Genomic DNA, 138,014 nt, shown 5'->3' with positions numbered 1-138,014 from the left:
AGGCCTTATTTCCAAAGTCCTAGGGTGTGAGGAAAACTCCAAGGTCAAGACCTTGGCCCCAAGTCCTTCCCAGATGGTATTTCTGGAACTGGCCCTTCTTGCACCTGCAGCATCCTCGGGGCAGCCTGTCCAAATGGGCCCCCAGGGCCAGTGGCCTTGCCCTCGGAAAGCCCTGCCCATCCTCTGACCCCAGAGCCCTTCAGAGCCACCTGCTCCCAAGCTTTGGGAAAGGGATTGGGGCAAAGTTGTGGGACCCCTCAGGGCCTCACCCAGCCGACCCAACCAGCTCAGACTTGGGCCCTGGCTTCTTTTTTATTAAGGCATAATTCACATTCTAATATGCACCCTTTCAAAGTGCTCACATCAGGGGTTTTTAGTGTACGTGTGTGCGACCATCACTTCTGTCCCAGAGCATTTTCAGCCTCCTGCAAAGAAACCCTGCACCCACATCCAGGCACTCCCCATTCTCCCCAATCCTCCCAGCCCCAACAACCATCCATGTACTTCTGTCCCCATGGGTTGCCGTCTCTGGACATTTCCTATAAATGGAATCATGCAGCACCTGGCCTTCGGTGTCTGCCAGAGGTTGTCAAGGTTCATCCACGCTGTAGCGTGTGTCAGTCTTTCCTTTTTAGGACTGAATAATACTCTGTCGTGTGGATAGAGCACATTTTGGTTATTCATTCATCAGCTGATGGGCATTTATGTTGATTCGTTTCTGGCTACTGTCAATAATGCAGCTGTGGACATTCATGGACAAGTGTTCGGGTAGATGGACATTTTCAGTTCCTCCTGGTCTATACCCAAATGTAGAATTGCTGGGTCATATACCAAATGTGTGTTTAATTTCAAAAAATATATTTTTTTAAGATTTAGTTATTTGGGGGGGCGGGCAGAGGGAGAGGGAGAGAGAGTCATAAGCAGACTCCGTGCTGAGATCATGACCTGAGCTGAAACCAAGAGTCAGGCACGTAACCGACTGTGCCACCCACATGCCCCACGTGTGGTCAATTCTTTTTTTTTTTTAATTTTATTTATTTATTTGACAGAGAAAGAGACAGCCAGTGAGAGAGGGAATACAAGCAGGGGGAGTGGGAGAGGAAGAAGCAGGCTCCCAGCAGAGGAGCCTGATGTGGGGCTTGATCCCAGAACGCCGGGATCATGCCCTGAGCCGAAGGCAGATGCTTAATGACTGCGCCACCCAGGCACCCCACGTGTGTCCAATTCTTGAGGAACCACCAGCCTGTTTTCTGCAGCAGCTGCACCATTTATGTCCCCACCCGAATGCTGGTGGTTCTAACTTCTCCACAGGCTCGCCCACACTTAGGACCTTCTGTCTTTGTACTCCCGGCCTTCCTAGTGAGTGCGGATGGCATTTGATTGTGGTTTTGATTTCCGACCCTGATTTGTTTTTGAACTTTTCATGGTAGAAAATGCCAGGCGTTTACAAAGTAAATGGAATAGCGTTGAACTGCCGAGGACCCATGACTCAGTTTCCACAATGAATGACCCTTGTTCTTTCTCGTTCCCCTCCCTCCCCACCCTGATCGCTTATTATTACTGTCTTCATTTCAGTTTTGGTTTACAGTTTTTTAGGGAAAATGTACGTACACTGAAATGCACAAATCTTAGCTGGACGACTGAACAACGTCGGACACCTGGGTCACCCACACTTCAGTTCAGTGTAGGGAATTCCCATTTCCCCCGGGAAGCTCTCTCATGTTCCTTCACAGCCAATCCCTACCCACCCAGAGGTGACTGCTATTCAGTGATTTTGTCCACCATCGTGAGTGTCACGTCGATGGAAACACAGTGTGCATCTCCTTCTGCGTCAGGCTGTCGTGGTCCCACATGCTGTGTGCGCCCCCCACAGTGGGCCGTTGCTCACCCCCTGGTCTTCACAGGTCTGACTTGCGTCCTTCCCTGCGTGACGGAGTCAGAGCAGACTCTTCCCGACGGGGACAAGTCCCACCAGGAGGGTGATACCCGTCCCGGTTTGCACAGGACCAAGGGGCACTGGCGACCTGGGACTTTCTGTCCTCAAAGCAGGAAAGTTGTGGGCAAACCAGAACTAGTTGTTCACCCTACCGACAAAATACCACCAGAAGCTTCCTCAGAGAGAGAAAAAGTAAGTTTTTAAAGTCCCTCCTATTTTTCTTCAACCGTGGCTGGCCTGGGAATTCTTTCCTCAGCTCAGGCCCCATCAATCCCCGCTGTGAACCCGGCGTTTCTCAGAGGACCAGAGCTGGGCGGGTGGTTGCAGGGCTTGAGCAGAGGAGCGGTGCAGGGCGGTGATGCGGCAGAGGGCTTGCTACAAGGCAGGGAGGTGGCCAGCAAGCCAGGCCGGAGGGAGGTGCGTGCCTCGAATAGCCAAACGCCTGCACCAGAGGCAGAGGGAGGACGCGCAGAGCCTGCCGGACGTCTCAGGAGTCACTTTCTTGAGCTATTGGGTCACTGGTCTGGGAAGGTTATTCCCAGGCTCCCAGAAGTCCTGAAGCCAAGGGCAAAACTCCCAGAATGTCAGTGATAAGAGTGGCCTTGTAGAGACAATCTGGCCCAGAGTCTGAAAAACTTCCAGGTGCCTCTGAGTCAACTGGAGGGCTTGCCAACATGCAGATTCCTGGGCCTCGCCCATTCTGTGATGAGAGCCCAAGAATCCACATTTGTAACAAGCACTCCGGGGGATCCTGATGCAGGGTGTGCTGAATCAGCTTTGAGAAATACTGCTTCTGTTCCCACCTCTTCACTGGAAACTGAAGCACAGAGAGGAGCAGTGACTACTGCAAGGTCACACAGCAAGTCTACAGCAGGACTGGGGAATCAGGGTCCAAAACTCCTGAGCTCTCCAGGATTCTGAAGCAAACCCCAGGTGGTCGTGGCAAAGACCTCTCATGTGTTGAAGATGTTCCTCCCCTTCCTGTACAACCCAGCAAGAGGAGAAGGGTATTGTCCTTACACTGACCGGGCAGGCCGTGCCTGTAACCAGAGAATCATCTCACACAGAGAGCTACAGTGTATTGTGCACCTGTAAGCAGCTGTCTGCTTACTTCTATATGCCTCGTTTCCATTCACCACCCCTCTCCCAGGGTAGAGAACCACAGATCCGGGGGTACGATCCTAGGGTTAGTCTTCAGAGTAAGTGGAAGTGTGGGATTTGAACCCAAGTCTCAGACATAGACAGGCACATTGAGATGGGAACAGAACACCTGTTTCTCTTCTTCCGGCAGCCAGATAGAAAGAGCATTTCATTTCAATTCAGTATTCCTCTGAGCCCAAGCACTGGAAATAATTTCTTTTTCCACTTCAGAGGTTTTTAATCCAAAGAAAACTGCAGTTGTCAACATCTTGTTTTTCACTCAGGCAACTGGCTTTGGTCATTCCTTCACTCATCCATTATATATATATATATATACATATATATATATATACATATATATATATATATATATATGTAACATTTGGAGTCAGGTTCTCAACCCTGGCTTTGCATTAGAATCATCTATGGGACTTCTGGAAAATTCTACCGCTCAGATCAACCTCAATCAACTACATTAGAATCTGAGGTCCTGGCCCAGGCATCAGGGGTTTTTCAAAGCCCCCATGTGATTCTAAAGTGCAGGCAAAGCTGAGACCCACTGCACTAGACCAGAGCTTCTCGAACTTTGAAGTGCACACGAATCACTAGGGGGTCTTTTTAAGAAGCAAATTCTGATTCCTCAGGGATGTGGCGGGGCCCAAGATTCTGCGTTTCTTGAAAGTTCTCAGGGGAGGCTGACGCTTTTGGTTCAAGGACCATACCTGGAGCAGCACGGTGGCTAGTGGAATTTGCTCTTAGGAGCCAGGCAGGGGGCATGAACCATGCCAACAGCAAATCCGCAGCAGCCCCCACGTAGCTGCAATCTCTGGAGGGAAACAGAGCCTGCATGAAAAATTGCAGTCACGTATCACAGGGCTGCACCAGGGACACGGGAGCCGTCTCTGCCGCACGAGCCAAGCTCCCAGAAATGACACTTGCTTCTCTATGACTTTACCCCCAAAGCCTGGGAGCCTGGCACGGGTGAGCCCTCCGTGCATTTTTGTTGGACGAATGAATGAGGGATGGCAGGCAAGGAAGTTACAAAATAGCATACAGTGGTAAGAGAACACCTGTGCTGCATGTGAGCTCGGGCAAAGTCATCTCACTGCTCGGAACCATGTCCTGGACACAAAATGGGGTCACACTGCCTGCTCACAACACCAGTGTGTGGCGTAAGCGACAGCACTAGAACAGGGCACGGTACACAAAAGGGGCTGATATCAGTGAAGGTGAAGTTTGGCTGCTGTAACAAAAAGGCCCCAAGAGAGAATGGCTTTCAACAAAATAGACGTTGGGGCTCCTGGGTGGCTCAGCCAGTCAAGCACCCACTCTCGACTTCAGCTCAGGTCAGGACCTCAGGGCTGTGAGTTGGAGCCCTGGCTCTGTGCGGGACGTGGAGTCTGCTTGAGATTCTCTCTCCTTCTCCCTCTTCCCCCCCCAAAACAAACAAACAAAAAAAGAAAACAAAATAGATGTTGAATTCTCTTGCAAAGAGGGATCAAAGTGAGTGAGCAGCTCACTGAGACCCAGGATTGTTTCCGCCTTCCCGCTCCATCCTCCCCTGGGGCGCTGATCCAATCTGTAGGTTCTAAGCTGGGTTGCAGGGCCATGTGTGCTGTCCCAGCTGACAGTTGAGGAAGAGTGTGTAGGAAGTCATGCCAACATCCTAAGTCCTGGAACAGGAGATAGCACGCCGTTTCTGTTCACGTTTTGTGGGTACGTTCTTAGTTTTTTGGCCACACCTCGCTGCCAGGGAGGCCGTAAGGGTGGTCCCTGATCTAACTGGTGGGCAGTGTGCCCAGCCACAAATTGAGAACTATCTAAAAAGGGGATCTGGGTGGACAAATGAGGGTCTAAAGCGCACGGAACTCAATCGTGACAGAGTATAGATAATACACAAATACAGAGAACAGCGATAGCATATACAGAATGTGTACAGAATATACATTGATACATATGGGTATTGACATTGATGTCAAGAGCACTGCGGATCCATGGAGTCGCTTCTCGGCATGGCTACTCCCCCTTACCCGGCGCGGCTGCCCACCACCCTCATTCTGCATTTTGTCACCTCCCCAGGGTGAGTGCTCTCAGAAGTGCTACTACATTTTCCTCGTGGAGACCGTCTGCGTGGCCTGGTTTTCCCTGGAGTTCTGTCTGCGGTTTGTCCAGGCCCAGGACAAGTGCCAGTTCTTCCAAGGGCCCCTGAACATCATCGACATCCTGGCCATCTCCCCGTACTACGTGTCGCTGGCGGTGTCGGGTGAGCCCCGGGAGGACGGCGAGAGGCCCGCAGGCAGCTCGTACCTGGAGAAGGTGGGGCTGGCGCTGCGCGTGCTGCGGGCGCTGCGGATTCTCTATGTGATGCGCCTGGCCCGCCACTCGCTGGGGCTGCAGACCCTGGGCCTCACCGTGCGCCGCTGCACGCGCGAGTTCGGCCTGCTCCTCCTCTTCCTCTGCGTGGCCGTCACCCTCTTCTCCCCTCTGGTCTACGTGGCGGAGAACGAGTCGGGCCGCGTCCTGGAGTTCACCAGCATCCCGGCCTCCTATTGGTGGGCCGTCATCTCCATGACGACGGTGGGCTACGGAGACATGGTCCCGCGCAGCGTGCCGGGCCAGATGGTGGCCCTGAGCAGCATCCTGAGTGGGATCCTCATCATGGCTTTCCCAGCTACGTCCATCTTCCACACCTTCTCGCACTCCTACCTGGAGCTCAAGAAGGCGCAGGAGCAGCTCCAGGCACGCCTCCGCCACCTGCAAACGGCCGCCTCGACCAGTGAACACGAACTTCTGAGTGACGTGGACGACCTGATCCCAGAAGGACCCGCCCTGCCCACTAAATACATTTAACTCAAAACCCTTCATGAAAAGGGCTGGACTGCAACCCATCATCCTCGGCTGACCCGGCTGGAGAACACCAGGGTGTAGACCATCTGGTGGGATGTTTTTGGAGCCCCAGGAGCACTCCCAAACCTAGGTGGGCTCAAGGCCACTGGTGTTTGCTTGTTGTGATTCCTGACCCCACCGGCCACCACGATTCCGGCTGACCTTATCGATGCTCCTTGCCGTTTCCTCTCTCTGTGCCTATCACCGAGCACATCCCCTCTTTCTGTTAGATCAGCCATCCTCCACTCTTCTTCCTCCCCTGTGGTCTTCCACACCCCAGGCTGGGTTCCAGATGCCCACAGAACCGAGCCTAGAGAACTCTATTCCTCCCTAGAGACTCTCTTTCCAGGGCCACCTTACCACCAGGAACTGGAGGGGCCAGTCACTGCAAACCCTTCTGATCAGATCTCCCCATCCAGCCCTATGTCATGGGCTCCCACAGAGATCAATATGTCCTCTTTCCACTCTCCACTGCCAGTGGCATTTTCCTAATGCCACTGCCTCCTCTCCAGCTCTGGAAGCTCTCAGCCAACTGGGCAGATCTGGCCTCTGTGTTAAACCTCACATTGGGAGCCGGTGGCCTACCATCCCTCCTGCTGTGCCTGGGACCTGGGCGGGAATGCCACTTGTCAGCACAGCAGGCCCTCCTTGGCCAACTGGACTCTTAGTGGGACATTCTCCAATTAGCCAATTCTTAGCCTTGACAGAGGTTAATTCTTGCAGGGCACTGCATCAGCCCTTGAGAGACCCGTTCCTGCAGCTGGATCCTGCAGCCCTGCAGAGACCTTGGCTTTCCGCCCTCAGCTAAGCCACCACGGGTGCAGAATAGCCTCGGTGCAGAAATGTGGGCCGCCCATAGATCTGCCCTTGCTGCCTCTCCAGACCAGGCCCTTGATCCCAGAGGGTCATTCCTCCACTTACATTTAAATATGTTTTTCTAGTATCCATTCATGAACAGAATTAGTCCTTTGCATCCAACAGAAGAAGCAGATGCAGGACCAAGTTGTTCAAGGTACAAGCCATGTGTGCTGAGGCCAGAGCAATGAATCCTGAGCCGGAAACCCGGGAGGGGTTGAATGAGGAGGGATGTTTGGGAGCTGAAGCTGGAAAGGGGTAGGGATGAGAAGGTGGTGGGCTGTGAGGGCTGAGCAGAGGATCTGGGCTTTCTGGTAGATGCTAGAGGACGTAGGAAGCAGTGGCTGGACTGCAGGTGTGGGTGTAGACGGTCAGGCTGCATGCGGGGACACCGGCATGGGACAGAGAACGACCGAGCGGCTGAGACAGGCTATGAGGGCCTCTCGCCTCGTATTATTAGTTGTACAAGGAGTGCCAAGTCCTGGAGTCTCATCTTTGGTTCCCCAGGAGGCCACACCTGGGGGAGGCCTCAATGGCACCTTCCATGAGTGACACAGCCATGCACGTTACTGTTGGCTGGAAATCCACCGCAGAAGGTGCACTGGGACACGGATGGGGCACAGGTGGTGAGGCAGTCAGGGATGGGTGATCTGATGTCATTTATGTGTGAGCACGTCCCCATTTCATCCCTGGGGACAGCTTGCCTGCTCTTCATTCATTCAGCTAGTATTTAGCACAGGCCCACTATGTGCCAGGCTCATGCCTTCCTCTGACTGCCAACACCACGCATCACGCCAGTCTCTGGCCCTGGGGAACAGCGGCACCAGCAGCTGGCTGCAAGCTAGCCTCACCTCATGGGCAGCCCTCATTCCCTTTGACTCTTCCGGGTGCCCTCCTGGCTGACGGGGGTACGTGTCTCCATCCCTCTAGACCCCAAAATCGGCAGGTCAACCCAGTCCTTCCCACACTGACATTTCACCGAGGAAGCTCTTTGCATAGTGGCCTGGCGGTCACACACAAGGGAAGCCCCTACCCCTTATAAAATCCCCACCCCATGCCACCTGCCCCCAGAAGTGAATAGCAGAGTCTCATGAGCTTTGGGTGCTCGTGACCTGGGTGCTCACTTAGGCCCGGATTTTCACTCTCTGTGTGCCCTTGGCTCCCATCCTTCTGTTAAGTGTGGGGCTTTGGTTAGATCTGTGATTTTCTGGCTGGAGCTCCAGCAAGACCCTCGGGGCTGCTCTGTGGGTAGAGAGCTCTGCATCCCAAGATTAAACATTTGCAAGTGATGATTTTGAAAAGAATGTGAGAATTTCTAGACGCCCTCCCACCTCCAGTCAGGGCCCCTTGAGTAGAGGTGGAGAACTCACCCCAGAACCAAGGAACAATCCTCGACAGCCAGTGGACCCACATCAGACCCCACACCTGGCCGCCTCTCTTCTGATTGGAGGCCCCTTTCCTGTGCTGCGTGCCTGGTGCAGTAATTCCTCATTGCAGCTCTGCCCATCCTGTGAAGCCTTCCATGCGGGCATCTGCATTCTCCTCTGGTTCGCATCCCAGCCGTCTGAACCAAAGTGTGCCAGGACTGGAAGAAAGCTAGGTAAGCCCACCGCCAACATTATGAGACTCTACAGTGTCTTAATACATGCCCGCTGGAAATTCTAACAAATTAGAAGCGGAAAATTGGAATTGATTGCTTGCATGTGGGCTTAATTAAACGCTCTATTTTTTTCTTCCCAGTAATAGCCCCAGGGACTGGTCTAAGTAGAATTCGGCTAGCCGGCTTTCCCCTCATGCTGATTGGATGGGATAGGGATGACAAGTGAGTTGCTAGGTGGTCTCTTCATCCCCATTGGCTGAAAGGAGTCTTGCCAGTCCCCATAGGGCCTGTTTTCTCTGAGGTCAATGAGCATGACTGCAAGGAAAGGTTGAAATTTTCTAGCTGAAGGCAAAGAGTAAATGGCCCTTTACTTCAAGCAATTTCATGTCGTATCTTAGATGTGGCTCCCACAGATAACTTTGTTGTTGTTGTTGTTGTTGTTATTTTAATTGAAGTGCAGTTGACACACCATGTTTCATTAGTTTCAGGTGTACAACATACTGATTGAGCAAGTCTATACTTATGCTGTGCTCACCACAAGAGTGGCTAACAACTGGATAACTTTATTTTTTTTTTAAAGATTTTATTTATTTATTCAACAGAGATAGAGACAGCCAGTGAGAGAGGGAACACAAGCAGGGGGAGTGGGAGAGGAAGAAGCAGGCTCATAGTGGAGGAGCCTGATGTGGGGCTCGATCCCATAACACCAGGATCACGCCCTGAGCCGAAGGCAGTCGTGTAACCGCTGTGCCACCCAGGCGCCCCCAACTGGATAACTTTAAAATGTTGGTTCACCATCTCTCCAACCAGAGTTGAGCCCAAGAAGTGACTTGGGAATGGATGGGATAATTCTTCAACGCAGGCAAACACGGGTTCCATGCACTGACTCTATTCTGATGGCCTACAGGACTTGAGAAATCAGTAACTGGACCGCTCATCAGAATACAATCTAAGCAGCGAGTTTCCATGGGAGGGTCCATGAACCTCTGGAGATTATGTGTATCTCAAAGTGCACGGCTGTGAAAAAGGGTACAGCAATTGTTATCAGATCCTCAAAGGAATCCATGGCCCCTATAAAAGGATAAGAATTTATGGAGTAAATCACCTCTCATATTTCAAGATGAGGGGACCAAGACTCAGAGAGGGAAAGCTACCTGCCCAAGGCTACACAGCCAGTTTACTTAGATCCAAGCATCCTGATTTCCAGCAGGATACTCAGCTCTTAGGCTCTTCACAAAACAGTGCCCAAGCCCTCAAAGAAAACATTCGAGACAAGAGTATAACAAAAACATGACTTTGCCACGCTACCCTGAGCAGGGTAAGCAGGGTTGTCTCGGGGTATCTTCCGCGCCAGCTCACCCTCCCTTTGTCATATCACAGTGGACATGGCGACTGATTTCACTGGCCCTTCCTTTTCGCACTGATCCCATGGAGAGGTTGGACCAGGTGGTTATTAAAGTCCCTCCGGGCTTGCCCAGTATGTGGTTCTGGGAAGCCGAGTTCACTGCAACAGTCTATGCCATGGAGGGGCAGGTAAGAAACCAGCAAAGATGTAAAACCATAACAACAACAACATGGTCCCTGACTAGCCACAGAACTGCTCCCTTAGCAAAAATCATCAAGTAGTTCAAGTTTGAACAGAAATTCACCAAGATCTCTGTCCACCAGCTCGCTGCTCCCGTCCTACCCCCCCACCAGGGCTCCTCGCTGCCACCTGGGGCCTGCAGGTGCCTGGCTCAGCGGCTGTGCCCACCCGCGCCAGCGGCCTGCCTCTCACCAGAGGCACTGAACCCCGCCCCGCTCTTCCTCACACTGACATGCTAATAGTGGGCAGCGCTTACCGAACAATTACTAGTCACCAGGCAACTGTTTTTTTAACATTTTGTTTGGGAAACGTCAAACACAAAAAGTTGCAAGAACAAAAACAGTGCACGCGTGCAATTACCTGAACATAACTCGTGGTTTTTTTAACACGTTCCACCCCTTGCTTTGCTTAATCGCTTACTATGTTTTTTAATTATGTATAAATAGTAGATTTTTCTGGACCATTTGAGAGTAAACTGACTACATCACGGTCCTTTTAGAGCTTTGCTTTTAGAACTTTAGAACGTAAGGGTGCCTGGGTGGCTCAGTCAGCTAAGTGTCCTACTCTTGGTTTTGGTTCAGGTCATGATCTTGGAGATGTGATTTCAGGGTCCTGGGGTCATGTTCAGTGGGGAGTCTGCTCCAGGATTCTCTCCCTCTGCCCCTCCCCCTGCTCATGCTCTCTCTTTCTCTCCCTCTCAAATAAATAAATCTAAAAAAACCCCAACAAAACAAAACAACACAACTTTAGAATAGCACTAGAAGTTCTGTCCGAAAACCATCAGTCCAAGAGTTCTTAGCAGCAAGTTCCCACGAGGGCCTGGGAGCGTCTGCAGGTGACAAGTAGCAAAGCATGTATGTATGCGCGTTTCAGGTGTCACATGTCCAGTGATTTCTTTGGATTCTCAAAGGAATCTGTGATTCACCCCCCAAAAAAATAAAAGGAGAGGAAGCTCTAAGGTAAATCCCCTACTTTGTTTTACGATGGAGGGCCAAGGAGACCCCGGAATACTTTGGGGAGGGTTCTCTCTCCTAAGAACAAGGGTACTCTCTTACAAAACCACAGGACAGTTATCAACATCAGCACATTGAACGTCACGCAATATTTTAATCTAACCTACTGTCTGTTCCGATTTTGTCAGTTGACCTAATAACGTCCTTTACAGCTTTTCTTCCCCCAGCGTTGGCTGGAAAAGGCATTTATGCAGCCAATCTCTTTAGCCTCCATAAACTGCACTGTTTCCACAGCCTTCTGTGGAATTTCTGACGCCGAAATCTTGGATGAATATAACACTTCCTTTTTAATAGAACGTGCCTCTTTCTGTATCTGTCCCATATCTCCTCACGTGCAGATGGAGGCTCTGAGTCCCCAGGCAGCCTCGGCGTCCGTGAACTTGCGTTCCTCCCACTGTCACGTCTGGGGGCGCCATGCCCCTTATTGATGATGTGTGTTCCCTTGGTTTGGGAGGTGACCCCAGGAAATACCGGCATGGGAATGGAGAGTGAGAAAAGGAAGGAGAGCCAGCGAGTGCTGCCTGGGCCCAAAGGCATTCAAAGAGAAACAAAATTAACCCTGATCATGCAGGCCAGATAGAATGTGCCAGAAGGCCAGGTGTGCACAGGCCACCTCTGGGAGGAGGAGAGCATGTCCCCCTTGCAGATGAACTAGTCCCTGAGGCTCAGAGCAGGACTTCTCTCTTCACCTGGGACCAGGAAGGGCCCCTCTCGTGACCTTCCCTGACCTTGTCAGCTGGGGAGCAGCCTGGCCCAAGGATTCTTAGAGCCAAAGAACCTGCCCATTTTACAAGTGTGGACGTGAGGGCTCCGGGAGGGGATGTGATGTGGCAAGTCACACGGCCTGAGTCATCAAAGCCAGGACTGCCCGCCCAGTGCCCTTAGCTCCTGCCTCCCAGTCCTCGGCCGGCACCAGCCCTACCCGGCCTTTGACATCTAACCAATGGGGCACCTCCAGGAACAGAGTGTCAGTTAAAAATAAAACAAAGGGCTGTCCTCGAGAGCCCTGTGGCTCCCTGGTCATCTGAGGGGCCCTGGCTGAGGCTGTGCTCACCCAGCCCTGCCTTGGCGGCAGCCTGACAAAAATAAGACGTGACTTTCATAACTGACCTTTGCTCTAAGCGGGACAAAACCAAGGGCAACTGGGAACAGAATGAATCCGGGTGCCCCACGCTAAAATTAGCCAATCTTGCTGTTCCAAAGGCTTCCACTGTACTTGGCCAATGACCAGCTTAAAGTAAGATCCCCTGAGGAGCTCAGCAGTGTCACCTGGAGCCTTCCTAACTAAGCTTCGGGGCTCCCCCGCCCCCTGCAACTCTGAGAGAAACATTAAACAATGTTAAAAAGTGATGTTGTGTCCTCTCTGCTGTATCGGGGTGGGTCTAGTCCCCGGCGGCCGGGTGAGGGGTGGTAGGCGTCAGGGGTCATCCACCCCTGCGCCACGGCCAAGGCCATTCGGAAGATGGGAGGGACAAGAGTTGGGTTCTGGGGCAGTATTTCTTTTTTTTTCTTTCTTTTTTTTTTTTTAAAGATTTTTTATTTATTTATTTGACAGAGATAGAGACAGCCAGCGAGAGAGGGAACACAAGCAGGGTGAGTGGGAAAGGAAGAAGCAGGCTCCCAGTGGAGGAGCCCGATGTGGGGCTCGATCCCAGAACTCCGGGATCACACCCTGAGCCGAAGGCAGACGCTTAACGACTGAGCCACCCAGGCGCCCCTGGGGCAGTATTTCTTACGTGTCTGCCATGTGCCCGATTTTATTCCAGCACAGCGGAGAGGGCGGTTAGCACGACAGACGCTGGTGTGGTTCTGAGTGGAGGGGAGGTGGGGAGGTAGGAAGTCAGGCCACAGAGAAGTCCAGAAGGACATGAACGGGCCAAACATAGCTTGTGGTAAGTCCTGGGAAGGAAGAGGGCAGTGGGATGACACCAGTGACCTGGGGGCCTGTGGGTGCCAAATGTGGACTGGCTTCTGAGGACGTCTGACTGGTTCTTCCAGATCTTTGGGTTCCCCCAGAAGCAAACCCTGATTCAGGGTTTTACGTGCATGTGGTTTATTTGGGACATGATCCTGACAAACACTGGCTGGAGAGAGAGAAGTGAGACAGGGTAGGGAAGGCAGCCCATCCAGAGTGTGGGATTAAGCCCAGGGGAAACTGGAGTTCAACCCCGTACATACTCCAGTTCTCTGGGCGACACTCTACCAGGAAAACACCAAGCATTTATCGTATGAAGGTCAATTTCCCTCTTATCCAGACTCCCGTTCCAGTGTCCTGACAGGCACAGCAGGAACGCTTTCTAGGACACACCCATAAATATCAGTTAGGAGGGGCTCCTCCGTGGCTCAGGCCGTTAAGCATCCAACTCTTTATTTCGGCTCAGGTCATGATCTCGGGGTCGTGAGATGGAGCCCCTTGTTGGTCTTCGTGCTGGGCGTGGAGCCTACTTGGGATTCTTTCTCTCCCTCTGCCCCTCCCCATCCCCGCTCACTCTTGCACTCTCTCACTTGCTCTCTATAACCAAAACGAAAAAAAAAATTAGTTAGGAATGTTTCATTTCCAATTACAGGAAACCCTAGTCAGATTTCATTTAACAAGCAGACAAACAAAAGGACACTTACTGGCTCTGATAACTGAAAATCCAGATGGAGTCAAGTATGGTTTGCTCCAGGTGTTTGACCAATGTCATCAGTATCAAACAAGCTCAGATTCTCTGCACCCTCCCTCTGCCTCCCTGGCTGTGTCAGCTTCACACCCCAGGCTCCCGTCATGGCCACAAGATGGCTGCCCAAGCTCCAAGCCTCACACCCTCACTTCCGCAAGCCCACAGAAGAGAGAAGCCTTTTGCTCCCCAGAATCCCAAGCATGTGCTTTCATTGAGTCTTACTGGCTGAGCCGCTTATGGCCACACCCCGGAAACAACCACTGTGGCTACGTTGATTGGTTAACCTGAGTTGGGGCTCACCCTGGAGCAGCAGATAGGCTCAGTCCCACCCAAACCATGTGGCTGAGAACAGGGAGGGTGATTTCTTTTCCCAGAAGAAAATCAGGCACCCTTTCCAAAGAGCGAGAAGGAGGTGCTGGGGAGCAATGGCATCATTCTGGACAATCACAGCCTCTCAGGGGTGTTGGCCACATGCCACTTTCTGTCCCATCACTTCACACACCCCTGGATGCTCACAGCACCCTCTGAGGAAGGTGCTAATATCCCCATTTTACAGACAAGGTAACCGAGGCACAGGGAATCTAGGTGAATATCCCGTCACCTGGCCATCAGCGAAGGGTTCAGGATTCAAACCCAGCCTGTCTCCAGATTCGATGCTCTTAATCTCTACTTCCTACTACCTTCCTGGAGAATCTATGCACATGCATTCCCAGTGGGCCATCTCTCACTGCAGAAGAGACACTAAGATCTAATCGTCCCTGCAAAATGGTATTCCAGGGCTAGGATATTCTGTTTTTCAAAGAAGCAGGCTTCCCGGTTCAGAGGGAGGGCCTGGAGGACCAGAGCCCTGGGCTCTGCTCTGGGTCTTACACCCTCCTCACCAGCTCAGCTCGTTGGTGGGTTTCAAACCCCTGTTCAAAAGCCCCCAGTCTCCAAGAGGCTCCCCTGTATCAGGCCCTGGGCCAAGACTCTATGCACCATATTTCTTTTTTTTTTTTTTTTAAATATTTTATTTATTTATTTGACAGAGACAGCCAGCGAGAGAGGGAACACAAGCAGGGGGAGTGGGAGAGGAAGAAGCAGGCTCCCAGCGGAGGAGCCTGATGTGGGGCTCGATCCCAGAACACTAGGATCACGCCCTGAGCCGAAGGCAGACGCTTAACGACTGCGCCACCCAGGCGCCCCTCTTTTTTTTTTTTTTAATATTTTATTTATTTATTTGACAGAGAGAGAGAGACAGCCAGCGAGAGAGGGAACACAAGCAGGAGGAGTGGGAGAGGAAGAAGCAGGCTCCCAGCAGAGGACCCTGATGTGGGGCTCGATCCCAGAATGGCGGGATCACACCCTGAGCCAAAGGCAGACGCTTACCTACTGAGCCACCCAGGCGCCCCACTATGCACCATATTTCATCCACAAAGCGACTGTGTGGGGGAGGCCGTGTTTGCCCCCCTCTTACAAATGAGCAAACCGAGACACTAAATGGTCCCACAGACAGTAAGGCCAGAGTTGACATTCAAACTCAGGTCTGCTGGTTTCCGGGGCCTGTCCCGGCGTTACCCACCACACCGACATGCACCTTGAGGCTGTCCTTTCCCTTCCTGGGGCCCTGGGGCAGGGGCTGCCACGGGCTTGCCGACATCTGGTTCTTCTTCCCCGTTTCCAGCTTCCCTGCAGGGAGGGGAGCCAAGGCCAAGGTTCTGGTCAGTGGAATGTGGTGGCAGGGGTGTGTGCTACCTCCCCTCCTGCCCCTCACTCCACAGGCCCTGCAGAATCAGAGGAATCTTCGAAGGCCTAAGGCAGGGGTCAATAACCTCCATCTGCCCTCCCTCTTGTTTCCGTAAATAAAGTTTTATTGAAACGCAGCCTGGCCCCTTCCTTGTCTGCAGTGCTTTGGGGGCTATAACAGCAGAGGCGAGTAGTTGCAACAGAGACTGTATGGCCCACAAGGTGGAAATACTGCCTTTCTGGCTCTCTGGAGAACGGTTGCTGGCTCTGCCCTGAGGGGGGGCCACGAGATGGAAGCAGCGGGTCCTGCATCAGCAGATTGTACCAGCAAGAGAAGAGCGTCTCCAGAGTCAGCCACTGAAACTGCAGGGCTGTTTGTCACAGCATTGGGTCCACCCCGTACCCTGTGTCCTGTAGAAGCTTCTAAAGGCGTCCTCAGGCCAGACGTCCACCCCAACGCCTGGCCGCTGGCCCTGGCGGGGGCAGGGAGCTTGTGTCTCCTGCCATGCGGGCTGGCTCCAGTGATCTGTCACTCTGGGTACAAGTATGTGCACCCGAAGTGCATCAGCAAATCCCGTGGGGGAAAAACCCACGCCGGCTTGGTCTCCCAGAGCGGCGCTGCCATCCACGCACGTTGTCTTCTCAAGCATATCAACGCTGGGCAAGGAAATACTTTCGCTTCTTGATGCCCTCAGAAGAGCTGTTCTTAGAGCCCCCTGCCGCTGCCCCGGCCCATTTCTCCCTTCAGGGACAGCCTGGCACACAGTGGGTGGCAGCAAATGTGGGGGTCCCCACCTTCCCAGAGCCTAGTGCCTTCCCCTCACCTTTCCAAGCGCCCCTCTTTATGCCAGCCTCCATGCCAGCCCCAGGGGCGAGGAGGTGAGCCCCGGGGCACACTCACACTCCCTCCCGATTCCCATGTCCGTCCACCCCTGTGGCGAGGCATGGCGTGTGACTGCGTTTGGATCAGTGGGCACGTGAGCACAAGTGACGTGGGACACCCCAGCTCAGGTCCTACGAGGGGAGGCTGCCTTCTCCTGAGGTCAGGATGGAGGACAGCCATCGGAGGACCTGTCATCTCCTTCTGCTGAAAGCCCAAGTGTGTGGCCCTCTTTGTCACAGCATCTTACGGTGTACGCGGGGTTTTTAACCCACCATCACTCCGCCGAGCTGCGGAGCGCGGTGACTCTCCCTAACCTTTTGCTAGCTCTCATTCACTGCTCTGCAGGGCAGAGGGGAAAGGGCCACAGTAAAATGGAAAATATCAAAATGTCATCTAAAACCGTCTTTGAGAACGGGGTTTCTATTCTCTCCCTGGAGCCAACTCCTATAAAGGGGACATCCTATATAATTCGCTTCCCCGTCAACACTTGTCTGTCAGGCACATTCTATGTGGGAGACACCCCCCCTCCCCCACCAAGGAGATGGGGAGAAACAAACCAGGGGCCACCTCCGGGAGCTGGGAGCCAGACAGGCCTGACAATAGCCACCGCCTGAAGTCTGCCAAGACCCAGGAATGCAGCTTGACCCCCTTCCCCGTCCCGCCACCACCACTCCACAGGCCACACATCTGTGGCTGACTCATTTGCCAGATGGGGACACTGAGGCTTGGGGAGGTGGCGTGGCCCCTTGCCCTCCAGGCCTGCCTTTCTGCTCAGTGGTGGAGACCATACTTGGAGGGACAGCTTGGTGCACGGGGTGCTCAGGAAAGGTCCCCAGAGCTCAGAGCGGCAGGAAGGGAGGAGGGGATGGCCCAGGCTTCCTGGAGGAGGCAGCCCCCTGTGACTTGTGCCCAGCTAGATGATATCACCTCGCAATTTAAGTATGACACTGCTGGCAAAAAAACACACCCACAGGGGATTAGGCCAGGAAGACATCAACAGACTCTCCATTTCAAAAGCAGCCTTCATCATTGTCCTTCAACATAAATAAGCTGAGTCAAGCGGACAACGAGGGAGTCTGTGTAATGAGGACTGTCTTGGGAAGAAAGGATTGGACAGGCAGATTTATGCACGGTGGGGACAAATATTCCTTACTTGGCAGAACACAGCAGAGTTAATGTCACTTTGAATAACTTGTTTACCCAGTGATTATGTGATGAATGAATATCAAAAGGGTCAGTGCACGCAGCCGCAGCGTGGGCCGGCTGTGGCAGTCACCACTGCAGCACGGAAAGGAAATCAATGGAAATTATCTCCCGGGGACAACAACGTGCAATAAATGGGCTAATTAATAGGCTTGGGTGTTTTAAAAATCCTCTCGTCCCTGAAAAAAATCAGCAAGAGAAATAATTACTTCAAAGTTGGCCTGAGAAGTTTCTTTTAGAGAAACAACAGCTAGCGGTAAATAACCTAGCTGTGGACTCAGATAAAACCATCAGCACCTCCCTGGCTTTGGAGACCCTCCCTCCCCCTCNTTTTTTTTTTTTTTTTTTTTTTTTTCCCCCTTCCCTCTTCCCATCCCCCCCTTCCCTCCCTCCCCCTCCTGCCAGCAGCTTTCTCCCTGCCACCCCCCAAGCCCTCCAACCTGAGCACTTTCTCTCAATGGCAAAGACTGCATCCCCATCTCCCGCCTCCCACCGTCCAGTGTCCAGTTCTTATTTTATAAAAGCTGCTGGGAGTTCTGTCCAAGGTCACGGGAGCAAACCCAGCCCCAGCAGCAGCAGTGCCAGGGGTGGAAGGGCTGGGAAGGCAGCTCCATCTGACCACCCACGTGTTCTTCCAGAAGTTACCTACTTCACGTCAGGGGCAACAGCCCCTGTGAAGTGGGGGCCACGCTAGGGCCTATGAAGCGGAGTCAGTGGTGCTAAACAGAGCGATATCCCTGAAGACCCGGGGCACAGGGACCAGCGTAGCCCTCAAACCGCCAGCCTGTCCTCCACCACCACCTCCCTCCCTCACCTTTCCCCTCCTTGGCAGGGGCCTTGGTTGAAGAGGACGGAGCCCGGCCGCGACAAGCAGAGGGAAGGCCCAGGCTGGAAGATGGGCAGGACAGGCTAGCTCTGATGTGGGAAACAAAGACAGAAGAAAGATTACTACATTTCCTTAAGATTCAGAACTACAGACTGCTCCCCTAGGTGGGCCTTGGGAAGCTGGGTTAACGTGCAAGGGCAGGCCACGGCTGATACTGGAATCCTGGGACGGTGCCCCCTCCGTCCAAGCCACCTCTCTGCCCCTGGGTGTGTGTGGCCTTGGCCAGCCACTGAGCTTGGTGCACTTGGGTCGTCAAATCATCTAGAGAAGTAAATCAGAGAGCCTGCCTGGGTGGTCTGTTCTCCCCCAGCTGTTGTAGGAAAGAACATTAGAGTTCGAAGCCCAAAGGCCAAGAAAGGATTCTTGAGACGTCTTTGGAGCAAAAAGGTGGTTTTATTAAAGCATGGGGGCAGGACCCATGGGCAGAAAGAGCTGCACCAGGGTCCTGAGGAGTGGCCCATTCTATACTTTCAAGTTGGGAGGGGGTTAGGGATAGTGTCAGTCCCTAAGGAATTTTGGAAGCAAGGTTTCCAGGACCTTGAGCTGTTGTTGGGAAGAGGTAATTTATTACCGTCTAATAAAACCTGAGTCATGAGACCCTTCAGATGTATCTGGGTGGGCTGTATGCTTGAGGGATGATGGCCAACAGTATCTTGGGGGGTTTAGAGATAAAGGAAGTTTCTGAAGGAATTTTTATATGTTGAAGTAGGCTTACAGGATCCTGGTGGGGGGTCGGGGGGTCAGCTAGGAATGTCTTTTGCCCTCAGCAAAGGGTCAGCATGGGGGGGGGCGCAGTTGAGCCCCTAGAGGAATGTCACTCTGCCTGTTTTAGGGATTTGTCCATGGGCTGGAGGGAGTAAGGAGATGTAATAATTTTTCTTCTGCCTTTGTTTCCCACATCACTGGGAAAGGAATGGATGCAGAAACCCCCATCACACCCAGTAAGAACTGCTCCCATGCTTGCTGCCCCAGCCTGGCCCCAGGACACACAGGGCTTCCCCGGGAGCACACAGGCAGGCTGGTGACACATTAAAGTCATTCTGTGCTTAAAAACAAAACAACCCACAGTCCCCAAATGGTGTCACTTAGACTTAGTTCCCAAACCGGGGTTTAACACATAATCTAATTGCAGTTTCAACCGCCCAAGAAGGTAGTTGTAAGGGGTCCGTCAGGGATTTTTCAGCCCCGCCAATGAGTCTGCCACCTGGGTCCTCCCCACCCCCCAAAGAGGAGTGGATCTGCATGATGACATTTTGCTTTTTCCCCTAGAAAGCTCCGTGCCTAGAACAATTATTTCATTTTATTTTTTTGCCAATAATTTTTGCCCTCAGCCTCCTAGAAAAAGTCGCCATCTTGTTCCACTCCTTGGACCACCTCTCTGCTGGCTAGGCAGAGCTGCCCCACTCATGCGTCCTTCAACAGAAGGGCTGCAGGCTCCCCTCTTCTCCCAAAAGAGCCAACAACACATAGAAGCACGGAAAACTGATCTTTATTCAAGTCTGAATGTGCAGCAGCCCCTCCCCCCCCACCACGTGGGCCCCTCCCCGCAACCCCAACTTTGCCCTGCGCATCTTCCATCCCCCATGCACCTCCCCAGCCCTCCCCAGAAGCGACCCTCTCCAGCAGGATCCAGCTCGCTCAGGAGGTGGGCTTCAGCCTCTGAATTTGCCCACCAGTGGTTTCGAGGGCCAAGCCCCCAGGCCCTGCTGGTCCAGGAGGAGGGACAGCTGTCTGCGAGCATCCTGGTAGGGTCCAGCCTAGGACAGGACAGGAAAGGAGGAGGGTGGAGAGCGCATGCTTGCTGGGGGTGCAGGACAGAGTGGACTGGAGGGGTGGCAAGGCACTGACCTTGGCTGCCTCATAGGTCTTCAAGGTCAGGAGGCGGGACTTCCCGAGAGCTCTGGCAGCCTGGCGGAAGGCCCGGAGAAAGGCTGCCTTGCAGAGGCGGGAGGGGGGCCCAAGGCCAGCACTGGAGATGGAGAGAGAAGGCCTGGAGACTGAGCTAACAGGCTCACACCACGCTGCTCACGCTATCTCCTTTCTCACCACGCGGTCTTGGGGGGTTCATGGGTGTCACAGGGTGGGTGACGGACACGCCAGATACGGTCACAGGTCACAGAGCTAGGATTAGAACCCAAGCTGGGAACTGGATGCACCCTCCTACCCCACGGGCAGGGAGACCTGGACCCCTCACCACCATGCCGCCCACGGGCCTTTCTTACTCGGCCTTCACATGCCCCGTGGCCACATCCACAACCTCGACATCGGTGTCCCCCAGGCTCCAGTTGAGGCTCAGGCCATGGCAGGTGTTGGGGGTAGGATCCAAGGGGGCCACGGGGGGCCCTGCAAACAGGTGCAGCATGGTACGGGCGTAGGGGGGTGGCAGGCACGGCCCCAAGACCCTGTCTAGATTGGGCCGGGTGTGAATGGCCCTGCTCACAGTTGGGGGGTCGTGGCAGGGGTCAGCTATGGGGACAGAGGCACAAGACAAGGTCTGAGTCACCACCACCCTCTCCCACACACCACCCAGATGCCACCTTCAGCCCTCACCCCAGCCTCCCCAGGACCCTCACCCAGGACAAGGCTGGTGGCATAGAGGGGAGGCAGGAAGTGGGCGAGCAGGGCGCCACCCAGCCCCAGCACGGCCCAGCGAGCCAGCTTGTCACTGGTGGAGAGGCAGCCCACATGGGTGTCCCGGAGCGCGGGGGCCACGTAGCACACAGGCTTCAGCTCCCCGCGGACATGGGCCTGCAGGCGGGAGGGCGGGCTCTTCAGGAGGCTGCCCTCAGAGGTTGGTGGGAGACTGCAAAGGAGGGCAGAGGGAACAAAGACGTAGGTCCGAGAGTGAGGGCAGTTCTTCCGGCCTCCCCATGCTGCCCCGCCCAACCCTGCCAAACTGAGGGCCCCCGTCAGGGCCCCCCACGTACTAGATGTCATGAGCAGCTCCCTTGGGGGTGTTGCTGACATAGAGGTGCAGGAAGATCCGGGGCTTGAGGGCAAAGGGGGGCCCAGACCCAGGCTGGGGGGCCAGTACCGACCGTTCCTTGCCCTTGGGGCCACCCTGTGTCACCAACAGGAGCTGGCGGAAAAAGAACCTGGGAGAGACAGGCAGAGGAGCGGGTCAGGCTGCGGGGTCCTGCATGCTGCCCGGGCTGCTGCCAAGTGCCAGCCCGGCCCACCCCTCACCTGAGCAGGGCCCGGCGGGCTACCACCAGCCCGTGGCAGTCGTGCAGCTGCCGTCCGGTGAATTCTAGCCAGCCGGCACAGCTGCTGCTGCCTGTGCCCAGTGCCACCAGCTCATAGATCTCCTTGGCGGTGCCCCTGGCACCTGGGACCTCTGTAAGGCAAGGGGGCAGAGACATGCCAGCAAAGGCAAGGGGATCATGGTGTGTGTATGTGGGGGGGGGGTTCCTGAAGTGGGGGCAGGGCAAGCCCTACCTCTCTCCAAGATGATGGCAGCCACAGTCCCCTTACAGGCCCGGTACGGTGAGGTCTGCTCCACCAGACGGTCAAAGCCAGCACTGACCACGGCCGCACAGCGCTGCTCGTGGGTCAGGATGTTCTCTGCAGGTTGGGGAGAGAGTGGAGGTGGGGATCCCACAGACTCTACCTTTCCCCTCACCACAGGGCTTGGGACAATGGGGGTCCACCTACCTACACTCAGAGGGGCGACTGGAGGCTTGCTGGGGTCCTTTGGGGGCTCTGGAAGAAAGACAGGGGGTGGGTTACTATGGGTACCAGGGCCTGCCCGCCTGTCCTTTATCCTTCTGGAAGCCAAGAAGTTCCATTGGTGGGAATGTGAGGGGAGATCATGTTCCAGCAGCCCTAAATTCCTGGGCAGCCCCTCTAGCAGTCCCTGTACTCCCAGGGTGGGCAGGCTTCAAAGGAATTAGGGCAGCAGTCAGCTCACAGCCCCCCTCCCCAGCTCCCTGCAGGCGAGGTCTTGATGCCCAGATGGTCTCTGCGACAACCCAGCCCTGCAGGCGCACCGTCTTGGGTCACCTGTCCCCCTGACCTGGGCTCCCCAGGTGACTCTGGATGTACCGGAGGGCAGAGAGCGCCGCCTGCTGTCTGGCCTCTGACTTGCTGGTGGCATTGCCCCGCCGGGCAGAGAAGGGAGAGCAGGGGTCTGCGGAAGGAGGGGCCCTGAAGCAGCGCCCCACACTCCACCCCCGTCAGGGGCCCACCTGAGCCACAGCCCCTCTCAGCCTGCTTCGTCCAGACCCCACCCTTACTTCCATGGAGAAACTATTGGCCGTTAGGCAATTTTGCCATAAAAGAAAATCAGGAAAAATAAGAGGGGATTCATGAGAAAGGACGTAAGGACACATGAAATATGAACCACAAAATTAAAATGCACAAAATACAAAATGTTTGACCGCATTCAAAATGTGCACAGAGAACAGGTTTCATTTTGTGGCCTGGACCCGAGGTCTTGTCTTTAAAGCCTCTTGTTCACGTCAGTCTTACATGTTTTTATTTCCTTGTTGATTTGTCTCCTTGCTTGGCAGCGCACTTTAGCTTTTTTCGCTAAAATTTCTTTCTTCATTAAGAGAGGCATCCGTTTCCAAATACGAGACTGCGGATTTGGAACGGAGCTCTGTTTTGTGTTGTGGAAGCATCTACACTGTTGTTTGCTCGGGCATATTGTCCCCCGTGCTGGACAGTCCAGAGTTCTCTGGGACATGGGGCTTCAAACCCTGTACGGACCTCTGTGAGGGCTGACAGTTATAGAATATTAAAATGGGGGTTGTGTGTCAGTGGAGCAATGAAACCAAACTGTCAAACAAAACTGTCCACCAGTTTTTTATCTTTCACAACAAAACTGCCTTATGGTCAATTAGTTACCAGGCGAAAATGCTCTTGGCAAAGATGTCAAGAGCAAAGATGCTTATGGCCGGAGTCCCGAGAACCAACCCCTCCCGGCCGCAGGCAGCAAGGATGAGCAGAGTGACAGGGAGATGGGGCTGCCAACTCTTGCCCGCCCTGGCACAGCCTGCCGGGCTTACTGTCGCCCAGAGAACCCTGACAAGCCCCTCCCCAGTAGGTCCATATGACCCCATGTGACAGAGGACGCACAGCAAGGGCCGTGGCCCGTGGTGCCTACTGCACCCCTGGCCTGCCCCAGACACACCAGTCTGTTTCTTTCCTAGTCTGAAAGGTTCATCCACCAAATGCTATCGTGTCAGGTGTGACAACGACACGAGGCAGAAGAAAACTGGCATCACTTGGTGAAAGGGCGTAAGCCTATTTCAGTTCATGGTTCTCGCTGGTACTCACTGCTAACTTGTTTCCCAAAAGGGCTGCCCTTTGAGAAGGGAGCCTGCATCTCAGCAAGCCTTTGCTAGCACCAAGATCTACTCCCTTTAAAAGGGCATCCAGAATGCCAACTAGCAGACGCAGGAGATCAGAGAAGTCCCTGGTGCCAGATTCACCACAGAGAGGGGAGTGAAGACCCCTGGGGGGTCCCCGCTCACCCGAGTGAGGCCCTCCCAGCTAACACCGGCAGTGGTAGGACAGACAGATCACAGGCCGCCTGGGGGACATGCAGCCAAGGATGCGAGGTTACCGAGTGCACACCCCCCACCCCAATCATAACCTGATTGGGAACCCGAGGAAACAAACCCAAGTGGAGGGATTTTCTACAAAACAACCAGCCCTTACTCTCCAAAAACAAAAGTGTCCTGCACACAAAGGTGGGCTGAGGAACTATGTCATGTGACAGGAGATTAGAGCTGCTCGGAGCTACAGAACAGCTCATGCTGGAGTGGTAGGGAGGGGCAGAGGGAGAGAGAGAAGCAGACTCCCCACTGGGCGGGGAGCCTGATGTGGACCTCAATCCCAGGACCCCGGGATCATGACCCAAGCCGAAGGCAGATGCCCAACTGACTGAGCCCCCCGGGTGCCCCACAAACACACCTTTGACATAGAAAACAACCAATCCAGAGCTCATACCCAGACCATCAACCCTAGACCACCGCGTGGTAGGTAAAGGGCAACTAGGGACATCCTCATAACCCCCAAACTTAGTGCTTTGTCGTACACAATTCTAAGCTTAGCCAGCATACCCACCCTTCCTCAACCATCCCCTTCCGAGAAAACCCCAACAAAGTCTCTGCATTTTTCTCTACCCGCTCTTCTGCCTCCTGCCCAACCCTGGTCCCGTCCCCTGTGACCCAGCACGGCGAGCTGTGCCTTCCTAGGGATCTGTCCTTAATTCTTCCATCATGACAATCATCGTGCATGCTGTCTTACCATCCCTGATTAAAACAAGTTCCAAGTACCTTTTTAATACGGTAGCTTTTTTCGAGCTATTCATTTGGCATTCTCTTAGTCTTACAAATGCTCCCAACAGCTAGACAGATTCTCTTACCATCTCCTTAGAAACTGGGAACGCTCTGCCTTACGGTTGGGAACGTGCATTTAGGACCTGGGGTACTGCTGTCTGTGTCTTGAGTCAGAGGTAGGGGGACACACCGAGGAAGAGGAGAGGACATGCTGACGATCACATCTCCTCGCACTGTTGTCATTATCAAACTGTGCTTGACAACATCTTTCAGTCAGGAGTGGGCCCTCACTTAGGTAGCTCCAATGTTGGCATGGCAACTGTAATTGCATGTAGGTGGCCCTCAAAAACACCCCGGCTGAAAGGCTGGCTAGTTAACCTCTCCAAGCTTCAGATGGGGATAATCCTCCCCCTGCTGTGACTTTGCCAGTTGGCTGTCTGGCGGAGCTGGAGCTCCTGGCACCCTGTGGCTCACAGCAGGTCCACCTAGGTTCCAGGGCCCTCCAGGCTTATGGTCCCTTATACTTCATATGAGGTTAGCCCAGGGAGTGCTGCGGTCCCAGGCCACCGGGCCTCACCTGCTGTCTGGTCCTCTTGGAAGGTCAGTGAGACACCCAGACTGGCTGCATACTGCGCAAGCAAGGCCACGGCCTGGCCCTGTGGCGGGTCCTTGAGCTGCAGGCCCAGCTGCCTGGCTGCCGTTGGGAGGTCCCCGGCAGGCCCTGCGGGAGGAACAGAGACCCTCGGGGACCTCCCCATCTGTCCCCCCAACTCTTCCCGTGCCCAGGCTGCCCCCAGCTCCCCGAATCGGGCCCCCTTCCCGGGCCCACCGTCCCCTGCTGCTGAGGCCTGGGGCTGTCCGCCCCCCTCGTCATTCTCCGCCTTGGGGGTGACCGCGGGCTCCCAGGGATCTTGACCCAGGCTGGCCGTGGGCCGCCAGGGCCTGGGCCTGGGGTTGATTTGCAACGACGCCGCCAAACGGGGCTTCCTGCGGCCACCGTCATCCGCGCCTGAGCCGGTGCCGGCTGCGGAAGCCATGGCCACACACGGGGACCAAAGAGGACAGCGGGACCGATCTCACGCTGCCTGCGCCCTTTTACACGTGCCGGTGCGGCTCCGCGGGAGGAGAACGTGGCTTGGCAGCCAAACCAAGGCAAGCTCCGCCCCTGCCTCATTGCTGGCCAATGAGAGCCTGCAGAGCTATGTGGGACACTGTGCCCAGCCAATTGGAACGCCAGTCTCCCGAGTAGCCGCAGCCAGGATGTGGAGCACGGATTGAGCGGTCTCCTGGACAACATCCCACTTCCGGTGTGGGCTTTCGGGCCAGGGAGTGGGGAGGGGAGGAAGGCGATGCTCCCATGACCCTGTTCTCCAGTTTGGAGTGGTCCTGGAAGTGAAGGCCTGGGAAGGGGTCTAGGGGTGCAGGTCTAGAGCCGCCCCAGGACGCCCCACACTGTAACCATCACAGCAGAGCACCCCAACCGCTAAGCGTGGGCGGGGGGCGGTAAATGTCTTTAGCTGATTAATGCAGGTGTTCTCAATTGAAGCAGCCCCACAGCATTTTAGGATCCACATTGAAAAATGTCCACTGTAGGTCTTCCTGAAGCCTCTAGCCAAAATTAGCCATTTGGCACCCCCCCTCCGTTTTTGTTTTGTTTTGTTTTTTTGTTTCAGAAGGGATTTTAAGTTTCTTATAAAAATACCACAAAACAGCAGTTCTTTAAGATGAGGGACTAGGAATGAAGGATAAATAACAAAGCCAAGATGAAGTTAGGGATGAAGACAATTTACATATGGCCTGCTATGATGCAATACACAACTGTTTTAAGGGGCCGCACCTTTAACTGAGACAGGAGCCAGGGAACAGAAAAATACGACCAGTTACTCTGTTCACAGTCTGTAAGGTTTGTCGCTCTTGCTGCCGCTGCTAGTGATCGCTGCCTTTGGGTCTTGACCATGCTAACCAGGTAGTGTGGATGCTGGGGCCTAAGAGGAGAAGTTGGTGGAACCAGGAATATTTGACTTGGGAAGAGCGGGGCAGGGTAGACTCACCCTCTCACACATTTCAAGGAACCAGCATCAGGAAGAACAATCCTGGTTTTGGTGGGTATAGTTTAGAGAGTGGACGCAGGCGTAAGCAGATAGAAGGGACATCACAGCAGTACACAGAAATGGAATGATGTCTGCACACAACCACAAAAGAGACAGGAATAGTGTTACCAAGCTCAGAAACATCTTCCATGGGAAATTGCATGGACAAATGGGGAAATAGTCATACAATGGACTGTAACCCAACAATAAGAAACTACTGTTACACACACAACATGGGTGAATCTCCTAGGCATGTTGTGTGAAAGGAGCCAGGCTAAAAACATGATTCTAGTGATATAAATTCCTTGAACTGGCAAAATTAATCTGTGGTGATAAAAGTCAGAGTTGTGGTTACTTCTTGAAGGGGATATTGACTGGGAAGCAGCACTGGGGAATTCTCTAGGGTGGCAGAAATGTTATCTGTCTTCATCTGGGTGGTGATTATGGGGGGGATACATGTATGTAAAAACTTGATAAGCTGGACACTTAAGACTTGTGCAGTTTACTGCACTATAAGTGTATGTCGGTAACAATAAAATGTAACAGCTTGTTTAGGGGAAGAGAAGAAGCAAGGAAGAAATGAATTGACCTCGCAGTGCAGATGCTAGATGGGTATCTCCTAAAGATGATATAGAATAGTGGTGTGGTGGGCAAAATAATGGTCCCCCAAAGATGTCCATGTCCTCATTCCCACTGCCTAGGATTATGTTACTTCATATGGCAAGGGGGCATTATGGTTACAGAAGGAACTAAGTTTTTTAATCAGCTGAGTTTAAGATGGTGAGATTGGGGGCACCTGGCTGACTCCGTATGTGCAGCATGCGACTCGTGATCTCAGGGTTGTGAGTTCGAGCCCCATATTGGGGGGAGAGATTACTTAAAAATAAACTCTTTTGTTAAAGGGAGATTGTTTTAGGGTAATCAATCACCAGGGTCCTTAAATAGGGAAGAGGCAGACAGAGGCAGAATCGGAAAGTTGGCATCATGAGAAAGACTCAACTGGCCTTTGCTGCTGTGAAGGTGAAAGGGGGCCATGAGCCAAGGAATGCAACTTTCCTAAGACAGAGAAGGCAAGAACCCAGATTCTCCCCTACAGCCTCTAGAAAGGAACACAGCCCTGCTAAAATCTTGGTTTTAGCTCAGTGAGACTCATTTCAGGCTTCTGACCACTAAACCTGTAAAATATTATGTTGTCTTTTTTAAAAATAAGATTTATTTATTTTAGAGAGAGTGTAGGGAGGTGGGCAGAGGGAGAGGGAGAGAGAGAATCTCAAGCAGACTTCCTGCTGTGTGCTGAGCCTGATATGGGGCTCTATCCCAGAACCCTGAGATCATGACCTGAGCCAAAACCAAGAGTCAGAGGTTCAACTGACTGAGCCACCCAAGCACCTCCCCCCCAGTATTATGTTGTCTGAAGTCACTAAGTTTGTGGCAATCTGTTACAGCAGTAATAAAGTAACTAATATAAATGGTCTTCAAACTTTTTTGCGTATATAACCTTAAAACAATTTTGAAAAATATACATCTCCAATTTTTAGTCGTAAGTTTAAATAGTTACAAAAGCAGCAATTTCTAATTTGTTATATGTTTTAATCATCTTTCCAATATGTTTCCACCAAAACCATGGAGATGCCAGCTTCATTTATTCCATTTATGAAAAACACTCTCCAAATGGCATCATTGGCAAAGCCTACCCTCATAATCAAACCAGTCAGCTAAAACAGAATTACTGCCTATTGTAAATAGTCGGACTTTATTTTTTTCAGTTTAAGTAAAAGTGTTGGCATTCATTTCATCCCCAATTCCAATTATTCAAGTACTTAGCAAGCATCCACTCTCCCAGATGTTTGGGGTGCAGCAGTGACCAGCCAGGAAGAGTTCCTGCCCTCATAGAGTGACTTCTGCGTTCTAAGACAGCTGAGAAGGCACACAGCCTAACCGAGAGGTTGAAGTTTCAATGTGATAGAGCATTGCATTTTCTTTTTTTTTTTTAAAGCTGCCTTCTTGAAATATACCACACGTACAGAAAAGTGTACAGATCATTTGATGAGTTTTCACACCCTGAACCCATTCGTGTAACCAGCACTGAGATGAATGTAGCATTGTCAGCTCCCAAAAGGCCCCCTTCTGCGTCCTTCCATCACTATTTCTTATTGAACCAATTTTTCTCAGTCTAATGGGGACTCTTTCCTGTAGGAATTCTGCTTTTTGGAATTCCCTGCTGGGTCGGCACCCATCTTAGGCAATACTCCACAGTGGGGAAGAAAGTGAATGTGGAAAGGCGAAAGAGTCTGATCTCAAGCACTTCCCAGATAAAAACTATGTAGATGGAAGCTGAGAATTTGGAAATCGATTTTTAAAAAATAATGGTTCTCAGAGTGTGGTGCCTGGACCAGCAGCATCAGTATCACCTGGGAACTCATTAGAAATGCAAATTCTTAAATCACATCCCAGACCTACTGAACTGGAAACTCTGGGAGTGGGGCCCAGCAAACTAGTTTAATAAGCCCTCGAGGGGATTCTGTTGCACGCTCAATTTTGAGATCTACAGGTTTAAGATAATGGTAAGATTTATGATTAAACAGTAGTTCTTAAAGTGTGTCCCCCAGACAAGCACAATCAGCATCACCTGGGAATTTAGGAATGCAAATTATTAGGTCCCACCCCACCCAGAAACTGTTTTACATCCCATCCAGATGATGCGATGAAAGCTAGAATTTGAGAAGCAATGCTTAGAGCTATACTTGCTTGACCACTGGGAGAGCCTCATGCACTCTAGGGGTTCCTGTACCCCTAGTTGTAAAGCCTGCTTCAAAGGTATGAAGACAATTAATTGAATTTCTACTCACTAATCCAGTGCCTGGCTCATACTGGTGCTCAGTGCGTGTTTGCTGAGTGAATTAACTTAATAGTCAACAACAAGCCTGCGAAATAGGAAGTAAAGCAGACAATAAGATTCGAACCCCCGTCGGACTGCCCTACAGTAAGCGAACTCGATTCGACTACACTTCTACTGCCCAAGGCGCCGCCTCCACTCCCATTCCCCCTCCACCCGGGAGGTGGCGCTCTAGGGCGCCTGCGGAGGCCAGGCGAGGAGGCGGGACTTCCTGCCTTCGAGGGAGCACTTCCGGTCCGGCCCGGAAGACCGTTGAGTGTGCTTGTGCTGCCGTTCCATCCCGGGCGCTGGAATCGGGGTGTGGTTGGCCGGCTCCCTCGTGGCTCGTGGGTCTGCCGAGCGTCCCGCGGAGGTCCGAGTCCCTGACGAGCACAGCGGGGCCCGGGCCAGGTAAGCGCGCGCGCCGCCGGGACGGAGGGGTTGGGGGGGGTCCCCGGGCCGGGAGAGGAAGGAGCTCAGGCTTGGCCTATGCTCGGGTCTGCGGGCCCCACGCTGTGTGACTTTGGGACAGGTCGCCCCACAGCTGCACGGTGGGTCGTCAGCTCCTACCTCACGGAGCGGGGAGGACCCCACAAATGCAAAGCGTGGCGGCAGCTGGCCGGCACGCAGCGGTTCTCGGGGGGTCTCTGCGGTGGTCGGAGGTGAGGGCGGGAAATGAGTCTGTTTTGTCCAGGGGCTTTTCCGAGGTCGGGGGCTCCACCAGCGCCCTCTGCCTGCCCGGCTTTATTTGAGGTTCATTCACTTCTGCGTTTGTTCTTTCAATTTATACGTACTGATTGTTGTTGTGGAGCAAATACGGAGGTACTGGGAAGAAAGGAAGTCCCTTTCCCATGCGGACTGTTAGAGCAGTTTGGAATCAGATAGTTTCATCTTTAAATATCTAATCACACATTGCAATGCGTGCTCTGGGGGTAAGGGTGCAGGTGTTGCGGAGAGAACCTGCAGGAGGCTTGCGGTCTGGAAATCTGAAGGATGAGTAGGATTTCGTAGGTGGGTGGAAAGGGTTCTGGCGTTGATTCTAAGCGCAGAGATGGCGTGCAGTGAAAAGTACGGTGAGGAAATGCCGAAGGACGTAGGTGTGATTGGAGCCCAGGCTCGAGAGAGGAGGTAGAGGTGAGTTGGGAGCCGAGTGTTTGGAGACAGGACCTCGCTGGTTTATCAGGCATGCAGCCACCGCTGGGAGGCGCGGGTGCCCCCTGACTGCAATTAGGACCGTGGGTCTTGTGGTAGCCAGTGTTTTGCACAAGGATTCACTGAGCTCTCTGTTGATTTAGGCCACTGCCCTCTCCTGTTATGTTATGGGAAGGAGGGTGAGGGCAGCAGCCCAACTCCAGGAACTCAGGAGTGGATCAGATACTTCCCTGCCCTGGGAGAGCTCCCTTATCTCAGAGATAAGGCTATACATAGAGACCACAATTAGAGTGAGGCTGATGTGCCATGAGATAAACGTGTTCGTTCATATGAGAGGTATTTACTGGCTTTTACTGTGTGATGGGTGTTGTGTGCAATGCTGAGAGTACGTGGATGTGTGGAGGTTACAGAATAAATGGATAAAATGCAGTGGCAGTTCCAAGGGAAAAGATTTTTGTTTACCAAGACTGATGCTAGTGTTTGCTTGTGGATGCCTGGGAGTGGAGTGGTTCAGAACTTGGACGTTGAATTGGCTGCGGGATCAAGCTGTTGGCCTTGGGGGGTTTGCTGTTCCCCGAGCTTCAGTCTCCTGAACTCCAAAATAGGGGCAACAGACGAATAAAAGAGGTAGTCCGTGTCTGGCAGCTGCTGGTGTTCAGTAAGTGAACACTGCTGTTATTTTTGTGGTTAGTAAAAGAAGAGGGATGGTGTGGCTGCTTATTTTTCTAGAGCAGTTTGAATTTGGCAAAACCATTTGACATAAATTGAAATTTTTAAAAATTGTTTTTCCTTTGACATAAATTGGTTGTTATTCAGCGCAGGTCAGGCTTTGGGGAACTTGAGTTGGTCTTGGGAGTGTAGCCTGGGGTGTAGGGTGCGTGGTCTACCAACGAGTGATTGTGATACGGGAGAGCCATGGAAGAAGCTGCCCCCCTCACCACCTGTCTGACTTCACCCCCTCCCATTCTCCTCCTCGTTCATTCTGTGGCCTCACAGTTCTTTCTCACACACTTTCCTGCTCCAGGACTTTTGTACTTGCTTTCATTCTGCCAGGACCCCTCGTCCCGGTTGTCGGCATGGTTCTGCTCCTCGTTAGGTTCAGGCTGTGCCAAATGCCCCCTTCTGAGCGAGGCTTTCCCCGGCTGCCGCTGCCCATCACATTGCCATCCCCTGCCTCATGGTTGGTTGGTTGGTTTTAATATTAGTACTTAGTAATATCTGGCAGTAGGCTGCATATTTCTTTGTTCTTTATTATTTATCTTTTCAAATGAAATATAAAATATAATCCTGTTAGGGCAGTTTTTACTCTCCCAGGAACCCTGGAAGGCATTCTCAGATTCAAGTTTCTGAGAAGGCGTGATGTGTGGTTCTTGTTTTCCAGGATGGACTTCCCCAGCTCCCTCCAACCCACGCTGTTCATGACGGGCCCCCTTGGTCTGAGTAATGTCCCTGACATGTCCTTCATGTGTAGCTGGAGAGACGCCCTGACCCTGCCAGAGTCCCTGCCCAAGAACTCTGAGGTGAGGAGGGCGGGGAGAGCCCTGGCAGTGGCCCCTTCACTGGCACCCTTTGCAGCACTCACACCAGGTGTCAGGGACTCGGGTGGGGTGGCATTGGCACTAATCTGCCAAGACACAGGCTGAGCCAGAATCCCCACTTGGGGTTGCAGGGGACAGCCGCTCTCCACAGAGGGTTTCCCTCCGTCTTCCTTTCCTGCCTTTGCTCAGCAGATGCTCACTGCTGAGCCCCTGCAGTGTGCGGGGTGGGGGGGCCTTGTTAAGCCCTGGCAATCCAGCGTGAATAAATCAGAGACATTCCCTGCCCTGTGGGACTTAGGATTGGGGCCAGCGGGACAAGCGACCAAAGGAGAGCTCTGCCTGAAACCCAAAGGGTGGTCACACAGCACAGTGGGGAGGATGGGGTGGGGGGAAGGGGGAAGGGGGGAGAGGCCTCTGGCGACAAGAAGGACAAGCGGCTTTCCCTGGCAGCCTAAGCCATCTGGCTCCCATTTGGAGACAGGCTGCTTAAGAATAATGCCAGGCAGATTGGTGGGGGGGGGGGCGACAAGGGAGGGCTTCAGGTCCATTCGGTCTCCTATGGGAGCCCAGCTTGCTGGCACTTGTACCCCTGAGTGTTGGAGCTGAATTGTCTCAGGCCAGCCCAGCACTGGGGACTGGAGTGGCCTGTGGGCTCCCCCAGTCAGTAACTGCGAGGTCTCCTGAGTGGAAGTGAGAATCAGGCGGCACTCGGGTCAGCCAGTAATGGCACAGGGCTGGGGAGAGCTGCAGCTCAGAGGCGCGGACTGGCCCCAGGCTCCCAGCCCTTCTCTTAACCAGCTGTTTCCCTGCGAGCCTCCCTGTGCCTCCGTTTCTTCACCAGTAAAGCTGCGATGACTGTCGTACCAATGAGTACATCAAAATAAATAGGCACTTGGCTGGCTAAGTCGGTGGGAAATGCAGCTCTTGATCTCAGAGTCTCAGTGAGTTCAAGCCCCACGTTGGGCCTCACACCTACTTAAAACAAAAATTAAAAGACAAATAAAAATTTTAAAAAAGGTACGTGCCAGTGCTGCACCTGGCCTGGGACCGTGCTCACTGTTTTCCTGTCGGGCTCGTGTTTCCTCAGAATGGGGCGCCACACTTGTCCACAGGCCTGCTCTGGGAGCCAGAGACCCCCGGACCCCTACCTTTGCTGCCTCCTAGTCCTGGTAAGGGTCTTGGTTCCTGGGGCCCCCTTCTAAGCTGTTCCCCATGTCACTTCTGTCCCCCACCTCCCACCCAAAGGCCTTCCCTCTCCCCGCTGGTGGCCTCCAGTCGTCTGGGATACCCGGCCCCATTTCTGGGCCCTCTCCAGTTCCTGAACAAACCCCTTCTCTAGCCTCACTCTTCCTTCAGATCCCTGGGACCCTGGGGTGACTGCCCAGGACCTGCTTTTCCGGGGAGGTTTCACATTCCGAAGGAAGCCGCAGGCCGTGCTGGACGTTACCGAACAGGTAAGTAACCCCACGGTGGGCAGTGCTGTGTGGCAGGGGCTGTGCACAGTGACCCGGCCTCCTTTCCCGCAGCTCAGCCGCTTCCTGTGGGACCATGGGGACATAGCTTTTGCACCCCTGGGGAAGCTGATGCTGGAGAATTTCAAACTGGAGGGAGCACAGGTGAGTAACCCCTGTCTAGCCAGAAGAGGGGGCTCCCCATTTCTTGGGGTAACCTCGTATGTACGAGCTTGACAAGACCTTTCTACACAGAGCCGTTCTAAGAAGAAGACAGTGGTCAGTGTGAAGAGGCTACTCCAGGACCTCGGTGGACACCAGCCCTGGGGGCAAGTGGCTAGTGAGGACGGGCTGGGAAGGCCTAGCTGGGGTGATGTGGGAGCAGCCAGGGCACTGATCCAGGTTCCCTTCACAGTTGCTGCTTCTGTGCCTTGCGTTCAGGGGCCACAGTTTCTCATACCAAACTGCCAACTCTAAGTGGAAGGGGGAGTTAGATTTATGAGCTGCAGGCCTGGCTGCATCCAGGTGTTCAAATAATGTTACTAGGGCTCTATCTCTTTATTTTCTCCTTCACTTGGCTTTACTTGGCTTAATTCCTGGACAAACTTGCTAAGTGGCAGTGAGATGGTTTATGATTTCAAGGAAGAAGCTAGTGTTTTTCCTGAGGCACCAGCAAAAGCCCTGGGAAGGGTGTGGTTGTCATGGCCTGGGTGTCTGGCTCCTCCATGAGCCGCTCACTGTGGCCGGAGGCGACAGAGGACCACCCTTGCAGCAGGGGACTAGGGTGGAATCATTTCCCAAAGGAAGAAATTCTAGGTTGATTAAAAAAAAATGCATCTATTGGCCTGGCCTCTCTTGCGATGGGACCTAGTCCTCCTCTCGGTCACTGTCACCACCTGATCCTACTGCCGTTCCCTCGTCCTCAGCTGCCCCTGGGCTTTCCTCAGCTTCCGACAGCGCCGGTTCTCCATCCTCGGGGGCCCTGTCCTGGGCAAGTCCGTGGCCAACCTCCTGGGGGAGCTGCTGCATGAGGAGCTGGCTATGCGGTGGGAGCAGCTGCTCCTGGATGATGCATTCACCGGGGGCGCTTTGGCCTGGGTGCCCGGGAGGACGGCCCAGGTTGGACAGCTGGTCTACCCTGCGGGAGGTGCTCTAGACAAGCTCCGTATCCTTTCTCAGAGGCAGGAGGGGGCGGAGGAGGCTCCCTTTGGTGGAGGAGGTGCTCTCACGTGGTCCAGGACAATGGCAGGGTGTTGGGGGCCTTGCGGTGACCAGAGCTCATACGCTTATCCTTAGCCAGAGACCCAGGTTTCCAAGAGGTCAGTCTGACCCCAGGCGGTGACCCTCAGGCTCTCGGGGACCCTGGCCACATCCAGCTCCGAGGACCTGTCCGGCAGGTGGTGACCTGCACTGTGCAAGGGGAATGTGAGTCCCTTGGACACCTCCCTCACTCCCACCTCCCTCCCTCCCTGACTGACTGACCTGCTACCTAACTCTGACCCTGTCCATCCCTCAGCTCTGCTGGCTGTCCGCTCTGACTACCACTGTGCCCTGTGGAAGGTCAGTAAGCAGGGGCGACCCACCCCCCTCCAGGTGCTGCAGGTCGGGAAGGGGGCCACAGGGATCAGCCTCAGGTGAGGGGCCCAGTCGGGCTGGTGTGCGTGGAGCTGGGCATGGGAAAAGGGTGGGGGGTCAGCTGACCTTCCTTGTGCCCTGCAGCCCTCACCTGCCTGGGGAGTTGGCTGTCTGCAGCCGTTCCGGAACCGTCTGTCTGTGGACCCCCCAGGATGGGTAATGCCCCTTTCCTGTGAAAATCCTTCACCGCTAGAAACAGCTCCCCCACAGAACCACAGCCCATGCTCCCTGCGCAACGTGTTCTGGGCCCTGGGCACCCCCCAGCCCGTCTCCCCACCCATGCTGGCCTGTCTCCCCAAGGCTGCAGCAAGTCTACAAGGACCCTGAGACCCTTGTGTTCTGCGACCCCTCTTCCTGGCGTTGGGCAGACTTCACCGCTCACCCCCGGGTGCTGACTGTGGGGGACCGCACTGGAGTGAAAATGATTGACGCCCAGGTGAGCGGACAGGACCGGCACAGGCATAGCAGTGGGACAGGGCAGGCACCTGGGGGAGGGCTGGGAATCTTCCCCAGAGGGCATGAAGAGTGGCAGGACTATGAGCCTTGCCTGCCTGGTGGGGGCCTGGCAACCCCCGGCTGTGGGAGGGCTGACCTGGGTTTCTCCCCCAGGGCCCACCTGGCTGTGGTCTGCTGCTTTTTCGTGGGGGCGCAGAAGCTTCATGCCAAAAGGGGGAACGTGTCCTGCTGACCCAGTACCTGGGGGAGTGTGGCCCCAAGTCTCTGCATCCCACACTCCATCTCATCTGTACCCAGGTGAGCAGCACCCTTCCCTCCTCTGCCCTGCGCACTGTGTCAGGTGGGACAACTCAGGCAAAACAGGAATCAAGAGACTGATGAGTCTGTGGTTAGAATGTGCTGACAGACAGGTGGGAAAGGCCTCACGGGGAGGGGCTGCTGAGCGGAGCTCTAAGGAGGCCCCTCGGTGAAGGAGGAAAGACATGAGGTGTCAGGGGAACAGTCTGTGCAATGTGGGACAGTCCCTGTGTGTTGAGGTAAAGGGGAAGCGGTCTGAGGGTCTCCCCCCCCACCTCCAGGACCCTGGGGTGTTAGCAGGTGTGTCTCGAGCACAGGTTCCGGGATTGGATGGGTTTGGGGAAGGCCTGGGGAAGGCCAGGTGGGTTCTGTGTCACACGACTGCTCTGCGTCTCTCCTGAGAGTCACTCCCGTGTGGTATTCCAAGAGATACACCCGGGAAATGCCCCCGTGTGGTGCTACACGGTGGGGACGGGAGGGGTGTCAGGGCGGTCATGGTCCTGGGACAGCTCTGGGGCTTGAACCTTTCTTGAGAGCCACACAGAGCAGCTTGTCCCATCAGACACTTTTCTCATGCCTCAGGCACAGTCCCCTTCTCCTCGGTCTCTCCACACACACACATGCCCGTGCACCCGCCGCCATTGTGGCCTCCCTTGGTTGCTGCCCCCCCTAGGTACTGCCCCCCTCGGTCCCCGTCCCTTTGGTCATAGCCTCCCCCCTACAACCCCCATTCACCCCCATTGTAGTGTTCTTCAGTCTGGCCTTGTCTCCCCACACACATCTCCCCCATCACATCCCTCCCCCTGCCCTGACTCATCCCCCCCAGTCTCAGAGTCTCCCTCAGTCACGGCCGTGTGTCTTCTTGTCGTCTTGTTTCCTTTCGGCCCCCAGTTCTCGCTCTACCTGGTGGATGAGCGCCTCCCCTTGGTGCCCATGCTGAAGTGGAACCACGACCTCCCCTCTGCTCCCCTGTGGGCCCAGCTGCTGCCCCCGCCCCGCCCTGGCTGCCCGCAGCCACTGCTCCTGGGGGGCCAGGGCGGGCACCTGCAGCTGTTGCACCTCGCAGGTAAGACTCCGGGCCAGGGGCAGGAGGAGGACAGGAAGGTGGGCGGGGCCTCAGCTGTCTGTCCTTCCTCCAGGAGAGGGGGCCTCTGCACCCCGGCTGGCAGGGCCTCCCCAGTCTCTCCCATCCAGCAGTGACTCCCTCTCCGCTTTCCCCCTGCTGGAGCCCAAGAGTCAGTGGCGGCTGCAGGAGCGTCTGAAAGCGCCAACCATAGGTGTGCTGGGGCAGGGGAATGAGTCAGGGGGTTGGGGGCTGCACCCTGCTGGGCCTTGGCGTCACTGTCACTCCTTTGTCCAGGTCTGGTTGCCACCATCCCATCCTCAGCTTCCGAGCCAGTCCTGTCGCTCTTCCAGCTCTCCGCGGCTGGGGATGTCTTTCACCAGCGCCTCCGCCTCCAGGCAGGCCCCGGGCCTAACTCCTGTGCCTCCACAGCTTCCTGGACTCCCCAGGCCACTGCCTGCTGCAGCCGGTGGCTGAAGGACCTGCTGAAGGTGCCCCCGGCTCCCCCCGTGTGGGCAGCACCCACCTTTTCCCACCGCCGTCTGCTAGGCCGCATGGAACAGAGGGAGGTGGAGCCAAAAGGGCCGGAGGCTCTCCGAGCAGCCATGGCCGAAGGGCGGCTGCTGCGGCAGAGGGACCTGGGTTCGCTCCCCTCTGCCGAACCGCCCCCCGCCCCCGAGCCAGGCCCTGAGGATGAGCTCAGCACACGTTTGGAGGCAGCCTGGGAAGGCCAGATGGCCGCCTGGTGGGAGAGGCAGCAGGGCAGGAGCTCGGGGCCTGGGAGACAGCCCAAGCGGCGCAAGCGCCGGACTCAGCTGTCCAGCACTTTCTCCTCGCTCAGTGGCCGCCTGGACCTCTCAGACGCCACCAGCCCCCCTCACAGCCCAGATCGGGCGTCCCCTGAGGCCAGGCCTCAACCACCGGTGACCCCGCCCTCCCAGGAGTCAACTCAGGAGCTGTGGGCTCAGGGTGTCCCCTCGGAGCGGCAGCAGACTCTCCGGGACTACATGGCCAGGCTACCGCTCCAAAAGGACACCCCCCGAGGTGTCTCCTTGCCCCTCTCCCAGACCTCCAGCATCCGGGCCACGCCCTCCAGGCCCCAGACCCTCCCAGATGGCACAGCGGAGCTGCCGCCACGAAGGAACACCCTGAGAGGCGCCGCCATGTCCTCCTCCCAGACCTCCAGCATCCGGGCCACCCCCTCCAGGCAGCAGGCACCTGTCCTCTCTGGCTCTCAGCCCCACCGGAAGAAGCCCCGCATGGGCTTCTGAGGGCCCGGGAAGCTCGACCCCACCTCCGGAGAGCCCTTCATCCTGGACCTGCTGTGCCTTCTGTGGTTGGAAGCTGGGAGGTGAAAAGAGAACAGCGTCCAGGGTGCAGGCCTTTCTGCTTCCGGAGCAATGGGACAACAGAAGTTATTTCTCTTTATGCTGTTGCTAGAAGACCATTCCAAAAGGCATGTTGAGAAGGCCCTAGTGGTCCTGTCCTGAAGGTCAGTGTCATTGGGATTCCCTCCAGGAGACGGTGTGTGCTTAAGAGCAGGGGCTCGGGTCAGGCCATGGGTTCCACTGCACGGGAGCCGGGCCTGCCGCGTCCCACACCCCGATGCCGGGGTAAGGTAACGGCGCCAGCTCCTCGCCCGCTCGCTGGGAGTCCGCAGCTGCTGGTGCTGCTTAGTTTGTGTTTGTTAAGCAGTTTCTGCCGTCATCTAATGTTTTGTAGAGGGACACACTTTGGGCCCCGTTTAGGGATTGAATAAACTTGGCAGCTGAACGTGGTTTGGAGTGATGGGGTTTCCCAGGCTGGCAGCGCCCCCTCCTGCAGCTCGTGGTGTGTAATGCCTAAACTCGCCTCTGAAGCGTGTGGCTCTGGAAGATTCTGCTCCCTTGTGGGGAAAAGAGCCCCTTAGAATGTCACGGAACACCAGGATTTGATCTAGATTTCTCATCACACGTGAAAAGTGGTGCCTGGTGAAAGGAATCACACAGGACTCAGCGGATGTGAAATAATCCAATAACACATTGACTCACGTGGATACTGAAACGTCTGTAATGCTCAGTCACACAACCCATGCAGCAGAGGACTGGGGGAGGTCGAGTTCTGCTTTGAGGGCAGGAACACCACTGTTCCTACTTGCAGAGATGCCCGCAGAGGGGGAGCCGAGGCCCGAGCGCTCTCAGGAACTGCGACTGGATGGAAGGGGAGCCCAGCCAAGGGGGTGACCTGCACCCATGGAGGGGGGGAGCCCTAGCTGCCAGCTCACTGTCCCCATTAGCCTAGGGGCAGAAGGGCCACCTTGGGGTTCAGTCCAAGCCAAATTCAATGTCCTCCCGGTCTTCTCCCACCTTGGGCTCGGCGAGTTCCATCTCAGATCGTGCCTCATTCTTGTCAGTGACGTTTCCTAAGGAGTTAGGAGACAAGGTAGCTGTGTTCTCAGGACCTGTGGTCAGCCCCTCTTCTTGTGCGTGCAGGCTTTGAGTAAGGCGTGCAAGCTGGTGTTGAGAAAGAAGCCTGGCTACCGGCTAGTGTCATGTGAGGTCAGGACTTGCCTGGCCTCAGCAGAGGCCCAGGGACTGAACTAAACTAATGATCCCACCCCACCCCGTTTGGCTCGTTACCTATGAACACTACCCCGCTTTCCCCACATGTGCCTCTCCCTGGCGGTGTGCATGGGCCTCCAGCGCCAGGCCAGGCTGACCGGTCAGCTTGTGACTTGCCTCACCCAGCCAGGCGCTCTGGCCACCCCCTGCCCGGTGAGCCTCCCTTCCCCACCAGCACCACCGCCTCAGCATTCACCCCATCCTCTGCCCTCAGGCCAGCAGTCACCCTCATTTTGTCCCACACTCCCTGTCGTGTCAGCAGAGCCTGCCCACCCTCAGAAGCCTGGTTCTGGAGAGGCTGAGGATCAGGCAGTGAGGACGGGGGTGAAAACACAGGTTCACAACCCCCCCAAGACCCACGTGGCCATCAGGAGCTCTGGTGAGGCCAACCCGCCTGACCAGGAGCGGGTCGGCTCTGCGGATTCTCGGCCCAGGCCAGCAAGCAGCTGTAAGGAGGGATGTGATCTACAGCTCCCCATGGCCTCTCCAACCTGTCGGCTGCCCCCCTCGGGGTTAGGTAGCAGCAGTTCCATTCCCCCCATCCAAGCCTGGGCCCCTGTGGTCTTGCAAGTAGGTGGGGTTACCTGGGGGGGAGGCTGGAAGAAGGTCACTGTCCCCGTCCTCACTGGAAGGGGGTGGTGTGGCATCCCGTTGGCAAGTTGGGGGCATCGGTGGCTGGCCTGAAGCCTCCTTGCTGTGGAGCTCCTGGATTAGCGGGCGTGGGGACTTGGTGTCTCTATTTGGTATCTCTGAGTCCCTCTCAGCTGCTGCTTTAAATATGTTGGTGAAAGGTGTGTCAGCCTTCCTCGAGGTGTCTCTGGGGATGGCGAATATGTTTGAAAGGGTGTCTGGGGTGTCTGCCGGTACTGGGAATGAGTAGTAGTCCGGTTCAGGGTCACTGTCATCACTCAAGCTCGAGATGGCTGTAATCTTTGGAAGGCACATCTGTTAAGAGAAAAAAGACGTGTGAACGTTTCTGCTTTCGTGGTCACCGTAAAATGCCCAGTGCTGACGCTGCTTTTTTATTTGATCGTAAAATACTCTTTCGTCAAGTACAAGAAAGACCGAGGGAGCCCCACACTTTCCCCTTGGGAAGTGAGGCCTCAGGACCAATCCCCTTGGCCAGCCATTCCGGATCCCCCGAAGGGGTGGTGAACTCTCCAGCAGGACTCCTGTCCAGCCCTGTGTTGGGGGTTCAGCCACATTCCCCTCGCCCGCTCTGCACCTGCCATTCCAACACCCTCCCGGGGCTCTGAGTTGGCTCCGCTTGGAGCCTCAGCCTCCGGCTGACATATGCTCCATAGAACGTGGCCCCCTTGGAGAGGAGTTCTCCACGGGAACTGTGGGCTCGTGTGTGCTTCCTTCCTTGGCATTGAGCTCCTGCCCAGAGATGGTGTCTTACGGTGTGCTCGCACACAGGCCGCAGCAGTGCTGGTCCATGTGGGAGAAGCCCCCCATTCTGCCTCGGACACTTCCCTTCCCCATCTGTGCATTGCTACAGGACAGGCATTCCGGAAACGAACGTCTGCCACCTCAGGACAGAACATTGTTCCCAGGTAATCCTGTACAATGAGCCGGTATTAAAGATCAGTGCCCGGCGTGTGTTCAGGGAGACCCAAGGGCTTCCTTGTAAGACCTCGCGTGACTGAGCAGCTGCTTTTGCTTTGGAGAGGGGAGACCCAGGGGTGCAGGGGTGTGGGGGTTCCTGACGCGCGTAAAGGATCTGTGCTTTGTGAGTAACAGGACTGGAGTGACAGTGACATTAGGCTGATGTGGGGACACGGGGCTGATGACCTCGTCCTGGCCTTCCAGAGGCTCGCCTGTCTCAGCGTCTTCCAAGTCGGGCAGGTCCTAGAAAAACAAACAAGCCCCTGTCACCAGGCGGCATGCACAGGGTCCCGCAAGTCAGGGTCGTGTGCAAGCAGAGCGTGCAGGAGGAACGAGGAAGGACCCGAAGCCCTCGGGCGAGCCGTGCATGCTCACAGTACACACACAGCGCCACCCCGTGTGTGCAGACCTCAGTGATGAAGGAGGTCGGCAGGAATGCCTCTGTCATCAAAGACCCAGCCAGCGCCTCTGGGGGAAACGATGGGGCCCAAACCAAAGGCACTGCTTAGGACTCTGTGTGGTGTAACATGAGTATGGTTCGGGCCTCCCCACGACCGAGGCTGGAGGTGGGGGGGCTTGTGTCGTGGGTTTGTGGTTGGTTGTCTCTTCCTCCATAGCTAGCAGGCCAGCACGTGGGGCAAGCAGCACAGCAGGCAGTTCGATGGAGGAACTCCGGAGCCGTACTGCCTCGCGTAGTATTCCTGCCCCACCACGGCTTGGCTGTGGAGCCTTGGGCAAGTTGCTTCGCCTCTCTGTTTCTGTCTCCTCGTCTGTGAAACGGGGATGATGATGGTACCTACCGCCTCTTAGAGTTATGGGAAGGTTCAATCAATCCATGATCTGTCTAGAACAGTGCCAGGCAGGATAAGAACCGTACGTTCTATTGGTTGTCCCAGACATAGCTGGTTCTCTCTCCCCAGTGTTGTTTCTTACTATTCATGGGCTCCAAAAACTGGAAGCCCACTCTGAACACTGTGCTCAGTGCGAGTCTACTGAGCCATGTGAAGCTGTGCGGTTTACCAGGGAAGTGGGTAGGGGCAGGCAAAGCTGCCGGCCGTCCTTCCCGGGGCCCCGAGTGAGCCCCAGCTGCCTGCTGGCCGTGAGGCTCAGGGGGTGACAGATGCCTCCCCACTCCTTGTCCCCCCCAGGCACGCTTCCTGGGGGTTTCGAGGAAATGCTTGAACTCCCATGGTAGCCGCTCCTGTGACCGTTCCCCAAATGGGAAGAGCTAGGAGGAAGGGCGTTCTCCAGGCCACACGGGCCCCCCATCAGGAAGCCCGAGTGGCAACAGGCTACACGGCCAGGGAGCGGTGGAGGCCCCACTGATAAATGTCACGTTCTTAACAATTCTGTAGAAGGCTCGCTAGACAGTGTTACTTTGCTGTGTGACTTCGGGCAAAACAAATCAGGTTTCATAGAGGGAGCTGGAGGGGCAACATCTGGGCCAGCACCACTCAGTCTCGAACACACACGTGTATGAACACCGGGGGAGATCGTGTTACAAGGCAGGTCTGGCCCAGTCTGGACTGAATTCCAACCGGCTCGGGGATGTCAAGCCCATTGGCCACGGAGCCCACCTTGGTTAGTGAGGATTTGGAAGGTTTCTATGGGATCTGATACCAGCTGTGGAGCAGACCCTTCTCTCCAGACTATTTACGTACGTCAATGAAGAACTTCTCCTTCACCTCCAGTGTGATGGTTTCTAAATCATCGTCTCCACCCAGTTCTGTGCCTGCTTCACCCCCGGCGACCACGGTCTGGGGGGGCGGTTCTGAGAACAACAACACAGGGTTATTCACCTTGGGGCAAGTTTTATGCGCAGCAGTCAGGCTGACAAGCGTGAGCAGAGGGAGGCCAGTCTCTGGGACAGAAGCCACGAGAATTCCCAGGTTAGGACAGGGTTCTGTCTAAAGAGAAAGGAGAGGAGGAGGAGAGCCACCTTCTTGCTGGAATGTGGCCCTGACTCCAACAAGATGAAAGTACCAGCCAGGGAGCAGGCAGAATACATAAGTGCCTGGAAAGGCCTGGCTGGTGGGCAAGGAGATGAAGGCCTCCTGGGGGGGGTGGAGGGGAGGCAGGCTGGGGAGTCCAGGAGGGGCTGAGCCCACCACCCGCAGGGACCGCCTGTTCCCAGTGGCAGTGCGAGTGTCAGGGAGGCCCACTAAATAACGAAGGGATGGGACACCTGTGTGGCTCAGTCCGTAAAGCGTCTGCCTTTGGCTCAGGTCACGATCTCAGGGTCCTGGGGTTGGGCCCCACATTGTGCTCCCTGCTCAGCGGGGAGTCTGCGTCTCTGTCTCCTCCCCGCTTGTGCTCTCTCTTGCTATCTCCGTCTCTCTCTCTCTCTCAAAAAAATAAAATCTTAAAAAATAAATAACGCAGGGTGGCCTGCAAACATGGAATTGGGATGGGTTCCTCTTCCTACTCCAGGCTCCCGCTTTTTGAGGTCCCCAAGGCTCTATCCTTGGGTCCTGTTCTCGCTGCTCTTTAGTCTTGTGGCTTCCGTTGTTAGAGATCCATGGCTCAGCTTTCCTCATCACACATAGGTCCGGTGTGTCCAGTTTGGCCTAGAGAGCCCCAGAGGTATCTGTGGTTGCTGTTGTGGATGACCCCAAGCCCTTCCCTCACTAGGCCCAGCAGTCACGGTCTCCACGTGGCCATCCCTGTGGCTTCTCCTATTTGGTGCTTGTAATTACTACCCTGGTCTGCTTCCCCTTCGGCCAGCCCTTCCTCCTGCACCCCTTTGCTGCTCATGGTGCCGTAGTCTCCAACTTCCCAGCCACCAGAAGCTTGTCAAGGCAGCGGCTTTGTCCCTTTGTTTCCTAAAAGCGATCTGCTTAGGCTTTGTTTTGGGAAAAGGTAAAGCAGGGAAGAGATGAACAATTATTGGGGGCATGGCTGACGCGCGTCATTCAATCTGTGGCAGAGACAGTTTCCATTTCACAGAGGCTGAAACAGACTCCCAGAGGTTTTGGGGTTTGCCTGAGGTCACTTAGCTGATGGAGGGGTTGGACGTGGCTTTGACCTCAGGGGATCGGTCTAGAACCCTCACTGCCTCACCTGCACACAGTGTGTCTTAGTGAAATCCCTGTGTGGTTCTTGGACCATGTTGGGGACCACCAGACAGCAGCCAAGGCCCTTCTAGGGAGAATGGAATGAGAGGGCGGGAGAGGCTGTGATTTCCACGGTGGAGCACGTGCTCTCTGCCCCAAGATGCAGACTTCCCAACGGGGATGGGGAGAGGACTCAGGCTCGAGTCCTGACTCTGTTCCGCGAGCCCCCAGTGACTCCTGATCGCAGGAGGAGGTCCCAGGCTCTGCACAGAAAATGCAGCAGAACTGCTCACGTCGGTTAGCTCCTCGTGCCCCCATCCTCCACCTATGAGGAAAGATGGTCCAATGCAGGAAAGATGAATGGAAAGTAATTTTTTTTAAACAGAAGGTTTTTATATGTAGATTCGCCTTTCTTGGGGCTGAGTCATTTGAATCAAAGCGGAAGAAGGATCTCCTTGCTCTGCTAGCCCAGTTTACCTCTCGGGCCGCCGACACCCAGAGGGATGAGCTCAGGAGGGGCAGAGAGTAGAGGCTGGGGCGGGCGGAGCGAGGATGGGTGAGGTTTGGTTTCTGGAGGTGGTGCTGCCTTCAATCCCCGCATTCTCTGTGTGCTCGCTCTCCACTGGAGCAGGTTACTTCACCCCTCTGAGCCTCTCTTTCCACTTGCATACAATGGGCCCCCCCTGCAAGGCCAGCCTGGGAAGCTCTGGTCATCACCGCCCACCCATGCATGTTGGGTAAACAGAGCTGGCTGTGTCTCCCGCTCTAGACCACGGCTGCTGCGGTCAACCAGCTCCTCTTCAAATGCGCCTCAGTCCGTTCGGGAAGACAAAGGCTGGGGTCCCTCTCAGGCCACTCTGCTCCCACGCCAGGTGCAGCTTCCAAGCAAAGGCTCCCGGAGGGGCGAGCATGCAGGGGAGTGCGTGGTGACACCTGCTCAGCAGCACATGGTCACGCCACTATTGCACCTTTTAAACAATAAGGCCTGTCCCGTCCCACCTGTGGGAAGCTGGAGGGAAAACAGGACCCTTTTGGTAGACATTCTCGTCCAGAAAACAAGGATGACCAGGCCGTGGGGGTTTAGCAGCCCCATGCAGCAAAGCCAGCTTGTGGTGGTACAAAGCAGCCCACGAGTGTTTCCTAAGGAAAAAGTTATTCAAAACAAGTCGTGCTTCTCAGAGCAGCATTCCAGCTTTGTGGCGAAGTCTTGAGAGCTGAAACCAGCACCTGCAGAGGTGAGCCGAACACCAGGGAGCACTTTTCTCTTTCCTTGGCTGTGGCCATGGCCCTTCACACAGGACCCTTCCCTCCTGTGTCGCCCGGGGACTGGGCCTGCCCTGTGAGCATACTTGTCCCTCGTGCTCCTTCCTCCTTTCCATCCATGGCCTCTTGCTCCCTTGGCCGGGATCCCTGGGGAATTCCTGGGGCTCAGTGCCACAGGAACAGTGTCCCTGAGTTCCTGAAGGGGGTCAGGTCCATCCCTCCCTACATACACCCCCTTCCTACTGTGCATTTTTATCTCCCACACACAGCCTGGGAAAGACTGGGCTACAAGATAGGTTTTTCAGGTATTACCGGAGAAAAGGATGTGGCTCTAAATCCCCGTGTATGGGCACTATTTGGAGGAGGGAGTGGGGTGGGCCTCCTTGGGGTTAATCGCTGTAGATGGTCTGCTCTGTCCAAATCCTTTATCTGGAAAGAGAATTCAGCCATGCCTGGCACCCTGGGGTGTGGCCCTTGCCCCTCTGGCTGGTGTCCTTGGCGCTCTGCAGACAGGGTTACTCCGAAGTTCTCTCCCAGACAGTGGGGACCTTCCTTCTGGGAACCTGTGTTCTGGGCCAGACCAACTGAGCTCCCCCAACAGACCCCACATGCTGCTCAGGGGGACAAGACGTTCCCCGTCTCTCAAGGCCCTACGGATGGGCCTGCCCTAGGTCCGGCTCACCTTCACCCACGCCACAGCAATGGGACAGCGTCCTGGGCAAGTCCTGGGTTTATCCGTGAGTCAGAGGGACCCAGGGAGCATGGCTGACCCCACCAGGGGACCTGCTTTGCCCACAGCTACATCATCCACTGCGGCGGCCACGGACACGGAGGGCTGGCTCCTGGGCACTGGACATGGGACCGGTACTCCTGAGGCACTGAAGTTCTTACTTGGTTTTTATTTTTAATTCACTTACATTTTACGACTGAAGCAGCGTAAAACAACTCCTTCCTCCTAGCGGGACTCCATCTCCCCGGAAGCATTGAGAAGGTAGCATCGGCACTGAGATGCGCCACGTCAAAGACACACTGGGCTTTGAAGACACGGTGCCAGTAGAAGTATCTCATGAAGAATTTTATACTGATTCAAGTGATTATATTTTAGGTATGTTGGGTTCAATTAAAATAGAATGTTGGTGTTTCACCCATTCCTTTTTTACTCTGTTTACTAGAAAGTGCAGTACTGACCCCACTGTATTTCCATGGGCAGCACTGCTCTAGCAAATGAGACAACACGATTACTTTACCCTAAAGGCACAGCCATCGGAAACACCCCGCAGGTGCGTGGCTCAGAGGCTGGACTCCCGGGGGTGCATCCGTGTCGCCATGAGTTCCTTACCTTCGCAGGCAGCTCCGGGGGCGGCCGGCTTCAGGGCCTCCTCCAGGTGCAGCCCCGCCGGCTCCTGGCCTTCGGTCTCTCTGCTGACCGCCACCAGACCCAACTTCTCTGGGAATAGCTCATCCCTGGCCTCGAAGCTCTCACTGACAAACTGCTCCATTTTCTGCCGCCTCTCCCCCTCCTCACGAGGCTCTTCCTTCCCTGACACGCTGCCATCCACATTCTTGCTCTCCTCCGGCGCCAGCTCCTCCCCTGAACAAGAGAAGTCCAAGGGTGAGCCAGGAAATGGCCTGGGAGGACAGGGGGCTCTGCACGCCTCTCGGGGATATGCAGCGAACTGCTGGGGGTGAGCTCGGGGGACTGTCGGGGACGCAGCGAAGGTGTCCATCAAAGTGTGCTGAGCGCTGAGGAAGCAGAGCTTTGTGTCTATGGGGGGTGGCGCTCAGCACATCCGTCTAGTGGCACAGGACACGCCTTGAAGAACACCGTGCGGGGTCTCTTAGGAGATGTGCATGGAAACATTGGCGTTTAAGGGCCATGATGTCTACCTTGACTTTGAAATGGCTCGGCAGAACAGGAGTGCACATATGCATGTGTGTGAGAGAAAATATTGAACACCATCTAATCTAAGTGGGCACCATACAGCTGTTTATTTTACTATTCTTTCAGCTTTTCTGAAACTGAAAAATACCAAAATAAAAAGTTTGGAACAGAAGAATGCTATAGGAGAACATCTACTTTATGGAAAATATAGTATGCTAATTTAAAACAATAGGCAGAAAGCAAAATAATTATGCCGTTGTTCTATAAAAATCCATAAATGTTACATGCATTGGGAAAAGCCAGGAAATGCTCATGTAAGTACTGAGTGGTTCTTGCAACAATTTATTACAGGTGCTTTCTTGTTTTCTATGCGTGGTGTGTTCACGTTTTGTAATTAAGTGAGAAACAGTAAATATGTGTCACATGGAGACTCGAGCTCCTCTACTGGGTACAGGACAAGGAAGGGGTTCTTATCAAGGTGGCCTGAGGACCGTCCCTAGGATCCTGCGCCAGGCTTGGACCAGCACAGACCCAGGATTCGCTTTCTCCCTGGAAGCCTTTACCAGATGCTGGCCAGGGACATAGGGTGTGGGCAGGTGACTCTGAGTTCCAGATTTGGGGCAGTAGACTGGGGAGGCAGGGGGCTTCATTTACACTAACCCGGGCATAGACAGAATCTTGAAACTGGGTGAGAGAGGGCAAGCCAGGGAGACAGGCTCTGAGATCCTGGAATAGACCAGCTGGGGTTTATTCACATTTCCCAGGCCTCCCTGGTCCTGCCGAGCCAGGAATCGGGTGATCCTGAGCCTTGCGAGTGTTCGGCAGGTTTCATACAACTGTGCAGACTGTCGGCTCCAGTCCGAGCTAATCAGAGGGAGCACAGTCCGTCCCACAGAGAAGGTGTGCTGCTGCCATTCTGAGTTAACAGGACTGAATTGCCAAGGTGGCCATTAAAAGGAAAGAAGTACTGATCATGTGACCACCTGGAGGAACTCCCAGAGCACCCGGCCACGTAAGAGAAGCCTGACGCAAAAGGTCACATCTTGGGGAGAGCTCCATGTATAAGAAGCATCCAGAAACATGGGTCTGGGGGTGGACAGCATGGGGGTCACTGCTCACCTGCACAGGGTTTTATTCCAGGGTGATGACAATGTTTTGGAAGTAGACAGAGGTACTATTTGTACCAGACTGTGATCATACCAAATGCCACTTCGAAATGGCTAATTTTATGTGAATTTCATGTCAATTAAAAAAAAAGGTCCAGGGCTTCCATGTTTTTCCATGGTGATTCTCTGGCACCAGGGCTGCGGCTCCCTGTGTGGCCCCCCAGCACTGGGCCACCTCGCCCCCACATGAGCCACCAAGCTCATGCCACTAACATCATTTCATAGCCCATGACCTCCTGTTCCCTGCCATGTCAGGCTGGTTTTCAAGGCCCTTCTTGATGTGATGTTGCCCAAGCCAGCTAACCTTCTTTGATTTCCCAGTTTACAACTGAATTCCAAGCGTGGGCATCTGGCAGTCCTCTTCACCTCCCCAGGGAAACTGCTGTCTCCTCAGAGGCGCAGAACCCTGTTCTTTCCTTGTTGGCTTCTGTGACAATGTCTGTGTCCTTGGTCCTCGTGCAAGAACATATGTGGGCCCGACGTGTGTGCCAAAACCCATTTCTTTATCCCCCCTCCCTTCCACATGGGCAGAGAGAACTTTCTGTGTGCAGACAAACAGTGGATTTGAAAGAGCAATAGAAGTAATGGAAAACCTTAATAACTGTGTGGCTGAGACACGGGATGAAGGCGCAGACCGAGCCCCTGGTCTAGATGCTGGCTGGTGTCACTGCCGTCAGCAGCCCTACGTGGGGTCAGCATAAAGTCAGGATAATACCACACTGCTTTGATATGAATTCACGATATTCCTTTGTGGGGGATGGAATACTGGCCCCGCAAAGGTGTCCGCATCCTAATCCCAGAACCTGTCAATATGTGACCTCATACAGTTAAAGGGACTTTGTGGATGAGATTAAGGACCCTGAGATGGGGCGATGATCGTAGATTATCCGGGTGGGCTCAGTGTCACCACACGGATCCTTAGGAGAGGAAGGCGGGGTATCGGAGCTGGAGAGAGATTTGAGGGTTCTGCAGAGGAAGGCGGAGGAGGGGTCACAGGCCCAGGGCCCCTCTAGACGCTGGAAAAGACAGAAGAACAGATTCTCCCCGGCAGCTTCTGGAAGGAACGCAGCCCTGCCCACACCTTGGTTTTAGCCCCATGAGACGCACGTCAGACTTCTGACCTACAAAACTGTGATGATAAACGTGTTGTTTTAAGCCCCTAAATTTATGGTAATTTGTTAGGATAGTCCTAGAAAACTAAGACATTATTTATTTTGGAAAACTGAGGCTATTTTAACACAACCATGCTTTCATCCCCGAAAATGGATTGAAACTGCCTATCAATGCTGGGCTCTTCCCAACACTTGGCAGGTGGGTGAGGCCACATGCACACGGATCCGCACGTGTGTGAATGAATGGTCAGAAATAAATCCCCGAGAATAAAGACCAAGTTCAGCAGCCCAGATTCCTGGTCTAGACGGAGCCCTGGGAGCTGCTCCCATCCCGGGCGCGTACCTTCCTGCCGGCTGGCTTTCTGCCGCCTTCTCTCTTCCGCTCGCCGCTTGATCATCGCCAGGGCTTCGATGCTGTCCTCAATCTTCTTCCGCTCTCTGCTCTCCCACTGCTGTCTCTCCTCTTTCTCAGCGGCAAGCCCGCCCCTGGCCCAGGCCTCTGCACAAGCTCTGTGGATGAGGACAAACAGAGAAACAGAAATTCAGGAGGTTAAAAGTAAATTCAAAACAGACTGTCTCACCAAACTCGCTCATTTCCCCCAAACCAAACTGAAGGCACACGGGATGTGTGGCTGCAAGGATACCGGTTAATACGTGCACACCTCCCTCCTTAATGGTCTGCAGAGCCTTCTCCACGTGATGCCAACAGCACCAGCGATAAAAGGAAAAATGAGTCAGATCCGTCAAAATTAAAAATGTTTGAAACACAAAGAACACCATAAACAAAGTAAAAAGACAACCCACAGAATGTGGGATCGCACATCTACTGGGGGACGTGTAGGCAGAATACATAAAGAATTTCTACAACTCATGAATGTAAGACAACACCATCTAAAAATAGAGGAACTTTAAAAGAATGAAACGAGAAGCCACGGATTGGGAGAAAATATGTGCAGGAAAGATAACTGATAAATGGCTTATATCCAAAACAGACAACAACGAAAACTCAAAAAAAAAAAAAAGTACAATAAAGAAAACCAGCGGGAAACGACCTAGACACCTCAGCAAGAAGACAGGCAGGTGGCCGAGCAGCTCAGCACGCTCCGACATCGCAGAACTGCTGGTTACGGCAGGGACAGCACATCACGCCTGCCAGAACGAGACACTGGCGAGAAGGTGCGGCACCAGGCACCCCCCGCTCCCGCCGGGAACACAGGCCGCGCCGCCAGCCTGGAACAGAGCCCGGCAGCTACGGAGCACCACGACATCTGCCCCCACAAGCTGGCGCCGTGCTCTGTAGTATCTGCTCCACGGAGTTGAAAACAAACGTGCGCGCAAAAGCCTGCACGTCAATAGGCATAGCAGCGCCCTTCACAATAGCCCCAACGTGGAAACAACCCCAAAACCCATCAACTGATGGCTAGATAAAACATGGCGCTTCCAAGTGGAATATTCTTTGGGGACATTGTTTTGGAACGAGTTCCTGCTACGCACTACGACGTCCATGAACTTTGAAACTATCACACTGGGTGAAAGAGGCCAATCACACAAGACCACAGGTTGTATGATTCCATCGATACGAGGCATCCAGAATAGAAAAAAACCCACAGAGACAAGGGCTGGCAGAGGGGGGAATGAGGAATATCAGCTAATGAGTAAGGGTTATTCTTTTGGGGCAATAAAAATATTTTGGAATTGATGTGGTGGTCGCACAACTCTGTGAATATACTAGAAACCACTGAGTTGCACACTTTAAGTGGGAGAACTGTTGTGGGGGCTGGGGATACAGCAGGTAACAGAAGAGATGACAATACTCGCTCTGTTAGAGCTGCCTTTTTATGGGGACAGACAGACCCTAAAGAAGGAAACAAGTATGTGTGCAAAGAAAAGAAATCTGGTTAAAGAGACACCAGGTAGAAAAAGTGCTCCTGAAATAAGGGGTGAGTCAGGGAGGGCTTACTGAGGTGACAGGTGAGCGGACACCTGTAAACACCTGTGAGGAGCTCCCCAGGCAGGGAGAACAGCAAGTGGCTGCTGTGGGACCGCTAGGGATGGAAGGAATGAGGACTCAAACCCACCCCTGAACCAGAGGGGTGAGTCCGACCCCTGAACCAGAGCGACTCTACGTAAGGGGCCAGGCTCCTATCCCTGTTCCCACTTTCAGCACCACCCCTGGTTGAGGTTCAGAATCCTTAGCCGCAGCCCCTCCCACTGGTTCACTCCTTCTGATCCCCGTACCTCTCAAATCCCACCCGTTACTCATAAGGACCCTATGGTCATATTGTCCCCACTCTGCGGATGAGCAAGGCGAGGCTGGGGAGGTTAATGAGCCCTTCCAAGGGAACAGAACTCAGGGCTGCAGAGCTGGGCTTTGAAGTCATTACTTAGGCTCTGCTCGGTGTCCCCCCGTTGCCCCCAGGGCTGGGTGCCTTGGCACTGGGGGCATCAGCCCCCCATCAATTTCCCAGAAGCAGGTGGTCTTGTTTTCTCACCTGGTTGGAGTAGAGGCTTTCACTTCTCTTTGAAATATTGGTTAGTTTGATTTACCTTTGTGAATTAAGAAATATATTACCAGCTATGCTGCTTCTTAAATGCCATGTACTTTAAAGTTTAGATTGCACTTCCCTTCAAGCAGCCCATGTTACTGAGGTTTTATTCTAAGGTAGTAGGAATAGTGACCTAAGTTAAAAACACAGATATAAAAGTAATGACAATACACATGGCAGTCCTGGGTTCAATATTCTTAATAGAAAAAAGAGCTCCTACGAACCAATAACGGACCTCCAAAAGGAGACTGGGAGGAAGTTATAAATGGGGTGCTCACAGAGGAAGAGCTCCACCTGCCTGACAAACACATAAGAGTGCCCGACCTTATCAGTTACCCCAAAAATAAGATGAGATACAATCTTCACTGATCAATTCACCTGGTGAAGGTTTCTTTTACATAGTTATGTCTGGTGAAGTCATGAACTGTTACAAACTTTCTAGAAAACAATTAGAAAATATTTACAGGCACCTTTAAAAAGGCTCAAACAGCAGTCCTTAATCCAGTAATACAACTCTTAGAATTCCACCCTAAGGAAATCAGCAGTGAGGTCAGAAACTTACATGCAGGGATAGTTATCAGAGGATTATGAAAAAAAATCTATGACTAAGTGCTCAAAAATAGGGAATAACTTATTATAAACAATAATGTAGCCATGAAACTTGTTTCCTAAGAATATTTAATGATGTGTGAAAATGCTTGTAAGTCAGAAATGTGTACAAGTTTACTATTAAGCGTGCTCAACATGACATATTACAGTGTGATCCACAGACCTCTCTCCAGCTTACCTGTCCTTTGGGAAAACTGGTCTGTCATCCAGGTACGTTAAATGTTTTAGTCGAACGGTGACTGTCTTCCGATAATTAGCGATGTGCTTGATCACGGGGTTTCCCATCAGATTCAGGACGCGCTGCAAGCATAAGGCAGAACCAGACTGATTACTAAAACATGGGTGTGATTCAAACAGTTCACATGCGCTGTGCTTTGAGAGTCCATAAAGACAACGCTTGTGCCCCCGTCACCTCCCGATGACTTTATCAGGGAAGCCGGGGGTTTTCCTTGCTTTCGTGCCATCAGACCTGTCCTGATCATGGAGCAGCCCTTTCTTGTACTTGAACTCCAGACCTGAAATCTCACTGTCCTTCCAGAACAATTTTGGAAAACACATCCGAAGTCCTGTCCAACTCAGCGAGGACATTATTTTGCTCACTCAAGCTTTTTTGCTGACATTAACCTCAGTCTAATTGTTTTCTCTCCTTCCCAGCCAGGACCCATTTTGGGAAAGCATACATAGCAGCTGGGAGGACAGGAAGCATAGACGGGGAAAGGATGGAGAGCGCCCACATGCCAGGCTCACGCATCTGTTGGATGTCATTGGGACCCGTGCGGCATGCCCTGTCCTTAAACCCCGTCTCCTCCTTTCCCACCTGTGATACTCAAGAGAAGTGGGCAGCCAAGGTGACATGCGGGAGACACATTTAAGACTAGTTTGCTTGAACTCATGAAAGAGGTTTTTTTTTTTATCTAAAGTGTTCTGTGTTATTGGAGAAAGCAAATATGCTGCAAACGAGTTTAGCAGTCCCCAGACTTCGTTCTGATGGTATTTTCCCCATGGGGCTGGGGAGGCGGGGTAGAGGTGCAGTCTGCACCCCAGGGCATGCACTAAAGGACGGAGGGCTGCATCGCGGGCAGAGGAGTTAAAAGCAATCTCAAAACGGGGTGCCTGGCCGGCCGTTGGTTAAACATCCAACTCTTGATTTCGGCATAGGTCGTGATCCCAGAGTCATGGGATCGAGTCCCGCAATGGGTTCCTTGCTCAGCAGGGAGTCTGCTGGGAATTCTCTCTCTCCCTTCCTCTACCCCTCCCCTTACTTGCGCTCTCTCTCTCTCTCAAATAAGTAAATGAATCTTAAAAAAGAAAACACAATCACAAAACAACTATAAGGCAGACTGCTTGTGGCTCAGGCTGAACTGTGCCCCCCTTCCCCAAATTCATATGTTCCCTTCGTAACCCCAGCACTGCAGAATGTGGCTGCATTTGGACACAGGGCCTTTAAAGAGGTGATTCAGATTACACGCGGTCCTCAGGCTGGGCCCTGATCCAGCCTGACTGGTGTCCTTAGAAGAGGGCACTAGGACACAGACATGCAGAGGAGACGATGGGAGGACACGGGACACAGGGAGAAGCCTTGGGAGAAATCAACCTCCCAACACTGTGATCCTGGACCACTTCTACCCTCTAGCATCATGAGAAAATACATTTCTATTGTTTAAGCCACCCAGTCTGTGGCACTTCATTACGGCATAAGCAAAAAGAAAATAAAAAAATATTATGTGATACAGCTTTATCTGATCACTGTATGCTGGCGATTCTAAGCTAGTCCTCCTTGACAATCTACTCAGAACATTATTCCCGAACAATGATTTGCTTACTATTTTTCTTTAGATCGACTCACTCTTCCCTTACATATCCATACTGTAAGCAGTAAACAGTGAACTCAGGGTTTTGGGGTACTATTATTAATATGTTCCCCAGAGCACATGACAACATGTGCACACAGGAAAGCAAGGAAGCCATCAAAGGCTACCAGAGTTAAGTCAAAAGGACACAGGAAGGGGTGGCCTGGAGGGCTTGCCACAGGCCGGAAGATGGGACCACGTGAATATCCAAAATTAAAATGAGAGCAAGGGGGGCGCCTGGGTGGCACAGCGGTTAACCATCTGCCTTGGCTCAGGGCATGATCCCGGCATTCTGGGATTGAGCCCCACATCAGGCTCCTCCACTATGAGCCTGCTTCTTCCTCTCCCACTCCCCCTGCTTGTGTTCCCTCTCTCGCTGGCTGTCTCTATCTCTGTCAAATAAATAAATAAAATCTTTAAAAAAATGAGAGCAAGGGTTAAATCATATCAAATATTGTATACATAAACCCATGAGCTCATAATGATACAATGGAAGGCAAAACCATCCCTTGTCACCATTAGTGGTTGCTAGGTTCTCGGCTCCTTTCTCTGAAAATTCATGAATAAAAAACAAAGAGCCAAACCTTCATCACGGCCCTTTCTGTGTGAACTATATACTAGGGAACCATTAGGTGACGGGGGAGTTCCTTGTGGGAGAAGCGCTCGAGCTAATAAACGAGGCAGGAACAAGAGGGCTGGACAGCGGCCACCGTGTGGCTTCTGAAGGAGTGACTCATGAGGCAATGCTACGGGACTGGAGACGGAGGGATGGGGCTCTATCCTGGCTGCAGTAGGCAGACGACCTCGGAGCTCCATCAGGCTGTCTTCAAGTTACAAACGAGAGAGGGAAGCAGACATCACAGGCCCTGTGATGTGACCCAGCGGCACCCCTCCCAGAAAAACACTGAACCTGGGTGGTACAAGCCTCCGGCTCCACTGGCATTTCACAAGAAATACGGGTCCAGCAGAACAGATTACAGGACGCCACAATGGGATGCAAGCAATCAAATCCAGAATGTGGCAGAGTCCTGAGAAACGAACTGGTTCCTTTGGCCGGTTAAGGGGAGGGGAACCCATCAGGAAAAGAAGGGCTTATCTGCTTGAGATCCACACTGAAGTGTCTGTGGGTGAAATGACATGGTGTCTGGTGTTGGTACTCCAGCGAAAGACCCCAAGAGGACAGGCTGGATGAAGGAGGAAGGCTGGAGGAAAGGAGGGGAAGGGAATGGGGGGGTGGGGAGGAGAGATTCGGTCTCTAAAAATGCACGTTTTACCAAATCAGGCATGCTCTCCAGGATGCCCAGGATTTCTGGATCACTCAGCTTATTGTGGGAAAGGTCAAGGACACAAAGTTTCAAACACTCCTTTAGATGCTGAATGTCTTCCACAGTCTCTAAGTGATTGTGGGCCATCTGCAAGGTGTTCAGGACCGGCAGACAGGCTGCAAGGTAAGGTGAGCACAAGTAAGCAACAAAGGTATGAAACCCTTTTAGAACCTCCCCCAGGGGAAAGTGGCAGGCAAAATGGCATCAAGACCCCCTCTCGGGACGGCTTACAGAGGTTTTCAATGGTCTTGATGTAATTGTTGCTGAGGTTAAGAGCATCCAGTTTCTGCAGAGGTTCTAAGTTCTCGATTTTATGGAGCAAGTTGACTTGCAAGAAGAGGCAACGCAACTCGGTTTGGGCCTCCAGGTTCTCGATCTTCTGTATTCCATTGCACTCCAGCCAGAGACAGCGTAGCCCCGTGTACTCTTCCAAGTTCTCGATGCGATCAAAACCTAGTGAGAAGGAAGGGGGTGCCGGATAAGCCCCTCCACACACGCGAGGCTCAGGGTCACCCTTGCTGTGGACTACCTGCCAACCATCAACACCTCCTTCCTCCAGCGACCCCACTGCTCCTTTTCTTTAAGGAGCATTCCTCTGCGGATACTGCCTCCTCACACGGCGCCCCGGGCGGCCAGTCCGAGTCACAGCAATCCACTCTACACTGGTCGCACTGAGCCAAGCAGGGCCTACTCTGCTGACCGCTGGGAAGTTTAGAGGGCATGTTTCTGCTGGAATTGCCAGGCCCGGAGGGCGGAGCCTAGCGCTGCAGTGGCCACCTCCCCTTCACAGCTGGGAGTGGGTGGAGGGGAGGGCTGACCCGCCTGAAACGAGCCAAAGGAAAGCAGGGCCAAGTCAAGAGACAGCCCAGTGAAGCCATGCCATGAGCACGGGGTCCGGCTAAGTCGAAGCGAGGGCAGACTGTGGGTCTTGTTCTGTTTTTCAATTTTACGAGCCAAATTTAAGGTTAGGAAAACAAACACTCTGTTTGCCTTGGTAACTCATCATGAGTTTGTAATTCATGGTTCATCTATTACCAAAGCCTGTGAAAAGGTATTTCTTTTGTTGCCTGAAAAAGTTTTGATTACAAAGTTGCAGTATCCCTGGTGAGCCAGAATGACCGTTCCCCAGGTCCCGGCCCTCAGAAACAGAACCAGATAACGAATTTGTTTTAGGTGGCTAGGTCTGGGGATGATCTGGTTCGTGGCAGCAGGAGAGTATATGGGCACATTTCCCTCCTAGCTCTTCCCTCCTACCTTCTGACTGTCTCCACTAAGTCTGACCCGTGGGGTCCTCTTCCCACCTCTTAAATATCGGGGTCCCTGGGATCGCCCTGCTAAGTCGTCCCACGCACTGCGACACTGCCATGTTGGAAGGGGCAACGGAGGTGAGAAGACTGGTTAGCAGTCCTTGCATTTCTCTAAAGTGTGTGTGCTGCCCTTCGTGGGCCTCACAGTGGCTGCCCCGTCCCCCAGGACACCCAAGATGTCTTGGCCATATGTGTTTCTGTGTCTCAGAAGACTCTCAGTAAACATTTACTGACTAAATAAGGAACACACAGAGGACCTATGAAGTAGGTTAGCCACCCCGAGCTCAGAGGAAGCCGCAGCTGTCCCTCCTCTTCGTCATTGCTGGAACAAGCTGGGTCTATGAACCCCAGCTGAGATTTACACGGGCCCCCTGCGATGCCACTGTTCATGCCTCTCCAATCTGCGAGGTACCGACCATCCCCCTCTTTCAAGACATGTCCCGCCCAAGCCGTGTTCACCGATTGCTAGCTTGAAAAATTCATAAGTCCTTCGGAAAGTATAAATAAAGGATATCAACATGTTTCCTTGGTATCCGTAGGGTCGGTGGCCCCCTTTATAAACTCCAGTCACAGAAGACATGTCAAGGAACTATTATTGCTTTTTACAAATCTTCACTAAACTCTGAAATTTCTACTTACGTGTACTTTGAGAACTCCAGAGGATCCCAGCAAGAATTCTTTTATACCACTAGAGCCTTCCCCCTGACGTGAGATACCTCTGTCAGGTTCTTACCTTTAAAGTGTAAATACAGTGTATCGTTCAATGCTGGGGTCATATAAAGCTTGTGTTGCTTGCAGAGTTTTTGCAGAAAACTTTTAGTCATTCTGTTAAGTGAACAAGAAATTTATTGCAATTTGTCAGTTGTGAAATATATTCCAAAACTTCTTTACCACACCCATGTCTTCTTCAAATTTCAAAATATCCTACATGACTGATAACTTTTTTTTTTCTTGCCCGATGAGCTATTTTAAGTTCTTCTTTTGTATACCTTTCAGGGCCTCATCCAATATCATTACTTTCAGCATTCTTAAAAATTGCAATGTATGTTCTAATAAAAATACTTTTAATAGTGTCATCAAGAACTACTGATGTTTCTCGCTCCAGGCCTGGCATTAAAGTTTAATACACTGTGGTTCGTTGTGCCACAGAGGCAGCACCATTCTGACTGTGATACTAATTCTCAGACACTGGGCCAACTATTTAATCTCCGTGAGCCTCAATTTCCCTATCTATACAAAGGGGAGATGACACCGTCTATCTTCCTCAGGAAATGTGTACTATAATTGGGAGCAGTGTGCCCCCATACCTGGGGCCACGATCTTCCTTGTCATCTCTCTGGTGTGCAGAGCGACTGTCCAACCTGCTGTCACCACTCTGTTTCTGCTCACTTGGTAACAATGTGTCAGAAGGACCCACACATATTTCCTTCGGATCATTAATTTCTGTAAAAGAAGAGATTTGTTCTACAGAGATCAAGAGATGCATAAAAAGTTTGCCCAATTTTAACTTGATTAGTAAGTGTCTGCGTTTAGTATGAGTACTCTTGCTGAGCATGACAATTTTTTTTAAAGATTTTATTTATTTATTTATTTGACAGAGAGAGAGACAGCGAGAGAGGGAACACAAGCAGGGGATGTGGGAGAGGAAGAGGCAGGCTCCCAGTGGAGGAGCCTGATGCAGGGCTCGATCCCAGAATGCTGGGATCACGCCCTGAGCTGAAGGCAGACACTCAATGATTGAACCACCCAGGCGCCCCTAGGTATGACAATTTGTAAAGCATGGGTAAGGACCATGGAAAGTTCACTTCTAGGCAGGTCCCCTGTAAAAGCTCTGGTACAGGTGCACAAGGACACATGTACAAAGATACTCATTGCTGCATTACTTTTAAGAGCCAAAGACTGTCAACAATGCAAATGTGATTGGTTAAATAAAACACAATCACCCATTGTGATTGGTTAAATAAAACAATGGATTAGTATTCTGCCTTGGAGAAGAATGCACTGGAGGTATATCAATAAATACGGATAATTCTCAGAAACGTGTGTGAGACAATAAGGCAAGTTTCATAATAAGCACAGGATATCATTTATATAAGTTAAAAACATACAAATCCATGCTATGCACTGTTTAAGGACAATTATATATATATATGTATCTAGAGAGAAAGGAGGGGGAGAGTATGTGCGGGAGGGAGGGGGAGAAAGAGAGAGAGAGAGATGTGATTGAAAGAATCCACACAAAATTCTAGACAAGGGAAGGGGGGAGGGAATGGGACTGATAAATCGGGGAAGGAGGGCAAAAGGAGCATCAACTTTATCTGAAATGTCTTATTTCTTTAATTTAAAAAGACTAAAGTAGGGGCGCCTGGGTGGCACAGCGGTTAAGCATCTGCCTTCAGCTCAGGGCGTGATCCCGGCGTTATGGAATCGAGCCCCACGTCAGGCTCTTCCACTATGAGCCTGCTTCTTCCTCTCCCACTCCCCCTGCTTGTNCTCCCCCTGCTTGTGTTCCCTCTCTCGCTGGCTGTCTCTATCTCTGTCAAATAAATAAATAAAAAATCTTTTTTAAAAAAAAGACTAAAGTAAAAATAATAAAACATTCATTATTTTCAATTCTTTTTTTTATTATATTATTNACTCTCCCATAAAACGCCACAGGGTTGCAGATTGGATAAAAAGACATGACCCATCCATTTGCTGTCTACAAGAGACTCATTTTGAACCCAAAGATGCATTCAGACTTAGAGTAAGGGGATGGAGTACCATCTTCCACGCAAATGGACCTCAAAAGAAAGCTGGAGTAGCAATTCTCATATCAGATAGACTGGATTTTAAACTAGAGGCCATAGAGAGAGATACAGAAGGGCACTATATTATTCTTAAAGGAAGTATTCAACAAGTGGATATGACAATTATTAATATATATGCCCCCAACAGGGGAGCAGCAAGATACACAAGCCAACTCTTAACCAAAATAAAGAGACATATAGATAAGAACACAGTAATAGTAGGGGACCTCAACACCCCACTATCAGAAATAGACAGAACACCCTGGCAAAAACTAAGCAAAGAATCAAAGGCTTTGAATGCCATACTCGACGAGTTGGACCTCATAGATATATATAGAACACTACACCCCAGAACCAAAGAATACTCATTCTATTCAAATGCCCATGGAACATTCTCAAGAATAGATCATGCTCTGGGACACAAAACAGGTCTCAGCCAATACCAAAAGATTGAAATTATCCCCTGCATATTCTCAGACCACAACGCTCTGAAATTGGAACTCAACCACAAGGAAAAACCTGGAAGAAACTCAAACACTTGGAGGCTAAGAACCATCCTGCTCAAGAATGACTCGATAAACCAGGAAATCAAAAAACAAATTAAACAATTTATGGAGACCAACGAGAATGAATACACAACGGTCCAAAACCTATGGGATACTGCAAAGGCAGTCCTAAGGGGGAAATACATAGCCATCCAAGCCTCACTCAAAAGAATAGAAAAATCTAAAATGCAGTTTCTATATTCTCACCTCAAGAAACTGGAACAGCAACAGAGGGACAGGCCTAACCCACTGACAAGGAAGGAGTTGACCAAGATTAGAGCAGAAATCAATGAATTAGAGACCAGAACCACAGTAGAGCAGATCAACAGGACTAGAAGCTGGTTCTTTGAGAGAATCCATAAAATTGATAGACCACTGGCAAAACTTGTCCAAAAACAAAGAGAAAGGACTGAGATTATTAAAATTATGACTGAAAAGGGAGAGGTCACGACCAGCACCATTGAAATTGCAAGGATTATTAGAAACTTTTATCAACAGCTATATGCCAAAAAACTAAACAATCTGGAAGAGATGGAGGCCTTCCTGGAAACCTATAAACTACCAAGACTGAAACAGGAAGAAATAGATTTCTTAAATAGGCCAATTAACTATGAAGAAATTGAGTCAGTGATAAACAACCTTCCAAATAATAAAACTCCAGGCCCAGACGGTTTTCCTGGGGAATTCTACCAAACATTCAAAGAAGAAATAATACCTATTCTCCTAAAGCTATTTCAAAAAATAGAAACAGAAGGAAAGCTACCAAACTCATTCTATGAGGCTAATATTACCTTGATCCCCAAACCAGGCAAAGACCCCCTCAAAAAGGAGAATTACAGACCGATTTCTCTAATGAATATGGATGCCAAAATCCTCAACAAGATCCTTGCTAATAGAATCCAACAGTACATTAAAAGGATTATCCATCATGACCAAGTGGGATTCATACCTGGGATGCAAGCATGGTTCAACACTCGCAAATCAATCAATGTGATACATCATATCAACAAGAAAAGACTCAAGAACCATATGATCCTCTCAATTGATGCAGAAAAAGCATTTGACAAAATACAGCATCCTTTCCTGATTAAAACCCTTCAGAGTGTAGGAATAGAGGGTACATTTCTCAATCTCATAAAAGCCATCTATGAAAAGCCTACTGCAAGCATTATTCTCAATGGGGAAAAGCTGGAAGCCTTTCCCTTAAGAATCAGAAACACGACAAGGATGCCCACTCTCGCCACTATTATTCAACATAGTACTAGAAGTCCTTGCAACAGCAATCAGAAGATTATTTTCAATTCTTAGTGATGATACAAGGGTGTTGGTTATAATGTTCTCTCTTCTTTTTTAAAAGTGCCCAAAAGAAAAGCCACAGGAAAAGAAACAAAAGCGGTGAAAATATCTTTGGTACAAAGAGAATGAGCACAGTCAAAGGCACTTAATTTTTTTTAAAGGTCAATCAAAACTGGCCAGTTCAAATGCACTTAATCTTTAAGAGCCGTGGACTGCTGCACCCTGTGTTCCTGTGGTCTATTGAACCAGACTAAATGCTCCGTGTGTAGGACTGTGTCTTATGCTCTCCCATTTCCCACTGCGCCCAATGCCCAGCCACAAGAGGCACCAGATAAGTGTCTGTGGAATATGGAAAGAGGAGGTGCTCAATATACATAATGATTATCTGAGTAACAGGAGCTAGTGTGGATTAATGGCCCACTGTAACCCAGAAACCTAATTATAATTATTCCTGCCTACAGACGAGTAGACCACCCCCAAAGAGAGGTCAAACTCTTGGTTGATGGCCATAAAGCTGGCGAGGTGCAGAGCGGCATCTGTACCCAGTGTGAGTGGCTCCAAATCCTATCTTTCCAGAGAGCTACAGGGCTTCCCTACAGCTCTTCATACAGGGCGTGCCTGGACAGTCAATGCTCCACGTTTGTTGACTGGGTTCAAAAAATGAAACAAAATCAAGTAGTTTAGTCGTTAAAAGATTCCCCTTAGGGCCTCAAGCAAAGTGGGAGCAGAGGCTGAAGGCTGTCTGGGAAACTGGTGAGGAGTCAACCACTGACCCGGGAACCACCAGCTCCTCATTCACTCTCTACCATGGGTCAGGCACTGGACTGGACACTGTGAATTCAGTGTCCCGAGAGCCTTTGATCTTACATAGTGATAGCAATAAAGGGATACATTCAAAACATGTAACAGGTGGGCGGTGGGGAGAAGGGTGCGTTGGGTTAAGGGCTTGCGCTCAGGAGACGGACTGTCCAAAAGGAGTCTGCTCTGTCATTGACTGCATGAGGTTGATCTCTTTGGAGCAAGTTCCATAACCCCTACAAGTCTCAGTTTCTTCATCTGCATGAAATCGGGGGAGGTGTGCCTACCGCAGAGGGCGGGAGCACGGCTCAAATAAGGTGAGAGCTGGCCACGCATCCTTTAAAAAGTGTGTGCGGCCCCTGCTATTATTACTATTGTTATCCCTGGCTGGGAATGTTAGGGGTGGTGCTGGGCGCAGCCCATCGCCCCCCTCGGCTCCCTGGGGCGGCGGTCTGCACCTTCCTTGCGGCCCCATGGGCCCGCGTCCCCGTGGTCGCCCACCGACTCGTCCACTCCCGGCTCCTGCGCGCAGCCCTGCTCCGCCGGCCCGTCCACCACGGCCTCCGAGTCCTCGGGGTGCATGCTTATCCCGGATACACGGAACACCCGGTTCTGCGGGGTCGCTACTGCCCCCGGCCCGGTCCGGGAGGCGCAGCTTTCTTTCCCGGCCAACTAGCCCCCGAGTCGTTGGCAGCTCAACGCTTGCCTGGTCTCCACGGCAACCGCCGCGCACGCGCACTCGGGTGGGCCGGCACGTCGGGACGCCGGCGCGTGCGCGGGTCACGTGGGGCGCGGCCCGCAGCAACTGCGGCGGCGGTGGTGACGGGGGCGGCGGCCGCTCGGCTCTGGCGGGACCTGCTCGGAGACTGCGCCGCCTCTGCAGGTACCGCGCTCCCCCCCGCTCCCGCACCGCGCCTCCCTGGGCCCGGCCCCGGCTCCCGGTCCCACTTGCTCTCCCTCAGCCTGTCCCTCCCGATACGCCCCGCCACGCCCCCCGGGACCGTGCCCCTCGGCGCCATCGGCACCCCGGACCCCTTTCGTTTCTCCGTTCCCTTGGACCCCCGCCTCGGCACCTCCACTTCCAGACTCGTCCCCAGCCTCACGGCGCCCCTTCCCGACTCCATGCCGGCGTTGCACCCCTGGAGGGCCCCCTGTTCTGGGTCCGCCCCCTCCCCCAGGACCCGGCAGATGTGGGGCCCCACCCACCCGAGCGCGGCCCCTCTGGCCCCAGACCCTAGCCCCAGGGCTCCCAGCACGGCTCCGAGAGTCACCCCTTTGTCCGTGTTCCTTTATTCTCATTTCTAAAGGACTTGGTTGGAGTGGGATTTGTTGTCGTCTTTGTTCTGATTGAGGAGTAATTCAGAATAAGGGAGCTTTTGAAGAAAGGGCACTAGCGGCTCCCGAAGCGCGGTGGTTTGCTGAGGTTAGCTGGGCGCTGTCAGGTGCTGGAGGGGAAGGGTTCCGGAGATGGATGAGGCTGCCCCAGGTTCAGAGGAACGTGCAGCCCAGCGGACCCAAGCGTTGGAGCCCTGGTGGTGATGCCAGCAGGATTCCCGCCCGGGGGTCTCACAATGGGGAGGCTAGCCAGGGCTCTGGACTTTGGTAGACCTTGATCCTAATTCCCGTGGGGTCCTGGGTATGTCGCTTTAATCTCTGTCGGCCTCGGTTTCCCCATCCGTAAACGGGATGATTATAACTCTGCCTCCTACGGTTGGTGAGAGAACAGTGAGGTGTCAGGAGCCCCTTGCTTAAAGCCAGCTCTGAGTTCTAACCCTGACCTATGCAGATAGGCCTTAGCTAACGCTGAACACGGAGTTAGAGCGGCTAATAGCTAAGGTTTATGGAGCACTTAAGTTTGGGCACTGTTCTCAGTGCTTTATATGTATGACTTCGTTTGATTCTTACAATCTTAGGCTGGAATTACTCTCTCCGTGTTTGGGTAACGTAAGGTAATGTAAGGAAAATGCAGAGGTGAAGTAACTTCACCTTCACCCAAGACATAGCTCTTGGCGGGGGGAGCCTTGATCCCACTCCAGGAAGTCTATTTTCAGAGTCTGTGGTTTAGTCATTATAGTAATATTCCGGGGGCATAGAGTTCAACAAATCAGTATTTTTTTAGTAGATTTAAAAAATGGACATAAAATTCATATAACATAAAATTCATCCTCTTAGCCGTTTAAAAGTGTGCTCTTCATAGCAGCATATTCACTATGTGCAACCACCACCACTATTTAATTCCAGAACATTCCCATCATCCCAGGAAAAAATCCTACCCCATTAGCAGTCACTCCCCATTCCCGCTGCGACTGTGCTCCGGCAACCCTAATCTACTTTCTGTCTCTGGATTTGCCTTATCTGGACAGTTCATATAGATCGGATGGTACGGTGTTTGGCTTCTTTCGCTGAGCATAGTGTTTTCAGGGTCTGTCCGTGTAGCAGTGTGCATCCTACTTCATTCTTTTTATTGCTTACTGATATTCCATTATGTGGATAGATTGCATTTTGTTTATCCATTTGCCTGTTGATAGACATTTGGGTTGTTTCCATATTTTAGCTACTGTGAGTAGTGCTGCTGGGAATATGGCTCTACAAGTTTTTGTGTGGGTTTAAGTTGTTTTGGGTGGATACCTAGGAGTGGTTGCCATTGTTATTTTAATTCCTATGGCACAAATGGAGACCTGAAACCCAGTCCTGTTGGATCTTGGAAGAGAACTCCCATTTCTGCCCCTTCTGCTGAGCTCCCCATGAATTCAGGTTAGCGGTATCCCAAAAATTGGCAGAGCAAGGAAAGGAAATTCCAGAATGTCATGATACACCAATAACTTTGTCAAAGTGCTGACACAAAGTTTGAGAAGCTCCTTGCATTTTTTCCCCTCAAGAGTGAAATTTGAGCTTTGAACACAAAGCAGTATTTGCTTCTATTTATTAAACAGATATTTTACACAGCCTTATACCAGCTGCTGAGGAGGAATATTAAAGATGGGTGCGATCCCAGCCTCACACCATCACAGCCGCCGGGGGTTAAAGACTTAAATCTGAAAAGCAAAATTGTGAAAAGTTTGAGAAAATAATATTGGAAAATACCTTTATATCCTGGGGCTAAGAGGGGATTTCTGAAGTGAAACGTAACGAAGCACAAAGCATACAGGAAAAAGATTAATCCCTTTGACTGCATTAAAATCTAGATGTTCAGATCATCAGAAGCACTGTAAAGAGAGCAAACGTAGAGAACCAATATCTAGGCTATAGAAAGAAAAGGAAGACAACACAGTAGAAGTAAGGGCAAAGGCTTGGAACAGGCATTCCACAGATGAGGAGCCGCAAACAGCACTGAAGCATCATAAGGATGCAGTCATCCTTAGCAGTGATGAGGAAATGTAAGTTAAAACCACAGGGAGCCCCCGTTTCAAGGCCCCCCAGTGGGCGGAAGGTGAACCTACCTGTGTCAGCCACTGGGGAGGGGCACCGTGAACTCAGGCTGGCTGGTGGTGGGCGTGGGGATTGGCCCAGCAGCTTGGGCGGTGCCGGCCTGAGCGCACGGATGCCCTGTGGCACAGCAGCCTGACTCAGGTATGTCCCTTCAGCGGACTCGGGCACCTGTGCACAGGTGATGTGTGTGAAGGTGCGCACGGCAGCTCTGTTCATAACTGTAAAGCGAAAGCCAGAAAAACCCCAACGGAAACGCACATCAGCGATAGAACGGATGTATGGATCGTGGCGTGTTTGTACCGTGACCTAGTGTGCAGCAGCGGAAGCTGTGACCTACAGCTCCAGGAGCAGGGGTGAGCCTCAAGAACCACGCTGAGTGAAGGAAACAAGTCACCAGAAATACATGCGCCGTGATTCCTTTAGAGAAAGTTCAAAACCAGACAAAACTGAACACTTTCTTTCAGAATCCCTGCTGGGGTAATTGTACAACTAGTTATTTATTTTTTTTTAAAGGGCAAGGGAACGGTGATGTCAGAATTGAGGAGGGTGGTAACCCCCTGGGAGGTGGAAGGTGATAATATGACCAGGGAAGAAGCTATGGGGCTTCTAAGTGGGGTGGCTGCGTGGGTGTTTGGTTATTCTTTGAACTACTACGCATAATAGGTTTTACAACTTTTGTGTGTATTTTTCAGTTTTCTCAAGTGACAGCAAAATTAGTTTTAGATACATCTGCCTTCAAGAGGCCTGTGCTCTAGTTGAGGAACCAAGAGACGAGGGAAACAGCTAAATGGAACACAGAGTGGTGTGGGAAGGGCCGTGTGGGTGAGACAGACAGGAACTCGGTGGGGTTGGGGGGGGGCTCGGGGCAGTGGCCTAGGAAGGAGAGGGAAGAGGCGCAGGGCTTCCCTTCACCTCAGGCCTGGTGTGTCGCTGGCACTTATCAGTGGGCCCTGGCATTGAGTTGCGGGTTGAGCTGGTCTTGGGAGGACAGACAGGATTTGAGTGCCAACAGCAGGACAGATGCAGACTCTGTGTGAAAGAAGTAAGATCTCTATGAAAAAAACCTTAACAAAAATAAAGTCCGCAGCCCTGGAGCCTTATTGAAAAAGCTGGCCAGAGCCGGCTGTGGGTGAGGATGGGGAGGACCACCTCAGGCCTGCCCCACACGGAGGAAGATCATGGGACTCTCCGAGGCTGGTTCTGGCTCCCACGAACACCAGAAGCTCTTGGGTTGAGGGATGTGCAGGATTTGCAATTTGTCTCTGTACTGACCGTTTCTCTGTCCTTCCATCCATTGATCCATCTTAATTTCCTATTGTTGCTGTAACACATTACCACAGACTTTGTGGTTTAAAACAGTGCAGATGTCTTCTCTCACAGTTCTGCAGGTCAGAAGTCTGTGATCAGTCGCAGTGGGCTAAAATCAGGGTGTCATCAAGGCTGTGTCACTCCTGGAGGCTCTGGGGCGAATCTCTTTCCTGCCTTGCTGGATGGTAGAGGTGCCTGCATTCTAGAGGGTAACCCCTCTCCCCATCCTCAAATCCAGTGGCCTCGCGTCTTTAAATTCTGCTCGCTGCCTCCTTGACCTCTACTTCTTGATCACATCTCCTCTGACTCTGACCTGTCCCCCTCGTCCATGGACACGTGTGATCACAGTGGCCCACCCGGATCATCCAGGATCATCTCCTTGTTTCAAGGTCCTTAGCTTAATCTCATCTGCAAAGTCCTCTTTGCCACGTAAAGTGGGGCATTTGTGAGGTGTGAGCATTAGGATGTGGACATCTCCCAGGGCCGTTATTTGGCCTGCCACGCTGCCTTTGTTTGGTGGTACTTTAACTGTCTCTTCCCATCATGCTTGCGTCGTTTTCCCTGAAAACATTGTGGCCAGTCTGTCTGATGTCCTTTTACTGTCAGGCCTCATTCATTTAGATAACTTGGTGACGTCAGTGTTTGAGCTGAACCTTCTTCCCCAGAACTCTTGATTCGTGGTTTTGTATGAGGTTTGCCTGCCCTCGTCACTGCTGGGTTGAGCCCGGTAAACTCTGGGTCAAGAGAATGTTACAGGTCACAGCAGTGCTTTGCTCTGTTTTGTTTTTAAAGTTTATTTATTTTATTATCTCTGCACCCAGTGTGGGGCTCGAGCTCACGACCCCGAGATCAAGAGTCCCACGTTCTACCGACTGAGCCGACCAGGTGCCCCCACAGCCGTGCTTTGAGAGGTGACTTTGCTCCTTGCAGTTTTGACTCTAATTTTCCCATGACACTTTTATACTTGCAGTATTACCTTTAGGGCTTGTTTGTTGTTTTCTACAGGGTTTGGGACTCTTTGGGAGCAGTTTTAAGTTTAAAATGAAATTGAGAGACAGGTATAGAGATGGCCCGTATACCCCCCAGCTCCCACACAAGCGGAGCATCCCTCACTGTCAGCGTCACTCACCAAAATGGTACCATTTTTTTTTTTTAAGGAAGGATGAACCTATATGGACATATCGTCATCACCCGAAGTTCATAGTTTACCTAGGAGACCCTTATGTGTTTGATGCATTAGCCCTGATGAGTGCTGCCCTGTAGAAGTAGAAAGTGCCTAACAGACGAGTGGGAATTGCTCTTTTCCTGTTTTGGGGACGGTTCTGACTCTTCTCCTCCATCTGTTGTTCTCCTGTTTTGTTCACTGATGAGTTAGTTTTCTGTAGAGGCAAGAAAACAAAGCTTTATAATAACTTTTACAAGCAGATTAGATAGGGGCCAGAATTTTACTGTGTTTCAGTGTTGCTTTCTAAATAATGGATTTCTCTAAGTTTTAGGTTAATACCTATCTGCAGAAAAATTAACTAGTGAAACCCTTATAGCAAGTTAAATGCAGCTAGGTAGCTTGGTAGGCTTCCCGACTTAAATGTGTAATAAACTCCTTTAAACCTGATTTCCATGACATTTCCTAGATATTTTTTTTAAAAGATTTATTTATTTATTTATTTGACAGAGACACCCAGCAAGAGAGGGAACACAAGCAGGGGGGAGTGGGAGAGGAAGAAGCAGGCTCCCAGCGGAGGAGCCTGATGTGGAGCTGGATCCCAGAACGCTGGGATCACGCCCTGAGCTGAAGGCAGATGCTTAACGACTGCACCACCTAGGCGCCCTGAGATTTCCTAGATATTAATGGCTTTGGGGGAAGTCTTGATTTCTTCTTTCATTAGGAAGACATTATTTTCCATCATGTATTCAAGGGTGGGGAGAGGACTGAGAGAAGGTCAGGAATGTCTAATGTCCTGTTATTTCCATTTACGGTCCATCAGGGTATGAATGAATGTAGGAAAACATCTGATGTGTCTGAGAAGCAGCACGGAGTCATCACAAAGCCATGCCCTCTCAGTTCAGCCTTGCCTTGTCTCCATCTAGAAGGACGAGGGTCCCGGACCTCTCACTTCCTGCCTGCACCAACCAGCACAGCCGCCCCCCTCTGCTGCCAGCCGCCTTTTACAACAAACCCGATTGGCTCCCTCCTTTGGCAGAAGAAGGGACTTAGCTCAGAGAGTCAGTCCACATGCTTCTGTTTGGCGTAAAGACCTTTCACAATCTGGCCTTCCCTTTCAGCGCCCTTGCCACCTCTGGGTGCACTTCCTGTGCTGTGAGCCTGTTGAATTTGTCACCATTTCCTGGCAGTCCAGACCTTTTACTGGAGCCCTTGCCTCCTCTCTGCCCAGGAGGGTCTTACTCCCTGCAGCAGTGCCCTCGCCACTTTGCACTGAGTCGCTCTGTGTATCTTGGTAAATTCCATGTACACAGTGATGCAGGGACCCCCGGCTTACTGGGGAAGGGTCGTCAGCATCTGACACTTAGTTGTTCATTGCTTAATTGTTCGTTGCTGTGTTAGTGGTTTGGTTTTCCAGGTGGTCTTGCCTACAGACCAGTGCCCGTGCATGTTTAGACTTCTTGGTGGTATTTGTTCATAAATAAATTGGTGTTTGAATTTGTCAGTCTTCTTTTTTTTTTTTTTTTTTTAAAGATTTTATCCATTTATTTGACAGAGATAGAGACAGCCAGCGAGAGAGGGAACACAAGCAGGGGGAGTGGGAGAGGAAGAAGCAGGCCCACAGCGGAGGAGCCTGATGTGGGGCTCGATCCCACAACGCCGGGATCACGCCCTGAGCCGAAGGCAGACACCCAACCGCTGTGCCACCCAGGCACCCCTGAATTTGTCAGTCTTCTGTGAGTTGGTGGCTGTGAGTCGGATCTCCATCTTGAGCTGTGTCTGGGGAATGATAAGGTGGCATGCTGTCCCTCAAGGCTGTAGACCAGGCCTAGCACCCTGTTAGCTCTTTGATTCTCTGTGATTGAAAACAAATGTAGCTGTGACAGTGTATGTTGAAGGTGCTTGCCTGTGGTGGAACTGTGATGTTAAGTTTCGTCCTGGTACCCCCGTGACAGGACGGTGGAGGGGAGTGTGATGGGCAGGGCTGGCGAGCCAGGCCATGCCAGGTCCAAGGCCCTTGAAAGCACTGTTCTCAGTGCATCTCTGAAGTTGGTGCATCTTTCTGCTGCACGTGCTGGAGGTCGCTGGTGGGTTTTGCACATGGGGTTTTTCTGTCTGTAGAGGATAGGGGGAGTTGGGTGGTCCCCTTGGGAGCTGGCGAATGAGAGAGTGTGCAGGCTGAGAGCTGAGCTAGAGACCAGGTCGTGCAGTTTAATGTAGCAGCTGCCTGCTGAGCGCCTGCTGTGGGCTGCGGGCTGTGGAAGGGGCCAGAAGAACAGTGAGGAATAAGGTTTGCTGGAGCAACTCAGCCTGCTGGGGTGCTTCAAAAACAGAGCAGTAGAAGACAGTGTCTAAGGTGGAAAGAAGGGGAAAGGTGTGCCAGAGGTTCCTTTCCTCTGCGCATTCTGAAAGCGCCAGCCCCACTCACAGGCTACAAGGGGTGCTCCAAATACTGCAGGACACTTCATCCTGCCACTCTTGCCAGGTGATTAGACAAGTGTTGGATGCCTGGGCTCAGGCGGCGAGCCGGAATCTGCCAGGAATGTGGAATAGAGGTGCTAGGGCTGCAGTAGTATGGACGCTCAGGGGCCCTGCAGGTGGAGGGAGGTAGGTGGCTTGCAGAGAGAGTGGTAAGGTCTGGGAAAGCCCAGGCAGGCACCGGACAGTGAGGATGGCCTGGTCTGCTCTCTGTCCCGGCCCTGCCTGCTCCTGGGCTTTGTGTCCTTAGTGCCCAGTGTCTGTGCAGAGCACCGCCTCTCTCCCAGCTACTGGAACTGGTTTTGTTCCGTTTGATGAAATGTTCCTTAAGAAAAGGTACAGGAAAAGTGGGCACATTCCAGCTGAGCCTTCCTGCAAATGCTGTTGGTGCTTGCCTTTTTCTGAGATGAGGAAATGCTTTGCTGCCTGTACAGGGAATTCATGGCATAAGAATTTATGTTTCCTTAATTTTGAAAAACTTTGGTCTTATGTTTATATAAAGTTTTCCCAGCTGAGCTGTGAGGGCAAAAGAAAGGAATTTTTTTCATGTTGGTTTTTGTTCGCAGGTTGGCCTTAAAACAGAGCAGCATTTTCCTGAAGACTCAGAACCGGCAGAGAGAAGGTGAGAGAAAACCAAGGTAGGTAAGGACCACAGCAGAAAAATCAGGACTCTCCTGTGTAGTCAGGTCCCTTTCAATAGAGTTTTTCCTTCACAGACGTTTAAATTCTTGGAAAAAAATTGTGTTTGAGGGGGAGGAAGTTCCCTTTACACAGTTTCCCATTAGTATGAAACCATTTCATGAGCCATATCTGACCTCCTCCTTTTTAGCTAGAACCTTGTTGCAGACCCTGGGTGCAGTTAAGTTTCCCCCAAGTATTGCTTTGGTGACAACCCATTAGGTCTTGTTACATAGGGTATAAATTTTCATTGAAAACAGTGTTTCAGTATCTTAGATATACAACCACCTGTTATTTTTTTTAAGATTTATTTATTTATTTGAGAGAGACAGAAAGAGAGAGAGAGAGCAGGAGCAGGGGCAGAGGCAGACGGAGAAGCAGATTCCCCGCTGAGCCCGGACCCAGATGTGGGGCTCGATGCCAGGACCTGGAGATCACGATCTGAGCCGAAGGCAGACACTTAACCATCTGAGCCACCCAGGCACCCCCACCCACCTGTTATTAGAAGAATAGATTTAATATTCTAAGAATCCAGATTTTTTTGTTGTAGTTTTGTTATTCCTAATTTTATTACATTGTGTTGGAAAGGTACTAATACCTACAAATATTACTTTTTTGCATTTACTTCCCTTGTGGCTTCATATTAGGTTAGTTACGACAGAAGGCACATGGACACTTAAAAAAAAATTATTTCAGGAACTCCCCAAAGTGAAGGTTTAACATGGAATTTCGTTTTTATGTTCTTTCTTGTAAGAAATTACTGTTTTGGTCATTTGTTTGGGCGTCTTGCAGTTACAATTATTGAGGGGCCATAGCTGTGGCAAGCACGTTGGTGGCACGCTAGGTCAGGGGCATGCCCCATCAGCCAGCTGCCTCCACGGGGACTTGGCTGTGCCCTGAGCTGTGGAGTGAGGGCCCTTGAGAAGGGTGACACGACACTCCCTTGTCTAGCGTCTGGAAGCTTGGAGGGGCATTCACGCACGGCAGGAAGACAATGGACGTATTTGAGGCAGATGATCCTAAGTGTGAATGTTGCAAGGATCTGGGAGCAACCCTCGGAGTGCTGTTGCCTGCTGTGGGGCAGATTGATCACGACGAGAAGGGCCTCTTCAGCCCAAGCTTCATTGATCTTGATACTTCAAATTTCAGAAAATCTCAGCCAGTGTGGTCCTTGAAGAAAAATTACCCAGAGGAGCATTTAGTTGTTCTTATATTATTAAGGGTTTGGCTTATGGAGTTAATAATGATGACAGTGTTTCCTTTTCACGATCAGTTTTGGCATTCTTATTGTGGGAGGTGCGTCTCTGTGAACGGAACCCCAGGATATAGCACTTACCGGTAGGAAATGAGATGACCCAGCTTCAGTTGTTTTCTTTGCCACTTGGGGCAAACGTTTCTTTAACGTAATGCCACATCAGCTCAGTTAGTACAGTGACCGCAAACAGCCTCCTGCCTCAGTGGTGGTGTCCTCGTGGCGCAGCATCTGGGAACCCTTCCGCCTGCTCCTCTCTTCAGTTTTCTGTCCTATTTACTTGTGTCCTTTGCTGGTTTGTAATTTGGATTGTACATTCATATGTGTATCAGTGTATATATGTTCACGTATCTCTCTCTGTATTCAGCAGGTTTTCCATTACTTTATGCCTTTTATCACAGAATGCTGCCACTCTTAGAATGTGTTCCATCTCAGTGGCTAATTGGTTTTCTCCTGCTTTGCTCATTTTTATTCTGCAGAGTTCGATTGGGCTCAGATTACACTGCAGTGAAGCGTTCACTCATTCTTCCTTAAGCTTATGCCTATTTTTGCTGCTATCGTTGGGAATTCTCTTAATTTCATGAATTTTTTTTTCTATTTTAACAGGACTTTGAAAGAGAGGCCATTCCCAGAAGTGTTATATATATTTTTTGGATCAAAGTCAACTTTCTTTTATGTAATAAATGCTGTACCCTTGTGTTGGTGCGAGTCAGAGCTCACTGTAATTTAATTGCAGGCACTTGTGATCCCTTCGATATCTTGTCCCTCACAGGCAGCACACAGCTGGATCCGGCCTCAGCGGTTCCCAGGTCTGGTCTGGGACCAAGTTCATCAACCTTGGTGGTACCTGGCCTTGGCCTCTGCAGGGTCGCCTCGCACCACAGGCATACATAAAGCAGTTCATACGGCATTTAAAGTAGTTTTGTTAAATGTCCTTCTGTTTTCCTAGATGCGATTGTTTAACTCATGTTTGAATCCTTAGCATCTGTCACAGTCCATGGAACGTAGTAGGTACTTCGTAAATGCTTGCCGTGTGGATGCTTACAGGAGTCGTACTGGACTCTTTCCTTGGATGTAAGGCGCAGGGCAGAGATAGGGGTGCCCACGATGGCAGTAAGATGGAGGAGTGCTTACTGTCTTGTTTAAGAAAACCAGTTCCTCAAGCTTGGGGAGTATCTCTTTGTAAATAAATGTTTATGCATTTATTATGTGTACATAATGTAATTTACGTGAAAGTTTATTTTGGCTTAGTTTCGTCTCAAATGGATCGTAAGCTCTTTTTGGCCAAGGCAGTGTCTTAATACCGCCGCTGTTCCTTCTACTTTGTCTCTGTGTGGGTGTTAGGCCCTCTGCGCTGGCTGATGATGAAGAAAGCAGAGAAGTAAACACACCTCTCAGCTGTTACATGAATTAAAAGTCTATGTCTGTCACTGTGCTGGGCGAGGAGCTTTTTTAGGGGACAGAGCATATTGTGTTTATCTCTGTATCTACAACAGGCAGCACAGTGCCTGAATTTTAGTAGGAATTTGGTAGCTCTTGGTAGTTACGTTGACTCATCTGCTTGGAAGAAAAGGGCTTCATAAGCCTCCGTGTTAACGAGATTATACATTGAGTGGATCCATGGGTTACATGCATTTGAAACATTACTGTTCTTTGAGTGCATAATCGTTAAGCTCTCACATCGGTAGGTGCCTTTCTTCATTCTGACTCTGCATGTTCCTTTCACATAATTAAGCAAAGAACCTCTCTCTCTTTCCCCTTCCCTGCAGGCTGCCATGGCTGCTGTTGACAGCTTCTACCTCTTGTATAGGGAGATCGCCAGGTCCTGCAATTGCTACATGGAAGCTCTGGCCTTCGTTGGCGCCTGGTACACGGCCAGAAAAAGCATCACTGTCATCTGTGACTTCTACAGCCTGGTCAGACTGCATTTCATCCCCCGCCTGGTGAGCAGAGCAGATCTGATCAAGCAGTATGGAAGATGGGCAGTCGTGAGCGGTAAGAAAGGAGATTTCTGTCCTTGCCTGATTTCAAAACAGAATAATCTCTTCTGTTGAAGCTGTGTTTTCAATTGGATGCCTTATTCGAGGAGTCACTGAATTCACTGTGATGTGTTCAGGGGAGCACAGTTCTGTTGTGATTATGTCCACATTTGCTTAGTGTCCTCCCCTTGGAATGATTTGTGCCCTTCTTATTCTGCCCTCCTGTTCCCAGTCCTGCCTCAGCCCACCTTCCCACCTCTTGTTTTTCCTTTTGCTCCCTTTTGAGGTTGTCCTTTGAAATTGTCACCACTGTCAGCTCCCTTTTTTTAAATTTCATTTTGATTTATCATTGTTTCCCGGGAAAGTACCGCCCTGGCACTTGTTCAAGCCAGATATAAGTTTGAAAACTGTTTCCTGCCACGTCTCACAACCAGCTCGATGAATGTGAGGCTGCCCTTCCTCTACTTGTCAGGGGGTCTGGAAGAGTGTTTGACTGAGGTGTTGTTCGTATTTGAACCCAACATTGTGCTCGACATAGTGGTCATTGTGAGAACTGGGTTTATTTCTAGTGTGAACCCTTCTCAGCTTCAACCGAGAAACGGGGCATTTAAGGTTTGCTCTGAAGGTCACACCAGGAAACGAGTGCGCTCACCTTCCCTGGCCTGTATTGTAGGTGCAACCGATGGGATCGGAAGAGCCTACGCGGAAGAGCTAGCAAGCCGCGGCCTCAATATCATTCTGATCAGCCGCAGCCAGGACAAGTTGCGGATGGTTGCTAACGACATAGCTGACACCTACAAAGTGGAAACTGAAGTTATCGTTGCAGACTTCAGCAACGGCCGGGAAATCTACGACCCCATTCGCGAAGCCTTGAAAGACAAAGACATTGGCATCTTGGTGAATAACGTAGGCGTGTTTTATCCCTACCCCCAGTATTTTACTCAGGTCTCCGAGGACAAACTCTGGGACATCATAAATGTAAACATTGCTGCAGCTAGTCTGATGGTCCATATCGTGTTACCAGGGATGGTGGAGAGAAAGAAGGGTGCCGTTGTCACCATCTCTTCTGGCTCCTGCTGCAAACCGACCCCCCAGCTGGCTGCATTTTCTGCTTCTAAGGTAGTGTATTCCTGATTGGAAAACGAAGTCAAAAAGCAAGAGGACGTTCTTTACGTGGTTTGATCCAGTTTGTTGAGCTCTTTGTCCCAACTCGTGTTTCCGTATGCTGTACTTTTTCCTGAAATGGTAATAAGCAAGGCTGTTTTCTCCTGAATTCTCCTCCAAGCCCCCCCCCCATTAAATCTTTACCCCTGCTCTGTTCTCACAGGCTTATTTAGACCACTTCAGCCGAGCACTGCAGTACGAATATGCTTCTAAAGGAATCTTTGTACAGAGTCTCATTCCATTCTGCGTGGCCACCAGTGTGACCGCACCTGGCAGCTTTCTGCACAAGTGCTCGTGGCTGGTGCCTTCGCCGAAGGTATACGCACATCATGCTGTTTCTACCCTTGGCATTTCGAAAAGGACCACAGGATACTGGTCCCATTCTATCCAGGTAACAGTATGCACTCAACTCTTGTAATTAGGTTAATGCATCCTAAACCTTTCTAAATGATCCATGGCAATCCGATTGAAGCCTACAGCTGAAACGTGAGAACTGCACATTCTGATTCTTAAACCTGACACTTGTAGTGGTTCTGGTTAAGTCCCTAAGTTCTCTTCTGTGCAACTATTACTGATAGTTTAATCTGTGTGGCAACTATGAGAGGAGATATGCTGCTTTACTCTAGGAAGCGGCCAGAGTATGAAATACTCAGTCTTCGTGGGGATTCTTTGCATAGAGATTATTAAATTTGCCATCACCACATAAACAGATATGAAAACCAACAATTAGTTTTTACTTTTATCAAAAGATTTGGCTGAAAGTTTCTTTAATAAGAAGGAGCTTTATTTATTCAATCCTCTGTCAATTTTTAGCCCATAATGAGTTTACTGGAGGAAGTTCGATGTGCCAAACACACTGTATAAAGTGGGTTCTGTGCTGATCCTGGTCAGTCTTCCATGTTAGGGCCCAAGTAAGAGTGATAGCCTGTGTTGGGTTTAGGATCTTGGAAGTATTCAATGCTTTGGATGAAGGCAGATTTGGGAGCCTTTTAGGGAGCCGTGGATTACAGTGAGTAGGTGAGTGTGCGGAGGGCCGTGGAAACCCCACACTCTACACATGAGGCTGTGCGGGCACGGCGGCAGGCGGATTGGGCTGGAGGAAGCAGTTGTATTTGTTGATTCATTTACGGCAGCAGAGACGTGGCTGGGGCTAAGTGCTGGCTGGACGAGTGTGTGGAGAAGAACAGCTTGAAGATGGGGTGGGAGAAGGCATGGTTCCCGGCAGCAGGCCAGGACCCAGAGCAGAGTGGAGGGGACAACAGGGAAGCCACAGAGGTGAGCAGGGGCAGCTGTGTGCTGGCTCCTGTGAGGTGAGGACTTGCCCAGTGAAGAGGTTTGAAGTGAGAGTGTCGGGGGAGGGGAGCGGCGTGCTGCACCTGTGTGAGTGATCCTTGTGGGAGCCACCACCGGGATGGCCTCTAGAGTGATTGCATAGCCTTTTACTGATCCCCGGATCGTCGCAAAGCCTGTGTGAAAGGTTCTTTTTGATGCGCTTGCACAGAGGTTAGGGAGGAGGTGTCATCACTCCTTCCCTGGGGCCCCAGCCCTTATGGATGTCTGCATAACACCATTTCTGCGCGGAAGCTGTATGAGAACTGGCCTTTTTTGCTCTCTTGGCATTCACGTAATTAGACGATGGCGTCTTCTTTGTGTTGTGCTAGTTGTCTTAATGATTTGCAAGCAGAAAACAGAAAAACATGTTTTGGACTTAAAACAGTTATAAAGAGATCAAATGTCTTGGCTTTAATTGTTAACTAGTTAGCACTGTTGATTTGGGGGCCTTTCTTCTCGTTTTCAGAAGTGTGGGAGGCAGTATCGTCAGCTTCGGAGCACAGAGTAAGGCTGGCTGGAAAGCTTGTAGCCTTCTGTTTGGGTTACTTGACATGAAGGCCAGAAACAACGTGGGCGTGTGTTAGGTTGAAAAAGCCATTAACTTGACAACTTGACCAGTAAGTGTCTCGGTCATAACTCCTGGGCTGTGCTCCTGGTGGTACGATGATAGATTAAGCCACAGCGACTGGCAAGCAGGGAAGGTGTGTCTGAGCTCGGTGGATTGGGCTGCAGTCCGCTCTGAATTTCTACCTACTTTAGGCGTGCTTGTTCCCATATAATGTGTGTGTGTTGCTTTTGGAAAAAGAAGGCGTGGCATTTGGAGGAGAGGGGAGCTGGTTGGCCTTGAGAAGGCCCTGTGGCTGCATACTGAGATGTGGGTGAGGGTCCAGGAGACGGAGGCCAGCAGCCATGTCAGAGGTCACGGCCTTCCTGCCCAGCCTGGCAGCCCACGCCCGCTGCCCGCCAGGAGGGGAACTGTGAACCACACACCTTCACTGCAGCTTTGTTTCTACCTTTGGAATAACTCTGGCTTAAGGATCCAGCCCAAGCTCTTTGGGGTCTTTCCCTTCCTTTCCGTCCCCGTTTCTTACCTAGGTCCTACCCATCCCAGTCCCTGGGAAACATCTGGCGTCTTCCCTGCCAGTGCAGATCTCCAGCCAGCTGGACATGTGCATTTGCCGTTAACTTCCTCCTCTGGCTCTCGTCCCCACAGGGGCTCTCAGTTGCTGTTGGCTTTTGTCGCAGGGGAGGACAGCTCCTTTCCTAGGCCTAGACAGGTGGGTCAGATCTCTGAACACGCACAGAGCATTCCAGAGCCGAAGACTCAGCCCTCCCCCCAACTCACTCACTCCTCCTCTAAACAAGTAGATGAGTCACCCCTTTAGTTTCTAATCTATCAGTACACGGAGGAGGCAGTTCTCTCTTCTTCCATTAGCTCTTTCCATCCTGCTCCCTGGGGTGCTAAGACCCCATTAGGATAAGCCAGAGTGATGTGCTCGTGATGGCGCCACACACAGCGCTGTAAGAAACTGGCAAGGGGCGTCCTGCCGCTGGTCCCCCAGTGATAGAAGGTGGCCGCATTGAACGGAAATTAAAAACAAACAGATTTCTAGCTGTTGATCCCTTCTCCACTATGCTGAAAAAATGCATAGTAGTCCTCCCCTTATCAGCGGGGATATGATCCAAGGCACCCAGTGGATGCCGGAAGCCATAGATCATGCAGAACCCTATACAGACTGTGTTTTTTCCTGTACGTACATACCTGTGATAAAGTTTACTTTATACATTAGGCACAGTGAGATGTTAACAACAATGACTAATAATAAAATAGAACAATTATGACAATATTTATAATAAAAGTTATATGAATGTGGTCTCTCCGAAAATACCTGTACGGTATGCAGCCTTCTTCTTGTTGTGATGACACGAGATGATGAAATGCCTGTGTGAGGAGAGCGAGTGAGGGGACATCGCGCTAGACTGCTCTTGACAGGCCAGTAAGTCAGGAGGGTCATCTGCTTCTGGACTGCGGTTGACCTTGGAAACCGTGGAAAGCAAAACCAGGACAGCAGGAGCACCACTGTACTGTACTTGGAAGAGGGGTCCAGTTCCATAGTCTGTCCCGGGTGCCAAGTGTTTGAGTGTTTGAGTGTTTGAGTGCATCCCTACTTCCCAGGTCCTCCTCAGGGACCCGAAGCTCACTCCTTTTATCTCCTTACATTTAGAATCTTTCAGTTTGAGACAGCAGCTCCAAGGAAGAGTATCCTAGTATTTTTTCCACAAAATCCTGGCTCTTTAAGGGGGTCCAGGGAGACCTTAGTTGTGTCCCCAGAAAGTGTCCCGTGGCTCCTGGCCCAGTACGGGGCTCTTGTCTCCGAGTGGTGAGCTGGAGCTTCTCTGGAACCTGCAGTGGACAGCTGTGGCTGTCCCTGATGCTGGGGCCCCTTCCTGTTCAGTGTGGTGTCCCTGGGTCTGGGGTGACCTCTGGTATTTTATTTCTGTTCAAGGCTAGAATTTCAGCACTTGCCAGTGGCCTGTTCTTCTCCCTTCCTTCCCCCCTCCTTTTTTTTTTTTTTTTTTTAAGAAGCTCTATGCCCACTATGGGGCTTGAACTCATGACCCCAAGATCACATGTTGTACGCTCTACCGACTGAGCCAGCCAGGCCTCCCATTCATCTCCCTTCCTTACCATACAAGTAGAGCTTGTGCTCAGCTCAGTCTTGGACAAACCCGTCAGCACAGCACAGGGTTTCTCCCCATCAGCACTGTTGGCATTTGCTATTGGATAATCCCTTGTGGGGAGGCTGTCCTGGGCCTTGTAGAACGTTCAGCAGCATCCCTGACTTCGACCCACTGGATGCCAGTAGCAGCAGCACCCCAGGTGTGACAATCCAGGAGTGTTTCTGGACATTGCCATATATCCCCCCCCCCCGGGGTGGGTAGGGCCATGGTGGAGAAGCTGCGGAGCAGAGCGCCATCAGCAGGACCCCGTCCCTGCATGCCCAGGCTGTCCCCATCGTGTCTCAGGACTGTGGCCCAGGGTCCCAACGTGTTTGACTCGGTTCTCTTGTTTAATTTCGCCCCAGCCTGCCCCTCACACCCGTTTTCTCACACAGTACTAATCACGGATTCATTTACCCATTTCAGCTGCCTTTTATTCCTGGAGTGGTTTTGTCATTCTTAACCGAAAGAATATGTTACTGCCATCAGGTTAAGTAAGGATGGGATTGTATTACCACGTGTGTCTGTCCAGCCTCATCAGGGAAGGGGTGGGCGGGTGGCGGTCATACTTGCTGTATTCCCACGGCATCTAGCGTAGGTTCTTATGCAAAAATAGGTGCTTCCTACAAGAGCACCTAAGGGCTTTTTTTTGTATTTAATTTGGTGATATTTGTTGCATTAAGTCACATACTGACACTTAAGTGTCTGTGCTTTGGGTTCTAACCTTATAACCTTTTTCTCTTTCATTTTTAGTTTCTTTTTGCACAGTATATGCCTGAATGGCTCTGGGTGTGGGGAGCAAATGTTCTCAATCGTTCTTTACGTAAGGAGGCCTTATCCTGCAAAGCATGAAACTGCACGATGGTTTGGGAAGTTTTGCCACCTCGTGGGAACCTGCAGTATTCTGATGTTTGGAAGAACACATTTAATTTATCTTCTGTACTTTCTTTTATTACTGGTTATTTAGTGTACTGTTGACTCATCATTTGCAAATGCACATAATAGTTTTAGAGAATGCTGTAGAAAAACCACAAGGGCTGCATCACGTGGGTGGCAGAGAGCACACAGTGAGTGAGGCACAAGAACTGATTGAGGGAACCTAAATCGTGATGCTTTTTTTTTTGTTAGCTGTCTCAGAGACGTGTGATTTATGTTGTTCTAGGAGCGCCAGCAATCTGATACTGAAATATAATACGACTTGTCAGCTCTCGTAGTTTCAAATGTTGTTTTTTAAGGGAAATTATTTCAGTAGATGAATTATAGTATCGGTTTTCAAATGTTCATCAGGAAAGACTATTTAAAAGTGTTATTTTATAAGTAAGATCGCTGGTGTAATTAGCAGTAGAAATCCGTGTATATCCTGTGGTATAGCTCTGTTTGTGTGTGAAAATGCTGCTCTCCAAGCGTTATTTCACTAGAGAACCACGTGTGTATGTATGTTGTGTACATCCGGGCAACTTTATTTATGGGTAAGTTACTTTTAAAAAGATACCTTGCTAAGGTGGCTTAATGTGGAACCTTATGGGGTCTTAAAATTCTAGGTTACTCCGTTTCGTACTAAACAAGCTTACCCAATTTTGTGCTTTGGGTTTGCCATGTATAAAATTATACATTCTGTTGGTGGTGGTTTTTTTTTTTTTTCCATTTACTGTGGAGTTAATTCATTCTTAGATTTGAACCTATAATGGTTGACCCTCAGTCATCTCTTGATTTATAATTATTGTGGATAAGTAGTGATTTCTCAGCCTATGACCCATTTTATAACTGAAATTTCACCCTTTAGAGCTTGTTATATCTGGTTTTCATACACTTTTCTATGTAATTTTCTCTTATAGTAGCTTTATTGGAGTAAACATCGATTACTTATGAAATAGTGGTTAAAATATGGACAAATTATGTGTGTGATATGATGTATGTGTTAAAATAAGTTAAAAGCTCGTTCTTGGTGTAACGAATTTATGCATTACAGTGAACGCTTTTGTTGGTGTGAAGATCATTGTGCACAACCCTCCGTGATAGGGGTTTGCTTTGACAGCTACTGTGAAATAAATGTTTTCGGCTCGGATCTTAAAAGGCCAGACATTTTTGGGGACCACTCTCTAGTGCTTCAGCAACTGTAAATGACTATATGAATGTGACAATATGTGCAAATTAAGAATTTGGAGTTTATTACTGTGACACTGATGCAGAAACTAGTAAATTGGCTGAAATCAGGACTTTCATAGGACTGTTTTCTTCTGAGATGGTATTCCGTTAGGAGTTAGGCCTGGGCATGTAGGCCTGGGCACACCTTTATGGCACACGCACAATTTTGTCAGTGCTGTTGCCTCAGTATTTCCAGATCTGACCTGGACTCAGAAGCAGTTGAGTTCAGAAGGTCTTCCATGTATAGACCAGGCCTTCTTTACACAAAAGACCTTCAGATGTGAAAACTTGATAGCAGTGTTATGTAGCACAGAAGGTGTTGATGGAAGTTAGCTTGGAGGCCTTCATTTTGTCACATTTGGCAATTTTCCCTCACTTAACAATTAACTTATGGTCATTAAGACTAGAGAAAATTTGACTTCCTGCCACATCCACGTGAATTGTAATTGACATGTAGTAAGAAGCAGCAACTGTATGTAAAAACACCATATTTATATCTCAGGAGTTACGTGGCACAGCAACATCTTCTATTTATAGGTTGCATACTGCACTGCTATATGATGAGAATAAGTAAATTGTAAAATATGTCAGTGATGTTTGCAAATTCTCTCCTTGGCAGGACATGGGTAAGTAAACTGATGGGTGCAAAGCTAGTGAAAGATCAAAACCAAGAATCTTCCTTAGGTTTCCTCTTTGATAAATTATTTTTTCCCAGAGCTCATTTGAGAATCATCATTGGGCCACTGTAAATGGGGTTTCTTAGTAAGAATGTGGGAAATTTAAGAACTTTTGAAACAATCTGTGAACTGAAAGTTTAACAGTAAAAACTTCTGCTTCCTGTGAAAGAGGTTTTGCTCCATGTATTTGTATTTGGAATGAGAGATTTTTTTCCCCATGGAAACAATTACTTTAAAATTAACAAAAAATTAATCTATGAACATCTATGGTAGTAATTCATTAACAGCTGGTAGTTCAGCAAGAAAATTGGGCATAACCATGTGTCTCTTCAGGCTTTCAAAATGAAGAAGTAGATTTCTTGATCTCATTCTCCTGATAGGTTGAGTAGATAGATGAAGGTAGATTTTGGTCATTGATTTTGGCAACATGGAGATCGCTGCTGGTTTTGCCGTGAGCCATTTTGTCTTGTGGGGATGAAAGGTAGATAGATTGTAGGGGTTCAAGAAAGAATGGAAAGAAAAAGGGAGAAAGCAAGGCGAGAGCTCTTTTGATGAGTCTTGTTCTGTTTTAATCTCAGTTAATCAAAATCTTACACATTTGGGAACCAGGGCATTTAGGTGGTGTCAGTCTTGACATTGTGTGCCCTCCTAAACCAAGTCCAGTCTGTCTGTGTCTCTGTCTCACTACTGGCTCGGCTGTTACTCTTTAAAATAGTATTTAGTTTGAATAAAGATTTACCTTCCCATGGAATCTGCAAATTCTTTATTATACACATAAAGAAGTTATTTTAGAACCTAGAGTGGTGGAAAACTGATAGACGGGGATCTCATGGCTCTCATCCTTTCTTGGTAGATTTCCAAAACACCTCTCCCATACCCCTCCCCCCTTCAGTTTATAGGGTTCTCGAAGCTGGCAGCAGTGTCCTGATCCCTGCTTTGGGGCTTCACTATCACATGAGAAGGGTGTTTGCAGTTCACTCAGTTCCTGACAGTTGGGTTGTGTATTCAATGGCACAGTGACTTCAAGGCCTGTTAAAAGAGCCGTGGCCTAGACCAATTTACCCCACATTAGAACACCACAGTTAGGTTTAAGATCAAGTGCATTACATGGTGGCAGCAGGCACTACTTAACCTTGAGGATTTACGAATGCGAAAGAGTCAAGAATTCTCTGGAAGTTCCTAACATTGATGCGATCTCAGAATGGGGAGAAGAACTTAATCAGGTTTCATTTAACCCTCATCCTGTGAGGTAGGTATGAATACCTCTTTTGGGTAAGGAAGGTTTGGTACAAAGAGCCGAGGTACAACTTGCCCGAGATCTCCAAGCTAGTAGGTGATGGTGTGTTAACCTAGTATACTAAACCAGTTTGGTTAAAGAATGATAAAAGGAATACGAAGTGCTGTGCTTTCTTGGCAGCTTGGTGCCACTCAGCATTATCGTGCTGCTGTGGAAAGTTCAAACAAGATATAGACAGTTTTATCTGACTGTACAGCACTTCACTTTTCAAAAGCGTTACCGAAAACGTGCTTTCCGTCCCCCGCCTGTACCCAGCGCCAAGTGTGGGCTGGTTCAACACGTGGGCAGAAAACAGCCCGCGATCCTAGTTATCTAAACCACGCAGACATTTTGGGGGAGGCCAGCGTTTCAGAGTTGAACACACCAAGGCTTATTTCGTCACCACGGGTAACCACTGGGCATCAGTGGTCCTGGCGAAGTGGGCAGTGGAGCGGAGCCGAGGGCGGACAAGCGCGGTTGGGGCGGGGGTTTCACCCGCCAGTGGGAGTCCCCGGGCCTGGAGCCAGCCGCCTCCCCGGCCCGTCCCGGCGGCCGCGTCGGACAAATGGGCAGAAGTTGCAGAGGTGCGTGCCTGGGGGTGGCGCCCGAGCCTGGCCCCGGATCCGGACCCCGTCTGGCCCCAGGAAGAGGGCGCTGCGCTGGAAGCTTTCGGGCCATTACGGCAAATGCTGGCCGTTCCGCCAGGACCGTCGTCCCTGCCCGGCCCCGCGCAGCCACTTTCGAGCCCCAAGGCCCAGGGTCCCACGTCCAACCATCCCGAGGGTCCACTGCCCACCCTCCCCACCGTTCCTGCCTCAGACCTGGACCCGGCAAATTCGCCCCGCCCCGGGCCGCAAGTGTCGCGAGACCTTCGTCCGTCCGCCCGACCCGGTCCCGGCGGCCCCTGGCATCCGGAGCGCGCACGCAGGCCCGCGCCGGGCACGCAGGGGACGCACAGCCGGCGGGGCTGGCGTTCCCGGCGCTCCCAGCCGTCGGTCTCCCTGCCGCGGTCGCGCAGTCTCGCGAGAGTTGGGAGTAAACAGCCCCGAATGGAGACGCGAGGCGTGTTTGCCGCGGAGGCGCCGTTATCCCGGGCCCCCCGGACCCGAACTTGAGGCGGCCGCAGGTAGGTTAGGCGGCGACTCGCTGCCTGGAGCGCCGCTCCCCACTGGCCGACCTGTGCAGCCGCCCGCGCGCCGGAGGCCCCGCGGGCGGGGGTGTGCGCCGGCCGGGGCCGGGGCCTCCCTGCGCCTCTGGACCCTCCGGGAGCGGCACTGGGGCTCGGGGCGGGGGACGGACGGGAAGACCGGCGGACGGGTTGACTGGCGTTTTCCCGCACCCGAGACAGCGCGTGCGGGCGTGCTCGGCGGGCTGCGGCTGGGGGGCCCTGCCCGACCCTTTCTCCGGGTTCACGCGGGGAGCTAGTTTGCTCAGCCTCACTGTTTTCTCCCCGTGAGATAAACTTCAACGTAGTGAAACCGTGTGCCCGGCGCTGGCCCTCAGCCTTCCCGCAGTGGGCCCGGGATCACATTTTCAGCGACCTCGGTTCTTTGCACTTTTCCAGTCTGACCACACTGCTGATCATCCCGATTTTCAGGAATGCAGTGCAGTCCGAGAGACTCCTGCCTTGCTCTATCGGGTCTGTGCTACCTAAGACCAAGACTGCTGCATTATAGATTATCAATATCATCTTTATTAAGATGCTTACCCTTTGTTTCGTGGGAGCCCCTGGGAATGTTTGCCAATTTGTCTGTGCAAGTTAGGTTCTGAACGATACTTCCAAGTGAAATAGAGTAGCATAAGATCGCAGACCTGAACTCTGTAGAATTTATTTTCCTCTGGCCCTTTATTTAGCCTTAGCTGTGCTAGTAAGCAATGCTCCCACCTGCAGGGTCTCAGTTTGTATTTGTATAAGAGTGAAGAGCTTGGAGAACTGATTCTTCCCAACTTTATTTTTATCTGTAGCACACGTTTTATATATATTTATATTTTTGTCGGAGCTTTGTTAAGGTAAAATTTACATATCATAAAACTCACCTGTTTTAAGTGTACTCATTCAGTGTGTTTTTTTCATTAAATATGCAGAGTTGTGCAGTCATCACCACAGCCCACTTTTAGAACATTTTTGTCACTCCAAAAAGATCCCTGATGCCCATGTTCAGTCACTGTCCATTTCTGACCCCAGCCCCAGGCAACCACTAATCTGCTCTGAGACTCCCTAGACTTGTCTCTTTTGAATATATCATTGAGGTGGGATCATCTGTGGCCTTTGTGTCTGGGAGCGGCCTCAGTGGGACCCTGGCCCATTAGGCCTCTCCATTGCACTCCCCATGCATCTCTCATATTCAGAAAAAAGAGAAATTCTAATTTAGTGTTTGCAGAGCCTTTGAAGCATGTGGGGCCCCATGGGATCAAGCTGGACCTGTTCTAGCTAAGAAGTTTTTAGCATCCCCTTCAAATTCACCTGTTGTTTGATTCCATCTTGTGTCATTCTAGTGGTAGTTATCGCTCTGCCCTGCCTGTTGCCTCTTTTGTGTGGCAGCCACAGTTAAGTGTCACAAATAGAGTAACAGAAGCTAGGGGGGTGAACACTTAGGTAAAGTGCACCTGGCTTCCATCAATGTCCTGTGTGGAATTTTTAGGGGGAGATTTGCAACTGCCTTTTTGCACCAGGAGGGAGTTGAGATATTGTTCGTATTTCACTGGAAAAATTGGACAATTCCAACCTTTTGTGACTTGAAATATTCATTAAAGATGGGAAGCTAGATCTTCCATTTGGTATTTGGGTGGGGACCTTGGTCTCCTTCAGCATCTTGCCTGAGACAGGCCAAGGAGGTGGTAAAAACAGACATGTCGATTTTCCCTTCCCTGTGGCCTAGTCAGTTGTGATGTGCTGCAGAGATCTGTTACCTAGATTTACTATACTTGACGATGTCTTTGCTTAAAGAAACGAGTTTCAAGTAAAATGAGGAAAGTACTGGGTTTGGAGGTGCCTGCCTCGTGTGGCTAGCCAGTACCGGATGACTGAAGGATCACAAGAGCAAGGAGACGGACACAACACATGTGAAAGAATAGGCAGTAAAGGACAGTATAGACAAGCACCTCTTCACTCTGGCATTGTTGACTCTTAGGGCTGAATTATTTGTTTTGTCCCCTTACAAAAGCTAATGGACAGAATGTGCCAGAAGGAATGGTTCAATCAGGCTGAAGAATACACCTTTATTTCAAGATAGTGCGGTCTGGCATCGCTTAAATGTTAGCCGATTAAACAACAGTAGTACAGCCAAGTATGCAATTAGTTATGAAAGTGGTGCTTTTACAGCCAAAGTTTAATTGAACTGAATGCTACCCTTTCGTGGCCTAAACACAATTCAGTTTTCTCTGGAGCTATTTCAGGAAAAGGTTCATTAAAAAAGCTGGTGTATCTGTATAATTAGATGACTGTCGGGTGATACAAGTAATTTCCTCTCCCTTGAATTCTGTTCTGATTTTCAAAGAAACAATGTCAGATATACTTTAGCTATACCCAGAATTATAATCTGAGTGATAGTCTTTTACACTGCAAAGTAGAAGAACTTGAGCTGCAAGGAAGGTTAGCTGTCAGACCAGTTGTTTGCCCGGGTAATACGTTTCCTCTGCTTGGTCTCCTTTTTACACATAGCTCATTAAATCTTCTTCCTGGTATATATTGTTTATTTTCCGTTTAGTATTTGATGTCAAATATGTTTTGATTACACCTGTATTAGAGGCATACTTACTTACAGAAAATCCATAACTGTGCAAATGCCATCTTTTAGGGCATACCTGTGGGAAGATCACCAGGTCTTCTACATAAAGAATTTATAGAAATTAAATCCAGTAACCAGTGGATCCAGTAACAGCCCTAACTAGGCCCTATGAATAGGTGATATGGCGCGTGATAAGCCTGTTCAGAATGAACGAGTGAAAAGCTTGGCCTGGAGCTCTAAGGTAGACACAGATTTTTTTTAACACAATTCCTAGGAAGTAGATCTTTTAGGCTCTACTGTATGTACAGATAAAAGCAAATCTTTGGGGTGCCTGGCTGACTCAGTTGGCAGAGTGTGTGACTCGATCTCGGGTCATGAGTTCGAGCCCCATGTTAGGCATCTTAGGGTTACTTAAAAATAAATACAATTTATTTTAAAAAAACCTAAATCTTTAATATATTTTGAGGCTTTGTGCCACTGTCTTACCAGGAAATTTGTTTTTCTATGAAATTTAGTTTAAAAGTTTATTAAAGTACTTAAATAGTTATTTTATCTAATTATGAAAGTGTAACATAGGCTCTTTGTAAAAATGTAAATGACTAGAACCCAGAACCTTACTCCTGTACTGATAGCATTGAGAGGTAGGACCACTGTTACTTTGTGGCAGAGATCTTTTCCTGTTCTTTTTCTCCTGTGCATATAGATATATTATTTAAAAATCAAAATTTGTGTTATTGTCCATGAACTGTTTTACTTAATGTCACATTAACCTTTTCCCATATTCTTTGGGAAATATATTGGAGACCTATGGCTGCTGTAACAAATTTCTACAAACTTAGTGGTTTAAAACAACACCAATTTATTATCTTACAGTTCTGGAGGTCAGCAGTCCAGAATCAGTGTCACTAGGCTGACGTCAAGATGTCGGCAGGGCTACATTCCTTCTGGAGGCTCCCGGCAAGATCGTTTCCTTCCCTTTTTTGGTTTCTAGGGGCACCTGCGTTCCTTGGCTCCTGGCCTCTTCTCTGATTACCTCAGCCTCCAGCTTCCACCATCTCCCCTCCTGCTCTCAGTGGAGCAGTGGCTCAGTGGGCCTGCCTGCCTCTTGTAAAGCCTCTTGTAATTACGTTGGTCCTGCCTGGGTGACCCCGAATACCCTCCCCATCTCAGGATCCTTAGTTTAATCACACGTGCAGAATCTCTGTGGCCTTATAAAGTAACATTTACAGGTTCTGGGCATGAGGATGTGGATGTCTTTGGGGGACCATTATTCAGCTGTCCAGAGGAACATAAGTTGAAATTGCTACACAGCATTCCTTAGTTTGGGTTAATTAGTTAGTTAGCTGGTCTCCTACTGCACATCTCGATGCTCTCTAATTTTTCCCGGTTGTAATCTTCGGGTGTAAGTCATTGTATGCTCTCAGATTCACACTTCTATGGAATGAATTTCTAGGGGAGATTTTATTTTATTTTTAAAAAAAGATTGATTTAAAGAGAGAGTGCGTTCAATGCACACACTTGTGAGCTGAGGGGAGGGGCAGAGGGAGACTGAGAGAATCATGCCCACTCAGGCTGAGCTTGGAGGCCGACGCAGGGCTCGATCCCTTGACCCTGAGATCATGACCTGAGTCAAAACCAAGAGTCAGACCCTTAACCAGCTGTGCCACCAAGGCACCTCTCTAGGGGAGATTTTAGAAAAGCAGGGTAACCTAACTCTTCAGAGGGTGGCCTCCATGCCAGATTTCTCAGGTTCCCAGCCTGGCTTTCCCACTCACTGCCACAAGGCTGCAGGCACGGTGATGAACCACCCTGGGCGCCTCTGTGCGTTCATGTGGAAGCGGGGTTTGTAACAGGTTGTGAAGATTCGGTGAGGTAATGCACATTGCTTGGAATAGTGTCTGCCACAGAATGAACGCTCCGTGGGTTAAGTTTTTGTTGTTACTGCTGGATTTATTAGACAAGGGTTTTACTTCCATTTTTAAGGCTTTTAATACTTACTGGTAAATGACCATTCTAAAAGGTAACAGTTTTTTTTTTTATGTTCACTAGCAACATAAGAGAGTACTCATTTTATTGGGTTGAATTCTTTTTTTTTTTTTTAAGATTTTATTTATTTATTTGACAGAGAGACAGCCAGCGAGAGAGGGAACAGGCAGGGGGAGTGGGAGAGGAAGAAGCAGGCTCCCAGTGGAGGAGCCTGATGCGGGGCTCGATCCCAGAACACCGGGATCACGCCCTGAGCCGAAGGCAGACGCTTAACCGCTGTGCCACCCAGGCGCCCCTGGGTTGAATTCTTAAACATGATTTGTGTTTTATACTGGTGTCTCAGTTTATGTCTCTCACAATGTTACTTGATTTTTATGAACAAACAAAACAAATAGAAACAGACTGATAGGGTCAGGAAACTGTTGGTTACCAGAATGGGGAGGAGTTGGGGGGCAGGAGAAATAGGCAAAGGGGATTAGGAGGTACAGACACCCAGTTATAAATAACTCAGAGGATGTCAGGCACAGCCTACATTGTAATGACTTCGTATGGTGATAGATGGTAACCAGACTCCAGGGGATCATCTCCAGTGTGGGAACATACCAAGCACTAGGATGACATACACCTGAAACTAATAGGATAGTCTGTGTCAATTATACTTCAGTTTTCAAGAACCTCCTTGATCTAATGTAAATTGTGGAAACCCTGGATCCAGTTTTAACAGAAATTTACTTTACCAGGAATCTTTTCAGGGGTTCTGTCAATTCGTTAGAAGGGGAATTAGTTTAAATCTCAATTTGACTAGCTCAGTCACATCTGTTGGGCTGTTAAGATGTCTTTCTATGTAATAGTCGATGTGTGTGGGTCTCTCTGACATGGTGTGTAGTCTGGTTGTGCACACAGTGGGCAGCTCAAACTGAGTGTCAGAAAAAAGGCTAAAATTGCCCTCCCCACCATTTTTTTAAAATTTAATATTCCCATCATTCTCATTCATTCCCAGCAGCTGAGACTAAATATAAAACTTTTTTTTTTTTTTTTTTTGGCGTTTTTTGGAAACCGTTTCGATCTACCGGAAAGGTTCCAAGAACAGCACAAGGCCTTTCCCCCTCTGAACCATTTGAAAGTCAGCTGCAGACCTGATACCCATCATCCCTAGATACTTCTTGGGGCATTTCCTGCAAGCAAGTCCTTCTTACATAATCAAAGTACAGCGTTCAAAATCAGGAAATGAGTCCTGATATCCCCCTGCTATGTCATCCTAGGCAGGCCCCGTTCAGGTTTGCCAGTTGTTCCTGGAATGTGTTCACAGCAGAGGGATCTAGTTGAGAACCTCAAGTTCAGTTACCGGTCATGTCTCCTGAGTCTCCTTCAGTCTGGAGCTGTGTCTCAGCCATTCCTTGGCTCTCATTTCCCTGGTACTTTTGAAAATTCCAGGCCATTTCAGGTTGTGCATCTTTGGTGGGAACCCCACAAGCAATGCCAGCCTCTTCCAGTCCTCTGCTCAGTGTACCGGGGCCATTTGTCCCATGGCTGGTTAACTTGGTGAAGCTTCTCTGCTGTAGGACAAGCGGCTTTTCCCTTTGGAAATCAGGATTTTGTTGGGAAGCATGCTGGGACTGTGTAAATATCTCATTATTCTTCAAACTTTCAGCTTACTTATAAATGAGCTATTGTGGACTCTTGTTTTGTATTTCCTGCAGTGGGCTAACATCTGTTACTTTCATTATTTATTTTGATGCGCAGGCTGTCCCCGTTGTCCTCGCTGTTCCTCAGACGCACTCCGGTTATCGTTTGAGCGCTTTCTCACTCTCTGGTGCAGGACGCTCCAGGCTCACCTGCCCGCTCACCGGGCACGAGCTTTGTGTCCAAGGAGCCTGGCTTCTTGCTGTGAAGGAAAGGCATTTAGGGGGCGCCTGGGTGGCTCAGTCCTTAAGTGTCTGCCTTTGGCCCAGGGCGTGATCCCAGGGTGCTGGGATCAAGCCCTGCATCGGGCTCCCTGCTCAGCTGGCAGCCTGCTTCTCCCTCTCCCACTCCGCCTGCTTGTGTTCCTCTCTCGCTGTGTCTCTCTGTCAAATAAATAAAATCTTAAAAAAAAATAAAAAGAAAGGCCTTTAGAAAACCAGCTCTGGGGGGCACCTGTGTGCCACAGTCAGAGCGTCTGACTCTTGGTCCCGGCTCAGGTCTGATCTTGGGGTGGTGGGATGGAGCTCCACAGGGGGCTCTGGGCTCTGCACTCAGCATAGTGTCTGCTTGAGTTTCTCTTTCCTGCTCGTGTGAGCGTGTCCTCTCACCCTTTCTCAAATAAATAAATAAATCTTAAAAAAAAAAAGAAAAAGAAAAGAAACCAGTTCTGGGTACTAGATGGGCTCCCTCCTGCTGGGCTGTCACTACTCCCCTGTCCTTGCAGTAGACAGAGATAGGAAATGTGTGTGTGTGTGTGTGTGTGTGTGTGTGTGTGTTGTGTGGTGTGTACCACACTTGCATATGTTTGTTTTTACGTCTGTCTGTCCCATATATTGAGAACCCAGAGTTCATATCAGTGCTTCTGATTTCAGAATGATCCCGCATGGATCTTTTAGGTTTTTCTCCTTATTCCTACCTGCGCCTTTCTTCTCTGACAATAGAAGGCTGCTTCCCACTATGTGTAAATACTTATTTGATCAAATCAATTTCCCTCTTTCACAGCCATCAGCCCCCTCAGGCTCTGACACCCTCACCAGATGCCCCTGCTCCACGAATACCTTCCTCACCCTCTCCAGATGCCATCGCCCCACAGCAGGCCACCGTGGCTCTCCGCCAGTGCCTAACCTTGCCCTTGGCTGAATTATGCAGAAGAGGTGGAAAAAAGGAAAGACAGAGCTCTTGTTAAAAAGTGTTTCTTTTCCTGTGTGTACATGTCTGCGTCTGTATTTACATGCTCTGTGTGCATTGCTGCTTCAATGCTTGCCACTAGATGGTGAGGCTGTCTTCGGGACAGTGCTCAGCGGGTTTGCCTTGTGTAGTGAGAGCAGGTGGGGGGGTGGGTGGTAACCCTTCGTGGACACAGGTGAGTAGATGTTTTAGATGAGGAACGTGTGGTCTGTGCCTTTGAAGCCCCAGTGGAGCAGTCAGTGGGGACTGGCTGTCTTTAAAACAGGCCAGTGGCTCAGTGGCTGGTCCTGCGACCTCAGTGCCCGTGGCATTGATCACCAGCCTCTGTGTGCCTGGTGGCATTTTTGTTTTCTTCAAAGCAAATTTATATTTTGAAGCTCTCTTACTCGGCGATTGGGAAACCATAGAACTAACTTCAGTATCTCTTGTCAGAATTTTTTAGGAACCATGGGTCTTTGAAAAGAGTGTCTTCTTAGAAACCTAGATTTTAGCTCACCTTCAAAGAATGTAAGCAGGTCGGCTGTATCCCAACAAAACAGAGAGGTGTCTCCTTGTCCCATTATTTCCAACCTTACCGTTATCCCCACGGGACTTTTCTACTAGAGGGTGTCTTCCTTCCAGCCACCGGTGGCTTTGGAGTTTGGGGCAAGCTGCTGTTTGCCCTTTCAACGGACCACTGTTCGTTATGGGAATTCTTTCTCATAGATTTTGCGGTGTTTTGCACCTCCCTCTTCCTTTCTGCCCTGAGCCATGCCTTCCCAGCGCAAATGCTTATCCTAATTTTCACATGGTCGGAGCTCAGCACCTGCTGGTGTTCCCCAAGCCAGCTTTCCCTGCACCTTCTCCATCTCTGTCAGGGGCAGATGCCATCTTTGTTTGGACAAAAGAGTTCAGTGTTGTCCTTGGCTCCTCAGGTGTGCACCCCCCCCAAATCTGGCTGTCTGCACATTGTCTCACTGCCTTCACATCCGTCATGTGCCCCCCGTTACTGCCCCTCCTGCCCCAGCCTGGCCTGAGCCACCATCGTCATGGGAGCTGTCCAGTTGGTCTCCTGTGTCTGCCTCTGCCCCCTTCCATACAGAAGCCAGAGCGAGCCAGTTAATGTGCAGACTGGCTGGGGTCACTCCTCTGCTCAGATCCTGCTTTCACTCCCATTTGGAGTGAAAGCTGAGGTCCTCTCTCTGACCTACAAGGCCCCCTCCCTGGTCTGTCTCCCCGTCAGTCACTTCTCCCATCTCTTCTGATTTCCCACCCCTTTACCGTGCTCGAGCCACACTGGCCCCTTTGCTTGCCTTACACAAACCAGGCATGTTCCTTGCCTCGGGCTTTTGGGCTTGGCTTTCCCAGTGCCTACAGTACTCTGCCCAGCTGGCCTGGCCAGCTTCCTGCTTCTGCTTGGTCCTTCCGCAGAGGCCCCCTCCCAGGCCTGCGCGGCGCTCCCATCCACTGATCATGTTCCCTTTTGTTCTTCTTTCTCCTTTCAACGTAGAGCTGGAGAGCACTGCATGGATACCACATGTGTTACCTGTGTATCACCGCCTACACACACACACCTCACACTCCGTGCTATGAGGTCAGAGGTTTGGGTCGGGTTTTGTTGGCTGCTGTGTTCCTGCCGCCTGCTTGGTGCTTGGCTCTGTGACTGGCACGGTGAAGGATGGGACCAGTGAGCAGAGCTGCTCCACAGCCCCACCCGGCTCTGTTTTATCTCTGCGCACCTCACTCCCATTGCTTCCTGCGTGGTCCGCTCAGAGGTTGCACCTGCTCGAGGTGCCTGCTTCCCACCACGTTTCCACCTCCAAATGGGCATCCTGTGGCCTCCCTGCTCATGTGGCTGACTTGCTGATCCTTTGCACTCCTGTGTTTTCTCATCTGTGATGGAGCTTTGTTCAGGCTGCTTCACTCCTCCTCCTATTTCCATGCCTCCGGCCCTGCCGGCTCAGGTTCTGCCAGAGCCCGGAGCCGGCTGCCCTCCAGGACCTCATCAACAGAAGCTTCCCGTTTCACCCAGCAGAACTTTCCGTGCGGCATCCTGGCCCTGCGTGTGTGTCTCTTCTTGGGTGTTTTCCTGCGCTTTGTTTAGCTCCTTGCATGTATTGTCGGCCTCTTTGCTGGATCATACCTTAGTCTTGGTAAGCACGTTATAAAATTGTATGATTTAACTGCCTAAGTTAAGGTGGAACATCTTAGGGATATCGTGGTGTCTTATTTTCCAAAACCTAAAAAGTTTCTTTTTGGGAGACAGTGGATTATCTTAGGCATTTTTTTTTTAAAAGATTTTATTTATTTGACAGAGATAGAGACAGCCAGCGAGAGAGGGAACACAAGCAGGGGGAGTGGGAGAGGAAGAAGCAGGCTCATAGCGGAGGAGCCTGATGTGGGGCTCGATCCCATAACGCCGGGATCACGCCCTGAGCTGAAGGCAGACGCTTAACTGCTGTGCCACCCAGGCGCCCCTGTCTTAGGCATTTTTAAAGTTAAAACCCCTCTAACCTTTTCTTCCCATTTCTCTGTCCTCTGAAGTCCGTCACCTGGCCCAGCTGTAGAATGTCCGCTATCTCTTCTGCACAGGCTGTGAGGTCACTGTCTGTACCTTTGTGCGGATTATTTTGGAATAGGTTTAAGTGAAGTTGATCTGACTCAGGTCTAAGATTGGCTTACTGGTCCCGCTCACTAGTCTTTGTTACATGTAGCCCGAATATATCATCAATTCTTTAGCTTGAGGCAGAAGAGGTGAAGAGATTTCTTTGGTTTATTTTTTTGAAAACTTGCCTTAATTGAGAGGACTGTGTAAATCTTTTTCACTGTAGATTCATTTAATAGAGGATGAGAACTCTTCTCACCAACGACGAGCTTCATCCTCTTTGACCACTCATGCCGTACTTAAGTGAGGCGTATGCCTCATGTGGTTGTGTTCTGTGACGCCCATTACTGCAGACACCAAGTATAAGCAGAGGACGTTGCGAATCATTCCCAGCGTTTTGCCATGAAATATGTTGGAGTGGCTTTTTTGGGGTCCCCTCTTGCTTTTCTTTGGTCTTTCCATTCCGATCCTTGGTTTTAATTTCTTTGTGCTTATGGTTGGCATTTTCATTGTTGCTCTTTGTGTTGATATGGAAATAACTTCTAGAATTTCGTTTCCATCTGATGAGCTCCATTCAGCCAGCCTTAGTCTCTAGTGCCAGAGAAGGAAGGCCTGCTTTTCAGGATCGTGTGTTATTACACCAGTGGAGCCCTAAATACTGTCCTTTCAAACTTTTTTAGATATTCTAACTTTATGAGTGTTTACCTGTGAATAGATGCACATATGAATAGTTCCAGAAACCACAAAGGCCTTGTTACTCTAAAGCACCAGAAGAAAGGGTTTTAATAATTCTGTACCTCTGTTTAAAGGGGGCCAACTCCTGGTCCTTAGTGTTTTCTTTTTAGAAACCAGTTAGTAGTGTAAGGCCTGTCCTGTTTCATTGATCAGTGTTCCCCTTGCTGGATTATTGATGTTTCTGGTGGGATCAGTGCAACGGATTTTTCTGGGAGTGCTACAGCTAGCATCGTTGTTTTGTTTTTTGTTTTTTACTGCCGCTCTGTTTTTCATTGAGAAGAATGATCATTTTTCTGCCGTTTCAGATACTTGAAAGCTGTCTGTGCCCATGTGTAATTTAACACTCAGATAACACTTTTCTCTGGCAGCAGAGTATCTCACAAACTGCTGTTTTGTATTACCTCCAGTAAAGAGGTAATCTGGTTTTATAACTTATTTAGCACGTTAGATTTCTTTACGGTGAGGCTTCATATAAGATAAATTTGGTGACCACGTAAACCCTTCTATGTTCTCTTCATAGAACTGGCAGAAAATATTCCAAAATCTGAAAGGTATAGTTAGAATAATTTTAAAGCATAGTTTCTCTAAAGGAAGGTGTTAAGGATATGACTTGCATGGAAATCAGTTTGTCTTTAGGTTATTTTATGGTAGAAAGTGAGGGTGTATATACCAAGCTTTAGCCTGAAGAGTTGGTCACGTTTTGGGGGAATTAAACTGCTGTCGCAGGGGCACCTGGGTGGTTCAGTTGGTTAAGTGTCCGATTGTAGGTCTCAGCTCAGGTCTTGATCTCAGGGTCATGAGTTCAAGCTCTGTTTTGGGCTTCACGCTGGGTGTGGAGCCTACTTAAAAAGTAAATAAATGCTGTTGGGGAAGAGCCCTGGAGATGAAGGGTTGCACATGATGAGAGTAGAGAATCTGGGGTAGAAGCAGAATAGGGGTGGATGTGCAGGGCCGTGAGCCGCCCTCCTCTGGCTGCTGGGGGCTCAGTGTGCCTGGCATGGTTTGTGATGCTCAGTTTGCTGTTTTTCTCATTTGTTTTAACCTTTCTTATTTTGAAGCTGCCTTAAAACCCTTCTTCCTGGAGAGAAGTGAGGAGTAACTAAAGGAGGAAACGAAAAGGTGTTTCGTGCCTGAGCTGCACGTGTGTCTCATCTTCTAACGGGGCGTCTTGGTGGCCCTCTGGCCTGTGGTGCACGTAGGACTGACTCCCGCCTGGCTCGCTTTGTTTTGTAGACCGCTTACAACTCCCAGAGTGACCGCTCGCCCCGCTGGACTGTGGTTCTGTGCTGCAGATGGAGCGTAGGACTCAGTTGTCTGGGCCAGAGTGAGAGGAGCCCGAGGCCCAAGATGGAGAAGAAACGAAGAAAGAAATGAAAGCCTCCTTCCAGGCCAAACCACAAAAGGCCATGAAATTTACCTTTTATTTACGTTGGACAAGACTGTAAAATGGCTGATCAATAATGTTTCAGCTTTTTGCCGGAACAAAAATTAACTTATAATCAAGGAAGAAAAAAGTGCGATTTGAATTTATGCGATTTTATGACCATTTTCACTTAAGACCATGAAGCTTGTCAACATCTGGCTGCTTCTGCTAGTGGTTTTGCTCTGTGGGAAGAGACATCTGGGGGACAGATTGGAGAAGAAGTCTTTCGAAAAGGCCCCGTGCCCTGGCTGTTCCCACCTGACCTTGAAGGTGGAATTCTCCTCAACAGTTGTGGAATACGGTAATGATATTATTTTAGCCCCCCTCCCCATTTTTTAAAAACTGAACTTTAAATACTAACTTTTGCCAAAAAAGACATTACCCTCTTTTCTACGATAAATTTCAAGTGAGGTGAGCGCTCAGTGCTTGGGTGTTCACTCTGCTAAAGTTTGCTTTCCCGGGATAGGGAGCTTCTGTGAAGCAAGGACATCGGCATTTGGAATTACTTCCCTAAAACCTGGTTCTATGGAACAGGCGCCATTGTCGCCGCTGGGGGGGGCATGGGGGGGAGTTGGGAGGTGCTTAAACCCCAGTAAAACAAAAGCTTGCCTTATGAATCCATTTTTCCTGTTTGAAAAAGTTACGTGCATTTCTTTGCCATATATTCAAACTTCTCCTAATCTTTGCTTTTTGAAAAATAGCTCAGATATCTGATTTTATGTGGTGTGTTCTGTGATTGGGGGACTCGTACGATCATTTTAACCCAGAGCTCGGGAAACGGCTGTGTAGGGCATGTAAACCAGTCTTTTGGTTTACTACTGCTTCTACTGTAGGTTTGGGGATCTGTAAGTTCTGTTTTACAAGGGAACTTTTAGAGTAGATACACCCTTATGTTCCCATACACGGACATAAATTCTTATTTTGATTTGTGGTCATTGATTTCAGAATACATCGTGGCTTTCAATGGATACTTTACAGCCAAAGCTAGGAATTCTTTTATTTCAAGTGCCCTGAAGAGCAGTGAAATAGACAATTGGAGAATCATTCCACGAAACAACCCATCCAGTGACTACCCTAGTGATTTTGAGGTGATTCAGATAAAAGAAAAACAGAAAGCGGGGCTGCTCACACTTGAAGATCATCCCAACATCAAACGGGTGACACCCCAGCGGAAAGTCTTCCGTTCGCTCAAGTACGCGGAGTGTGAGTACTGTGATCTCGGGCTCCACTGGTCAGTTTCTGCTTTGCTGGGGCTCGGAGAGAGAATGTGCACGTTGACACAGGCTGGCGGAGAACGGGTTCAGTGAGCACCCGAGTCCCTTCATCCAGTTTCTTCAGTATGAACGTTTTCTTGCCAGGAGCTTAAAAAACTAAAAACAGGCTTCATGCTATTTTGGTGGAAAAAAATCTGCAGGTTTGCAGTAGAGGACGATGGTGATCTTTGTCTCTGCTAGAAGTGGTTTTCACCCAGGCTCCTCTGAGAGCCGGGGGCCCCCAGTGCCCCTCACATTCCGAAGTGAAAGGCGGGGTCTTTGAGTCTCCTCTTTGGTTCCACTGTGCTTCTGTCAGTGTATGTTTTTATTTTTAAGGCATCTTGTAAAACATCCTTTCCGTGGGTTTTGTTTTGTTTTAAGATTTTTTTATTTTTTATTTATTTGACAGAGGAAGAGAGACAGCCAGCGAGAGAGGGACAAGCAGGGGGAGTGGGAGAGGAAGAAGCAGGCTCCCAGCGGAGGAGCCTGACATGGGGCTTGATCCCAGGACTCTGGGATCACGCCCTGAGCCGAAGGCAGATGCTTAACGACTGAGCCACTGAGGCGCCCCCGTTTTGTTTTTCTGAGAGCCTCCTGACCATGCACATCATGCCTTTGCTGGGCCTGGTTCAGTCCCAGGCCGTGCAGGTGTGAGGATGGAAGGGATTTGATGCTTCTCCTTTCAGCTTGGGGGCTTATTCTTTCTTTACAACTTGTGCTCGTCAGGGTAGAGTTTATCCTTAAATAATAAATTGCGTATTTATTACCTAACATTTTCTGAAGCATACTTATTACAAAAGGAAAGGGTTTGTTTTTTTTTTCCATTTGTGATAAACTAGGGTAATAAATTGCCATTCTGTTATCATTTTCGGCATTCTTTGGAAGGAGGGAGAAATAAAATTTTGCTTTTCTCCCTTTGTCAGTCGTGTAGTAGGCCTGAGAGCCTCTAAGGCTCCGACAGGGCACATGGGGAAGCTGAGCTAATTTGCATAGTGTGCCGAGCCAGCTCTCGAGGTGCCACAGAAGTCAGGTGTCTGACTTCCTCGGAGCTCTCTGTGCCAGTCCAGATGTTTTGTGATGCTTTTTCTCTTTAAAAAGCAATAACCTCAGAACAATCCAGGAAGATAAAAACAAACCAGACCTTGTACACTTAGCTAGATAAATGCATTGTGCTGTTTTATTTTACCTTTTTTATCATAAAGAGCCCCGGGACATTTTAAGAAACATGGAAATGCCTAATTTTAGCACAGCAATCCTGGAATCTCAGGGTTGGGTTCCTTTCTATACACTCTCCACCCTGGTTGTCAGACATGGTGCTTGACGCCCCCCAGGGACGTGGTACACTACTGACAGGCCTAGTCAGTCTTGTTGCCATCTGTTAGCTCGTGGCGAGCCGCTTTCCTGTAAGCGTCAACTTTTCCCATCCAAAAAAATGGAGATAATGCTACCTACCTCCTAGGGTTCTCACTAAGATGAAATAAAATAGTGCAAGTGTAAGAGCTTAATAGTTTTTAGGATGTAAAGAGACGTTAAATATTGCTTATTTCTCTGGCTGTGTTGTGAGAAGGCTCTGCTTTGTTTTGGCTGGAACCTGTCCCATCCTGGCTCCCATCCCTGGCTCTGTCCATGGGCTGGAAGACAGAGCCAACGTGTTTGCCACAGGCAGTGTTTAAAGATACTTTCAGGATATCCACGGTGTCCCCCTTGCTGGATTCTTCTCTCCACATCCTTCAGCTGTCCCTCCCATGACACGGCTTCAAGCCCTCTCACCATTTTAACTGCTTTCCTTCCAGTACTCTCCAGTTTTTCTGAATTGCTCTTGCAGAGCCGAGTTCATTACTTAGGTGTAGTCTGGTCTGCTTCAGGCCGGCGGAGCGGCGCCCTCGTGTGCTGTCAACGCCAGTCTTCTGTTAGCGCCTCCAGTACTGTCCCCCACTGTTGACTTAACAGAGTCAACATGGCGAGTTCAGTGCAGAATAATTTCAGTTGGCCTGTGCAAATAGTTACTTAACGGAATTGACATGACTGTATGTTTTCCCTGTACTTTTTCATGGGGAAACCTGGTAAGACTGAAACCATAGTCGTTTGCTTTAGAGACAGAATTTCAGTATTAGGAGTGTAGGTGTGTTCTTCTGCAGACTTATTTGAGATGCAGTTTTTGTTCATGATAGCGTGGTCCTGAAAGGTAAGGACCACTCTTGAGGGGTTTCTTTTGCTTTTTTCCTTCAGTTTTTAACAAAGTAAGGTAGTTACAGGTGGCGGAATTCATGGTTTTTGGTGCAGCGTGGCAGGTGTTGACGCATGCGCAGCCCGAGGTCCACCCGCAGGATCGAGGGAAGACGCAGTTCGTTGCCTCCAGAGAGCCCCCGACTCCTTTCTAGTCACTCTAGTCAGCATGTCGAGAGTGGTGAGCAGTGTGCAGCTGGAAAAAGGTCTGCCTGCCGTTTGCCCGGAGACAGGTGTGATGGACTAACCTGCCCTTTTCTGTCCCAGCAAGCCCGTGCTGTGAAGGTTCACCATCCCTCAGTGGCCATTTGCTTCGTTGTTGTGTTGTTTTCGTTGTCCTTGTTCTTAACCCTTTTGGTTCAGTGAGAACAAGTTGCTGGTGAAAAATCAGGCATTTCTCATTTCTTTCATTTTAGTCACGATTGACTTTATTTCTCTAAAAGTGGTTATTTTGCCGGTCCTTCTCTGCCTTCCGTGAGTTAGACAATGCCAAGTAGAGGGCTCTTGGGGAATAGTAGTGATAGCTAAGTGGTGAACTTGGGTGCAGCTGCATGGAGATGATCCTCCGGCAGAGGGAGAGAACCCCCCTTCCGGCACTCAGGGTTCAGGGGTAGTTGCCGCTCTTTTCAGAACGGGTGCTTTCCCTGACGGGGTCGGGTTGCTCCGGTGCCGCTCGGCTTCTCATTTCTCTCTTCTTGGCTCCAGCTGATCCTGGAGCGCCGTGTAACGACACCCGGTGGAGCCAGAAGTGGCAGTCGTCACGGCCCCTGCGAAGAGCCAGCCTCTCCCTGGGCTCTGGGTTCTGGCACGCTACAGGGCGACACTCGAGTAGACGGTTGCTGCGAGCCATCCCGCGCCAGGTCGCCCAGACCCTGCAGGCCGACGTGCTCTGGCAGATGGGCTACACAGGTGCGTGCCGTTTTCCCGGGAGCCGGTGGGGCCTGGTGTCTGGGTACCTTCCGACTTGGGGGCCTAGTGCTGCAGCGCGGGCCTCTGGCACCTGCCCTTCCGCTGTGTGGGGAGCTGGACACGTCTGGCGGACCCCCGCCTTTGACTTCCGCTATGCTGGGCTTCTGTTTCTGCCTTTTTCAGTTGTTTAATCCTAGGCACCTTTTGTGTCTTTCTGTGTTATTTCTGAGGTTGGGGGTAGATTGTGGAGCATTTCTCTACTGTTGTCACACAGGTGAACAAACAGCAGTTTCCCAGGGAGGGAGATCAAGTGCAAAGGTAGTTACTTTGAAGTGATAGACGTGACAGTTTATCCCTTGAGTGTGGAGCTCTGTGCAGAATGGCTAAGTTACAGGCTGTGCACGCGTTGGTCATTAGCTCAGAGCAGGAGACGGCAGTAATGACCATATCCTAGGAAATAAAACCACCAGTAAGGTATTTTTCCTGACTGATACATCGTGGCAGGACATCGCTGCTGTAACTACTGTGAAGGTTTGTACCCAACTCAAACAGAAGCCAGTTTCTCTAGCCCCCGCCCCCCACCCCTGTCCATCTCAGCTGGTCTCGGGGTCCTTACCCGCATCTCCCAGCCTTGGAGACTGTTACCTTTCCCTTGATTTCCCCGGCCCGCGCCCTGCAGAAGGTCCGAGACACTTAACTCCTCATGCCTGCTGGACTGACCTTTCATTAAAATGATTGTCACCTCATGGTTTTATCTTTTCAGGGTGAGAACTCTTCACAAAGTAAATTCTCTAAACAGAAAAGCATTTTCTGTCCCCCCAAACCAAGTGGTTTTCGAGACTGTGTGCATTATTTAAATGTAAGCAATATGTTTTGATAGTTAGTGTGATTGATTATTTAACATAGTATTGACACGTAAACACAGCTCTCACACTAGAAAGACCCCACCTTTGTGACATTTGTTAGCTGTGAAATAATAGAGTGTCTTAGATTTTTCTACATGTTTTCTACAATTTCTCGATCTGGCAATGTCAGTCTTTTTTTTTTAAAGATTTTATTTACTTATTCGACAGAGATAGAGACAGCCAGCGAGAGAGGGAACACAAGCAGGGGGAGTGGGAGAGGAAGAAGCAGGCTCATAGCAGAGGAGCCTGATGTGGGGCTCGATCCCATAACGCCGGGATCACGCCCTGAGCCGAAGGCAGACGCTTAACCGCTGTGCCACCCAGGCGCCCCTGGCAATGTCAGTCTTAACACGGGTGCACAGAGCTTTTGGCCGGATCTGCGGTAGGCTCCTTACTATAGCCAGGTGTACAGCGTAGTGGTTTTCCTTACCATGACACCATCCCCGCGTGCAGCCTCTGTGTGCAGGGTTAGTAATCAGCGGCGTCTGAGGGAAGACACGGGAATAGTCTCTCCTCTCCCGAGGATGTGTTCTTTATTGGTGCCCTTCATTTCAGAGCGCCTCTCTAAGGAGATGAGGGGAGGGAGACCTGAGGGAAGTCACCAGAAGGGAGGAAATCACTCTCGTATGGAGAACTGAGCACTGGTGACCGTTGAGGAGTGTCCCAAGAGATTTCCCCTATAGCCTCAGGTCTTATTTAAGCAGCACATGATGGCATCTCTCCCAGTCTCCCCTTTTCCTTTTTCTGGCTCAGCCGGGGCCCCTGGGGGCTCCTAACCTAATGTGTGCATGTGGGGCAGGCTCTGGGCCTCTGTGACAGGTCCCAAGGAGGAATGTGTTTTATAGACAAAATTCACAATGTGATTTCTCCAAACATGATTGTGCTTGCATGTTTTTTTGGAATAAGGTGCTAACGTAAGGGTTGCTGTTTTTGACACTGGGCTGAGTGAGAAGCATCCCCACTTCAAAAATGTGAAGGAAAGAACCAACTGGACCAATGAGCGGACGTTGGATGACGGTGGGTGGCGGTGCTGTGGTGCGACCCGGTCTCTGTCCCTCGCTCCTGTCCCCAGTTGTATGGGTTAAGAGTACAGTTTTCTGTATGTTGATGATGACACAGTCATGTATGTACAGCCATTACCGAGACAAACCCACGTTGTTCATGTGCCTTCAGGCAGAAGCTTGTCTAACTGTCTAGGGGTATCAGGAAGTAGCGTTTGAGGAGTGAGGGCTGCCTGGTGGAGGAGCACTGACCTCCTGGTTTGAGAGGGGGTGGGGTGCAAGGCCCAGAATCAGGGCAGCCACGGCTTGGGCTCTGGATGGGAGACTGTGCAGGGGCAGTGCGGCTTCTTCATCCGGGGCTCAGAGAACGAGGCTGTTTGCATGGTGGTTTGAAATGTTGCCATCTTGGCACATATTATCAGCTGTGTTTTCTGACTTTTCTCCTTGTGGTCCGCAGGGCTGGGCCATGGCACCTTTGTGGCAGGTGTGATAGCCAGCATGCGGGAGTGCCAAGGATTTGCTCCAGATGCGGAACTTCATATTTTCAGGGTCTTTACCAATAACCAGGTAGGTGTTTTGAGGACCCTTGAAGCTTAAGGAGTTGACATGGGAACATAAAAAGTAAAACTTTGGAGAACACATTCGTTTAAAAGCAGCACGCCTGCTCGATGCTGAGCTGCTTCTGGTGTCCCACGTGAGTCACGCTGTCCGTCCACGGCCCCTCTTTGTGGCATCACCCCTTCATCAGCCTCACTTGGACCCTGAAGACCCCACTCCAAGGGCAGTGCACAGCAGTGGCTCCCATGAGTCTCCTTCCCTCTTGTGCTCCGGGCCTGCCCTGGGCTCCTGTGCCCCCACGTCACGGGCACTTTTGTTGTGCTTTCACGGGAGAGAAGAATCGTTGGTGTGTTCGCTGCCCCTGCTGGGCTGTGACCGGCTCGAGGGCTGCGTCTGTAGGGTGTGGTGTCACACTGGGCAGTGTGGGTTCCCGGTCTTGTTCCCTCGCTTTTCATAACTAGTTATAGAAAAGGGGAGGTTCTTATTTATTTTTTTAATTTAATTTTTGTATAGATGGTGCAGTTCAGAAAAATCTAAAGACAACACAGGGAAAATTCCACCAATGCTGTGCCTGTCCAGCTGGGGCTTACCTTACTTCCTCATGTCTCCCATGTGATAGTTTCTTAATTTCTTGTACCCCCTCCTCCTACACTTGCCTGTACAAGCAAATATAAACATGTCTTATTTGTAAAAGCCTTAAAAAACCATAATTCTTGGATATTGCCCTGATCCTGTTTCTGCTGTAAGTTTAATTGTATATTTTATAAAAACATTTGAGTGGTGTTACACAAGGTGATTCAACTGTCAGGAAACTGGGGGGAATTGAACATCAGAGAAGTAATTCTGTGAGATAACTGTTACTGATGCTGTTTACCTTTCAGTCTGGGAATGAAGAATATTAGATAAATACATTAAACTCCGTAGAAATGCTCAACTGAGAGGGAAGTGTCTTGTGAAAAATCCTTTCAAGGAGGGGCAGTGAGAGGTGTGGGGCCCACCGTGGAAGGTACACTTGAGGGTGAGGCACTGTACGTCCGGCCTGGAGAGAGTGGCCGCCCCCAGAGTGCGGCTGTCCCTTGAGTCCAGCTGCGGGGACCTAGAATTTCCGGGTGTCTCCTTTACGTTTCGGAGCGTTGTTTTTTCTGAATTTTAAGTGAATATGTCATGTTGCTTAGGAGGCTGTACTTCACCCTTAGAAACAAGCTCTGTTGTAGCCCTTCAGGACTGTCACCGAAACCCCTAAAGTCGTGTTTGGCGATTACCTAGGTATCCTACACCTCCTGGTTCCTGGACGCCTTCAATTACGCCATCCTGAAGAAGATGGATGTGCTGAACCTCAGCATCGGCGGGCCCGACTTCATGGACCATCCCTTTGTCGACAAGGTCGGTCGTGTCCCCGCACAGAGAGTGGTGGTGCGCCTGGTGACAGCTTCTGCTCTGAGCGCTTCGTCTCGGGTGCGCTGGTGGTCTGTCACACACGAGGCGACTGCCTTGTGAGGACGACTTGCACTGGGAGCAGCACGTCCTGCTGTGTCGGTTCCTTGTCCAAACAGCCCGTTTGCAAACCTGCCCAGAGAGCGGGCTCTGCTCTGTGCGTCATAAGGCCCCACGTCCTGGGTTTTGTCGGAGCTAATGAACGTGCTGCTTGGCAAACATGCATGCGTGTGAGGGTCTAGTGTTACATTTTCAAGGTCACCCTTCCTTCTTCAGGAGTCTTTTTAGAAGCTGTAGTTATTTTTGGACAGTTGTATGTTGATTGTTTGAAGGTCGCTTACTTTCATAAGTAAACGTGTGCTAATCCTCTAGGTGTGGGAATTAACGGCTAACAACGTAATCATGGTTTCTGCTATTGGCAACGATGGGCCTCTTTATGGGTAAGTATTTCCTGTAGGGATGACTTCGAGGAGTTACTTCCCCCCGAAATAACTGCAGATCTGTTGTCTGTCTGTCTTTGTGTCTGTCTCAAACTGTGTATCACGGGAATGTTCCGCACACAGCGAGCCAGACTGTGAAATGAGCCAGTGCCCTCCACCTACCACCTCACTGGTCAGCTCGGGCCCACCTTTTTTCTGCTTAATTTTTTATTTTTAGTTTGCTGTAAATAGCAGTTTGGAGGCCTACAGTTTTTATTCTGCTTCCCCCCCCCCCCGAAATCAGTCAGGAAAGTAAACCTGCTTGGTTAGAAATGACGGCACAGTATTTATCGGGACCCGCTCTGTGCGAGGCCCGGGCGTGAGGAGGTAAATGGGATGAGGTGCCTGACGTCTGAGGAAGGACGAGGCGCAGACACAGCAGAGCTGCCGGAAAGGGAAAGCGCGGGCCGCGTAACGGACCCGGCCGGCCTCTGCGGGTTGACAAGTGGGGTCAGGTGGAGGGAAGCAGAGAGAACGCTGGCACCGAGATGCTCCTGTGTGCTGGGTCGTCACGGGGAACAAAAGCAGCATGAGATGCTCAACACCAGTCACTGTGTTGCAGGCCCTGAGCTCTTGTCCAGTTAGAGGTCCCGATCTTCTCTCACCGACGGCTCTGATTTTTATTCAGTAGGTGACTCGTGTAAGTCGTCTGTTGTGCTGAAACGCTTTGCAGCAGGATGTGTGTCATCCTCCCTCGTGGGGTCCCCGGGACGTGTGCGGTTCAGTGCTAGGACAGGGTGTGAGGTAACCACAGAGGAGAAAGAAAGCACAGAGTTACCTCACTGCTCTGCAGCCCATCAGGGAGAGATGCGCGATTATGACCTGAGATCTGACCTGAGCTGAAATCAAGAGTCGGACGCTTAATCGACGGAGCCACCCAGGCGTCCCCCTGAATTACTCATTTAAAATGACTTTTCTTCCCGTGTGTTTTTTGTGCCTCAATCCAGCACTCTGAATAACCCTGCTGACCAAATGGACGTGATCGGAGTGGGTGGCATTGACTTCGAGGACAACATCGCCCGCTTCTCCTCGAGGGGAATGACTACCTGGGTAGGCTTCTCTTCACTAGCGGGATGCGCCGTACGGAACGCTGTGTGTACGAGCCTTGGGTGTGTTTGTAGGTGTGCATAGGGAGAAGCAGCTGGGGAGGTAGGCGGAGCTGTGGGTGCTCACCCAGCCACAAGAATGAGCGATCTGGCCCCTTGCATGTCTGTCATTTCGTGGTAGCGCATGGGGCAAGGGCTGGTTCTGAGCGGTGCTTCCAGCTTCCCGCTTCGTAACTGACTTCTGAGTAACTCACTTTTTAGGTCGGTGGATTCATGCCCACTTATCCTAACTGGTAGGAAGGTGAGCAGTCCTTCCTCAGTGCTAGGTGAGAGGATTTTTCTTGCCTTCGGAAGCCGGAGAAGCCGGTGAGAACAGCTTACCGTCAGCTCTGCTGCCCTGGAAAAAATTCTATTTAGCTGTACGAAATTGAAATAATTTCAGCAAATGAATCAGTTCCGCTCCTTGGGGTTTGATTGTGCCGCTGAGTCGTCCTCCGTCACCCCCAGAGCAGAGTTGCATGTGCAGGAAGCTTCTCCTGGGGGCATCGCTCAGCTACGCCCACTGGCCCCTCCTGGTGCTCGCACTCACGAGTCCTGTCTTTGGCCTTCACCAAGGCCTTATTTCCTAGCGGCGTTGTGAGACACATTCCTGCCTGGTCTGGAAGACACTACGCAGTGCCCCATGTGAACCTGGGTCTGGTGTCTAGTTAGGGTTCAGTGCCAGGAAAGGTTTGTTCACTTCAGATTGGTGTACTTCTTTCTTACACAATGTAAGATTTTGTCGTAATTCTCGTTTTGCCTCAATTTCTGGGACATTGAAGAGAGTACTCAGTTAAAGTCTTGTTATTCTTGCAGTTACGTGTATCATTCTAAGTGCTTTCTTTGCCCTCTGCTACAGACTGAAGTCTCCAGTCGTGTCGTGTTATCCTTTCCCTGTAAAGAAACATCTTTAATTTTTAATTCTAATTTTCTGATATTTTTAACGTATTTCTAATTTTTAGGTTACTTAGAGCAATTTCTACTTTCTAGTCTTGCGGAATTTAAAAGACTCACTTTCTGTTGCTTTGTGGCATTACTATTAATACTGGTTATTATAAAGCACACCCAAAATAATTTCATTTTCTCCTTTGCCATTTAAGCTTATATTCTGTTGCAGTGAATTTCAGATAAAACCAGTGTGTGGCTAAGGTCACACCAGCTGGAAATATCCCATATTCACCCGAACTGCGTGTAGCCGCATGCCTGCGGTGTGCTGTGGTGCAAACCGAGCTACTCTCCTCTGTAGGAACTGCCAGGAGGCTATGGCCGTGTGAAGCCCGATATCGTCACCTATGGCGCTGGAGTGAGGGGCTCTGGTGTGAAAGGGGGCTGCCGGGCCCTGTCGGGGACCAGCGTGGCATCTCCGGTGGTCGCCGGTGCCGTCACCTTGCTGGTAAGGTGAGTGCCACTGAGCAGAGAGGATGTGGTGCCCGCAGACCAGGAGCTGAGTCTTGTTTGTCCCCAGCCAGGTTGGAGAGTTGGGGAGCACGTGATGAACCTTGCTCCCTCTCTGTCTCTCTCTTCATCTCCACCCTGTTCTGTGTAGGGGATTCGTGTGCGAGGGGACGGTTGCGTGAACACACAGTAACTCTGGAAAGCACCGTGTGAAGGCATAGTACCTGCTACTGCTCTGTGTCTGCTTTTGTTCCACTTTGTTTTTATTAAATACTTTTTTTTTTTTAAAGATTTATTTATTTGAGAGAGAGTGGAGGGGAGAGGCAGAGGGAGGGGAAGTGAGAGAATCCTAGGCAGGTTCTGTTCTTGGCCCAGAGCCTGACTCGGGGCCTGATCTCAGGACCCTGAGATCATGACTTGAGCTGAAGTCAAGAGGCGGATGTTTAACCGACTGAGCCACCCAGGAGCCCCTTAAAAGACTTATTTTTAAGAGTTGTTTAAGCGGCTGCCTTCAGCTTGGATCATGATCTCAGGGTTATGCATCGAGCCCCATGTCGTGAGCCCCATGTTGTCGGGCTCCCTGCTCCGCGGGGAGTCCGCTTCTCCCTCTGACCCTTCCCTATACTCCTGCATACGTGTGTGCTCTGTCTCTCTCTCAAATAAATAAATAAAATCTTAAAAAAAAAAGTGGTTTTAGGCTCACAGCAATCTTGAGGAAGGGACGGGATTCCCTGTGGACCCTGTGCTTCCATTTTTATTTTATTTTTTAAACATTCCTATTTTGTGCTTTATTTAGTTGTACTTGTTAAGTCCGAACAAGTGTGTTTATCAGGCAGGGCACAAAAAGTCAGATGTTTTCCTTCCGTTTCTTCATTTCCTTAGGGAGTGACCTTTCCATGTGCTCTGTTAACAGAGGAGCTGCCGTCAGGCAGTGGGACTGACAGTTTCTCCGTGTAATCTATCTGTTCTCTCCGTCTCATTGACTCCCTCTTACAGTTGCAATGGAGCTTAGCGATTGGCCCTTCATTTTGCAGATAGTGAAGCTGAAAGAAAGTTCTCAAAACCAGTTGGCCAGAAGTGACGGTTGCGTGCTGTGACTTAGTCACGTGGGCCGTGTGCTTCGTCCTCAAGGTTACAGAGAGAGGTCTTGGGAGTTAGCGCTCCTTTTGTATTTTCCCCCAAATCACTCTCTTTCTGCTTAGATGAGGCATTAGTTGAGCTTTGTGTCAGCGTTAATGTAAAACTGCATAGTTGAAAGTTAATATATACTATATTAATGTTAGAATTAAGTTAAAATAGGGAAATGATAGCAAATGTTTTTATATTGAAAATTCATTTTTAAAGCAAGTAAGTTTATGTTGGCTTGAGCTTCTAATGCCGGGGTATTTTGTTTTTTAATTAGTAATCTTTGATAGAATAGATATCTATCTCTGTCCTCCTTTTCCTATCCTTCCCTTAGAGTTCAGAGCCTGATTCTTGAAACTGTTGACACTGGGCAGGGTGGGCTCTGGAGAAGAACCTTGTCTTTTTTTTGTTGTTGTTTTCGTCACCCCATGTTCCGTGCAGAGAGGAGGAGGGGAGGGAAGGCAGACTGGAGTTACCTGGTTGCACCCAGGCTTTCATACTCGGTGGAGGAGCTCATTCCACTAGGGCTACTGCTGGCCAGCTTGTTGCTTGTGGAACAGAGACCCTGGCTCCTTCCCCACCGACCATGACTGCGGGCAGGGCTGGGTCTTGGCTGCGCTCCTGAGCCCAGCACACCTCTCCCCATCAGGTGAGCAGGGAGGTGAGGAGGCTTTCATTTCCATTACAGCTGCTTTCGGTGTCAGGGAAGCCTTTCACTTTCCTTATCTCCCTGCAGCTAAGAAAAGTGCCACTGTGGGAGCTGAGAAAAACGTGTCCAGGGTGCGTCAGCTCGCCTCCAGCCTGGCAGCACTCCTGAGGAAGCTGGACCTGGCCTTTGGTCTGGCCTGTCCACGCAGGGGTGGGGGCTTGTGGCTGCCGCCGAGCTTTTGGCGGCTCTTTGATTCTGACTCTCGCTTCACCTCCTCTGACTCTCCTGACCCCGGATTTCCCACCTAGACCTATTAGAAATCGCACCCACACTTCCAAGACCAGCCGCCGTCATAGATGTTCGGGAACTGTGGAGAGTCCATTTTTCTTTTTTGCTTTCTGGATTTTGTCCTGTGCGTCGAGGAGTTAACATTTACTTGTATTTGTGATAACGTAGACGTACAGAAACGTGCGTGTTAGTGCTGATGTTCTTAAGCATGCATAATGCCCACGTGGCACGGAGTTCCTGGCCGGTAGAGCTGTGTGTTCACTTGTCCGGGTGTGTTCTGATGGGGCAGCACTCCGGCTGGCGTCAGTGTGCACGGTTCTGCCAGGCCTTCCCCACCTGTGAGGTTGTGGCTGTACTCAGGCGCTGGGGCTCCTGCCCGACCCACGTGCCGGTCCTTGCCAGGCCCGGTCTGGTCTCCGTTCCTTCTGCTGCCAGGTGCCGTCGTAGCTTGTCTGCTTCCTTCTGCCAGCAGGCTTCCCTTCCCCTCTGCAGCCGGGCACTCTGACCTGTTCCCGCCTCCTGCAGCCTCTGTGGTCTGTTTAGTCATGTCATTGGGAAAATACGTGTTTCTGATAAACTTAGTATAAAAAGACAGAAGCTCCCTGAGCCACGTGGCTGAGAAGTCGTCCCGAGACAGGTGCAGAAATGACATGTTCATTCTCAGCTGCACGGGCTTCACCAGAGGAGCTCCCGGTAGATGGGATGCAAGATCGGAGGTCACAGGTTTGCATGTTCACAGGTTAGGGGTGGTCTGATTTTCCTCCTCCTGCTGAGAGATGGTGAGCAAATCCGTGACTTTCTCTCCAGCACAGTGCAGAAGCGTGAACTGGTGAACCCGGCCAGCATGAAGCAGGCGCTCATTGCGTCCGCCCGCAGGCTTCCTGGTGTGAATATGTTTGAGCAAGGCCACGGCAAGCTGGATCTCCTCAGGGCCTATCAGATCCTCAACAGCTACAAGCCGCAGGCGAGGTTGGTATGCTTCCTTTAAATCGGCCTCCCTTTCTCCCTGGCCTCTGAGGGAGTTCCTTCCTCTGCACAGACTACTGGCCTCGGGACGGGACAGGAACTGGGCGCTGACTGATGACACCGCGCTGGACCCTCGGGGAAGGCTTCAGGCAGCTGCTTCTGTGTGGGCGCTGCCTGATGGCACTTGAACTCATGATTTGTTATTTGTAACACAGATAGCTTAAGATACTGATTTGGTTTCTTTATACTTTTTCTTTTAAAGGGAGGTTTTTTATTTTTTTATTTTTAAAGTGGGTTTTTTTTGTTTTGCTTTTTTGTTTTTGTTTTTGAGAGAGAGAGAGTGCAAGCAAGCCAGAGCGCAAGCTGGGGGAGGAACAGAGGGGGAGGGAGAGGGACAAGCAGGCTCTGTGCTGAGATTGGAGCTGAATGCGAGGTCCAGTCCTAGGACCCTGAGATGACCGGAGCTGAAATCAAGAGTTGGTCGCTTAACTGACCGAACCACCCAGGCACCCCTCTTTTTACTTTTAAAACTTTTGTTTTTAAAGATTTACTTATTTGGGGGCGAGAGAGCACACAGGCGCGCAGGCAGGGAAGAGCGGGAGTGGGGGGAACAGAGGGAGAGAGAAATCCTCAAGCACATTCTGTGCTAAGCACGGAGCCAGACATAGGGCTCGATTCCAGGACCCCGAGATCATAACCTGAGCCAAAATCAAGAGTCAGTTGCTTAACCAACCGAGCCACCCGGCACCCCAAAACTTTCTTTTTAAATAATCTTAGGTTTGCAGAAATTTGCAAAAATAGCGTAGCTGTTGTTACATACCCTTTACTCAGCTTTCTCTGATGCCAGCACCTTCGCTGACAATACTCGAACTCTTGAAACCAGCGAAGGAGCGCTGACACTGGGCTGTGATGAATCTCCAGGCTTTGCTCATAGGTGCCCAGGCCCTGATGCGCTGTGTCTGTCCGGCCTGTGCTGGTCGCCCCACCTTCCTGGTCCCTCCAGGCTTTTGTGGCTCATCTGTTTTTTGCCATCACTTGTGACCCTGACTCTTTTGGGAGTGCCGGTTAATTACTTAGTAGGTAGTGAGGAGACTGCGTCTCGATGTGAGTTTATCTGATGCTTTCTCGTGATTAGCTTGAGGTTATGTATTTTTAGTTAGAGTTATTTTTGGTTTTTTAGTTTGAAACTTTTATTTATAATTATTAGATTTACACTGAAGTTTAACAAATAGTACAAGAGGACTATGTCTTAGATAACGTGGTGCAAGTCTCAAAGCCTGGAAATTAACACTGCTTCATTACCATGGCCTAATCTGCAGACTGTACTCAGAGTTCACCCACTGTGCATCCCATCCTTTTCCGGGTCCAGGATGTGGCCACCATCCCGCAGTCCATGGAGTGGGCCTGTCTGCCTGGTCTCCTCCTGTGGGGACACTTGCTTGGTTCCTATTCCCCTCATGGCTGGAGGTGTCCATTGGCCTTGTGATTGAGGTGGTGCATCACTCTCTGCCCTCCGGGAGGCAGACACCAAGGTGGAGGGCATGGCCAGGAGATCAGCTGCGGGAAGGGGACCTGGGAAGGAGGATGGGAAGGAGACAGGAAGAGTCTGAGGGCCGCCGCAGCACAGGTCCCAGAGTGTGTCCACTGATGGGGAGCTGCTGACCCAAAGTGGCCTGTTTGAGGAGCCTGTGTCTCTGGGGATGGGCCTGCCCTAGGCCCCCCTGTGCTCAGCTTTGGCCGGGAGCAGCAGCGGGGCGCCTGCCCTGGCACAGACAGGGCAGAGGGTCTGTGAGCTGTGCTCTTGCGGCAGATCTGGGCAGCAGGGCTCCTGGTTCCGAAGGTGGCGCCTGCCAGGTCCCTCCCCTGTCCCTTGTGATTGCTAAGTGCCTCTTGTGGGAGCACTTGAAGATGATCGTGTTTCTTTCCTTTTTTCTTTATTTTTAAAAAAAATTGTATTTATTTGAGGTAGTGTGTACACACAAGCCACAGGGGGGAGCAGAGGGAGCAGGAGGAGCAGACTCCCCGCTGAGCAGGGGGCCTGACGTGGGGCTCCATCCCAGGACCCTAGGATCATGACCTGAGCTGAAGGCAGGTGCTTCATCGACTGAGCCCCCCAGGCACCCAGAGATCATCCTGGGTTCCGGCCGTCGCTGGTTCTTGCCTGTAACGATACTACTGTGGAGACTGCCCTGTGCTGATTTTCTATTTCTCTCATTCCTTCTACGTTTATTAGTTGGAGTTCTCATCTAAGGAAGAACTGTCCTGTTTCTCTCCTGTGTTTACTTACCCACGTGTTTATATCAGTGTGGGCACAGGGATATTTATTTTACTCTGTGGATTGTAGCCCACTGATATCATTGTTGATTTTGTTGCTCAGCTTGTCCCAGATTTGGCCTTTGGAGGCTCCTTCTAGTCGGCTGCTGTGGCTTTGCAGCCCCAGCCCTGGTGGTCATTCTTTCCCCGTGTGGCCCTGGCCCTTCCGTGGGAGGAGGTGTTTGGAACCAAGACCCGGCAGCGGTGTACCCTCAGCCACTATGCCCGTGGCTTTGTGGGCCCTTTCAGCAGACAGCTGGGCAGTGTCTGCGTGTTGATGCCGTCCGTGCCTTTGTCCCTGTCCATCACTGCAGAGAGGAGCACGTCAGTCCATCCCTCCCCTGGTTCCAGCCAAGCCACGGTTCTCCACCCGGTATTCCCTTACATGGGATGCCCTCCTCCAGCACGCCAGGCACGGAATGGTTACCTGTTTGCTCAGTCTGCCCGGGCTACACCAGGCAGTTGCAGCTTCGCTGACCCCTCCCTCGTGAAAAACAGATGTCCTGACTGGAGTGCGGGGTCTGTGCCTAGTTCTTATCTTTGACTTCGCAGCACGTGGCCCTCCTCAGTGGTGCTCGTGTTTAATACAGTTGAATTGCTTAGTTTGTATTTCTTTGTGGATCTCCCCCCCCACACACCACACACACATCGTGGTTGATTTCAGCAGGTTATGTATTAGGTACTGAGGCGTTACCCTGGCTCTGCAGTCTGAGGTGCACAGGGGAGCCCCTCCCCCCCATCCGCTCTGTCCCTGCTCCCACTCTCCCATCTCTCCACCCTGTCCCCAGCCACCCCCTATGGATAACAGTCTCGTTAGTTTGGGGTTTATTCTTCGTTTTGGCTTGAATGAGCAGAGAGACGCGTATGTTCCCACATCCCTTTTCTTACATTAAGAACAGCATCACCGCAAACGTTTTTTTGCCTTTTGCTTTTTTTACTGAAGAGTATCTTGGAAATGACTCTGTGTCAGTTCATGGAGATTTCTTCTTTCTGCAGTGGCGTAGTGTGGATTGCGTGGTCTAGTCAACTACTTATGTGTGGGCGTGTGAATTACTTGCAGTGTGTTGTCATGACAGACTGTTGCGGTGAGTGCCGCTGTGCCGGTGTGATGGAGTTGCACGGAGGTGTGTCTTCAGGGAAGGTTCCTAGAGATGGGATTGCTGGGTCAAAGCTTTGTGAGGTCCCGCCCTGCCGCCCCCACCCCTGCAGAAGGGTTGTGCCTGGTGGTGGGCCTCAGCCCCCTGTGCGGGGTGCCTGCTTCCCAGAGCCCCTGCCTCAGGATGCCCTCCACACCTGACCTGGGGCCAGTCTGATGGGGGACAGAGGGGCTCTGACCGTTGCTTTCGTTTGTGTTTGTCTAGTTCTGAGTGAGGTGGGCACTTCGTCTATGGTGAAGGGCTGGTTTTTTTTTAAGAAAGAGCACAAGCAGGGGGAGTGACAGGCAGAAGCAGGCAGAGGGAGAAATGGGCTCCCTGCTGAGCAAGGTACCTGATGTGGGGCTCGATCCCAGGACTGTGGGATCATGACCTAAGCCAAAGGCAGACGCTTAACCGACTGAGCCACCCAGGCGCCCCTGAAGGGCCGTTTTTATCGGTTTCTTGGGAAGTGTCTGCTTGTTTCTTTTTTCTGTTTTTCTTTGCAGTTTTTGTTCCTCAGTTTTTAAGAATTCTTTACAGAAGAGGGTCACTGACCCTTTGTTAGCGATACACACTGCAGATGTTTCTCTATGTGTGTCAGTTGGAGTTTGACTTGGGGTGAAGTGTTGGTTGCTGTTCGGTGTGTTTTCCAGTAGCCGCTTTTGTTAGGTTCTTATTGGCATTGCTGGCCCTGGGTTTTGAGTCACAGAAAGCTTTTCTCTGCACGAAAGTACAAGGAATTCTACCCACTTTTTTTTTTTCTAATATGTGTTTGCTTTCTTTGTATGCTTGACTTTATCTGCTCCATTGGGACTTTTCTTGTGTACAGTGTGAAGCAGGGATCTGACTGTATCTTTGCCACGTGGCCACCTGTCTGTGAGCTAGCTCCCTTTATAAAACGTCGCTTTTTGCCCCAATGATTTGAGGTGCCGTCATTCGAGACTCTGGGCCCAAGGTGATCCCTGGGGCTGGTTATGTGCCAGCCAGGGCCTGCAGAATTCTAGAATCATGGAAGGGAAGAGGTGTTCCCCGCTCATCATGCTATGTGTGAGCAGTCTGGACAGGCTGGCCCAGTGGCCTCTCAGCGCAGAGAACGTTGCAACGCAGGTCCCCGGGTGCCAGCCCAGGGTGGCCTTGTGAGCAGCCCTGCCCGGCTCGGGTCTCCGTGCAGACGCGCTCCTGCAGCTGTAGGGCCTCATTGTCCTTCTCTGACGTGCTCTGCTCTGACACTGTGTTCTTTGTTTCAGTCTGAGCCCCAGCTACATAGATCTGACCGAGTGTCCCTACATGTGGCCGTACTGCTCCCAGCCCATCTACTATGGAGGGATGCCGACAATCGTCAACGTCACGATCCTCAACGGCATGGGCGTCACAGGAAGGATTGTAGACAAGGTGACGCCGCTCTCTGGCTTGTGGTGAACTTAGACATGGCCCGGCCTTTGTGCCTTGTCTCTCTTTCCTGCTGTTTAAGCAGGAGAGGTTTTCTCCTCCTGTCCTGGGTGCCAGAGTACTGGAAGCAGTGATTTGTTTTCTCCTGAGTCCTTTACCGATAAGCCCAGAATAAATGGAACCAGTTTGCTACTTTTTGACTTTGGCATCTCAGATTTGGCTCATGAATGGACTAATTATATTTGATTCTTCATAATATAATTTTTCCCCTGTAATTAAATGCCCAACTATAATTATCGTATTCTTGAGTGAGCACGAATGGGCCCTACAGTTGAAAAGGTGTGTTCCTATTTTTAGTTTTGTTTTTATAATTTTTATTTTACTTACTGAATAAGCATTATCATGATAGTAAAGGACAGGAAGAGAGTAGAAAAATCACTTCCCACCCCAGCACACTAATGTAACCACTGTTCTTAGAGTATTCTTTTCCAGCCTTTATCTCAAGTATGTATTTTTGTTCTGTGTGCAGTAGGCCCAACTTTAATCTTGTCTTTCTCAGTTCTCATTATGTTGTTAAATGTAACTCTCTGCACAGTTCCAGTGTACTTGCTACAGCTTTTTAATATCACATACAATTGTTAAATCATAATTTACCTGCTATTTTTTTTTAAACAAAAACATTTTTATTTTAACCTTCAAGGAACAGACTGTTCTTCTTTTCAAGATAATCGCGAGGAGCTTACAAAAATGAGCATTTACAGTGCAGCTTTATATAATCCAAACGTTAAAAAGTTAAAAGATTTCTGCTTTGTTGTCCTTATAAAACAAAACAAATCCATTCATACTCAGGCCCGTGTCCTCAGCATTGTTAGAGTATTTCCATTGAGCAAACCGTGATCTAATTGAGTAATCCTTCCTTCTGGTGTGATTTGAAACAAAGTTGTCAAATCTCAGCAACTTGCCAACGGTTTCCTTGTTGCTCTTCCTCACAGTATGAATTCTTGGTGTTACATCTGTTCGCGTGCAGAGGCAGTAGCCGTGACCGTGTGACCGCGTAGTGTGGCGCTAACCGCCAGGCCCACGCGGGAAGCGGCCCGTGCTTGGACAGCTGGGGGTCTCCAGCTGTAAACGTTTCACTGAGTATCTTGGCATATGCGGTTTCCTTTTCTTCTGGAATATTTTTTTAATATAAACTCCCTGGATTGGAATTCCAAGTCAGAGAGCAGGGACATTATTGTGGCCCTTGGTCCATGCTGCAGAACTTTTTCCGAGAGTTACAACCGGGCACACTGCTGCCAGCTACATGGAGGGGCGCTGGCTCCATTGCCTGCACAGGCTCGGACAGCCTTTTTTTTTTTTTAATTCCATGAGGTTGCTAAAAATTGAAATAAAATTCACGTACCATAATAAAGCAGTCTTTTAAATCAAGTGAATTCAGGAGTTCCTAGTATATTCACAAGCAGTGATTGCAACCATCACTCTTCTGTAATTCTGGAACATTCTCATCACCCCAAAGGAAACCCCTGTTAGCTGTTTCTCCTCATTCTCCCTCCGGCCAGGCCCAGGCAGCTCCTGAGGGCCTTTCTATCTCTGTATTTGCTTGTTGTGGACAGCCCATACCCACGGGGTCATGCCTGGTGTGGCCCGTCATGACTGGCCTTTCACGCAGCGTGTCTTTACGGTTCATTCCTTTTTCCAGCTGAGTGATATTCCATTGTGTGGTTGGGCCACATTCGTGTATTCATCAGTTGGTGGACATTTGGTTTGTTTGTAGGTGGTTCATCTTTTAACTGCACATTTAGAGGGGATGAAATACGTCTTGCTTCTGAGCACTTCCCCGGTTACCTGGGAGGTGGCGCTCTCCAGGTTCGTCCCCGATTGTATTGCCTCTTGTATGAGTTAGCTTTTCATTCCCGTGGCCCATTCTGCTGCGGTTCAGGGTTTCTCTGTCCACCTGAACGTCTTTTTGTCCTAGAGAAATAACCATTGTTGTATTTTACGCCACAGTTTCTCCCAGATTAGCGTCTTTCTCTTTAACACTAGAGGTCGTGTTATTTACTTAGTTATATTTGGTTTTGTACAGGTGCCACACTTCCCTGTGGTTGAATTTTCATCTTTTATAATTTCTCTTGTTTCAAAAATTAGAAACTTTTCTCTCCAGAGTAGGATAAAATCTCGATTTTATTTCCTATTAATGTTCCTTTTATGCTTGTAAGATGGTTAATTTTCTCATCAGTGTTGAATTCGTTTGATGCATGTCATAAGAGATGGATAAAAATTGGGGCGCCTGGGTGGCACAGCAGTTGAGCGTCTGCCTTCGGCTCGGGGCGTGATCCCTGCGTTATGGGATCGAGTCCCACATCAGGCTCCTCTGCTGTGAGCCTGCTTCTTCCTCTCCCACTCCCCCTGCTTGTTCCCTCTCTCGCTGGCTGTCTCTATCTCTGTCGAATAGATAAATAAAATCTTTAAAAAAAAAAAAAAAAAGAGATGGATAAAAATTAACTTTTTTCTGTTGTTAACCAGTGGTCCCTGGAGCATTTATCACAGATCCCTTTCCTTCCTCACTGTTCGTGGTGCTGTATCCTACAAATATTTGTCGTCTTTTTCAGATTTTTTTCTTAATATGCTGACTCACTTGGGGAGAATATTGCTCTCTGGCTTGTGAGGGAAATGAGTGATTTAGATTGGTTTGAAATGGTGGTTCATTTGTAGGAGCGAGCCTGTGTTTCTTCCAGATGCCTTCTCGCATGCGCCCCTCTGCTCAGACCCAAGACCCCTCTTCCTGCGGGCGTCCTGCAGAGACCTGCCTGCCCAGCTGCTGGCTGTGTGGTCCATGCCATTTTAGTATCTTATTCCTTTCCGTTTCTGTGATTCCTAAAGCATACAAATAATTGGAATTTGTTCTCAAATTGGAGAGTTTTCATTTATTTACATTCTCTGTCAGATAAAAGTTTTTTGCCAAACCACGTGTCCTTTCATTTAAACCTTGGCGCAAAAAACTCTCTTTAAAATTGGAGGCTGTTTGAAATGGTGGGTTCTAGACTGCTCTAGACAGTGTTCCAGACTGACCTAGTCTGCCGCGGTTATAGGTAGCTTAGGATCTACATATGAATTTCAGTGGAGCAGGGGTCTGAACCCGAGGCGGTGAGGTTGCAGGTTGCATCTCACCAGAGCCTGCGCTTACATGTCTCCCACAGCCTGACTGGCAGCCCTACTTGCCGCAGAATGGAGACAACATCGAAGTTGCTTTCTCGTACTCCTCCGTGTTATGGCCGTGGTCAGGCTACCTGGCCATCTCCATCTCTGTCACCAAGAAGGCGGCTTCATGGGAAGGCGTCGCACAGGGACACGTCACGGTCACCGTAGCTTCCCCAGCGGAGGTGAGAGCGAGTGCGCGCCAGGGAGGGGCCTGCTCTCAACCTTCCACCGGCTGCTGCCAGGAAGTGGGGTGGGGGGTGCAGGCCGAGTCCCTGGAGTCTGGGATCTGGAGCCAGTGGACAGGTGTGTTGAGGCTTGCGGGCTGTGGTCGGTGCTCCCGGGCCTGTGGAGCGGCTGGAATTTCAGAGCCCACTCAGCAGTGAGTGGTGCTGCCTCCCATTCTCTTGCTGACCAACAGCAGCTAAGACTGTTTGGTGCCAGAGTTCAAGTTCAAAGTGATGGCAAAAATACGCGTTCTCTACAAGGGGCTGTGGGTCTAACCCTGTGTAGTCCAGGAGTTTTAAGGAATAAGGTGTCTTAAATTTTATATCTTAAACATTTAAAGGACAAATTTTAATAAGATGAATTGTGACACATGAGTGTTTCTTCCAACGTTTGTCATTAGGGATGCTTGCATTCAGATTATTTAAATTGTTTTTTTTAATTTAAAATTTAATTAAAAATAAAATTAAATTGCTAATGTTAAATTGATACATAGAAGTGGTATTTTTAACCCAAAAGCCTGAAAGTTTCTTCTGAGCGAAAGGGGCAGTTTGAATGTCTTTTATTTATTTCAGTCAAAAAATGGTGCAGAACAGACTTCAACCGTGAAGCTCCCAATTAAGGTGAAGATAATTCCTGCTCCTCCACGGAGCAAGAGAGTTCTCTGGGACCAGTACCACAACCTCCGCTACCCCCCTGGCTACTTCCCCAGGGATAACCTGAGAATGAAGAATGACCCTCTGGACTGGTAAGCAGCCACCAGCTGCCACGCTTATACCCCTAGTCCTCCCACAGCAGGGGGAGCCCGATGTTCGTGACCACTGAGCTCGTCCTCGATTGCTCTCTTTCCTTACTACTGTTGAGTCAGTCAGCGGACTTTGTCAGTTCTGCCTTCACAGTGTGTCCCAGGTGCTGCCCTAGCTGGCTGCGGCCGCCTCTGCTCCCCTCCCCACAAAGGCCGTTGTCCTTGCTTGCCTGGACGGCAGCCTCCTGGCCAGTCTCGCTGTTCCCCTAAAGTTCATTCTCCATGCAGCAGCCCTGGTAATCTTAAAAAGCAGGAATTCGAGCACACTTGGTCTAAAGCTCTCCAGTGGCTGCCTCTCCAGACTTCTCATGCCGGACTCCCTGGTATGTCCTGCTCCACTCTCCAGACCCTGCCCCATGCTGCCCCTCAGCCAGCCCTCCTGGCTTGCCCTCCAGGGCAGCTGGCTTGGCTTCCTCTTGGCCTGCACACCAGGCTCATTGCGGCCCTCTGTAAGTACTGGAGTTTGGACCTAATGCTGGAAGTGGGGTGAAAGGAACCTTGAAAGGTGGGGTGAAAGGAACCTTGAAAGATGGGGGCAGGACACTTAGAGGCGTGATGGGTTCTTCATGAAGATGTCTCTGGAAGGCTCGGACCAGAGGCAGGGGGAGAGGAGTGGTGAGAAGTTGGTAGGCCAAGGTAAGGGTCATGTCCTGGAGAGGTGCATGGGCTCAGCCCTGCGGGGGAGCTGGCTCTGGTGGGTTGAAGGGAGGGGGCCCCTGGCGCTACCATGGGGCACTTGGCTAGGGGCTCACGTAGAGGGTACAGTGGGAAAATGAGTATGTTCAGGGGGAAAAGGGATGGGAAGGTGATCCGTGTCTGTGCTGCATGGTTGATGGGGTCACTAGCCGCTGCGGCTGCCCCAGCGCCTCTGCATTCCTGTGCCGGCTCTTGGTGGTTGCTTTCCACGTCTGCCACCGCTAACGGGACGCTTCAGGGCACTTTGCAGAGCAGCGCTTTGGCCACTCCTCATCGTGTCTGCTTCGAGCTCGTGCCTTATGCGTGATTTCCCGGTATCACCCGTTTTACGTGCAAGCTCAGAGAACACTGGTCTGGAAAGGCTGACTTCCGTGTGGCAGGCTGGACCCCCCAGGCCTCTGCCGGCGGTGAGCCGCGCTCCTTTGAGGCGGCCGTTTTCAGAAGCCAGCTGTGTGGCTCGCTGAGCCCTCGTCACGAGCAGAGATGGGTCATCCTAGTGCGGAGCTTACTGTGTTTCAGGAATGGTGACCATATCCACACCAACTTCCGGGACATGTACCAGCACTTGAGAAGCATGGGCTACTTTGTTGAAGTCCTCGGCTCCCCTTTCACATGCTTTGACGCAAGTCAGTATGGTGAGTAGCCACAGGTGCTGGCCAGGTGTCCTTCCCGCCAGGGCACATGTGGGGACCGTTGGAAAGAGGAACCGCAGTGTGACCGAGAGGCAGTGAGGGAGCAGGCGCAGGGCCTCCCCGTCTTCGTGGAACTGCAGCCAGGCTGTGAAGCGCAGTGACACACGTCCCTGTCCGGTGGTGACAGTGGTAACCTTCGGAGAAGTGGGACACTGGCAAACTAGGGACAAGGATACTTGGCATTTTTATGTATTTATTTTAATTAAAACAAACTAGCGCTGCATTTTGCTGCTTCTCCAGTGAGTGACATCTGTGTACCTGGGTGTCACACACGAAAGAGGCCAGCAATGTTAATAGGTGACTGTGCTTTGGGACTCTGGTCCTGTTTTTCACCCCCTTTTAGAGGGGCACAGGGGCCACAGACCAAAATATTAGAAGCTGGAGCTTGAGACGTGGACACCACTTGAAAGACTGTGTTTCTGAAGCCGCGAGTCCTGCGGTTGAGAGGCACAGACTCTGACCGCCGGCCCTCCGTCCCTCAGGAACTTTGCTCATGGTGGACAGCGAGGAGGAGTACTTCCCCGAGGAGGTTGCCAAGCTGAGGAGGGATGTGGACAATGGCCTTTCACTCATTGTCTTCAGTGATTGGTACAACACGTCTGTCATGAGGAAAGTCAAGTTTTACGACGAAAACACGAGGTACTGATAGGAGTTGGTATTTGATAAGAAATTTGGCTTTTTGAGAATTAAATTCTGTCTGGCAAGTACTTAAGAGGACTGGTCCGAAGGTGGTCCTTCCATTGCCAGAGACAGGTTCAGACGCTGGGCTGGAGGAGGCTCCCTCTCCCCAGCAGTGAGGTTGCCCAGAGTTGCTCGTACAGTAAGCAGAGTACTCCTTGATCCCAGGTATCGTCTTCCCTTGTTGATCTTAGATACTTGAGCTGTAAATTCCTCCCATCTCGCTGTTGTTGAATCTATACAAATGTAAGTGGATGAAAGGAACCTTTGTTTAAAGGAACCTTCTAGTAGATGAGTTATCGATCAAGGATTCCTGGGGTTTTATGAATGTATCATTATAGTATATTTTGAATTTTTTTCTTCAGAGTCTGTGAGTTCAGCTTTACAGACGTCTTTCTCTCTTCACGGACCCTCTCGCAGTCTAGGCTCTATAGCTGTGTGTTTGTATGCACACGGCACCTTGTGTGAGGTGAATTTAGCTTTGATTCATTCCGCACGCTGGCTGAGGCATGTACTGTGTATCGCCACTCAAACCCAGACAGGCGGTTTCAGCTGAAGCCTTAGTGTGCATGGGCGGGACTCTGGTAGGAGATCTTCAGTTTCGTCATGAAAAGACTGAGTGTGTGTGTGTGGCGGGGGTGGGGTTTCAGCGCCTCACAACCAGTGCCCCTTGTTTCTTCCACAGGCAGTGGTGGATGCCGGACACCGGAGGGGCTAATGTCCCTGCTCTGAACGAACTTCTCTCTGTCTGGAACATGGGGTTCAGCGATGGCCTGTATGAAGGGGATTTTACTTTAGCAAACCATGACAGTAAGATTTCGTTTGTTCTTTAATAGGGCACATTATCTCAGGATGCAAGAGCATAAGCCACATGTCTTTGAAGTCAGGGTTTCCAAGGGAGAGGCTGGTGTGGTTTCCAGAGAAGTAGGATCTGTAGGCAGAACCTGTCAGCGTCTTCAAAAAGGACACCTATAGTAAAGCTGTTGTTTTGTCCAGATTCTTAAAATGAGAATCTTTTCTGCGGGCATTCCTAATCTTGGTTCCACTTGTCAGGTTCTTTATGTCCACTCACGTGTTCCCAGAGAGATCGCTCGCAGGTCCCTGATTTATGAAATTCTGTTCCTGAAATCACTTGCATGTCTCATTTAAGAAGTTTCCCTGAGCATTATTGTTAACCACCTCTGCTCGTTCTGCCTGAAAGCTCTGACTTCTGAGGTCTATTCAGAGACCTCGCATTAGTAGCTTTTTTTAGCTTGAATTTGGGGGTGATTATTGTTTAAGTGTGAACAGGCATTAACAGCATCCTCTGTCTTAGAATTAAAAACAGTGTTAGAAAAACTGTCTTACATAAAGACTGAATTTTAGGTGAATCAGTAGCTGTTGATCAAGTGTTGAGTATTTCTACCTTCTCATAACTCCGAATAACTACTTTCTTTAGTGTATTACGCGTCAGGGTGCAGCATTGCTAAATTTCCAGAAGATGGCATAGTGATAACACAGACTTTTAAAGACCAAGGTAAGGATTGCTGTTTTGGTTTCCTCCCCCTTTTTTTTTAATAACCATTTTATTTGCATATAATTCATATTTACTCTTTTGTTTTTTAATGGGTTTTTTTTTACACTCTTTTAAGGTGTACAGTTCCATGACTTTCGTGTTCACAGAGATGTACAGACATTGCTATTATCTGCTTGCAGAACGTTTTCATCACCCTGTATCCCTTAGCAGTTTTGTGTTTTTTAAAAAGCTTGCTGTAATACTATTTGTATGGTACTTGTTTTAGGCAGGACTTCTGGCTGGTGGCTCTGCGGGCTGCAAAGATAGATAACTTGAATATATGTGGATAGATGACTGATCACTGCAAATAAATAGAATTCCTTCAGGAGAGCAGCTTGTTGAATCTTTGTAGATTTTTTTAACTACCTTCAAAGTTGCTTGAAGTTTGTTACTATTTGTTAATTGTTCTGCTTCTATCATTGCCAGATCACTAAAATTTTAGAAAAACGTTGACCATGTTTTACAGTTCTTAACTGTGTAATGAATACTAATTGCAGAGCCATCTCTTAACATTCCCTTAAGAATTTGAAGGAAAGCGGGGCCCCATCTGGCTCAGTCGGTGGGCCGTGTGACTCTTGATCTTCGGGTTGTGAGTTGCGGCTCCACTTTGGGTGTAGAGATTACTTAAAATCTTTAAAAAAGAAAAAAAAAGGAAAAAGAATTTGAAGGAAAGAAAGGTCTTCCCTTGCAGTTTTGTTTCTAATGAAGGTTGCTATTTTCTATTATTGGAAGTTAGGGACAGTTTCTTTGTTTAAAAATGACAAGAAAGCAGAATTTCTCTGTGATCTTTTTGCGTTTATACTGTAGAATTTATTTTTTTATTACCTAGCGTGATTATTTTCCTTTGTCAAGGCAAGGTCAGTCAATAAATAGATCTGTGTTCTTAAGGTTGTCTTCTAACTTAAGGCACATCAGTGACTGTGCGTTCCCAGTCACTAGGCACGCTTTACCATGGGCTAGTGATTCTTTCTGGAATCTGTTTCTCCCAGGGCAGCGTGGTTTCTGGTGCGGGTGCGAGAGTAGCGATCTCGTCGTTGGCTTGTCGCTGCCTGGTTTTGGGGGCCAGGGGGATCACTGTAGATTTCAAGGTGCCTTTTTTACTGTTCTGCTGGTGAAAATAAAAATTAATTACCTTGAAGTTCTTTCTAAGGGGCTTTTTTTATTTCCACGGAGTCTTTAAGTTGATCAGTCTTTTGGGTACAAAATAGGAATTTGAAAATCTGGGTTTATGCTGGATCAAGAGGGATCCTTTTGTCAGATTCAAACCTCAGACAAACCATGAGGCCGCGTGGCAATGCAACACGCACTCGCCTCGTTTATCTGTTCTGCTCTGTCTTTCCCTCCAACAAGGAGAATCTTGTTTTCTCTTCCACTTAGTTCCTGGTGGGATTATCCATAGGGAGCAGGAAATGCTGTATGTTTTTAGCCACAGACGGTGTAGATGTTACTAGCACGGTGAATACCGTGCAGAAAACGTGTGTCCAGGGGCGCCTGGGTGGCGCAGCCGTTAAGCGTCTGCCTTCGGCTCAGGGCGTGATCCCGGAGTTCCGGGATTGAGTCCCACATCGGGCTCCTCCGCTATGAGCCTGCTTCTTCCTCTCCCTCTCCCCTGCTGTGTTCCCTCTCTCCCTGGCTGTCTCTCTGTCACATAAATAAATAAAATCTTTAAAAGAAAAAAAAGAAAAGAAAAGAAAACGTGTGTCCTGTCCAGTACGGAGGAGAACGTTGGCTTCAGGGCTAGCCTCGTAGGTGGTATGGTGCTCTCATTGGCAGTGGCTGCCCGAGGCATTGATGCATTTTTGACTTCTTGATTTGTTTAACACTGTGAACTGTGTCATCTGATTGGGTAGAGGTAAGAGGACTCCACTGTTGGAACATTTGTAATTGTGAGACAAATGCAGCAGGTGTCTTAAATCTAAATTTAAAGTATGTGGGCATCAGTTTTAAAAATTAGTTTTATTTATCATCACTTTTAATAATAAAATGCAAAACGTAGGTTTATGCTACCAAATCCACAAAGGTACCTGTGTGTAGCGAGAGCTGCTGGGCCAGCGGCCCCTTGTGAATGGCAGCCCCAGGACACAGGCCTTTCAGCAGAATCAGAGGGGACATAAATGTGTATTTTCAGGATTAAAAATACTATGTACCACCATTTCAAGTGAAAATATAAGAGGATGGCATGGAAATGTGGATATACACGTAAGTGTGTTTTGCTAAAACCAAATTAATGGCACTTAAGATGTTTTCCTATTGTGAAAGTTTGCACCATTGTGATTGAATATTAGATTTTACTGTGATTTTGTTTTGTCAAGTAGCAATTGGAAAATCATTTTATTCCTCAACAACAAAAAATAATTCATTCCTCAACATTTTTGTTTTTGTTGTGGTATTATTTTAGGATTGGAGGTTTTAAAGCAGGAAACGGCAGTTGTTGAAAATGTGCCCATTTTGGGACTTTATCAGATCCCAGCTGAGGGCGGAGGCCGGATTGTGCTGTATGGAGACTCCAACTGTTTGGACGACAGTCACCGACAGAAGGGTGAGGGCTGGGGGTGTGGCCACAAAGCGGCTTGGGCTTCTGACTGATGTACAAACCCTTCGTCCCCCTTGTCTGTGCAAAGGCACTGGTGCGGTGCTGGAAGATACAGGGCCTGCCCCTGCACGCCCGATGTGCCTGGGCAAGTCCCCCATGGCTTTGGCTGTGTGGCACGTTCGCTCGGTGTCTAAATCTGGACACATGGAGCAAGCCGAACCAAACTGTGTGTACAGGCTGCGCTGCCCTCCCTGCCGTGCCGCTGTCCTCATGCGGGCGGAGGCCGGACTGTTCCGTTTCAGTGGAGAGGCTCTCTGCCTGGCTCTGCCTGCCCCCACGTCCCCCTCTGGAGTCTGTATGCCCTGGGCGCTGCCATGTGGGGTGCCCTTCCCAGGTCGGACCCACTCTTCCTGGAGGGCCAGCGCTTGGCTCTCCTCCCAGACTTGGGAATTTGGCTGTTGTGAGCCTTAGTGGGGGCGTTCAGTATCCTCATCAGGCGTGCGGGGAGCTAGCAAGGGGGACTGACTGATCCTTGGCATTCCTCTGCTTTTTCGCTATCTTTCAACACGTACTCCAAATTTGGGGTTTTGAGCCTGGACACAAACTGTTTATTTTTCATTTTGTGAAGGGAGGACATGGGATATGAAAGTGATGCATCTTTCGGCCTGGTGACGTGCCGACACAGCAGGGTCTAAAGCTCGTCTTTGGGCTCCCTGGAGAACGGGGCTGGGGAGGGGGGCCAGAGCCTCACATTTGCAGATGGGAACCCGGCCCGAGCAGAGAGCGAAGCCACTGGAGCGTGAGCTGGGAGCTGTGTGTCTCTCTGAGTGAAGTTGAGCTTGACTAAATTCCTAGCATTTTGTGTAAATCCTTAGAATATGGTTGGTCTTTTTAAAAAGGTTAAAGTGACAGTTGAAAGAAGATTAGTGTTTTATTTCTACAGAGATTTTCTTTTAAGACTGGAGATCTACTGGTAAGAGTCTTTATTAAAATTTTAAATGCCTGAGAGGACTGTCCTGGTTCTAAGTCTCGCAGTGGCGGCGCTTCAAGCATGTGGCCAGAGCGCCCTTAAATGAGTGAAGTGCTTGCTGGCGTCGTATGTCGGGGGCCTCTCCGGTCCCAGCTGGTGGCCGTGGGACTGCAGTGGCAGACGTGGACAGAACCCATGTGAGGCAGTGGGTCTAGGTTTACAGATGCTGATACATCTCAGTGTCCTGATGAGAGGACCCTCTGTGTGGGTCTGTGATGAGGGCTCTCGGCTGCAGCCCAGCACCTGGACCTCTGCCGGGTCCCTCAGAATGACCGTTTCCTGTTCCCGTATGTTGTGTAGGGCCCGCTGATCCAATTACTAGACTTTGCACTTGTATGACCTTGAACTCACTTCCCAGTGGAGTGCACACAGGGTCCTGGTTCACCCCTCGAAGTGTAGATCCAGATCCTTCCCCAGGACAGCCTCCGGGAGTTGGCAGAAGCTTTGGTGCCCTGTTCTCTGGGCGATTCTTTGCTCCATGAGTGTCACGTGGTGGCCATCCCTGAGTGGACTCCGTTCTGTCCTCATCACGAGGGGCTCAGAGCCAGGTGGCACTCGGGCAGCCTGTCCAGCCCAGCACCCAGTGGCGCTGACCCACCTGAGTCCTGGGGCCGGGAGTGAAGCCCACAGTCAGGTCCCGTGTGTCATGCTGGTTTTTGTGGGCTGGCGCTGACCGTGGAGGATGTGCGCGTCTCAAGAATAGGTGATCTCACCTCCCATTTCTCCTCGTTCGAGGGGCTTTTATTTTCCTATAGAGATTCCTTAAAAATACTCAAATCCCTAAACAGCATGCCCATTGAACCCACAGACTGCTTTTGGCTCCTGGATGCGCTTCTCCAATACACGTCCTATGGGGTGACCCCTCCCAGCCTCAGTCATTCCGGAAACCGGCAGCGCCCTCCCAGCGGAGCCGGCTCGGCCACTCCAGAGAGGATGGAAGGTGAGTGAGTGTGGGGGGCGCTTGGCTGCTTCAGAAGGCCGTTGTGCCTGCTGGAAACAGAGCCTATTGGCGAGCCCCTGGCTGTTCTCCTAGGAATAGAAAGGACGCGCACTCCGAGGTCCTCGTGCTGCCCTGAGTTAGCATGTATCGTCCCCTCTCATAGATGGAGCCCTGGCTCCTGGGGGTCTGTGGGAAGAAGGGCCAGCATTTCTGAGCACTTACCAAGTGCCAGGCACACAGATCACCTCCCCAGGGCCTCTCAGAGCTCTGGGAAAATAGATACCGTTCTTTCCAGTTCACAGATGAAGAGACCGGAGTTGAGAGGTGTAACTGGTCGAGGTCATTGGGTGGTGAGCCGTGGTGACCTGCGGCCCAGCCCACTGTGTGTAAGGCAGGGCTGGCCTGTGTGCGCTCAAGGCTGGAGTGCTCAGGTCCTCACTGCCGGGACCACCAGAAGCGTAGTGTGAGCCACAGATAAAATTCTAAATCTTCCAGTGGCCACGCTAAGAAAAGTAAAAAGAAACAGGTGAAATTCATTTTCGTGAAGTTCTTTGGCCCAGTAGACCAAAATATTGAAACGTGACACTCAACCCCTTTCACTTGCTCAGTACCCATATATGGCTACAGTCCTGGACAGCGCAGGTCTAGAAATAAATTTTGAACTTTGAAAGTGCACTTCTTTTTTTTTTCTTTTTTTTTTTTTGCTTGAGAATACTCCAGAAGAGAAAGCTTTTCTTCCCGAAGCATATCTACAGGTTAGAGTCCTCAAGTATAGCCTTGTGTGGAAATGTAGTCAGTATGGCCATGCATATGGTGTGGCCACTTTAAAGGCAGTGGCCCTTCTGCTCTGTTCACTCACGGTGAGCAGTGAGCACGTGTCCGCCCGGGAGGCACCGGTCAGCGCTTGCAGCTGAAGCTCCTGGGAGCCAGGTTAACAGGGCGTGTGGCGGGCCTGTTGGCAGGAAAACAGACAGGCTCAGGCCCCTCAGTTGTCTCCATGCGTCTTCCTAACAACCATGGTTTTGTGTCGCTGGCGTCGCTGCCGCCCCAGGGAACCACCTGCACCGGTACTCCAAGGTCCTCGAGGCCCGTCTGGGAGGCCCGGAGCCTCGGGCTCTGCCGGCCTGTCCGCACCTGTCATGGGCCAAGCCACAGCCTTTAAACGAGACGGCTCCCAGGTTAGTGCCTTCCTGTGCTTTTCCACTCCTTCTGCGGGGTTTGTGATTCATTACTCTTTTTTTATAAGAGAGAATGGAATTTTACTGACATCATCATCAAATCATCAGATCTTCCAGCTTGTCATTTTGTGATGTTATTTAAATCGGTGAGCCCCCATGTCGACCTTTAGATTGATGCTCTCTGGTGGTACCTGTTAAAGAAGTGCTTCGGGTGATTAGCGTTTTGTTAGGGTTGCTTGATTCTTGCTTGAAAAGCTGCGCTCTGACAGTGCTGTCACTTGAGCAGAAACTCTGACTCCTCTGGTATGGGGTTCGAGAGTCGAGTGCTCCCTGTTTGTGATGCAGATTCTGAGACGCTGACAGGTTCTTCCGGCAGCCTGGGGGGGGGGCTGCAACTGCCAGATGTGTGCGTTCCCACTGTGGCCTGGCCGCGCCTGTCTGCGCCCTTCCCCCTGGTCCCTGTTGCCCCTATGTGCATGGTGCCCGGACGCTGCGGGTCTGCCTGCTGCTTCACCCCGCCGACTCTTATCGAGCGCTTCCTTTGCACCTTACTCCTGCTGCTTCTTCGAGGCACTGCGGCTAGCTGAGCATGCTGCTTCCCGTGTTTTCTCCCCCTCACTCCTCCTCCCTCTTCCTGGCAAGAAGAATGGGGGCTTGTCCTGATTTGGGGTCCTGGCACAGGGAGGCAGGGGCCCGTGTCCCGGGACAGCTCTCTTTCGAGCGGTGCTGCGGGCAGCTGTTGCTTTCACCGGCAGCACAGCTCACACCTCCTGGCCGGTGGGGCTCCCCACCAGACTGCCCACTTAGTTTGAGTCTCGGTGGGTATAGGCTTTGGTGTGGCTGGGGCTGGGGGTGGCAGGGACAGAGGACCACCGTTGACGCTGTGAGCCATCAGGAGGAGGATGCCCGCACGTTGTGAACAGACTACTCAGTGCACCGCTCACGGACTGTTCGTCCTCTTGAGAACTCGCTTGGCAGAAGACTGTGCGATTTTAAAGTCTTCACGTCGTCTTTTCATCAGATGTTTCTTCCTGAAACTTTAATTACAGAGTACTTTTCCATTCTAGTTGACATCCCATCATTTAAAAATTTCTGATAAGATTGCATTTTTGCATCCCATTTATTCATAGCCACCCATTATCGGAGCATTTGAGCAGATTTTCATTCCAGCTGTGGTCAGCAGTTCCTATTGAGGGGACAGTTAGTTTTGGCCAGAGTTGCCAAAGCCCACTTTTTCCCCGCAGTGCTTTTCGGGCCTCAGAAGCAGATAAGGCTGTCCTTGGTCCTTATGCGTGCCCACGTCAGGAGTCTGTCCGCCACCAGCCGGCCATCAGGGACGGCATACAGCACCTGGGAGTTGGCGTCAGCCAGCATTCTCAGGAATTGCTCTTAACACGCCCATCAGGCTCTTCCTTACCTCACACAAAGCGTTTTGTTGAAAATTACTTTCAGTCCCCAGAGACCTACAGCTGGGTCTCAATTCTGAAGCTGAGAGATCTGAGACCATGTCAGATGGCTCCAGACGGTTGTGGAAAAGCCTGGTGTCTTTCAGTCCAGTGCTGGGCACAAGTTTCTGTCCGTCTCTGAAATGACCCCTTTCTCGGTTTCGTTGTTGGGCATCAGGTGTCCTCAGAGCATTTGCGGGAGTGTGACACCCGAGAGGAACCTGTGGGTGGGGTGACCCCTCTGTCCTTCCGTTGGAGTGTCACGAACTTCTCAGACTGAAACACAGTGTGTGGTTTTCCACGATTGGTCACCTGGAAAGTGCCATTGCCAGATAATTACATTCCGGAGCAGGATCTCATGTCAGAATTAAAGCACAGCCCCGCATCTGTTCAGCTGCAGGGCAGAAAGCTCATCCGGCCTGGATTTCATAACTTCACCCCGTCAGTTTAAATTCCAGAGGATGACGCTGAAGCAGAAAATTAAACCCTGGGAGTCAGGACAGGTGGTCGCGCTCACTGGCATCTTCCAAGCGGCTGCCCAGCTGCAAGTAGGCGAGAGTAGTTTCTCTTTTCACTGCACAGAAAGTGCCTTCTGAGACCCGGGGTCGCCCCATGCCCCTTCACCCCAGGTGCCGAGAGAATGGAGTCTCTTCGCCTCAGTCGGCCGAAGTACAAGACAAGCCAACGGCTTGTGGAAGAATAAGAAGCAGAAAAGTGGGTTCACAATCAGCAGACACACTGTACTCCTTTCCCCCCGGGTCGGCCAGAGCAGGCTTCTGTCGGCCTCTTTGCACTCTGCTCTCATCTAGGCGCCCCCGCCCCAAGCTGTCTGCTGCTCTGTGCAGCGTGTCAGCCTCTCCGTTCTTCAGGTATGGTCCTGAAATGTTGGGGTCTCAGAATCAGGAACGAGAATAGCAGTGCTACTGAGGCCAGCACATTCACAGAGCAGACACGTTCCTTTCTTCGTCGTCCTGGCCCAGCAGGCAAGGCCGATGCTCATTCCCACGGTTTGCTTCTCTTGACTGCTCTGCTGTTACTGGTTTATGGGTCTGCCTCATCGTCCCTGCTTGTGGTGGCGTCCTTGAGGACAGAGAGGATGTCTGGTTCCCGGCACCCTCACTGGTCCGCATTCATCAGAGAGCAGGCTCCGCTGGCTGCGGTGCGTCGTGGCAGAGACGTCCACGCACCATCCCGCCAGCCTCGGGGCCCTGAGCCCCAGCTTCATCTCCTGTCCTCAGGCTCCTTTCAGAGGTTAATGTGTGGTCTCCTCTCCCGCTGCTTGGTGATGTGTCCAGTGTAAGCAGAAGCAGGCTCTTTGGGGCGTGTGAGGAACGCAGTAGAACTGACCTCTACTCACAATACTCAGATCTCATGCATATGGACTTGACATTTCTGTCTTGGGACCTAGAAGCTGTCACTAGTGTTGCTATGTGTTTGGGCTTGGGTAGGTGTCAGTGGAACATCACTTCACCTTTCTCTTTAACTTTTTATTTCTTAGGCATTGGCTAAGCATTATAGGCTAGTACAATTGCTTATTTTTATTTTGTTTTAATCCATTTTTTATGAAGTAATCTTTGGAAACATCAGAAGCTGCTCTCCATTGACCTGGACAAAGTGGTGTTACCCAACTTCCGATCGAACCGCCCTCAAGTGAGACCGTTGTCTCCCGGAGAGAGCGGTGCCTGGGACATTCCTGGAGGTCAGTTCTTAGATGCTTCAATGTGCTTGACCCTACTCTGGTTTGTTCTGGTGCTTCCCTGTCTCCCGTAGGGTGGGCCAGATGCTCCTGTCTTTGCCTTCCTGGGAGCATCTGGTCCAGGCTTTGTGGTGCAAATCAGCGAGGCCAGAAGTGGGCCTAAATGATTAACACACTGTGTTGCCTTCAGAACATTCTCTCCTGATTTTCAAATTTGAAGTTCTTTCATTATAGCCAGCTGTTACACTTAAAATTCTTCCGGTAGAGTAACTTGCACACTCATGTCAAAATTCTGCAAGCAAACATGTATGATGCGTCCCAGGGAACATGTGTCATCTGCTGGTTTAGGTCCCAGCCAGTGGCTGAGCCACCCTGGCCCCTAAACCCTGAGCCCAGAGGTCTCCCCGGATTCTCTGTCCTGCCCCACCCGGGATGGGACTTTACTGGGCAGGATACTCCATTGAAAGTGGGTGTGTGTCCCTCAGCTGATCTGATTGTGCCCCCTCACCTCAAGTGACATAAAATGTCCCCTCCACGGGCAGTGGCTTTTGGCCTGACTCGACTATTTGGGACAGGTTCTCCCTTACCTGGAACGACCGGTATCCGGTCATTCCAGCAAGGCGTGGGCACCAGTTTCTCTCTGGAGATCCCTGTGGTCTTCAAGAGGTTATAGCTCCCCATGAGATTCCTGGTTCCAGGAGCCTGCGCCATGGCCCTTGTGTTCCAACCCTGGGAACATTGTGTGGTGATGCCAGGCTCCTGAGGGCCTTGCCTGCAGTCATGGTCAGTTCTGGAACCAAGGGTCGTTCAGTTGCCTCTCTTGACGTCTGACCACATGTCCCATCTGTGGAAGGCTTTCCCAGGAGGGTGGGGGCATGGCCAGCCATCCTTACTCCCTGCCTGGCGTCCCCCATCTTCCTCCCACTCAGCTACTCTGACACCAGCACCTCCGCTCCTTCCCAGTGTCCAGACTTGTCCGTCTGCCAACGCACTTAGGGAAATCAAAAGCAGCTCTAGGCACCCCTGTTGTAGGTCATCTGTGACAGAAGGGCCAGTCACGGGCTCCATCTGAGGTAGGCATAGGGAGTGGAAGGAGCAAAAACCTCACACAAGACAGCCCTCCCACCCCCACTCCCGAGGCTGCTAGTCTGAGAATCTCCCATTTGTTCTCTGTGAATGGCCTGGGTCACTTCATCTAAGGTTTCAAACTGTTACGTTTGCCCCGTGAGCCTCGCTGATACGGTTAGCTAGCGTTTTGTTTCTGACGAGTCTGCCTCCAAGGCAGGGAGGCTGTGGCTGGACAGCTCTGGTGCTCCTGACCGTTGCTGCTGTGCTCTTGCAGGGATCATGCCTGGCCGCTACAACCAGGAGGTGGGCCAGACCATCCCCGTGTTTGCCTTCCTGGGAGCCATGGTGGTCCTGGCCTTCTTTGTGGTACAAATCAACAAGGCCAGAAGCAGGCCGAAGCGCAGGAAGCCCAGGGTGAAGCGCCCCCAGCTCATGCAGCAGGCTCACCCACCAAAGACCCCTTCGGTGTGACAGCAGCCCAGCCGACCGTGAGAGCCAAAGAGAGCCTTCGAGGACGGCCGTGGGGGGCAGCCCACTGGAAAGGGATCACGTCTCCAGCTGCAGCGTCGTCGAGTCTGTCCTCAGTGGGCCTCCCGGGGGCCTGCGGGAGGGGCTCGTGGGTCAGCCTCTGGGGGGACCTCCTGCAGCTGCAGCGCGCACCCAGGGTGGGGGGGGTTTGGGCAGGCTGGCTGGGGCCCCTGACCCGAGGGGGCGCGCCGCGTTACACCAGCGAAAGCTCTGACCAAGCTGAACTGTGCTCGTCAAAGGCTATTTTCTATATTTATTGTTGGGAAAAGTCACTTTAAAGACTTGTGCTATTTGGAAGCAAAGCTATTTTTTTTGTCAGTGGAATGCAGTTTTTTACTATGACATCATGAGGAATAACACAGATTCCGTGATCTCCTTTTCGATGAAAGGACAGACTGAGATTTGAAGGAAACTTGCACAGATCTGTGAAACATAGACCTTCGCTTTATTTTTATAAGTATCAACTGCCATCATGTTTTGTAATTTGGGGTCTTGATTTCACCATTGTCGGTGAAGAAAATTTTCAATAAATATGCATTACCTGTATGAAGCTGAAAAGAAGGGTGTAACAGGCTCTTCTTCCACCTGCCCCCTTTCTACCTGATGACCGCCTGGAACGGGTTCCCAGTGAGTCTGCTGGGCGGCGGGGATGGGTGGTGGATGTTCAAGCTATAATTCACATACTATAAAATTCCCTGACATGTCCAATTTAGTGGTTTTTAGTATATTCACAAGGTTGTGTAATCATTACCCTTGTGATTCCAGAACATTTCCATCATCCCCAAAAGCACACTGTTCCCATTAAGAAAGCAAGCTTATTCCTTCCATCCCACCCCACGGCAGCCCCTCCCATACCTGGAGGAACCTGGCCCAAACATTTCACGTACATGGAATACGCGCTCTGTGGCCCGTTGTTTCCCCTTAGCACATTTGTAAGATGCACTCATGTAGTAGCATGACCAGGACGTCGTGCTTTTTCATGGCCGGGCCACCAGTGTAGCATGTGGAGGGGCTCACTTTGTATATCCTTTCCTCAGTTGGTGGACATTGGGACTGTTCTTTGTGGTGCTTAGAAGTACTGATGCTAAGAGTATTTGTGTACAGGTTTTTGCATGGACATGAGTTTTCATCTCCGTTGGGTGTGAATACCCAGAAGTAAGATCTTAGAGCACCATGTTTACTTTTCTGAGGAACTGCCAGCTTTCTTGTCCAAAGCAAGCACGCCATTTTGTATTCCCCGCAGCGGGGCGCAAGGGTCCCAGGCTCTCCGGTCCTCACCCAGGCCCGTGACCGTCCATCCTTCTAGCACAGCGTGGGTGTTGAGTGTTGTCTTCATTGTGGTTGGGTTTTGCATTTTCCTAAAGACGAATGCTGTTGAACATCTTTTCATGTGTTTGTGGGTCATCTGTACGTCGTCTTCGGAAGCGTGTCTCTTTGGATTCAGTTTGTAATTGAGTTTTCTTTATCACGGAGTTGCAAGAGCTGTTCCTGTATTCTCGGTCCAGGTCCCTTATCAGGTGTGTGAATTGCAAGTGTTTTTTCTCATTCTGTTGGTTGTCTTTTCACTTTCCTGATTGTCTCCTTTGAAGCATGAAAGTGTCTGATTTTGACGAAAGCCATTTTATCTGCCAGGTGCCATTCATAGGAAACCATGGCCTAATCCAAGGGAGTCCATTAATACTTAAACCTTGCCCGTCCAGTCTGTTTCTGTATGCCAGCCGGCTGACCTCAGCCTTCACGTTGTGGGTGAAGGACAGACTGACCAGAGGGGCAGAGGCCATGTGGGGTCAGGTGCTGCTGAGGTCCTGGGAAGAAAAAGGCTCAGGCCACTGGCTAAGGGAGAAGTCGCTAAGGCCCACCTCTCCCTGCCATGGGCCATCCTTGGAGGTCACCTTGGTGACCTGACTGCACCCTGGCTGCTGTTGCTCCCTGGCTTTGGAGGCATCTTTTAGGTCCGCACAAAGCTCTCTCTGCCCCAAGCAGCCCTGAGGACGTAAGCATTTAGCATACAGTAGCCCCGTGGTCCTCAGATGAGCCGTGGATCCGAGGGTAGCTTCAGAGTGTCAGAACCAGGGGCTTGTGTGCTCTTTGTTGTGGGGCCTTCTGGTCCTGCTGCCTGTCCTCCACAGGTGTGGGCTCACCACCTGCTGCTCTGGGGGTCACAGCCTGTCCTCGTCCACAGGCTCAAGCAGGTCCTGGGAGTGAGGGCATGACCTCGGTGTAAGCCAGCTGGTTATGGGAGCTGGGACTGGCTGGAATACCCAGGCCTCATCTTGAGGACAGAACATCTTTAGATTTTTTCCAGAGAAGCCTGAAACCTGGAGTATACTGGGAAATGATTGAATTAGAGATATTTTTTGTGACTTAGACTGTCTCTCCATCTCTGTTGTAAAGTCCTCCTAACACCACAGGCCATGTGGTTGTGGAGTGAAGTTCTGGACCCCCGAGTCTCCATGCCGGCTGAAGGCCGTGGGTGTGCTTGTCTCTCTGGGGACTTGGACATCTCCTCCCTGAAAGATGGAACTTGGACCTGGAAGTGTCTCCTGTTCCTGCCTGCTGGGAAGGTCCCTCACCTGGCCTTCGAGGTCAGGGTCCACGTGTGTGTCCCTTGCCTTTGGGACTGGCTCTCCTGTTTAGATGGGGTGGACCGTGCCAGCCTGGGATCGAGTGCTCTCATGGCAGCCTCAGGGCACACACGTGTATGGTTTAGGTTTGGGCGTAGGGTTCGTACGTAGGGTCACAT

At 50.7% G+C, this 138,014-nt stretch overlaps 6 protein-coding genes across 25 annotated transcripts in view; 4 read left to right on the top strand and 2 right to left on the bottom strand.

The window, feature by feature from the left end:
• The window catches only part of KCNG4 (potassium voltage-gated channel modifier subfamily G member 4), a 12,937-nt gene extending 6,840 nt beyond the window's left edge, over positions 1–6,097 (top strand). The window contains exon 3 of the mRNA XM_034639607.1: positions 5,156–6,097. Coding sequence (XP_034495498.1) covers positions 5,156–5,926 — 771 coding nt within the window. The 3' untranslated portion in view covers positions 5,927–6,097. The remainder of the gene's footprint in view (positions 1–5,155) is intronic.
• A 13,818-nt stretch (positions 6,098–19,915) lies between these two features.
• Positions 19,916–25,791, bottom strand: ADAD2 (adenosine deaminase domain containing 2). Of its 2 annotated transcripts, none has more exons than XM_019805820.2 (10): positions 25,492–25,791; positions 25,240–25,383; positions 22,030–22,077; positions 21,814–21,939; positions 21,562–21,712; positions 21,303–21,470; positions 20,949–21,178; positions 20,598–20,841; positions 20,224–20,344; positions 19,916–20,132 (listed from the first exon to the last, which is right to left on the bottom strand). In XM_019805820.2, exons 1-10 carry the CDS (start codon positions 25,697–25,699, stop codon positions 20,028–20,030), a joined length of 1,545 nt encoding a protein of 514 aa, XP_019661379.2. In that variant the 5' UTR covers positions 25,700–25,791; the 3' UTR covers positions 19,916–20,027. The 2 variants fall into 2 exon arrangements, with proteins under 2 accessions (XP_019661379.2, XP_034495094.1); XM_034639203.1 differs by having other exon boundaries at positions 20,598–20,718.
• Positions 25,792–29,881: 4,090 nt separating this feature from the next.
• TAF1C (TATA-box binding protein associated factor, RNA polymerase I subunit C) lies at positions 29,882–39,252 on the top strand. Of its 10 annotated transcripts, none has more exons than XM_034672894.1 (15): positions 29,882–30,038; positions 32,161–32,299; positions 33,405–33,486; positions 33,674–33,771; positions 33,844–33,933; positions 34,024–34,097; positions 34,695–34,933; positions 35,077–35,193; positions 35,285–35,402; positions 35,488–35,559; positions 35,704–35,839; positions 36,013–36,156; positions 37,048–37,222; positions 37,296–37,433; positions 37,517–39,252. In XM_034672894.1, exons 2-15 carry the CDS (start codon positions 32,162–32,164, stop codon positions 38,488–38,490), a joined length of 2,595 nt encoding a protein of 864 aa, XP_034528785.1. In that variant the 5' UTR covers positions 29,882–30,038; position 32,161; the 3' UTR covers positions 38,491–39,252. The 10 variants fall into 10 exon arrangements, with proteins under 10 accessions (XP_034528785.1, XP_034528784.1, XP_034528783.1 ...); XM_034672893.1 differs by having other exon boundaries at positions 35,065–35,193; XM_034672892.1 differs by having other exon boundaries at positions 33,674–33,933; positions 34,716–34,933; positions 35,065–35,193.
• DNAAF1 (dynein axonemal assembly factor 1) lies at positions 39,253–63,690 on the bottom strand. The gene is made up of 12 exons (XM_019805826.2): positions 63,427–63,690; positions 58,848–58,983; positions 58,274–58,365; positions 56,465–56,686; positions 56,183–56,349; positions 53,237–53,358; positions 50,247–50,413; positions 47,083–47,334; positions 43,089–43,198; positions 41,614–41,670; positions 40,404–40,764; positions 39,253–39,620 (listed from the first exon to the last, which is right to left on the bottom strand). The coding sequence occupies exons 1-12, from the start codon at positions 63,548–63,550 to the stop codon at positions 39,523–39,525; spliced, it is 1,908 nt and encodes a 635-aa protein (XP_019661385.1). The 5' UTR covers positions 63,551–63,690; the 3' UTR covers positions 39,253–39,522.
• A 51-nt stretch (positions 63,691–63,741) lies between these two features.
• On the top strand, positions 63,742–84,044 carry HSDL1 (hydroxysteroid dehydrogenase like 1). 7 transcript variants are annotated; one of them, XM_034639577.1, is made up of 6 exons: positions 63,742–63,851; positions 71,912–71,967; positions 75,045–75,270; positions 75,928–76,373; positions 76,582–76,809; positions 81,225–84,044. In XM_034639577.1, exons 3-6 carry the CDS (start codon positions 75,051–75,053, stop codon positions 81,321–81,323), a joined length of 993 nt encoding a protein of 330 aa, XP_034495468.1. In that variant the 5' UTR covers positions 63,742–63,851; positions 71,912–71,967; positions 75,045–75,050; the 3' UTR covers positions 81,324–84,044. The 7 variants fall into 7 exon arrangements, with proteins under 7 accessions (XP_034495468.1, XP_034495466.1, XP_034495469.1 ...); XM_034639575.1 differs by having other exon boundaries at positions 71,912–71,983; XM_034639578.1 differs by having other exon boundaries at positions 63,748–63,851; positions 71,912–71,983; positions 75,086–75,270.
• A 1,488-nt stretch (positions 84,045–85,532) lies between these two features.
• MBTPS1 (membrane bound transcription factor peptidase, site 1) lies at positions 85,533–135,829 on the top strand. 4 transcript variants are annotated; one of them, XM_011232164.3, is made up of 23 exons: positions 85,535–85,695; positions 97,707–98,197; positions 98,842–99,099; positions 102,081–102,284; positions 104,096–104,206; positions 104,648–104,757; positions 106,015–106,131; positions 106,555–106,622; positions 107,609–107,711; positions 108,993–109,144; positions 112,011–112,172; positions 116,866–117,010; positions 120,205–120,387; positions 121,003–121,175; positions 122,448–122,563; positions 123,103–123,259; positions 123,984–124,108; positions 124,737–124,814; positions 127,252–127,392; positions 129,225–129,356; positions 130,408–130,534; positions 133,548–133,678; positions 135,018–135,829. In XM_011232164.3, the coding sequence occupies exons 2-23, from the start codon at positions 98,035–98,037 to the stop codon at positions 135,212–135,214; spliced, it is 3,153 nt and encodes a 1,050-aa protein (XP_011230466.1). In that variant the 5' UTR covers positions 85,535–85,695; positions 97,707–98,034; the 3' UTR covers positions 135,215–135,829. The 4 variants fall into 4 exon arrangements, with proteins under 4 accessions (XP_034495463.1, XP_034495464.1, XP_011230466.1 ...); XM_019805821.2 differs by having other exon boundaries at positions 97,532–98,197; XM_034639572.1 differs by lacking the exon at positions 127,252–127,392 and having other exon boundaries at positions 85,533–85,695.
• Positions 135,830–138,014: the final 2,185 nt, after the last annotated feature.

This window comes from Ailuropoda melanoleuca, chromosome 12 (genome assembly GCF_002007445.2).
Source record: "Ailuropoda melanoleuca isolate Jingjing chromosome 12, ASM200744v2, whole genome shotgun sequence".
NCBI classification, from domain to species: domain Eukaryota; kingdom Metazoa; phylum Chordata; class Mammalia; order Carnivora; family Ursidae; genus Ailuropoda; species Ailuropoda melanoleuca.
This window is presented reverse-complemented; position numbering and strand designations above follow the sequence as displayed.

Excerpts from the sequence above, each read along its gene's own strand:
- ADAD2 (XM_019805820.2), bottom strand. The coding sequence starts at position 25,699 with ATGGCTTCCGCAGCCGGCACCGGCTCAGGCGCGGATGACGGTGGCCGC. Across the intron at positions 22,078-25,239 it reads CCAAGAGGACCAGACAGCAG|AGCCCCCAAAGGACCCCAGC; the intron begins GTGAGGCCCGGT and ends TCTTTCTTCCAG. Across the intron at positions 21,713-21,813 it reads TGCCATCATCTTGGAGAGAG|AGGTCCCAGGTGCCAGGGGC; the intron begins GTAGGGCTTGCC and ends CTTGCCTTACAG.
- TAF1C (XM_034672890.1), top strand. The coding sequence starts at position 32,162 with ATGGACTTCCCCAGCTCCCTCCAACCCACGCTGTTCATGACGGGCCCC. Across the intron at positions 35,403-35,487 it reads GCCACAGGGATCAGCCTCAG|CCCTCACCTGCCTGGGGAGT; the intron begins GTGAGGGGCCCA and ends TGTGCCCTGCAG. Across the intron at positions 36,157-37,047 it reads TCCATCTCATCTGTACCCAG|TTCTCGCTCTACCTGGTGGA; the intron begins GTGAGCAGCACC and ends TTCGGCCCCCAG.
- DNAAF1 (XM_019805826.2), bottom strand. The coding sequence starts at position 63,550 with ATGCACCCCGAGGACTCGGAGGCCGTGGTGGACGGGCCGGCGGAGCAG. Across the intron at positions 58,366-58,847 it reads AAGGAAGATCGTGGCCCCAG|AATGACTAAAAGTTTTCTGC; the intron begins GTATGGGGGCAC and ends TTCACTTAACAG. Across the intron at positions 39,621-40,403 it reads TCTTCCAGCCTCCCCCCCAG|GAAACGTCACTGACAAGAAT; the intron begins GTAACCCCACCT and ends CTAACTCCTTAG.
- HSDL1 (XM_034639574.1), top strand. The coding sequence starts at position 70,504 with ATGTGGGGCTCGATCCCACAACGCCGGGATCACGCCCTGAGCCGAAGG. Across the intron at positions 70,618-71,911 it reads TCTTCTGTGAGTTGGTGGCT|GTTGGCCTTAAAACAGAGCA; the intron begins GTGAGTCGGATC and ends TTTTGTTCGCAG. Across the intron at positions 71,968-75,085 it reads TCAGAACCGGCAGAGAGAAG|GGAGATCGCCAGGTCCTGCA; the intron begins GTGAGAGAAAAC and ends CCTCTTGTATAG.
- MBTPS1 (XM_011232164.3), top strand. The coding sequence starts at position 98,035 with ATGAAGCTTGTCAACATCTGGCTGCTTCTGCTAGTGGTTTTGCTCTGT. Across the intron at positions 109,145-112,010 it reads GCCGTCACCTTGCTGGTAAG|CACAGTGCAGAAGCGTGAAC; the intron begins GTGAGTGCCACT and ends CTTTCTCTCCAG. Across the intron at positions 124,815-127,251 it reads ACAGACTTTTAAAGACCAAG|GATTGGAGGTTTTAAAGCAG; the intron begins GTAAGGATTGCT and ends GTATTATTTTAG.